This window comes from Mesoplodon densirostris, chromosome 10, assembly GCF_025265405.1.
Source record: "Mesoplodon densirostris isolate mMesDen1 chromosome 10, mMesDen1 primary haplotype, whole genome shotgun sequence".
In the NCBI taxonomy this organism is placed as follows: domain Eukaryota; kingdom Metazoa; phylum Chordata; class Mammalia; order Artiodactyla; family Ziphiidae; genus Mesoplodon; species Mesoplodon densirostris.
In genome coordinates, this window is record NC_082670.1 from 40,003,155 (window position 1) to 40,147,333 (window position 144,179).

Here is a 144,179-nt window from a genome sequence, read left to right on the forward strand (position 1 = left end):
AGAAGTTGGCCTGGCACTCACAGTTGAGGCCATGTCACTCTTCTGTTGGATATAAACAATGTCATCAAACATCAGCATCAGACAAGGTGACTTTGTGACTCAGAGTCAAAAAACTTTATAATCCTGTCTAAGCACAAACAAAAACAAGTTAACTGTACAAACCACTAAAATATAAAGCATGCCCCTCACTCAGATGATATGAGGGACTGCTTCTCTACCAGCTATGTCTTTAGTCATGTTCTCCCTCCTTCTAGGAAAGAATTTTTAAGATACCCAATCGTAGAGTTACCCTGCTTCCTGACAGCATCCGATCCAGAACAAAGCCCTGTTTCCTTAAAACCTCCACCAAATCACCTCACCCATTTTAAAAATCACCTTTCTGAGGTGCTCTGTGCTTCTCCATGGTATGTGTTCTCCATCATTGTAAGGAGCAAAAATCCCAACTTGTTCAACTTGGTTTTGACCTGGAGGGCACTGACACCCCTATTCGGATGCAGAATATTTCACTTTCCCATAAAATTCTCTTACGTCTCTTCCCAGTTAATCCACCCCCTGTCACAGATGAACTTCTATGTTGTTTGGCTGTTACAAATAAAGCAGCTGTGAACATTTTGTACAGGTCCTTTTGTGGACATGTTTTCATTTTTGCTAGGTGTATTAGTTTCCTATTGCTGCTGTAACAAATTCACACACATTTAGTGGCCTGAAACAACACAAATTTATTATCTTACTGTTCTAGGGGTCAGAAGTCCTAAATGGGTCAGCAGGGCTGTGTTCCTCTTGCTGCTTTGGGGACAATCTGTTTTCTTGCCTTCTCCAGCTTCTGGAAGCTACCTGCATTCCATGATCCCTTCCAACATCTTTTTTTCTTTTTTTAATTTTTAAATTTATTTTTGGCTGTGTTGGGTCTTCGTTGCTGCATGCGGGCTTTCTCTAGTTGTGGCAAGCAGGGCCTACTCTTCGTTGTGGTGCACAGGCTTCTTATTGCAGTGGCTTCTCTTGTTGCAGAGCATGGGCTCTAGGCACACAGGCTTCAGTAGTTACAGCACATGGGCTCAGTAGTTGTGGCATGCACGCCCTAGAGTGCTCAGGCTTCAGTAGTTGTGGTGTGCAAGCTCAGTAGCTCCATGGCGTTTGGGATCTTCCCTGACCAGGGATCGAACCTGTGTCCCCTGCATTGGCAGGCGGATTCTTAACCACTGTGCCACCAGGGAAGCCCCCTTCCAACATCTTAAAGCCAGCATCTTTAAATCTCTCTCCCTCTGACCTCTACTTCTGTCATCACATCTTTTTGTCTGTCTCTGACTCTCCTGTCTCCCTCTTTCCCTTATAAGGACCCGTATGATTACATTGGGCCCACCCAGGTAATGCGGGTTAATAGCCCCATCTCAAGATCCTTAACTTAATCACATCTGCAAAGTCCCCTTTTCTGTGAAAGGTGATGTGTTCATAGATTCTAGGGATTACAACGTGGACATGACTTTGATTGGGATTGCTTTGAATATACAGATCAGTTTGGGGAGAATTAACTTCTTAACATGCTCAAGTCTTTCAATCCATTAACATGGTATATCTCTCCATTCATTTAGATTTTCTTCAGTCTGTCTCAACAATGTTTTGTTATTTTTAGTGCAATATCTTTTGTTAAATTTATTCCAGAGTATTCTAATGGTATTTTAAATGGAATTGTTTTTATTTAATTTTATTTTCTAATTGTTTTCTTCTAGGATATTAAAAATCATTGATTTTTAGCCCTTTAAATTAAAATGTAATGAATATACAATAAAAATGCACAGATTTTAGATATTCAGTTCATTGAGTTTTTTTGTTTTTTTTTGTTTTTTTTTTCCTTTTTTTTTTTTTTTGCGTTATGTGGGCCTCTCACTGTTGTGGCCTCTCCCGTTGCGGAGCACAGGCTCCGGATGCGCAGGCCCAGCGGCCATGGCTCACGGGCCCAGCCGCTCCGCGGCATATGGGATCCTCCCAGACCGGGGCACGAACCCGTATCCCCTGCATCGGCAGGCGGACTCTCAACCACTGCGCCACCAGGGAGGCCCGTTCATTGAGTTTTGACAATTGCATACTTCTATATAATCACTGCCTAAAACAGGAGATAAAACATTTTTATCCCCCTGGGATGTTTTTTCCTGCCCTTTTCCAGCCAATTCTTTCCCCAGCGTTCCTACAACCACTGTCAGATTACTATCACCACAGGTTTGTTTGGTCTGTATTTAGATTTTATAGAACTGTATTTCTGTAATATACACTTTTCAAAATGACTAGCTTCTTTCACTTATAATGTTTTTAGAATTTATCCATATTGTTGCACATATCACTAATTTATTTTATTGTTGAGTAGTATTCCATTGCACAAATATACCATTATTTATCTATTTTCCTTTTGACACTTGGGCAACTTCCAGCTTGGGGTTATTATGAATAAGGCTGTTGTAAACATTCTTTTGTTAAGTTTTTGTGAACATTTGTCTTAACTTCTGTTGGGTAAATGCCTAGGAGTGGAATTGCTGGGTCATAGGCTAGATCTGCCTAACTTAATAAGAATTTTCCAAAAGGTTCTTTGGAGTGGTGTTTCATTGTACAACCAGCACACAACCATTGTATCAGAGTTTCATTTGCTCCACAGCATAGTCAACATTTGCTGTTGTAAGTCTTTTTCATTTTATTCATTCTAATGAGTGTGACATTGTATCTCATTGTAGTTTTAATTTATAGTTACCTAATAATGATCTTAAACATTTTTCTGTGTGCTTGTTGGGCATTTTTGTCTTATTTTGTGAAGCATCTGTTCAATTATATTTTACATTTTTTAAAATTGGGGTGTTTTTTGTTTTATTGTTGATTTCTGTAAATATAAAAATACATCTTGGATACCAATCATTTGTTTTTTATATATGATGCCTTGTCTATTAATTTTCTTAATGATGTCCTTTAACAAGCAGAAGTTTTAAGTTTTGATGATGTCTATTTTGGGAGGCTTTTTTTTAATGCTAATTAAAAAAAAACATTTATTTATTTATTTACTTACTTTTGGCTGCATCGGGTCTTAGTTGCGGTATGCAGGATCTTCTGTTGCAGCTGTGGGCTCCTCTCCAGTTGTGGTGCAAGGGCTCTGTAGTTGTGGCGTGCAGGCTTAGTTGCCCTGCGGCATGAGGGATCTTACTTCCCTGACCAGGGATTGAACCCTTGCCCCATGCAGGGGAAGGGCAGAGTCTTAACCACTGGACCACCAGGAAAGTCCCAATTGTTAGGTTTTCTTGAAATGTCTCTATCTCTGACGGTATTCCATTTCTGAAGCAGACAGGAAAAAAATCCTCGTCAGGTGAGAAGGGCTAGAACCACATAGAGGTAAATGTAGTGACGTCAAAGTAGGTGGAGGCATGGGCCAAAACTTGTGACTAGCCCCCTGGAAGGGATGAGTAAGCATGTTTGATTCCCTAGCTCTGTTAAAAAATTTACCCTCAGGCCTGCTGTGGAACTTGAAATATATTTATTAGAGCTTTACCCTACAGGACTTTTGGAAAATTGAACATTTTTAGTAGAATGACGTATTTGTTAGGATTAATTTATTTGATTTAAATCTACTAGCACCCATTATCACCTAAGGAAGCGTAGCCACTTCTCAAGAATTATCTCCTTTCCCTCTGTTAAGTATACTGTCTGGGACATATGGGCAATGAATGAATGAATTACAGGTCAGGCAACTTTTATTAAAGGTGTGGTAGGTAACTTCTCATATGGCCCCCAGTGATCCTTGCATCCTGCTATTCGTGCCTTTGTGTAACCCCCTCCCACATTGAGTCAGGCTGACTTAACGTGATCAGTAGAAAGCTATGGAACCGATAAAGTGTGACTTTCAAGGCTAGGTCATAGAAGGCATTGCAGTTCAGTCTTGGGATATTGTACTGTTCTTTGTGGGAGGAATCCAGCCACCATGGCATGAGGATGCTCAAGCAGCCCCATGGAGAAGTCCACACAGAAAGGTGGACTTCCAACTAGAAGGGGATCCTCCTACTCCAGTCACGCCTTCAGTTGACTGCAGCCCCAGCCAACATCTGACTGCAACGTTATGAGAGACACCACACCAGAACCACTCAGCCAAGCTACTCCAGGATTCTCACCCCATAGAAACCATGAGAAATTAGAAATGATTCATGTTTTAAGCTACTATGTTTTGGGGAGCAAAAGGTAACAAATACAAAAGCAAAGATCAGAAGCAGAAGGTGCTCCTGGGGGACTTAATGGGATGGACAAGGTAGTCCTGGGAGGCGGGAGGAGTGAGAGGCATGTTAAGGGAGCAGGGTGGAGTAAGGAACCTGGGAAAACCAGTTTTCTGTGTTTTATTTGCCATTTCATCCAGGATTGGCTCTAAAAAGTTGCTACAGATGATCTCCAAAATGTGTAATCAGGAGAATGCTGTGTGATCTTCATTCAGAAGACTGATTTTAGGTGTGTCATAGGGGATATTCCTATAGACAGGTGAGTCTCATTCCATACGGGGCAAGTGATTGAGCTCTCTACTAAAGGTCAGGTTCTAGAAGGGCAACAGCTGTTCTTCCATTAACAATTTTTTTTTTTTTTTTTGAGATGTGTCTGTGTCAGGTCCTGGGATAACTGCTGAGCAAGATAAGCAATGATAGGTGAGACAGAGACCCTGCCTTCAAGAAATCTGAAATATGAGATTGGCAAGAAAACAATGACAACAGTATGTGACAAATAATGTAACAAAGCAGGACAAACCTAGGCCAGTAGGAAGCATAAAGGCAGTTAGGAGGGCTTTTAACCTGCGTTCTGAAGAATATAAATAAATATAATTTGGTCTCTGGGTGGGAGTAGAGGGACAATGGAATGTGTGAGGGTCTTGGAAGACAAGTCCTCCAGACAGCAAGGAAGCATGTTCAAAGACTTGCAAGGCTGTCTGGAGGTTCAAGAAACCATAGTTAGTTCAAAAAAAAGAAACCACAGGTAGTTCAGAATGACTATAGAGTAAGGTCGGCAGGGGCCAGCTCTTGGCAGGGTATTGTATTTCCTGGTAGAATTTGGATTTTACCTTCTTCAAATCACTGAGGAGCAACTGTAGGTGTTTCCTTTTTTGTTTGTTTGTTTGTTTTTGGCCTTGCCACATGGCTTGAGGGATCTTAGTTCCCCGACCAGGGATAGAACCTGTGTCCCCTGCAGTGGAAGCGTGGAATCCTAACCACTGGACCACCAAGGAATTCCCCAAAATAGACTTTTTTTTCCTTATTTTATTTGTTTATTTTTTGGCCGCACTGCGCGACCTGCAAATGTAGGTGTTTAATCAAGGCCATGACTTACTCAGATCTTCATTTGGGAAGGATTCCTCTTGCTGCAGTGGGTGAATGGGGCTGAACAGGGCTGGATGGGAGCCAAGAAGAACACTGTTTAAGCAAGAGGGAGAGTCCTAATGAAGTAATGGCAGAGGGCAAAGAGGGAAGGGGTTGAGGATGTCCAGAAGGCAGAAGCATTGGAGTTTATTATCAATGGGATGGAAGGTAGGAGATACATTGATTCCCAGCTTTCTGGCTTAGGCACCTGAAGAGTTATCTTACTCTTTACTATGGTCATAGGGAAACAGGCAACATTTTACATATTAATTTTTTCTTATAGGACTTTCAGAGAAGAATTTAACTGGAATAATGTTAATAAGTACAATTATTTTATGAATTTAAATCTAGTATTTACCCATTATCTTCCAGGAAAGGGTGCAATTCTTTGGTTAATGTTTCCTTTTTTTAAAAATTTATTTATTTTAATTTATTTTATTTTTGGCTGCGTTGGGTCTAAGTTGCGGTGCGCAAGTTTCTCATTGCAATGGCTTCTCTTGTTGCAGAGCACGGACTCTAGGTGCGCAGGCTTCAGTAGTGTGGCGTGAGGGCTCAGTAGTTGTGGCACACAGGCTTAGTTGCTCCACAGCGTGTGGAACCTTCCTGGACCAGGGCTCGAACCTGTGTCCCCTGCATTGGCAGGAGGATTCTTAACCACTGCACCACCAGGGAAGTCCTGGTTAATGTTTCCTGAATGAAGAAAAATTAATTATTACTATTAAGGCAAGGGATCTGGGAGCGATCTAGTGAGTTCTTGCAACTAAAGAGGCCCACAAAAGGTGGAGAAGGAATTAGAAACCAACAGAAGACCTCCATCCATCTAGTCAATCAACATTTACTGAGCTCTTATTTTGGACAAAGCCCTGTGCTAGGAGGTGGAGATATCCAGGTAAATGAGACACAGTGCTTGCCTTCAAAGATGTGACAGTTTAACTTGCTTATTATCTTTACTCTGGTGTGCTGAAGCCTGGAATGCCATGTGCAATTCTGCTCTCTACCTTATGAAAGTGGCAGACGGTATGGTGTAGCTCTCTAGCCACTGGTGTAATTGTACTCATACAACTTTTCTGGGAAGCCTTTGACGAAAAGCAGCAAGAGCCATAAGTGTGTTCCTACCCCCCTTATCCGCCTCTGGGAAATTATCTTGAGGAACTATCTGAGTCAGAGACAAGAAGTTATGTACAGGGATGTTTGTTGCTGTTCTAATGAAACAGAGGATACAACCTAAGCTTCTAACAGCAGGGAAATGGTAAAATTGATGGTTCATCCCTATGATGGACTATTGGGTAGTAATTAGAAATGGTATTTAAAAAAAAATCCTTAATGACGTGGAAAAGACCAGAAAAAAAAGCAGGATACAAATCTCTACAGAATGTGCTCAAAGATATCCATAATTTAGGGTTTTTTTTTTTAAGTCAAGTGTCATTCCCCTCACATCCCCCCCCCATAAGTTAGTTTTTTTTAATTAAAAAAATACTATGGGGACTTCCCTGGTGGTGCAGTGGTTAAGAATCCGCCTGCCAATTCAGGGGACATGGGTTTGATCCCTGGTCCGGGAAGATCCCACGTGCCACGGAGCAACTAAGCCTGTGCGCCACAACTACTGAGCCTGCGCTCTAGATCCCATGAGCCACAACTACTGAAGCCTCCGCGCCTAGAGCCTGTGCTCCACAACATGAGAAGCCACCGCAATGAGAAGCCTGCACACTGCAACAAAGAGTAGCCCCTGCTTTCCGCAACTAGAGAAAGCCCACGCGCAGTAACAGAAACCCAGTGCAGCCAAAAATAAATAAAATAAAAATACTATGTTTTTTTTCAAATTTTTGACAGTGGGCATATTAAAGTATTTCTACGATCAGAACTTTTGGCTTTATCTTTCTTTTTTTTAAATTAGAGACATATGGCAGAGGAGAAGGCTAGAAAGACAAGCAAAATGACCAAGATTTTGGGAATTCTGTCGCATGAAGATTGACTAAAACTAACTGAAATTCCATATCTTATGTGTCAAGGGCTTAGTGAAATGTCAATAACATTACAGGCATACCTTGAAGATATGGCTGGTTCAGTTCCAGACCATGCAATAAAGCAAATATTGCAATAAAGCAGGTCACAGGAATTTTTGGTTTCCTATGGCATATGTTTATACTATACTGTAATCTATTAAGTGTGCGATAGCATTATGTCTAAAAAAATGTATATATCTTAATTTTAAAGTACTTCATTACTAAGAAATGCTAACCATCTTCTGAGCCTTCAGCAAGTTGTGGTAGTAACTTCAAAGATCACTGCTCATAGGATAATGAAAAAGTTTGAAATATTTCAAGAATTACTAAAATGTGACACAGAGACAAGAAGTGAGCAAATACTGTTGGAAAAATTGCAATTGGATAAAAGTTGCTCAGTGCAGGGTTGCCACAGACCTTCAATTTGTAAAAAACAAAGCAAAGCACAATAAATTGAGGTATGCCTGTAGTTACAATGTATCGAGTGAGTACTATGTGCCAGGTGCCACATGAGTTTATTATCTCTATCTTACAGGGGTAAATAAATTATGTAAATGAGATTCTAACCTAGGTTTGTTTGGTTTCAAATCCTCATCTTTTCTGACAATGCTAAATATAAGCAAATTCAAAAAAGGGTAATAAGCAATTCACAGACAAATCCTGCACATGATTTTCAGCACGTCCAGGGCATCGGCATGGTACCTAGGTTTGGTCTGGGCTGCTGAGAACTTTCACAAGTAATACTCCCTTTTCCTTGCTGGAGGGCATCTGGCTGTATGTATATCCTTCCCTGGAGAATCTGTTTGACACCACAATATATCCTCCTCCTTTACTGCCCAAAATGATGATGCCTTATGATTTGCATTGTGTGTACACATACACACACGTACACACACACATACTCTCTCTCTTTCCTGGCCCTCCTGTATACCTGAAAAGGAAGCATTTACTTTTTTGCACCAATAAAGGAATGCAGAATAAACATCTGTTCTTTCAATGTACTACATGCCTCAGCCCATAAGACGTCCAGAGCTTCTGGATATCAATGCGCCGCGCCCCCCGCCCCGTTTCCCTGCAGTGCTTAATCCAGGCATCTCAGGTTGCGCTCTCCGTTGCGTTTAACTGCATCCCACCTTTACCTCTAGACCTTCCCCCTCACCCGCTCCCAGATGGATGGGCAAAGCCAAGGCCCGGGCGCCGTGACCCTGGGCAAATCCTCGCTTCCCCTCCTCAGCGGAGCTGGGCGGCCCGTCACCCGCATCCCCTTTCCCCCGGCTGTCTCCCAGCGCGCCTCACCATCCCCACCTCTACGCTATTGGCGTAGAGGCCACCTCCAGTCGCGCGGCCCTCTCATTCCATACGCTCGTTTACGCCGCGCGGAATGGGAGGGCACGATTCCCGAACGCGGCCTGCGCTGCGAGCGCGTGGCCGTCCGGTAGGCCGGCGCGGCTTTACGCCCTTGACGCAGCGCGCCCAAGATGGCGACGCAGTCGTCGTCCGGGGTGGCGGCGGCAGAGGGGGCGGCGGCCGTGGCGGCAGCGGCGACGGCAGCCGTGACGGCGACGGCGCGGGGCCTGGGCCGGGGGAAATGAGGCGGCCGCGGCGGGCCAGCGGCGGAGCCGTGTAGCGGAGAAGCGGCACCCCTTCCCTGCTTCCCTTGGCCGAGCCGGGGGCGCGCGCGCGCGCGGCCGTCTGGAGCGGACTCCCCACCCTCGACTCCCGCGACCCGCACCTCACCCCCATCCGGGCCCGGAGGATGATGAAGCTCAAGTCGAACCAGACCCGCACCTATGACGGCGATGGCTACAAGAAGCGGGCCGCGTGCCTGTGTTTCCGTAGCGAGAGTGAGGAGGAGGTGAGGCGCCGGGCCGGGCGGGCCTGGGGTCCCCGGGGTCGGTGGCCGCCTCGGGCCGAGGCGCGGGGGGCGCGGCCGCTGGAGAGGGTTTGCCCGGGCCCCGGGTTGGGCCGCTCCTCTCGGACCCAATGAAGTTCCGACGGAATTTCCTGAGGCGAGGAAGAGGAGGAAGGAAAGAGGACGGTGGGCGGAGGGGAAGTGGGTCTGAGCGTGGCCATGCGGCACGGGCCGGGCGGGCGGCTGGGGCACTTCGGAGCGGGCCGCCTGTCACTGGGGAGAGTGGCGGCGGGTAGAAGGCAGTGGGTGGGAAGAGCGTGTGGCTTTCGGTCCAGGCCTGCAGCTTTGGATCCAGAAAGGGCAGCTCCGCACTTGTCAGCCCAGCACATGTGTGTAGAGGCCTCCGTTCACGAGGCGCGGGCCGGCCCTTTGTGACAGAGAAAGAGTCCACTTCATTGGCAGGTTGGGGGTTTGCCGAGGGATTATGTGCGTCTGTGAGCCGGAGTGGGGGTGTCTTAGGAAGATTTAGGGCGTTGTGCAAAAGCCAAAGCCAGTTGTTTATTTTACACTGCTCTGGGTAGCCCTTAGGCTGTAGCCTGAGAAGAAAGGACATTTGATTAGATAATCTTAGTGTGTTGAAAATTTTTCATTTTAATTGGGAAGGCCAAAAGCGGTATTTAAGATCTTTGCCCTGACATTCCTCCCCTGCCCTATAGGAAGGCCTTTAGGATTAAATTTGCTTGCAGAATAGAAATGCTTAAAATCAGTTTCTTTTTGCGTAGGGTACTTAAAAAAATCTCAGCTCCTCACAGCCGTTTCTGTGGTGATAAAGGGAATTCAGAGAAGGCAAATGTTTTGTAAATCCTCACAGAATAGCTGCTTTGGAAATTCATAAGATGCCTGTGGGAACGCGTTTCTCTCATGTGTACGGTGGTAAAATGGCAGTTAAACTGGAAACAATAAAGGACAGTGAAATTCAATATGCTGTATTCCGGCATTCAGCAGTGGGCTATCGTGGCAGGGCTGCAAGTACAGTACATCGTGTTGAAATGGGGAGAAAAGAACTTGACCCGTTAGTTATGAAAAGAAGTTGTGATGAAAGACACAGATGGGTTGCCAGAGTTGCTGTCCAAAGATATTTAGGAGGAAGTGGGAATTTATTGCCTGAAAAAAAAAAGTTAAAAGCACTGTAATTGTGCTGTTGAGAGATTTTGTGTGTTCCCGTTCAGTAGGAAACTGCATTTGGAAATGTATACTTTTGTCCTAGAATATATTGTAAAAGTCCTCAAAACACATGCATTGTAATAGCCTGTTACGCAGGGCCTTGCTGTAAATTATGTACTTGTTTTGGAATATATGCTTGAGTAAAGTAAAATTATTGGCGATGTTTACTGCTCCAGAGGCTTTGTTCTCTTTATTGTCATATCATATTATGGGAAATCAGATGAGATGACAGGCTGTTAACTGGAGGGAAAACTAATTAGCATAATAACATGTCTTACTATAACATTATGGTTAAATCTGTGAGCACCCCAATTATAAGTAGAAGGGTGTATAATTTACTTGTATGAATGATGCAAGACTTTGTTAAAAAAATCATACTAGAAATTGAGAACACGTGAGTATTTTGGGTAAGTTGGAAACCCTTTATAGATCATAAGCAAAGTAATAAAGACTTGATTTTCCATTTTCTGTTAAAGTTTTATTATGTACTGGTACAAGCAGCATCAGTGTTAAAACATTTGACTGATCATGGAGTTTACTGAATTTCTTTTTGAACATTGGTTAATGAGCAGAAGATTGATGCATATCTTTCGTTCAGATTCAGTAGATGTTACAGCTAAAGCCTAGGAAGAATAAGAAAATAATGAAATGGAACCTATTTTAGATTTGTTCAGTTAAGCAAATATGTATTAAGAGCCTATTGTATAGGCTCTTTTGTGTGTTCTATACAGAATGCTGTATAGGTGCAGCATTCTGTAATGTGGGATTTAAAGATTTACGTCCCTCCCTGCCCCCAAAAGTTGAGTAGCTATCCTCCCTTAATTGGGAGGGATTTTGGACCACAAAATAATCTCTAGGGTGCCATTCAACTCTCAGATTATATAATTATGTTGGAAGGGAAGTAATTTGTTAGTTCCCGGAGAACTTTTATGTTCTCAATAGTAGTGCTAGAAACTGGAAGTATTAGCTGCCACACATTGTGGGAATGTGAAATTCAAACTCAATAGGACATTCAACCCAATTTTATTTTTTAATGAGCACTAATGGCTTTAATCAAGATAGAATACGTTACAGAATACTATTAGCATTAATACAACAATAACGTAAGTATGAATAGGACCCTGATTTATAAATTTAGTTAACCAGTGTCAGGAAACGTACTTACAATGTAAAGAAAAAGAGATGGAAAGTATTAGCAGATAACAGACCATGAGTCAAACCTTCTAACATTCCATTTTTCCAGCCCCAGAAAATTTTATTTATAGGCCAGCAGTGATAGCAGCTATAATACTGATTCAGGTTAGGGTGTGTGAACATATCCAGCAAATTTACTGAGCAAGTTTATTGAGCACTCACCAAGTGTCAGGTTCTGTGATACAGTTAAAAGGAGACAGACAGTGAGGGAGCTTAGAGGCTAGTGGGACAGACTAAACAACATGATGAAAATGAGTTCCCTTTCCTTCAAACCTCTGGCTGCTTTTCCTGTTGATAAGCAAGCATCAACAGCAGGAAAATCCCCCTCCTTAGACGTTTTACTAATTATGGTGACACATTTTGATAAATTAATATCTTTAGGTTGGGGCAATCCTGATAACTAACATTTCTTTTCTTTTTTAAAAAAATAAGTTTATTTATTTATTTTTGGCTGTGTTGGCTCTGTTGCTGCGCGCGGGCTTTCTCTAGTTGTGGCGAGTGGGGGCTACTCTTCATTGTGGTGCATGGGCTTCTCATTGCGGTGGCTTCTCTTAATTGCAGAGCACGGGCTCTAGGCACGCAGGCTTCAGTAGTTGTGGCTTGCGGGCTCTAGAGCGCAGGCTCAGTAGTTGTGGTGCACGGGCTTAGTTGCTCCGCAGCATGTGGGATCTTCCCGGGCCAGGGCTCGAACCCGTGTCCCCTGCATTGGCAGGTGGGTTCTTAACCACTGTGCCATCAGGGAAGTCCAACTAACATTTCTTACAGTGCTTTAAACCTGATGTACTGTGTACAGTCTCTTGCCCAGCCTCTGTTTTAACCACTTGGTGCCCTGAACACTTGCTTTTACTCTGTGAGCTGCTGGGCCTGACTGGCCCCGGAGCATGTGGCCTCCCAGCCAGTCATGTGCTTACAAAGAATCAGTTATATTTATCCGTATATCTGTTTATGTTCATTGTACTTGTTATTGTAGTTATGCAGTGTAATTAAATATGACGTCAGCTGGTGAAATTTGAGTTCAAAAAGAATGGTTTTGTGAGAAGTATTTCAAATGCTTTGGAATGGTTTTGTGAAAAGTATTTCAAATGCTTTGGAATAATTTCAAGTCACTGAAAAAAATTGCTGCTCAATTAATATGGAATAGTATACTGAAATAGATGGAGAGGGAGGGAGTTTTAAAAGTCTAGAAGGACTCTGCACATAGATAACTTCATGAATGTTTTCAGATTTTTCTTTGTTTTTAAATATTTATTTATTTGGTTGTGTCGGGTCTTAGTTGCAGCAGGTGGGCTCCTTAGTTGTGGCATGTGAATTCTTAGCCGTGGCATGCATGTGGGATCTAGTTCCTGGACCAGGTATCGAACCCGGGCCCCCTGCATTGGGAGCGTGGAGTCTTAACCACTTGCCACGAGGGAAGTCCCAGGTTTTTTTTTTCTTCATAGAAACTAAGTTGGGTGATACGACATTCATCTTTGTCATGTCATTCACCTTGGGCCTTCCTAAAGCACTTCCAGTGAAATTTTCCCTCTTCCCCCATTCCTTTCCTTCTTTGGAGCCTCCGTGCTTACAGAAAGTGAGAGATACTAGGGGTGGGATTGCTTGTACTCTCTGTGCCCTCTCCGGACTGGGGGTAGGGGAGTGTAACACAGGCATTTTAGACAGTTGGAGTATCTAGCAATGTGCAGTACTCTTAGAAAGGCTGGTGATACTGACTATACATTGGATGGCATCACAGTGCCTGGGAAAGTTGAAGTTGCTCCTGAGGGGTCTGTGTTTACTGAGGGAGAAAAGTGAGTACTGATAGGATCATCTCAGTTAGATTTCCCTGTGCATTAAAACTGTTTTTAAAAGGAAAGGACAAAAGTGTCCTTAAAGGTCTTAGGTTTGCTTGTTGAGCTTTTCCATCAGGAGCCCTGCATCTCTTGGCATGGGGCTCCTGGTTCTCATTTTCTCAGATCCTTGAGCTCACTAGGTTGGATGAGAAGATGATTGACATCGAAGCTCCTCAGTGAGTGGAGTCTCTGGTGGCCTGAGTGTCAGTAAAAATGCCCCAGAGGAGCAGATGGAAGGACGTCCCTGCCGCCTATACCTTCCCCCAGGCTCTAGAGTGGGGAGTAAGGCTCAGGTGGCAATCCCAGGGGCGAAAACCATGATGAAGGGTTTCTAGTCGATCCCAGGCTGGTTGGGGAGTCATTTTTCAGCATATCTTGGTCGTGTACAGTATTACATTGTTCTAGGATCACCATGTGTGCATGGATCCAGTCATCTGACTGGACATTTCTGATCCTCATTTCTCTAAATCTTTTCTGAGGCTTTGTGTGCGTGCGTGTGCACGTGCACACACACACACACACACACACATACACCCTTTCCCTTGTGTCTGCCTAATAAATACAGGTTAGTCAGATGTTTTTCCCATTACCTCCTTTTCTGCCTACTTCCCAAGATGTGAATTCTGGTCTGAAATTGTACTGCAGTCTTCATTCTTCTTTTCCACTCCTTGCCCTAATCTGTTGCTTTTGGGTGTGGGTGATTCTCATTTCTCAATAAACAGAGTGTTATGTATATACTGGGTGTGAAGCAGTCTATATTCTTCTTCATAAAATAGTACAAAAAGGAAGGGCCCTTGTTCAAGAATGCATTTGTTTATTCATTCCTTCAGCACACTTTTTTTTCTTTTTTGGCTGCATGGCTTCCGGGGTCTTAGTTCCCCAACCAGGGATGGAACCCGTGCCGCCTGCAGTGGAAGCGTGGCGTCCTAACCACTGGACCGCCAGGGAAGTCCCTCCACTGTACTATTTTAGCCTAACCCATTATTGCCTCTTGCCTGGATTATTGCTTTGTCTTCCTAACTTGTCTCCCTGCTTCTGCCCTTACCCTCTCGTCTTCACTGCTGCAGCTGGTGGAGTGATTCTTCTGACACAGAAGTCAGGTCCTGTCACTCCTCTGCTCCAGTGGTGTTCTGTCTCAGTAAATCCAAAGTCTTAACCATGATCCTCAGCACTCTGGATGGTCTGGTCCCCTGCCATAGCTCTGACCTCATCTCTCCCCACTCTCCCTCTTACTCATCCCTCTCTTCCAGCCCACTGGCTTCTGTGCTGTTTCTCCCCCATATTATCTGCATGGCTCGCTCCTTCACTTGAGGTCTTTGTTTAATTTTCACCTTATCAGACAGGTCTTTAATGATCACCATGTATAAGATAACACCAGTCCATTGTGCATCTCTTATGCTTTTTTTTCTTGGCAGCACCTGTCGCCGTCAAGACATGCTATGTATTCACCTATATATTGTCTGTTTCCTCTCAAGTGAATGCAAGCTAGTCCCCGAGGATAGGAATTTTTGTCTCTTTTGTCTGTTTTATTCACTTCCGTGTCCTCAGTGCTTAGAACAGTAGTAGATGCTCAGTATTATTTGTTGACTGTGTGAATGAGTGAATGAACACATAGTCCCTACTTTCAAGAAGCTTGCAGTCTAGTGGAGGAGCTGAAAATAACCAAAATATACCGAATGCTAGTGTCTACCAATAATGTGTTGGTATATAGGTTTCAGAGAAGTCTCCCAGTTCTTTTCTTATTTCCAGTCTTAGTGACAGGGTGTCTGATAATCTTGAGTATCAGCCTATCGAAAGTATGTGTGTATTCGGTTGTAAATACTTTCAGAATCTTATTGGATCGTCCCATCATAGGACATATAGGATTTCTTTCAGATGCTGAACTTGAGGGTCTGTGCCATCTCACAGGATTTGTGTTGGCTAATTGATATAATGTACTGATCCCCAACCCTAGTGGTGCAGTACCTGAGGGAAAAGGATTTTCATTTTGCTCATAGCCTGGAACCTTTTATTAATAAGTAAATAAATGCATCAACAGACTACAATCAAGTAGTAGATACTGTTTTAATGACTTGTTGGTAGTGGTTCATAGTCAACAATGTATGTCAAATCGGTATTCTAAAGTTAATATTAATGTAATTAATTTGAAGATGAAGGTTGATAGGGATGCTCATAAAATTCTCCTGTCATTATTGCTTTGTTCTTTATGTAGGTCAGAGTAAAAGAAACACAATGTAAAGTTTATGGGTGCTGAGTCTAAAGCATTTGATTGATGGTGGTTAACGTGAAACAGAACAAAGAAACCATCATAGGCAAAAAAGATAAGATGTTATGCGGTTAAAAGAAGAATAAAGAATTGAATTTGGAAATAAAGTTCAAACTTAAAATTTAGTAATAAAACATATGCATCTGAGTTTCTGAGTAAAATCCTCACAACACCCAAGAAAACTTCTTGAATCCAGTTTGAGAATTTCTGCCTTAAAGTAACATGGGTGCTTGAGTGTTCACAATGTTTTTCCCAGCCTTCTTGAAGGCTTTGCTTCCTCATCCTTTGAATAGGGAAAAGTGTTTATTCTTATATTCATTCATTCATTTACTCATTTGTTCTACAGAATTTTATTGAGTGCCTACTTCCAGGTTTGACACTGTTCTGGGGACACAGTGATGAACAAGGCGGAATGGAAGTCATTGCTTTTGTGAAGCATCTGATATAAATGCCAGGAGACAGTAAATGAGCAAAAATATCAGTGAACTTGATGATTTTAGGCAGTGGTGGGTGCTGAGCAGAAAGTAAGTGTAGGATGTGACTGAGATTGGGGTGGGGGGGAGTTGGCAAATTTTGATTGGGTGGTCTCTGAAAGGCAAGGTAGAGGGAAGAGCAATTACAGAGGCCCCAAGTGGAGAATGAGCTTGGGAAGGAGGAAGAACTGGAAGCCAGCCAGTATAGCTGGAGATGTTAGAGAGGTGGGAGGGAACCAGATCCTGTGGGGCCTTGTCACCTTTCCAGTTTTCCTGGCTCTCCTTTACCCCGTCCTGCAAAGCCAGCCAGCAAACAAACCAGTAACATCCCGTGAAACCACCTTCCTTCCTTTGAATATGAGGTGTAAAGTGAATAGGATGGTAAAAGAGTTTATGAGAAAAAGCTGTATTTAAGTAATGTCCAGGTGGAGATAAAATAAAGTACTGTAATCTTTTCAAGAGATAAGTCTGAAAGGACCCGAAGTAGAGACCCTAAAGTTTCTTTACACTCTTTTTCGGGTAGTTTACTCAGAAAGACTATCTTTTTTTTTTTTTTTTTTTGGCGGTACGTGGGCCTCTCACTGTTGTGGCCTCTCCTGTTGCGGAGCACAGGCTCCGGACGCGCAGGCTCAGCGGCCATGGCTCACGGGCCCAGCCGCTCCGTGGCATGTGGCATCTTCCCGGACCCGGGCACGAACCCGTGTCCCCTGCATCGGCAGGCGGACTCTCAACCACTGCGCCACCAGGGAAGCCTGAGAAAGACCATCTTGAATAGGTAATATATAGGAACACACTACAAAATTCAAAAGGTACAAAGGATATGGAGTGAAAGGTAAATCTTCCCACCGGTCTTCTCTAGCCACCCCGTTTCTCACCCTCAGTTCTTCTTTCAGAGGTTGTGTGTGTGTGTGTGTGTGTGTGTGTGTGTGTGTGTGTGTGTGTGTAGCAGGCTGTTGCACACAAGTCAGGTAGTTAGCTTATAAAAGTTAGTACTGCAGTGTATTGCTAATAAAAGGTTGGAGGACATTTTTTGTTTAATAGAACAAAGGCTTGCCAATTTTTCCTAGAAATGTATTTGAACCCAGGCCACTCGAGTATGTTTGACTTTTCAACACTTACCTAGTTTTATTGAGGGTTTGGTTACCTTAAATGCCAGGGATTCTTCTAGAGTGGGGAACTGCTGGGAATGGAGTGGTTTTGTGTGTGTGTGTGTGTGTGTGTGTGTAGGTTCAGTTCTTGCGAGGCTGGGGATGTGTTAGCAGTGGGCTGTCACGTGTTAGGAGAGTGCTGTCACGGGGAAGCTAGTTGCCTTCAAGCTCCTGAAAAGCAGCTCAGCAGTCGTCCGAGTCAGACTGGTTTTGCTGATTTCTGAACTCCCATTGTTTAGACTACTCAGAGTTGATTAAGCCATAGTACCTTCCTTCTCAAGGTAATGTATGAGCCTAAATATGATAGGATGCTGTTCGCTTTAGCCATGTGCCTTTGTCCCCAGCTGTGGAATGGGGAGCAGGTAGAATTCTGAGTGGAATTGTGGCTTTTCAGCTCTTCTTGAGACAGGCTGTGAGATAATAGAAAATATATATTGATCTCTGTCCCCGGTTCCTGGCATAGAGCTCCTTAAACGCTTGTAATTTCCTAAGTGACAAGAACACTAGGAGTGCCTCTTATTCTAATATTGGTCTTTGACCTCTGTTCCTGACACAGGGCTCCTGAAACTCTTGTAATTTCCTGGGTGATAGGAGTGTCTTTTGTTCTGACGAGGCAACTCTGGGTGGGCACCTGGATGGCTCCTGGATGAGGACTGGTCACTGGAAAGACCAAGCCATGATTAGAAGCTTGGAATTTTCAGCCCTGCCCCCCGTTCTCTTGAGAAGGGAGATAAGCTGAAAATGGAGTTAATGATTGATCATGCCTATGTAATGAAGCCTCTGTGGGGTTTGGTGAACTTCCAGTGGGCAAACACATCCACACTGGGAGGGTGGTGTACCCAAACTCCATGGGAACAGAAGCTCCTGCATTTCAGGATCCTTCCTGACCTCACCCTATGTATCTCTTCATCTGGCTGTTCATCTGTATCCTTTAATAAGCTGGTAAATGTAAGCAAGTGTTCCCTGAGTTCTGTGAGCCGCTCTGGCAAATTAATGGAACCCAAGGAGGGGGGTGATTGGAACTGCCGATCTATAGCTGGTTGGTCAGAAGCACGTGGGCTTGTGACTGGCATCTGAAGGGGGAGAGGGACAGTCCTGTAGGACTGAGCCCTTAATCTGTGGGATCTTCAGGTAGACACTTTCTCTGGGTAGATAGTGACAAAATTGAGTTAAGTTGTAGGACACCCAGCTAGTGTTGCAGAGACTTGCTTGGTGTGGAAAACCCCACACGTATTTGGTAATCAGAAGTCTTAGAAGTCAAGCATTCTTTTTTTTTTTTTTTGGCTGTGTTGGGTCTTGGTTGCTGCGCGCGGGCTTTCTTTAGTTGCCGTGAGCAGGGGCTACTCTTCGCTGTGGTGTATGGGCTTCTCATTGCGGTGACTTCTATTGTTGTGGAGCACGGGCTCTAGGCGAGCGGGCTCAGCAGTTCTGGCTTGTGGGCTCTAGACCACAGGCTCAGTAGTTGTGGCGCATGGGCTTAGTTGCTCCGCGGCATGTGGGATCTTCCCGGACCAGGGCTCGAACCCGTGTCACCTGCATTGGCAGGCGGATTCTTAACCTCTGTGCCACCAAGGAAGTCCCAGAAGTGAAGCATTCTGTGTGAGCAGTAAAGGAGACTCACAGGGAAGAAATACACAGCAGGGAAGAACTAGGTTTTTCCCTACTCAAGAAGGAAGAAAACTGGATTTTTTTCCTTCTCACAGACCATGCCTTAAACTTCTTTTCTCTCTCTTCCTAACACTCCCCACAAAGTGCCAACCCAGAGCTGGGTATGGGAGGACTTGACAGAAAAAGGTCATCACGTGCAACCTCCTGATTTAATTGGAAATAAAAACAAATTACTGAATGATACACCTATATTCAAGTGTAAGCACCGAAAGTATTGCAAAGCAAACATGAGTGGGTTTTTTCCCTTTTTTTGGACATCTTATCATTTATTTTATTATTTTTTAAAATTTATATTTTTGTTTATTATTATTATTTTTTTGGCTGTGTTAGGTCTTCGTTGTTGCGCGCGGGCTTTCTCTAGTTGCAGAGAGCGGGGGCCACTCTTTGTTGTGGTGCACGGGCTGCTCATTGCAGTGGCTTCTCTTGTTGCGGAGCACGGGCTGTAGGCGTGCGGGCTTCAGTAGTTGTGGCTCACAGGCTCTAGAGCGCAGGTTCAGTAGCTGTGGTGCATGGGCTTAGTTGTTCTGCGGCATGTGGGATCTTCCCGGACCAGGGCTCAAACCTGTGTCCCCTACTTGGCAGGCAGATTCTTAAGCACTGCGCCACCAGGGAAGCCCTGACATCTTATTTTTTAAATTGTGTTCTGCTGCTGCTTTCTTAGTGTAACCAGATTCACAGAAACAGTCCACTTTTGGTTACATATCTGAGGCAGGATAAGAGCATGGTTTTTGTGTGCTTTGTCCAAATATACTTTAAAAAATTGGTAAGCAGTGTAAGATGCTTTTTAACTCCTTTTAAATGGAAAATTAGTAACTCAAGTGTCATAAAGCATTATCTTATGGGGAGGGTGGGAGGAAGGGAGATGCAGGAGGGAGGAGATGTGGGGACATATGTATATGTATAACTGATTCACTTTGTTATAAAGCAGAAACTGACACACCATTGTAAAGCAATTATACTCTAATAAAGATGTTAAAGGGCTTCCCTGGTGGCGCAGTGGTTGAGAATCTGCCTGCTGATGCAGGGGACACGGGTTCGTGTCCCGGTCCGGGAAGATCCCACATGCCGCGGAGCGGTTGGGCCCGAGAGCCATGGCCGCTGAGCCTGCGCGTCTGGAGCCTGTGCTCCGCAACGGGAGAGACCAAAACAGTGAGAGGCCCGCGGACCGCAAAAAAAAAAAAAAAAAAAAAAAAAGATGTTAAAAAAAAGCGCATTATCTTACGTTGTGGTAAGTATTTTGTGAGCACTTCCAAAAAGAGATAAAGACAGTGGATATCTACTCCATATTAAAAAATTATTACAAAAAGAATAAAAATTTAAAGCAAGTAGAAACAAAATGTTATAAAGAGAAGAAGAGTAATATAAACAAAAAAGAAATGATCCCTTAGGTAGACTTTCTTTGTATACAGTTAGTTGATCTCTTTGTTCATAAAAGAGTAAAGTCCTTTTAAAGAACTGCCTGGGGCTTCCCTGGTGGCGCACTGGTTGAGAGTCCGCCTGCCGATGCAGGGGACACGGGTTCGTGCCCCAGTCCGGGAAGATCCCACGTGCCGCGGAGTGGCTGGGCCCGTGAGCCATAGTCGCTGAGCTTGCGCGTCTGGAGCCTGTGCTCCGCAACGGGAGAGGCCACAACAGTGAGAGGCCCGTGTACCGCAAAAAAAAAAAAAAAGAACTGCCTGGAAAATCTTTTCTTTGAGTCTGTTATTTAACACTTCTCTCATTTGCTTTATGAGAGCAGCTTAGCAATGATGAGCAGAAATGGATATGAACTTAGACATACAGTGCTTCTACTTCTATAAGAAGGAGGAAGGATGGTGATGTGTCTTTGAATATTTAAGAATCCTAGTAAAATATGCTATAAGAAAAGTTACATGCTTTTATAAAACACTTTTTATAGTGAGTAGTATGAGCTAATATATTTTAAGTAATGGGAACTTTTGATTATTTAATTTTTCATTTTCTTCTTTGCAGAAATAACTCGTTTACTAGACTTATATTCAGTCATCATTTACTGAGTGTGCTGAGCCCTGACTCAGGGTTTTTATACCTATCGCTGCAATGCTTATTTCTTCCCAGTAGGTTTTGTAGTTTTAGTAGACTGCCTTTAATAATTATAAGACGAGGGACTTCCCTGGTGGTCCAGTGGCTAAGACTCCGTGCTCCCAATGCAGGGGGCATGGGTTCGATCCTTGGTCAGGGAATTAGATCCCGAATGCCTCAACGAAGATCCCGAGTGCTGCAATTAAGAGCCGGCGCAGCCAATCAATCAATCAATAAAATTAAATAAATAAAAAAATAATAAGACGGAACCTTTAGATTTCATTGGTAAAATGAGTTAGGAAGTCTCTGTATGTAATAACTATATTTCTGTGGTATTTTCATGGGTTTGACACTGTTTAAAAAGGAGCTAGCTTGGTATCATCCTTCAGTCAGGCACTCTGAGTGACTTTTTCTTTCAAAAAGGAATTTTTTTGTTTAGTACAAAAGTAATTGTATCTATAAAGAATGCTTCAAACTGAGGGGTTTAAGGTGTGTAGAATACAGAATCCGAGCTCTTGAGGAGCTTTAAACTTTTGCAAGATGCAGTTTAGGTTATAAAATGTAAAATAGAAAAGTGATGGAGAGGAATTTGAAGGAGTCTGTGAAGATGAGGTGGAATATTAGGGACAGTTTTGTGGGGTGTGTGGCACCACACCTAAATGTCTTGGTTGGATTTGAGTAGCTGACAAAGAATATTCCAGATGGGAGACATGGGGCCAGGTAGGCCATGGAAAGTCAGAGGCCTGGATATATAGCCCTTGAAAGCCTGTTTGGCCTAAAGTGTTGTGAGGACCACAAATTGTTGGCTTGTGGCTGTTTTGGGGCTGCAAGATAATTTAAGAATTTTTTTTTTTTTTCGGTATGTGGGCCTCTTACTGTTGTGGCCTCTCCCGTTGCGGAGCGCAGGCTCCAGACGCGCAGGCTCAGCGGCCATGGCTCACGGGCCTAGCCGCTCCGCGGCATGTGGGATCTTCCCGGACCGGGGCACGAACCCGTGTCCCCTGCATCGGCAGGCAGACTCTCAACCACTGCGCCACCAGGGAAGCCCAAGAATTTTTAAAAATTAGTAGCCAACATACTAATATTGAAAATTTTCAAATAAGAAATCTGGTCTTTAGGTTTTTCTTGAAAAATCAGAAGATCCAGCAGCACTGGGCTAGCATTCCTATGTGAGGACTATGGCCAGAGCTGAGTGGTGGCTGCTCTTTGGACTCTCCGCCCCCTTCAGTTGGCCAACATCCCTTATCCCATTCCCTGTTTTCTCTGTGATACCAGGGCCCAGGGTCAGCTGCCATTTATTGTGGTGGCTGAGATGTTCTTGCCTTCTGAAGGTAGAGTTAAGAGGAAGGTCAAATATTTCTCGTACCCTTGTAAATTTCTCTCAAAAGTGGGAAGATGGAAGATAAAAAAGGCTACATGTTTCAAGAAAAATGGGAGAGTGCTGATTTCTTTGTGGAGATGAAAATATTCTTACCTCTTTACTTTGGAAACATGATGTGTCTCTGTCAGAATAATCTGATGGACTTCACACACTTATACCCTGCCTAGGCCCCATATGGTGTCATTTGAGTTTTGGTGTCTGTGGTGGTGAAGAGCTTGGGCCCTGGAGTCAGTCAGGGAGGGAGCCCTGGCTCTTACACTCACTAGTCTGTGATCTTGAGCCAATTACTTTACATCTCTACACGTCATTTCCTCCCATGTAATAATAATACCTTCCTATTTCATTGTAGTGTGGGAAGATGAAGTGAAACTATTTATTATATAGAACACTTAGTCCAGGGGCTGGCACAAGTTAATATTCAGTGTCAGCTATGTAAATATAAAACCAAGAAAAAGGCCATTTCTACTTCTAACTTGGGGTTGTAGTAAATTGTGATAAGAAGATGGTTTGGGGAGTTTCTGAACCTCAGTTGTTTGTATTTGTTTGTTAATTTAGCTAGTGCTTCTTGAGCTGTAGGCACTGTTCTGTGTTCAGTGAACGAGGCCCCGACCTTCACGTTGTTTACAGTCTGACAGTGGAGATAGATAAGCCAGCCATTGCAATATAGTGCGATATTTGGAGTAGAAGGTCTTACAGTAGTTCAGTGATCCTCTGGTTCATCTTCTGGGGCAATTTTAGTGTTAGAAAAGGTACCAGACAGGGCAGACAGAGTACTTGGTGATGGTGAGCCCTGTTCATAGGAGCATGGCACTGTAAGTGGTCCACCATCTTTCCTTCTTCCCTTAGATCATCGTTTATGGAGCAGCTACCATTGATAAGGCAGAAAAGAGGAAAGAGAAGCCTTTCTCTGGATAGAGAAAGCTCTTATCCTCTGCCTGCCTCCCTGCTCTGCCTCCAGTCTGTGCTGGGAGAAAGAGAAGTTAAGAGGGACCAACCCAACCAATGTCTGGCGGGGGTGGGAAAGATACTTTTCCTCCTCATCCCCACGGACTTGAAAACAAAAAGCTCAACAGAGAACCCTACCAATTTTGAACTTTGGAGCCGCTGCTGGAACCAGGAAAATCTTTCAAAATTTAACTTATTTTTTATTTCATGATATTAATACGATGTACCATTAAAAATTTGTACTTCATTGCATGTCTAAGAAATAATTTTAAATGCATGAAAGAAAACCAGTGTGACAACTTATATTTATTTAAAATAATCCCTGTGGCTTGCTTTGCTTTTATAAGTAAACTTTTTTAAGTAGAAATATAATGCTATGGGAGAAAGAAATAGGGAGATGAATTCTTCTTGGGTTTGAGAAGGTGTGTGGCTTGGAAGGACTTGGCAGAGGACTTGATCAGGAGACTTGGGGGATAGCATGCTGTGGTCAGACTGAGCAGAAGAGGTCAAGGGCAGTTGAGGCAATGGCATACACTGGGGAGCCTCTGGAGAAGAGTTTGGGGCTATGGTGCAGGGATTTGGAGTGTACTGAATGATTGACTTTTCTGGCAGAAAATCAGAGAGCATAGAATAATGTTTCTGGAGTCGTTCTGTGAGTAACTTTGGAAGTGGGTGTGTCTCTGGAGAGAGGGTTAAGTGTTTATTATTTCTAGGGTCTCTGGCCCACTCTTCCTTCCTCAGAGCAGTCTCTGCTTTTTGGAGAAAGCCCCTCTTGGAGAGGAAGAAGAGCCCACTTACCACCCCAGAAACCAAATGGGCGGATGTGCTAGCTCCCTTCTCTGATGGGCCTGTGTGGGTACAGGATTCGGACTCCACTAGTTGGCTGCTCAGTGCTTGGAGGCTGGGTTCTGAGGAGGCTGCTGGAGGGCGAGTGGAGGGCAATGGCTATATGCTGACCAGATGTCTGTGTTGTAGACCCAAGCTGTGCCTCTTGCTGCCAGCCCTGGAGTGCCCGTGGTATGGGCCCATCTTCCAAGCCTGGCCCTATAGTCCTTGCCACTCCAATTTTCTGAGCCTTTGATGTTTCTTCCACTACATTCTTTTTGGCTACAGACAGCCAGACTTGGTTTCTGTTCTAGCAACCCAAGAACCCTGTCTAATATACCCCCTGGGTCATTTTTTAAGGTAACCTCCTTACTAATCCAGTGTACCAGACAGATGTCTGTGTCTTGAGTCAGAATTTTCATTTATTTATTTTTCTGGGAGAGCTTTTTCATTTTATTTATGGAGCAGACTTTAACATTCCCCCCCTCCCTTTTTTGTGGTAAAAATTTTTTCATGCTAAAGTTTGTAAAATTTATTTTAAGTGGCCAAAAAATAATCCAGTCAAATTAGAGCAAATGTAACTAACACTGACCTGAACTGATATTTTTATGAAATGCTTACCAGCATCATACCCTCCTACCCTTGATGCTTATGGTTTCTTTTTTTAGAGTTGATCTATAGAATATTTGAGAATGTGTGAATTTTTAATATTTTAAACCTTATGGGTGTCAAGGTCCAGATAAAAAATGAATTTTAAAAATGCAAGCTTATGAAAACTGTAGGATGCTTCTTTTTTATTTTTTAATAAATTTATTTATTTATTTATTTATGGCTGCGTTGGGTCTTCGTTGCTGCGCACGGGCTTTCTCTAGCTGCAGTGAGCTGGGGCTATTCTTTGTTGTGGTGTGCGGGCTTCTCATTGCCGTGGCTTCTCTTGTGGAGCACGGGCTCTAAGGCGTGCGGGCTTCAGTAGTTGTGGCACGTGGGCTCAGTAGTTGTGGGTCGTGGGCTCTAGAGTGCAGGCTCAGTAGTTGTGGCGCACGGGCCCAGTTGCTTCGCAGCATGTGGGATCTTCCCGGACCAGGGCTCAAACCCGTGTCCCCTGCATTGGCAGGAGGATTCTTAACCACTGCGCCACCAGGGAAGCCCTGTAGGATTCTTCTTAAAATGCACATTGTAACCAAGTTCTATCTTGGTTAACAAGAATTTATTGAGTCCTTACTTTATACAAAGCACTATTCTAGGTGCAGTGATGATTTTTAAAACTGTGGACATGTTCCCTAGTCTCCAGGAAGATGCTTTTCTAAACTGATGAATTAAATTTCCTTTAGCCATTTCAGTACAGTTGAACACGTGGCTACTGTGGGTCTTGTGTGGGGTCAGATAGAAAAACTGAAAAGGCAAGACTTAACAGTACATGGAGCAAATAGAAAAAAATGTAGGGAATTCCCTGGTGGTCCAGTGGTTAGGACTTGGCGCTTTCACTGCTGGGGCCCAGGTTCAATCCCTGGTTGGGGAACTAAGATCCCACAAGCTGCGAGGTACCTCCAAAAAACAAAACAAAAAAAGCCGTGTGTTGGAGGTGCATCAGGTTGGAGGCAAAATACTGAAAGAGTCAATCTTGGGCTTTAAGAAATGGATGGAATTTAGATAGATAGGAAGAAGGGGAAAGGGTATGTTAGGAGAAGGGGGCTCACTATGATTGGGGTTGGGAATAGGCTGGTTGCGCACTCGAGACTGAGCGCCTGAGCCTGGGCTGGGGCTAGTGGTGTGGCAGGGTGAAGGGGGAGGTTTATGGTGTAGAACCTTGATTTCAGAGGATGAGGACTTTGGTTTGATCCCACAGTGGGGAACCATAATTGTCCTTCAAAGGGTTGTTGTGGAAAGGCTCGAGATTGGAATGTAGGATAAACGCTGGGCTTTTCACCACAAGGAACCGTTGGGAGAATGCTACTCTGTGCTAGAATTGAGAGCCATGGCAGCAGGGGAATGAAGTGAAGGACTGAAGTAGGAGGAGTTGCAATCAAAGGAATGGACAGATTTAGTGAAGGGATGGTATGTTAAAGATGAAGGGGGTTTTGTTTTTGTTTTTAATGTTTATTTATTTATTATTGGCTGTGTCGGGTCCTAGCTGCGGCATGCGGGATCCTTTGCTGTGGTGTGCGGGCTCCAGAGCGTGCAGGCTCTCTGGTTGTGGTGCACGGTCTTAGTAGTTGAGGCAAGTGGGCTTAGTTGCCCCGTGGCATGTGGGATCCTAGTTCCCCGATCGGGGATCGCACCTGTGTCCCCTGCATTGGAAGGCAGATTCTCAACCACTGGACCACCAGGGAAGTCCCTGAAGGGGGTTTTGGTTAAATACGACTTTAAAATTTTGATCCTGGGTGACAGGAAAAATGGAAATTTAGAAGAGAGGTTGGTTTTGGAGAGAAGATGAGACTTTGGTTTTTGTCATGTCAAATTGGAAGTAATGCAGTGAACTGATGTTGTAGGATTAGAGGAGCGAGAAGTCAAGACTATGGGTAGAGAGTTGAGTGTCAGGGACTTAGATGGGTAGAATGGAGAGTCAGCATAAGAGAAAATGCACAAAGAGAAAAGCTGAGGGCAGGGCCTGAGCTTGGGGCCCCATAGCAGCCAGAGAGGGAGGAGAACATTTCAGAAGGGAATGGTGGGCGATAGTGTCAGACCTAGAGCAGTCAAATAGTGTGAATGCGAGATGGAGTAATGGAATGAACGACGGCTATCGAAAGCTGTTCCAGTAAAATGGTAAGATGGACTATAGATTTGGGTTGATTAGGACAGGTTTTAGGAAGGAAATGCACTTTCTACTGAGACTGGAGGGTGGATAAAAGAAAAGAACCTAGGGACCTCCCTGGTGGTTCAGTGGCTAAGACTCTGGACTCCCAATGCAGGGGGCCTGGGTTTGATCCCTGGTCAGGGAACTAGATCCCGCATGCTGCAATTAAGAGTTTGCATGCTGCAACTAAAGATCCCGCATGCCGCAACTAAAGATCCTCCACTCAGCAACAAAGATCCCATGTGCCTCAACTAAAAAGACCCAGTGGGGCCAAATAAATAAAGGAAAAGAAAAAGAAAAGAAAAGGAAAAAAACCTAGAGCCTGAATTATACTGATGTGAATTTGAGAAAACTCCTTCCAGATGACCCCATCCTTCTGAGAAAGAGAAGTGAAGTATATTTACTGGAAGTGGTCTGGTGATAGGAATTTGAGAGGCAAGAAGTCTGGCAGAGTTGCAGTGGTTTGGTTGGGATTGAAATGATAGTTTCTAAGGTTGGGGGTTGAATGGTATGTATCCTCACAAACAGTTGTGGGCCTACTGTGTATAGAGCACCATGGAGGATAAACTAAGAGCAGGAGAGACACTTGTAGAACTCTGGTAACTTATAATCTGTTGGGCTCAAAAGAGGATAGAATTGATGGTGTTTAAGTTTTGTTTATTTCCTTACCCCTTTTCACATAGGAGCTGGAGAGGGGAAGGGGAACAGTGGAGATGTTCCAAGGTCTGGGACTGATTTGGGAGTATCGTGTAAAATCAGAAGAGTGGGAAGCTGAGAGTCAGTTTTTTCATCTGTGAAATGGGAATAAATCGTGCCTAATTCCTATAGTTGCTATGAAACCTGAGTGAAGAAAGATAGATAAAGTGCCTCCCGGTCCATCTTGAGCACTCAGGAATTGTTAGCCATTGTTACTAAGGCCGGAATCACTGAAGGAATCACAATGGTCAACAGATAGTTGTAAGTATTGTAAGAAAACCCTTTCCAGAAGGCTTTAGGCTACAGAGGAGTGACTAGTGCTGAATTGGGAAGTTGGAAACAGTGGGGAAAAAAGTAAATCTGGGTATTGAAGGGTGAGTAGAAGTTTGCTGTCATTACATTAATGCAAATTGTGCAGGCATAAAAAAAGTCAGATCCTGATCATAACAGCCTAACACAGCTGCACAAAGATAGACTTCGGTGTGGACTGTGATCCAAAAATATAGGAACTGGGAAAGAAAGGACTTAATGCATAAATGGAGCTGTGTGGGTTTACTCTGAAAGGGCTTTATATGGAAGAAGGTAGGACCTAAGTTTATAGAATCTTTAAATTTGTAAACATAGAAGTAACCTAAGACATGGTCTGTCTAGCCACTTCAGGGAGATAAGGGACCTGAAACCAGAAGGGTGTTCATACCCGTCTACTGTGATATTTCTGGTAAAATAATGTACAGAGGTAGAAAGAATACAAATTTCTTTTGACAGATCCACAAAAGGAGTTAAATGAGTGGAATGGAGAAATTTGAATAAAAATATGTTTCTAAAACTGACTCCCCACACCAGCATTCAAAACAAAACACAACAAAGCAGGTGGAATGAGAGGCTGTGATACAATTATAGGAGCATAATCTGTACCAACTTCAGCAGCATCTGTTGCTCATTGTCACCCTTAGCTGCAGCTGATCATGCATCCCGGAGGTAGCACGTGTGTATTGTGGGAAGAAGTTGAATTTATCAGAAACATGGATTTTTTTGGCAGATTTTGAATACCAAAGCCAAATATTTTTGAAGGCAGTTTTATTAGTTTTCTTCCATTATAAAGATATTTCACACTCACTATAGCAAATGTGGGAAAAACACCCCCTCTTTCGAGCCCACTAGATTATAAATTACCAGAGTTCTAATGTCTCTCATAGTTTATCCTCCATGGTACCTACATGGTACTCTTCACATAGTAGGCCCACAATTGTTGTGCGGATAAATACCATTCAACCTCCAAATAATTTCTTCTAAAACATAAGGAGGAAATTCTTTTCTTTAATCATTATGGTTTTTAGTTTTTATAACATAGTGATTTATTTAAATACAATTTTATAATCTTGTTTTTTCCTGTATAATAAGCATTTTTTATAATCTGAACTCTGCATACACATTTTAATGTTTATGTACCCATTGAGTGGATGAAAAATTTATTTAAATGTTCCACTCTTGTTGTAAATGACATTGTTAAATCACAAAAGAAGATAATATTTGGCAACCATAATAATCATTGGCTTATCTTTCTCCAGTCTCATGAAGTACACATTTTTTGGAATATGGCAACCAACCATCTTAAAGAATTACCACCCTCCGTTTACCACCCTCTTCCCCTAGTGCTCATTAATAAGAAGCAAATGTGAGATTAGTGAAAAGAGTGGTGATTGGTGGTATTTTACAGGTTTTACAAATCTCTTTAATGTCTGAATTAATTGAAGATAGCTGGGTTTTCATTATTGCATTCAGAATCTTTCAATATAAGTATCTAAAGAAAATTGAGTCTCACACAGAGTATGTAGTGAGTTATTTTGCAGAATGTTCCTCAACTTGTGTCTAATGGTGGTTTCTCATGATTAGATTGAGGTCATGCATTTTTGGCAATAATATCACAGAAGTGATGTGCCCTTGTCATTGCATCAAAGGGTACATGATGGGGACTTCCCAGGTGGCACAGTGGTTAAGAATCCGCCTGCCAATGTAGGGGACATGCGTTCGATCCCTGGTCTGGGAAGATCCCACATGCTGCAGAGCAACTAAGCCAGTGCGCCACAACTGCTGAGCCCACAGGCCACAACTACTGAAGCCCACGTGCCTAGAGCCCGTGCTCTGCAACAAGAGAGGCCACTGCAAGGAAAAGCCCGTTCACCGCAACGAAGAGTAGCCCCCACTCGCCGCAACTAGAGAAAGTCCATGTGCAGCAATGAAGACCCAACACAGCCAAAAATAAATAAATCAATAAAAATAAATCAATAAAAAACAAAACCACCATAAAAAAAGGGTACATGATGTCAGTGTGTCTCATTACTGGTGATATTAACCTTGATTGCTTGGTTAAGGTGAGGTCTTTCTGGTTTCTGCACTGTAACATGTTTTTTCTTGTGATGAGAACTTTTAAGATTTACTCTCTTAGAAACTTTCACATATATAATACAATATTGTTAACTATAGTCACCATCCTGTACATTACATCCCTAGAACTTATTGATATTTCTCTTAAAACTGAAAGTTTGGGGAGTTCCCTGGTGGCCTAGTGGTTAGCCACCTAGTTCCCTGGTAGCTTTCACTGCTGTGGTCTGGGTTCAATCCCTGGTTGGTGAACCGAGATCCCACAAGCCATGCGGCGTGGCCAAAAAACCCCCCAAAGTCTGAAAGTTTGTACCTATTGACCATGGGCACACCACACCACCCCACCCCCACCTTTGTCAGCCACCAATCTGTTCTCTGTTTTTACGAGTTCAGTTTTTTTAGATTTCACCTATAAGCGAGATCATACAGTATTTGTCTCTCTCTGTCTGACTTATTTCAGGAAGCATAATTCCCTCAGGTTCCATCAGTGTTACAAAGAGCAGGGTTTCCTTTTAATGGCTGAATAATATTCCGTTGTGTGTGTGTGGGGGGGATGTATCACATTTTCTTTTCTCATTCATCCATTCATGGACTCTTTGTTTCTTTGTCTTGGCCATTGTAAATAATGCTGCATTGAACATGGGTGTGCAGATATCTTTCAAGATAGTGATTTTGTTTGCTTGGGATATATACCCAGAAATGAGATTGTTGGATCATATGGTAGTTTTATTTTTAATTTTTTGAGGAACCTCCATACTGTTTTCCATAGTGGCTAAACCAATTTACATTCCCACCGGCAGTGCACAAAGTTCCCTTTTCTCCACATCCAGTACTTGTTATCTCTTGTCTTTTTAATGACAGCCATTCTTACAGGTCTGAACTGATATCTCATTGTGGTTTTAACTTGCATTTCCCTGATAATTAGTGATTAGTGATGTTTTCTTGATGATTAGCACCTTTTCACATACCTGTTGGCCATTTGGATGTCATCTTGAAAAAAATGTTTATTTAGTTCCTCTTCTTGTTTTTAACATCAGATCTTTTATTGCTATTGAGTTTTATGACTTCTTTATATATTTTGGATATTACCCCTTATCAGATATATGATTTTTAAAAAATATTTATTTATTTGGCTGCACTGGGTCTTAGTTGTTGCACGCGGGACCTAGTTCCCTGACCAGGGATTGAAACTGGGCCCCCTGCATTGGGAGCGTGGAGTCTTAACCATTGGACCCCCAGGGAAGTCCCCAGATATATGATTTACAAGTATTTTCTCCCATTGAATAGATCACCTTTTCATTTTGTTGATGATTTCTTTTGCTGTGCAGAAGCTTTTTAGTTTGAATCCCATTTGTTTATTTTTGCATTTGTTGCCTTTACTTTTGGTATCGAATCTAAAAAATCATCACTAAGATCAATGCCAAGGAGCTACCCCCTATGTTTTCTTCTAGGAGTTTTATGGTTTCAGATCTTATGTTCAAATCTTTAATCCATTTTGAGTTGATTTTTATGTAGGGGGTAAGATGGTAGCCCAGTTTTATTCTTTTGCATGTGGCTGTCCAGTTTTCTCAACACCGTTTATTGAAGAGACTATCCTTACCCCATTGTATATTCTTGGCTCCTTTGTCATTAATTGGCCATAAATGCAGGGGGTTATTTCTGTACTTTGTATTCTTTCCTGTTGATCTGTGTCTGTTTTGATGCCAGTACCATATTCTTTTGATTACTATAGCTTTGTAATATAGTTTGAAATTGGAAGCATGATGCCTCCAGCTTTGTTCTTCTTTCTCAAGATTGCTTTGGCTATTTGGAGTCTTTTGTGGTTTCATACACATTTTAGGATTGTTGTTTTCTATTGCTGTGAAAAGTGCCATTGGAATTTTAATAGGAATTGCATTGAATCTGTAGATTGCTTTGGGTTATATGGACATTTTAACAATATTCTTCTAATCCTTGAGCATGGAATAACTGTCCATTTATTTGGGTCTTCTTCAGTTTCTTTCTTTTTTTCTTTTTTGGCTGCGTTGGTTCTTCATTGCTGCACTCAGGCTTTCTCTAGTTGTGGTGAGTGGGGGCTAGTTTTTGTTGCGGTGTGCAGGCTTCTCATTGTAGTGGCTTCTCTTGTTGCAGAGCACGGGTTCTAGGCGTGTGGGCTTCAGTAGTTGTGGCACACAGACTCAGTAGTTGTGGCTCATGGGCTTTAGAGCACAGGGTCAGTAGTTGTGCATGGGCTTAGTTGCTCCATGGCATGTGGGATCTTCCTGGACTAGGGCTCAAACCCATATTCCCTGCATCGGCAGGTGGATTCTTAACCACCGTGCCACCAGAGAAGCCCTTCTTCAGTTTCTTATAGTTTTCATCTCCTTAGTTAAATTATTCCTAGGTATTTTATTCTTTTTGATGCAATCATAAATGGGATTTTTTTCTTAATTTCTCTTTCTGATAGTTCATTGTTAGTGTATAGAAATGCAACTGATGTTTATATATTGATTTTGGACCCTACAACTTTACTCAATTTGTTTAACTTTGGTGGATAGAGTGTTCTGTAAGGTCATGTCATCTGCAAATAGTGACAGTTTTTCTTCTTCCTTTCCGACTTGGATGCTTTTTATTTCTTTTTCTTGCCTAATTGCTCTGGCTAGGATTTCCAGTACTATGTTGAAAATAAGTGGTGAGAGTAGGCATCCTTGTCGTGTTTCTGATCTTAAAAGAAAAACTTTCAGTTTTTTGGCCATCAGTATGATGTTATCTGTGAGTTTGTCATATATGGCCTTTATTATGTTGAGGTATGTTTCCTCTATACCCACTTCGTTGAGCTTTTTTTTTTTTTTTTTTTTTTGCAGTACGCGGGCCTCTCACTGTTGTGGCCTCTCACGTTGCGGAGCACAGGCTCTGGACGCACAGGTTCAGCGGCCATGGCTCACGGGCCCAACTGCTCCGCGGCATGTGGGATCTTCCCGGACCGGGGCACAAACCCGTGTCCCCTGCATCGGCAAAAAAAACCCAAAAAAACAAAAAAAAACTCTGCCTTCCAGTGTAGGGGGTGCAGGTTCGATCCCTGGTCAGGGAGCTAAGATCCCACATGCCTTGGGGCTGAAAAAACTAAAACAGTAGCAATATTGTAACAAATTCAATAAAGACTTTTAAAATGGTCCACATCAAAAAATCTAAAATAAATAAATAGCAGTAATTGCTGTTTAAAAAAAAAACAAACTTTGAATGGGTTTTCCCTGGTTGCACAGTGGTTAAGAATCCACCTGCCAACGCAGGGGACACGGGTTCGAGCCCTGGTCTGGGAAGATCCCACATTCTGCGGAGCAACTAAGCCCGTGCGCCACAACTACTGAGCCTGAGCTCTAGAGCCCACAAGCCACAACTACTGAAGCCTGTGTGCCTAGAGCCCGTGCTCACAACAAGAGAAGCCACAACAATGAGAAGCCCTTGCACCACAGTGAAGAGTAACCCCCACTCGCCGCAGCTAGAGAAACCCTGTGCGCAGCAACAAAGACCCAGCACAGCAATAAATAGATACATACATACATACATACGTACGTACATACATACATACCAAAACAAAAAAAGCTTTGAAATGATTAGTCTCAGAATGGTACCTCAATAATAATATTAGAAAATGTCATTTATAAGACACAATAAGGTAAATAATTAACATCATCAAGCCATCATATTTTTGTTTCTTATTTCAGTTTCATCCAGTTTTCTTGGCATAGACTCCTCTTTCATGAATCAGACAACTCCCTGCTATGGTCAGTTTCATCTTTTTCATCATTTTTAGACGTGGATGGTACAGCTGTGGTTTGAGAAATCGTGTCTTCTAACCTTCCTTTTTTAAGGAAACAATTCATTTTTAAATCTAAAAAGTTATTATAGACACATTTTCTTTTATTTGGGAATAAAATGTTGTTACAGGCATAAAATGTTAAAATAGTAGTTTTAGATAAAATTTTTAAATTTAGAAAAGTTTAAAAAATTTAAAAACATTATTGCAAAATAAAACAACAAAATGTACTGCTTGTGTTTTTGTGTAGGCATAAGCAAAGCTTCAGAATTGAAGTTATCGATATGTATGTTAGACAATATTCAGTTTATAGGAATAGCATGTGTAATTGATGGTAGCTGGTAAGAGTGCAGAACTGAGATGAAACTGAGTTAATCTCTGAAAAACATATTTGTACCCCAAACCTGTTATCTTAGAAAATTCCAGGTAACACAAGACTATACAAGCACACATTCCATTAGTTGTCAGAGTGATGGCATCATTGCTATCATGTAGCCTCTGGAAAACTCCACTGTATACACCTGAGAGAATAAGAGTGGAAAAGGCAGGTAACATTTTAGTATTAATATGAAAATAGTACTGGCCCCTCAGAGGCCTGTGGCCCTTCAGGAGTCTTTGAGAACTGCTGCACTAAGTGACTGTAACTGCAGCCGGATGTGAAACTCTGATGGGAGGAAGGGCATTGTTATTAGTCAAGTGCTTTTTTGCCCGGTACTGTGTTAGGAGCTTTATAAGATATAATCTCATTTAATCAAAGTCTTTGTAAGGACTTTGGCAGTGAAATATGAGGATGTGGATCTGGAGTGAGATGGGGAGTCATTAGAGGGTTTTGAGCAGAAGAAGGATATGATCTGAGTTTAAAAGCGGTTTCCATTCTTTCTGTGTTGAGAATAGCCTATGTCGGCAAAGGGACAATGATGGGAGCAGGGAGACCAGTTAGGGAGCTGCTACTTTAATCAAAGTAAGAGCTAAGGATTGCTTAGATCAGGATGCTGGCAGAGGAGGTGGTATGAGGTCACAATTGGATTATATTTGAAGGTGAGATTTTGTTAATTGGTTGAGTGTGAAATGTGAGTTGGATCAAGGATGGCCCTAAGGTTTTTGACCAGAGTAACTGGAAGGGTGGAGCTGCCATTTCCTGAGATGGAGAAGACTACTGAAGGAGCAGGTTTGGGATGGGGAGAAGATCAGCTATACATAGAAATTGGTGTTCAGGGGAGAAGTATGGGTTAGAGATGTAAATTTGGAAGTTGTCAGCCTATCAGTGGTATTTTAAGTCACAAGCCTGGACAAGATCACAAAGAGAGTGTAGGTATAGAAGAGAAGACAACTTGAGGACCAAGTCCCTCAGCGCTGCATGATTTAGAGGCAAGGAGTTAAGGAAAGAGTAGCACACAAGGGAGCAACAAAACCAGAAGAGTATGTGTCCTGGAAACCAAGGAAAGATTGATTCAACGCAGAGTGAATGTCACCATGACAAGGCTACTGATGCATCAAGTGGGATGAAGATTGAGAGTTGACCATTGGAGGTCATTAATTGGTGACCTAGATAAGGGAGTGAAATTCTGTTTGTGGTGGGTTCAGGAGAGAGTGGTAAAGGAGAATATACATCGGTTATTATAGACAATTTTATTGAATAATTTTGCTATAAAGAGGAGCAGTAGATAGACGGGGGATGTAGAGTCGAGTGGGTTTTGTTTTTTCTTAAGGGAGAAATTAAAGCATGTTTTATGATGATGGAAATGATTTGATCTGGGAGAAAGGTAAAATGTTATGATGCAGAAGACGGGGGTGGGGTAGAATTGTTGGAGCAATGTCCTTAAGTAGGGCAGAGAGAAGATCTAATGCACAGATGGAGGGGTTGATTTTCACCTGGAGCACAGATAGTGCCTCTGTAGTACCAGAAGGAGAGGCAGGGTATGTGGGCATGGATGCAGGTAGGTAGGTGAATGTAGAGATGGAACATGTGGGTGTTGTATATTCTCAGCAAAACAAAAACCAAGAGATTGAGGGTGGGGCAATTAAGGGTAATACGCAACGTCAAATACAGCTGTGAAAATGGCAAAGAAGCTGCAAAAGGACAGTCTGGGGTAATGTAATATAGCAACAAATTAGTCTACTTGTGAGTTTCACATCTGGTTATCTCAAGTGAATTCTAGGATTAACCATTACAGAGCTTCCCATTTTGGTTCAAGATTCTCATTAAATGAGGTATACTTAAATTTCTTTTTTTAAAAAATTCATTTAATTTATTTTATTTTTGGCTGTGTTGAGTCTTCGTTGTGGTGCGCAGGCTTCTCATTGCAGTGGCTTCTCTTGTTGTGGAGCACAGGCTCTAGGCGCACAGGCTTCAGTAGTTGTGGCTCGTGGGCTCAGTAGTTGTGGCTCGTGGGCTCTAGATGCAGGCTCAGTAGTTGTGGCTCTCAGGCTCTAGAGTGCAGGCTCAGTAGTTGTGGTGCACAGGGCTTAGTTGCTCCACAGCATGTGGGATCTTCCCGGACCAGGGCTTCAACCCATGTCCCCTGCATTGGCAGGCGGATTCTTATCCACTGTGCCACCTGGGAAGCCCTTAAATTTCTTTAAGTTTATTTAAATTTATAACATCTTATCCTCCATGTCAAGGAATGTTTTTAAGTGTACTGCCTGATGAGGGTGTGATGTTTTATATGTGCTCCAATGATTAGCTTTCACAGTCAGGTTTTCCCCTAGAATTATCCTTGTTTTAATGGTCATAACTTACAGTTTTTTTATAGGTAATGTATAAAAATATTAGAAGAATTTATTAACAGGAAATCAAAAGGGTAAAAACAGTTGATTACATCAGGTCTGTTTTGTATGCTAATAACACTAATGAAAACAGCAACCATCAGTTGTATAAAATGTGTTTATTAACTTTTTAAAAAATATTTAAATATTTATTTATTTATTTGGCTGCGCTGGGTCTTAGTTGCGGCATGCGGGATCTTCATTGGCGGCACACGGGATCTTTAGTTGCAGGATGCGGGGTCTAGTTCCCTGACCAGGGATCGAACCCGGGCTCCCAGTGCGCAGAGTCTTAATCACTGGACCACCAGGGAAGTCCCTAAATGTGTTTATGAACTTTGATATAAAACGCAGATCTGTAAAACCAGTGGCCAAATGATTTCTCTTTTTTTTTGGCCATGCCCCGCAGCTTGCAGGATCTCAGTACCTGACCAGGGATCGAACCCGGGCCACGGTAGTGAAAGCGCCAAATACTAACCACTAGACCACCGGGAACTCCCCCAAATGATTCCTAATGAAGGAAGAAATGCAAACAGATTCATAACTCACATTTTTGTCAAGTCATCCATTCCTAGAACTGTTTAAGGACTTCGCCTAATCAATGATTTTTTTATGCATTTGAAAGTATATTGCTTAATATTTACTCTTTTGAATGAAATCCAAATTTATGTTCATTATTAAAGTATATAATCAAAGTCAAAGCCTTTAAACAGTTAACTTTAGGAGAAGCAGCAAAATAAAACAAACAAAAACCAGTGCTGCCTCTTCCATGCTTTTGCGGTTCTTTCTTTGCTCTTGATCCTTAGCATGTCATATATCATCATGGTTTTTTTGTGTTTACAAATGATGTTGTAGACTGGTGTTATTTCATATGTAAGTTTGAAAAGACAATACATAGGTAATTACCCCTTTTCTCTTATTTGGAGAGAATTTTACTGTCTGGCTGAGACCAGGATTTATGGATCTCGTCTTGGTTGGTGTCACCTCTTAAAGGTAGTACAGTGACCATGCTAGGAAAGAGCTGGCTATCCCTGCTGAAGTGATCAGGCTGATCAGCTTACTGTTGCAGTTGTTTCCCTGCCTGCCCCAGCTGTTACATTGTTGTAGGTTGAGTTCTAGGGTCCTTATTAACCTGTTTCTTTTGCATTCTGGATTGATGATCTAGGAGCTTCTTGATAAAGATAATTGTCTTGGTTTTGCTCAGGAAGATCACAGCCCTTTCTGCAGAATGGGCACTGTATTTTGGACTGAATAATTCTGAAGCTGGCTGGGGTTAAAGCTCAGACTTTACAGAAAGAGAAAAACAAATATTGTATATTAACACATATATGTAGAATCTGAAAAAATTGGTATAGACGATCTTATTTACAAAGCAGAAATAGAGACACAGATGTAGAGAACAAACATATGGATACCAAGGGGGTAAGGGGAGGGTGGGATGAACTGGGAGATTGGGATTGACATATATACACTATTGATACTAGGTATAAAATAGATAACTAATGAGAACTACTGTATAGCACAGGGAAGTCTACTCAGTGCTCTGTAGTGACCTAAATGAGAGGGAAATCCAAAAAAGAGGGGATATAGGGACTTCCCTAGTGGTGCATTGGTTAAGAATCCACCTGCCAATGCAGGGGTCATGGGTTTGAGCCCTGGTCCAGGAAGATCCCACATGCCGTGGAGCAACTAAGCCCATGCGCCACAACTACTGACCCTGTGCGCTAGAGCCCGTGAGCCACAACTGCTGAAGCCCGCATGCCTAGAGCCCGTTCTCTGCAACAAGAGAAGCCACCGCAATGAGAAGCCCGTGCACTGCAACAAAGAGTAGCCCCTGCTCACCACAACTAGAGAAAGCCCGCATGCAGCAACAAAGACCCAATGCAGCCAAAAATAAATAAAATAAAATAATTTTAAAAAAACAAGAGGGAAAAAAATAAAATAAAAATAAAAAAACAAGAGGGGATATATGTATGCGTATAGCTGATTCACTTTGCTGTACAGTATAAACTAACACAATATTGTAAAGCAACTATACTCCAATTAAAAAAAAAAAAAAGCTCAGACTTTACCAGAAGAATCATGTGTACAGGCATAGCTTTCCCCTGGTTCCCTGGGAGTTCAGAACTGGAAGCTGTCATCTAATTCCACCCATAGGCATTATGCTGACAGACAAAGAAATAGAAGACTGATTTTTAAAAAAAGTCTATACACATTTTAAGATATTGGCAGGCAAATTGTATTTATACAATGAATTTGACACCAAGTTCTCTACCAAAGAAAAGTTAGCTCTGTGGAGTGATAGACATGAACAGCCTTCTCAAGGGCTCTGATACTTGAGGCTGGTGTAGACACACTGAATGGCTTACTTAAACATTTGGTCAGTGCCACCATGCATACAATTAATTGGCTGTACAGGATACCTAAGTCTTCTAATAACTGCCAGAGGAAGAGCCACAGAAGAGGGATTACTTAATAAGTGGTCTGGTATATGTAAGCAGGTTACTCAACATCCAGTAAACACCAGAATGGGACTAATGATAGCAGGGGGAGTTAGTTAAATACAAGGGCAAACATCTAACACCAGTGACAATCAGCAAATAAACACTGTTATAGGCTATTAAGTCTTTCCTTAAAGATGGGCTCCATCTGTCTAAAATTGAAATGCAGCCTTTCCTGCAGGTAGAGAATGATCTAGTTTTCAGAAGTTCTCCCCTCTAGCCCTGGTTTTATTTTATTTATTTTTATTTATTTTTAAAATTTATTTATTTATTTATTTATTTATTTATGGCTGTGTTGGCTCTTCGTTTCTGTGTGAGGGCTTTCTCTAGTTGCGGCAAGTGGGGGCCACTCCTCATCGTGGTGCACGGGCCTCTCACTATCGCGGCCTCTCGTTGCGGAGCACAGGCTGCAGACGCGCAGGCTCAGTATTTGTGGCTCATGGGGCTAGTTGCTCCGCGGCATGTGGGATCTTCCCAGACCAGGGCTCGAACCCCTGTCCCCTGCATTGGCAGGCAGATTCTCAACCACTGCGCCACCAGGGAAGCCCTAGCCCTGGTTTTATAATTAGCAAATGATAAGGCAGTCTTAAGAACTCTCCTTTCCAGATAAAAAGATAATTTCTGTTAAACCTTTTTTATTTACTGAACTTGGCAAAAAAAGTTTTTAAAAATCCATGAAGGTCTTTCAGTACCCTTATTCAGCTTTTGAGTAGATAGTCTTATTCTTATAATTTTAGTAATTATTTATTTAGCCGTGCCGTGCAGCATGCAGGATCTTAGTTCCCCGACCAGGGATTGAACCCATGCCCCCTGTAGTGGAAGCGCGGAGTCTTAACCACTGGACCACCAGGCATGTCCTAGTAATTACTTAATTTATGAAGAATGGTTGCCCCAGAGAAATTCCTTAAGAGGAATTCTAAAATTTGCTTACTTTCCTGCTCTGGTGTTAGAGGCCAATTTTGTGTTCAAAAATATGATTTAAAAGTATAATGGGACCTCTTTTTTTTTTTGTAAAGAACCTTCTTAATTCAGACTTATCTACCAGTAATAATGCCAGTTAGCAGTTTGAACAACATATTGTGGAGCTTTCTTGATTCACAGATACATATTTACATAGCATTAGAATGTTCCCTGGCAGCAGGGGAGGGCGGGGTGGGGGGCGGGGGTCCTCCCTGTTTAGCCTTAACTGACAAGAGTGATTTGTAGTTAACACGGATTATTTTCATATGAACAAGTACTTAGGGTGTTCACATTTTTTTTTTTTTGACTCTACTGTTGATTTACTTCACAGGTCATAGATAGAATAAAATTTAAATTTTTACTTGGCTCCTCAATTATAAATTTGGATTAATGATGTCTGAATTAATTCATGAAGCCTGTGCCAGATGCTTCATGTGCTTTTTTGTCTAGAAGATATTTTGATAAATTTAGTCTCCTTGCTGGCCATTTATTTCTTAGGGTCTTAATGGCCCTGTAGTTCTAAGAAATATTGAATTAATGTTCAGGATGTCACTCTCTAGTTACATGAATTGTTACACTGAATGTTAACATGATAAAATAAAATCATTTAAATCAGATTTAGTTTCTAGCTTCTGTTTTATGCCTGTCTCCTAGAAGTTTTGATAAAATGAAAAGATAAGCCCTTTTAATGTCAGTTTACCACATGATACAAAGTAAATGGCCCTGTGATGATGCCTGGAATATATTGCAGAAGGAGTGTTAGTGGTAATCACAAGGGAAGCAGAATGGAGCGAAGTCCTGGGGCCTCTGCTGAAGCATCCCTAATGGATATCTGCTTGCCAGCCATCTGGAGCAGGAACTGAAAGGAAGTTCTAGGGGTCTGTCAAGGAATTTATCCCCAAGTGTCATCTAGTCCTTTGATGTTGATATGGGTGAGGGAGGAGGAGAAGCAACTATGAAGAAGAGTGAGACAAGACCAGGGTGTGGATTTGTGTGGTTATTTTTGGTTGGTAATCATGATACTTCCATCACAGGAATGTTGAGTACTCCAATATCTCAAAGGAAAGACTCTCCAAAGGGAATAAATAAGAATGATTTCTCTGTAGCAACTTGAGGGAAACTGAGCCCAAAATAACAAATAATTTTTTATAAATTTAGAATATGTTTTGTTATAAAAATTTGAAAGCGATTCCCTTGGTAGTCTTAGATAGTAATCATTCAACAACCACTTTTAAAGCGCTGGCTCTCTTCCAGGTCCTGTGCTAAATGCTTAGTATTCACTGATAAGCAAAAATATGGACTCCGCTCTTATGAAGTTTACAGTTAACCACATTCAGAAATATTGGCTCACAAGGTGAGGTGACATTGTCTAGGAAAAAGGAACATCAGTTAATGAGCACCATTTGACAAAAGACCTTGATATGGACATAGTGGGCAGGGGTGTCTCAGGGAGGCTGCTCTGATCTCTGAGTAGGAGTTAATGAAGGCATTCCAGATAGAGGGAACAGCATGTGCAAACACTCTGTAGTAAGAAGGAGCGTAGAGCAGTTGAAGAATGAAATTAGGCCAGTGCTGCAGAGGTGCAGAGTACAAGCATGAAGTGAGGTAGGTGGGGCCAGACCATGGAATCCTTGTCAGCCATGGTCTTTCTTTGCTTTTTTGGTTGTTCATTATTTTTAAACTTTTTATTGTGGAAAATTTCAAACATACACAGAAGAGAGAGAGACACTCAGCATACTTATCGTCTAGCTTTCATCAGTACTTGGTCAATCTTGTTTCATCTGTATTTTCACCCATCTGATTATAGTTGTGATTTAAAAAGTAATGGAAGGCATTTGAAGGGTTTTAATAAGAGCAGGGGTAGGTGGGAAACTTGACTTGATATTTGTTTTGAAAGATAATTTGGACTGCAGAGAGTGAGTAGACTGGAGCGGGGAGAGTACATATATTGGGAGACGAGTTAGGCAGTCACTATAGTAGTTCTGTCCAGGTAAATGCCTTGAATCAGGTTAGTGGCAGAGGAGCTGAGAGAAGTGGACAGATTTCAGAGATGTAGAGAGGAAGATCCCAGACTTGGTAACAGGTCGGATATGAGAGGTGAAGGAGAGGGAGAAGTTGGCTCTGGTGACTCCTAGGTTTCTGACTTGAATCTAGGATGGCTGAATGATCCTGAACTTGAAGGATGGTTGGTGGTATCACAGTGTGAAGACCAAGCACAGGAAGAAGGAAGGCAGCCAGTTTCACTGTCTTACCAATTCCTTAAACTTCAAATTCTGTGCCTTCCTCCAGGTTACGTGACAGCATGGTTTCTCACACTGAGGCCAAAGAACTAAGCTGAATTGGAACTGTGCTCTCTTAACCCTCTTCAGAGCAAAGGATATGGTCATGTTTGGGTTCAAAGAACATCCTGAAGATGTCTTGTAGAATGGGGCCAGGAAGGCAGCAAAGCAAAGTCTGTCCTAATGGACAGGTGCAAGTAGTCAGAAACATTTTCTTTGGACTTTAACACTTGCCATGTTCTTTGAGGAGTCACCAATTCTTTAAAATAAACCAGAAAAAAATGTAACACTTTCTAAATATTGTTTCAGGGTCTTATTCAACCATTTCCTTTCTTTTTAATCTTTCAGGTAATAGACTTATAATAAACTGCCTCTAGGAAATCTTGGCTTTGTCTCCAAGATTATGAGTACTACGTGTCTTAGCAGAGGCACTTGTGTTAGTCCTTTTAGGGAGAAGTCAGGATTAGTCTCCTGTCTCTGGAGTCTCTACCAGCTAGCTGCTTGTGCTGCTTACGGTTCCTGAGAAGACCCTCTTGGCCCCTGCCCAGCTCATGGCTAGCTGTAATCGTCTGTAGAAATTTTTAAAAAATCTCTTCACCATCCTGGGGTGGCATGTGATAAACGAATGATTTTAAGTAAAAAATGAATCACTTCAGATCAATTTATTGGTTGTTCTCAGAGAGGTCTTCTCTGGCTCTCTTTAACATAGCTCTCCAAGTCACACACTGTCACATCATGCTCTTCCATCTTCTTCCTAGCACCTATCACTGTCTAATATTACCATATTTCCCCTTTACATGACTCCCTCCCTTAACACTGAGTCCACGAGAGCAGCACTCCCCTCTGTCTTGCTTACCAGTGTAGCTCAGTGCCTAGACAAGACAAATACACATTCCCAAGAGATAGTTTTTGAATGAATCAGTGAATGTCAATATATATTTCTACCTTTCTCATTCACATAGTTTAAAATAATCACATAAGAGAAGTGATTTATCAACAGGTAAATTGTTTGGTACTTAATGCATATTAAAACGCACAGTGAGATGTAGCTATGCATTATGGTTTACAAAATAGACAAAAGTTGCTAACATGATGTTTGGAATTTTTACCATTAAACTACTAGTTTATTTCATTATTTTAGAATAATTTTATTTCTAACTGATGAAAAGCGAGAGATTTCAGGATGCTTTTTGCAAGTACAGTATCTTTCAGTATATAACATTGACGGTGTGAGTAACCTTTAATTCCCACTAGTAAAAAGTCAAGATGGAGATATTACTCATCATTATATTTTTTCTTTTGCTATTAGCTTTTGAAGTATGGGGACATATTCATGTCACATATAAATTTTGATCTGTTGAATGCAACTTACAGATCTCGTAGAAATAATTTTGAAAGAAATTTGCATAAATATATTTATGTTCCTTGTAAACTTACATTTTTATACTAGTGTTCCTTCTCTATCCTGTATTCAACTATAATAGATTCAATGATCTATTATAGGTTGTGACATGATAATCATTTGTGTCGATAGGATCTCAAAGGATGGGTAGGATTTACATATTGATTTTTTTGTTTAGATTTAGACGCTGTCATCAATTTTGAAATTGTTGTTAGTAAAAATGCATATTTAAAAATATAAGTTTTTTAAAAAAGCTTCTGCAGAAGGGAAACAACAGGTTAAACTCTTGTTGGAAATATTGAAAATGATGCAGGAGTCTTTTCAGTGCTAGAGAACAAAAGGCTTGAGCTTCCATGTGAGAGCAAAACCTTAGTTCATTTAAATTTAGTTACATTTGCAGTGACTGACAATAAGGACAACTTAAGAGCTATTACAATTTCCTATGCCAGTCTTGTTTTCTGACTTTTTACAATCATCTAAACATGTTTCTTGATGTCCAACAGAGGTAGATAAAAACAGTCTTTGTAATATAGTAATTTGACAGCAGTAGAAAATACCAGCAGAGAAATTTGTGACCTGAAACAAAGTGTGGTCAAGTTTAGTCTTACTTGAGAACTTAACTCAATCTGGTTAGTTAGCAAAATGGATTCCTTGTGTAGCTTCCCAAGGATGAAGCTAGGAACAGATATTGGGAGACAACCAGGAGTCTCTGCAACATTTCTCTTCTTCCTGCTTTCCCTAGGCTGCCACACCATCACCCCCACCCACAAATCAAGCATGGAGTGTAGAGGAAGTTCCTTTTGACTGGAGGCAGGGGTGCAGGGTGAGTAAAGGTGAATGGTGGGAGTGACATTTGTAACTGTCAAGATGGGTTACCAGGTTCCATCCAGCGCAGTGTCAGAATCAGTGCTGGGCTTTGACTACATGATTTTTTCCTTTGTGAGGATGCCTGTGGAGTAGGAATCATTTTTCTGGCATTTCAAGAGACTGATAGCTAGACTAATTTTGAACTGGACATGTGAAAGTTATAAATGTGCAATTACTAAAAATATGTGCTGATCAGAACTCTCACCTAGTCGTGTTTAATACATCTATTTTGGGCCCACTTCCCACTGCCAAGACTCCCTAATCTCCCACAACTGCTGAGTTTGCTACCTACCCTTAAATGACAAGCCTGCTTCCCTCCCTCCTTTTAATGGGCTAGGATAAAAATTCAGTTATTTATCAATGCTGCGGGTGAATGAGGAGTTGTCTGCCCTTTGTGTTTTTATTTCCCTTTGCTTCTTTGTCACTTTTGCTAATATATTTTGCATAGCTACCTTCCTCTAGTGGAAGTGACTAAATGCCAGTACTTGTTAACTTGCAAAGGGACCCAAGTAACCCCTTATCCTTCTTGAGGTGAGTGTGTGGATCTGGAGGACTCCCAGGCTGGCTTGGAACCGAAGGAACCTTGGCACTCCTGCTAGTGTATAATACAGCCTCACAGATCATAAACCAGTTATAAACATTTGTTGGCTTTTGGTTACCCAGAAAAGTGGAGAGGAAGATGATATTGCTAGCTTTGAGTGTTGTGATTGTTACTGTATATGCTGAGCATGTTTTGCAAATTTAAACCACTTGCTGTAGAACTGAAGCTGCAACAAGTGTTATTTGCCCTTTATTCAGCTGCAGACTCCCAGGACTCTCACGAGTGTTAGCTAATGGATAGTGCTACAGCCGTCAAGTGGAGTCGGGTGTGGAGGAAAGAACATGTTTTTTTGTTTGTTTTTTTAATTTTTAATTTTTATTTATTGGAGTAAAATTGCTTTACAATGTTGTGTTAGTTTCTGCTATACAATGAAGTGAATCAGCTATACGTATACCTATATCCCCTCCCTCTTGGACCTCCACCCCCCGCCGCCATCTAGGTCATCACATAGCACTGAGCTGAGCTCCCTGTGCTATACAGCAGGTTCCCACTAGCTATCTATTTTACACATGGCAGTGTATTTATGTCAGACCTAATCTCCCAATTCGGCCCACCCTCCCCTTCCCCTGCTGTGTCTACACGTCTGTTCTCTACGTCTGCGTTTCTCTTCCTGTCCTACAAATAGGTTCATCTGTACCATTTTTCTAGATTCCACATATATGAGTTAATATACGATATTTGTTTTTCTCTTTCTGACTTACTTCACTCTGTATGACAGACTCTGGGTCCATCCACATCTCTACAAATGACCCAATTTCTTTCCTTTTTATGGCTGAGTAATATTCCATTGTATATATGTACCACATCTTCTTTATCCATTCCTCTATCATTGGACATTTAAGTTGTTCCCATGTCCTGACTATTGTAAATAGTGCTGCAGTGAACACTGGGGTACATGTATCCTTTTGAATTATGGTTTTCTCAGGGTATGTGCCCAGTAGTGGCATATACTATGGTCATATGGTAGTTCTATTTTTAGTTTATTAAGGAACCTCCATACTGTTCTCCATAGTGGCTGTATCAATTTACATTCCCACCAGCAGTGCAGGAGGGTTCCCTTTTCTCCACACCCTCTCCAGCATTTATTGTTAGTAGATTTTTTGATGATGGCCATTCTGACCTGTGTGAGGTGATACCTCATTGTAGTTTTGAGTTGCATTTCTCTAATAATTAGTGATGTTGAGCATCTTTTCATGTGTGTCTTGGCCATCTGTATATCTTCTTTGGTGAAATGTCTATTTAGTTCTTCCGCCCATTTTTTAATTGAGTTGTTTGTTTTTTTGATGTTGAGCTGCATGAACTGTTTGTATATTTTGGAGATTAATCCTTTGTCAATTGCTTCATTTGCAAATATTTTCTCCCATTCTGAGGGTTGTCTTTTCATCCTGTTTATGGTTTTCTTTGCTGTGCAAAAGCTTTTAAGTTTCATTAGGTCCCATTAGTTTATTTTTGTTTTTATTTTCATTACTCTAGGAGGTGGGTCAAAAAAGATCTTGCTGTAGTTTGTGTCAAAGAGTGTTTTTCCTATGTTTTCCTCTAAGAGTTTTATAGTATCTGGTCTTACATTTAGGTCTTTAATCCATCTGGAGTTTATTTATTTTTTTTTTTTATTTTTTTTGCGGTATGCGGGCCTCTCACTGTTGCGGCCTCCCCCGTTGCGGAGCACAGGCTCCGGACGCGCAGGCTCCGGACGCGCAGGCTCAGCGGCCATGGCTCACGGGCCCAGCCGCTCCGCGGCATATGGGATCCTCCCAGACCGGGGCACGAACCCATATCCCCTGCATCGGCAGGCGGACTCTCAACCACTTGCGCCACCAGGGAGGCCCTGGAGTTTATTTTTGTGTATGGTGTTAGGTAGTGTTCTGATTTCATTCTTTTACATGTAGCTGTCCAGTTTTCCCAGCACCACTTATTGAAGAGGCTTCCTTTTCTCCATTATATATTCTTGCCTCCTTTGTCAAAGATAAGGTGACCATATGTTCGTGGGTTTATCTCTGGGCTTTCTATCCTGTTACATTGATTTGTATTTCTGTTTTTGTGCCAGTACCATACTGTCTTGATTACTGTAGTCATGTCTGTACTTCAGGTCTGAGTTACCCTCTTGAAACCACAGTTTCTTCAAGTGTAAAATAGAAATATGTCCACTAACATCATCTCATTCCTAGGGTCATTGTGAGAATTAAGTTAGATTATATTTACATGCATAGCACTTGGGACATTCTAAATTGCTATAAAAGTATTAGTTACAACTGTTACTAATAATCCTATGAGTTCAGATTGAGCCTTTACTGGTCCTTTAAAGGAATCCAGCAATAACTTTTTAAAATATATTCAATACCTTTAAAAAATATTTTAATACTTTTTTTTTTTTTTTTGGCCACACCGCACAGCATGCAGGATCTTGGTTTCCCGACCAGGGATCACACCCATGCCCCCTGCAGTGGAAGCACAGAGTCTTAACCACTGGACCACCAGGAAAGTCCCTAATACTTTTTTTTTAATAGACTTTATTTTCTAGAGTAGTTTTAGGTTCACAGCAAAACTGAGTGGAAAGTACAGAGTACTCATATATGTCCTCTGCCCCCACGCACTTACAACCTTCCCCACTATCAACATCACCCACCAGAGTGATGCGTGTGTTACGATCAGTGATTCCACATTGATATATCATTATCACCCAAAGTTCATAGTTTACATTAGGATTCACTTTTGGTGTTGTATGTACATTCTGTGGATTTTGACAAATGTGTAATGACATGTGTCCGTCAGAGTATCATACAGAATAGTTTCACTGCCCTAAAAATCCGCCATGCTCTGCCTATTCATCTCTCCCTTCCCACAGTCCCTGGCAGCCACTGATTTTTTTTTACCGTCTCCATAGTTTTGCCTTTTCCAAAATGTCATAGTTGGAATCAGACAGTATGTAGCTTTTTCAGATTGGCTTCTTTCCTTTAGTCGTATGCATTTAAGGTTCCTCCATGTCTTTTCATGGCTTAATAGCTCATTTCTTTTTAGCACTGAATAATATTCCATTGTCTGAATATTTATCCATTAACCTGCTGAAGGACACCTGGTTGCTTCCAAGTTTTGGTAATCATGAATAAAGCTGCTGTAAATGTTTGTGTACAGGTTTTTGTGTGGACGCAAGTTTTCAACCCCTTTGGGTAAACACAAAGGAACATGATTGCTGAATCCTATGGTAAGAGTATGTTTAGTTTTGTAAGAAACCACCGAACTGTCTTCCAAAGTGGCTGTACAATTTACATTCCTACCAGCAGTGAATGAGAATTCCTGTTGCTCTGCATTCTTACCAGCCTTTGGTGTTTTCATGTTCTGGATTTTGGCCACTCTAATAGGTGTGTAATGGTATCGCCTTTTTTTTTTTTTTTTTTTTTTAATTTGCAATTCCCTAATGCCAAATGAGGTTGAGCATCTTTTCATATTCTTATTTGCCATCTGTATATCTTCTTTGGTGAGGTGACTGTTCAGGTCTTTTACCTATTTTTTAATTAGGTTGGTCATTTTCTTATTGTGAGTTTTAAGAGTTCTTTGTATATTTTGGATAAGTTCTTTATTGGATATGTCTTTTGCAAGCGTTATCTCCCAGTCTGTGCCTTGTCTTCTCGTTCTCTTGATATCCGGTACATTTTTACTTTCTGGGAGAAAGAGTCTAGTTAGTTGAGGTTTTTCTTGGGGTTAAAGGGGGAATAAGAGTTTACTATTTCCCATTCTTACTGGTCAGGCATTCTACCTTCCTTCAGAAGTTAAGTAATTATTAGGACATTCTTTTTTTTTTTTTTTTTTTTTGCGGTATGCGGGCCTCTCACTGTTGTGGCCTCTCCCGTTGCGGAGCACAGGCTCCAGACGCACAGGCTCAGCGGCCATGGCTCACGGGCCCAGCCGCTCCGCGGCACATGGGATCTTCCCGGACCAGGGCATGAACCCGTGTCCCCTGCATCGGCAGGCGGACTCTCAACCACTGAGCCACCAGGGAAGCCCTAGGACATTCTTAAAACTAATTTTACAAAACTTCACACCCACTTCCAAAAAATGGAAAATAAGAAGTCTTAGGATGTGGAGAAATTGGATACCTGTATGTTGTTGATGGGAATGTAAAACAGTTCAGTCGCTGTGGAAACAGTTTGGTGGTTCTTGAAAGTTAAACAAAATTATGTTTGATCCTGCAATTCCACTCCTGGATATATATGGAAAACAATTGAAAACAGGTATTCAAATATTTGTATACAATGTTCAACACTATTCATGATAGCCAAAGGTAGAAACAACCAAATGTCCATCAATAAATGAATAGATAAAACAATTGTAATATATGCATAAAATGGACTGTTATTAGCCATAAAAAGGAATGAAGTACTGATACATGCTACATTGTGGATGAACCTCAGAAACATGCTGAGTAAATGAAGCCAGACCTTTTGATCACATGTTGATCACATGATTCCACTTATATGAAATATGCAAAATAGACAAATCCATAGGTGCAGAAAACAGATTGATGGTTACCAGGGGCTGGAGTTCTGGGGTCTGGAATGAGGAGTAACTAATTGTTTAATGGTTATGAGGTTTTATTTTGGGGTGACAAGAGTGTTTTGGAGCTAGAGGTGGTGTTTTCACAGCATTGTAAATGTACTAAATTCCACCTAATTGTTCACTTTAAAATGGTTAATTTTGTTATGTGTATTTCACCTCAATTTTTTTTAAAAGCTATTTTTTAAAAGCTATTTTTTAAGACTGTAGTAACTTTTTAAAAGTATTCTCTTAAAAATTTTCCTTTTAGAGTGGTCTGTTTTAAATAGCAACTTATAATTCATTATAATTTCATGGGTAAAAAGGCTTTGTTTTCTGCATACTTCATTGGGTGGGTGTTGTGAGGCCATTTCATTCTCCAAATGCTTTGAAGTATAATTGAGAGACGAATTTAGCATCAAATTGTTAAAGTTTTAGAGGCACTGCAAAAATATGTTCAGAAATGATGCTTTTCCAGAGTAGGGTAGAGTAATTATTGACTTGGCCTTTTGATTGTTGAAAAAAAGAATGTCAAGGTTAATTTATAATTTTGATACTCTTTACTTTAAGAAAAAGATTTGAGAGAGCTTGCATTAAAAATATATGAAACAGGGACTTCCCTGGCAGTCAGCGGTTAAGACTCCACGCTTTCACTGCAGAGGGCGTGGGTTTGATCCCTGGTTGGGGCACTAAGATCCTACATGCCATGTGGTGTGGCCAAAAAATAAAAAAAATAATAAATAAAAAAAAATATGAAACAGATCAGCTAAAAATTAAGAAAGATCTGTGGAAGAGATGTTCCAAGAATGGACAGTTGTCCGCTAAATCTAGCTCTCCCATGGATTAGCTAAAAAGAAAGAGGAAGGGATGATAGGAGTAATGGCTTTTTAATGGCTGATAAAAGAAGACATAAGTTAATATAGAAATAGACTTTCCCTGACATTACATTTTAAGATGCATTTATAGAGCAAAGTATCATATGTAGGGAATTTGAACATATAATGATAATGCCTTTAAATGTGGTTTGTACCACAATGAGGTATCACCTCACACCAGTCAGAATGGCCATTATCAAAAAATCTACAAACAATAAATTCTGGAGAGGGTGTGGAGGAAAGGGAACCCTCCTGCACTGTTGGTGGGAATGTAAATTGATACAGCCACTATGGAGAACAGTATGGAGGTTCCTTAAAAAACTAAAAATAAAATTACTATATGACCCAGCAATCCCACTACTGGGCGTATACCCAGAGAAAACCATAATTCAAAAAGAATCATGTACCACAATGTTCATTGCAGCACTATTTACAATAGCCAGACATGGAAGCAACCCAAATGTCTATCAACAGATGAATGGATAAAGAAGATGCGGTACCTATATACAGTGGAATATTACTCGGCCATAAAATGGAATGAAATTGAGTTATTTGTAGTGAGGTGGTTGGACCCAGAGTCTGTCATACAGAGTGAAGTAAGTCAGGAAGAGAAAAACAAATACCATATGCTAATGCATATATATGGAATTATAAAAAGCGGTACTGATGAACCTAGTAGCAGGGCAGGAATAAAGACGCAGATGTAGAGAATGGACTTGAGGGCACGGGGGTGGGGGGCGTGGGGGAGAGGAAGCTGGGACGAAGTGAGATAGAACACTGACATATATACACTACCAAATGTAAAATGGATGGCTAGTGGGAAGCTGCTGCATAGCACAGGGAGATCAGCTTGGTGTTTTGTGACAACCTAGAGGGATGGGATAGGGAGGGTGGGAGGGAGGGGATATGGGGATATATGTATACATATAGCTGATTCACTTTGTTATACAGCAGAAACTAACACAACATTGTAAAGCATTTATACTCCAATAAAGATGTGGGAAAAAAATGTGGTTTTTAGAAGATTCAGAATTGTTCTTCATTTGGTCATTTATAATGTTTAATGAGCTCTTCAGTTAAATTTACTTTTGAATAGGCAGTACATTTACATGGTTCCAAATTTAAAAGGCACAAGTGGGATACAGTGAAAATTCTCCCTTTCATGCTTACTTCCCCAGTTACCCAGTTTCTTTCCGCATAAGACAACCTGTGTTATCAGTTTCTTGTGACTCTTACAGTAGTTGTTTAATTATATAAGATTTATTTATGGCTTCCCTGGTGGCGCAGTGGTTGAGAGTCCGCCTGCTGATGCAGGGGACACGGGTTTGTGCCCCAGTCAGGAAAGATCCCACATGCCGCGGAGCGGCTGGGCCGGTGAGCCATGGCCGCTGAGCCTGCATGTCCGGAGCCTGTGCTCCGCAACAGTAGAGGCCACAACAGTGAGAGGCCCAAGTACCGCAAAAAAAAAAGATTTATTTATACTCATTTTCTATGGATTTGGAGTAATTAAAACATCTTGGGTCTATAATAAACCCCCTCTTCCTACATTTACTTCTGTTTATTCTGAGTCTTAGAGCATTGTATTGTCTTCAAGTAAAGAACTCTTAGCCAAGAATTCTCAATCTTAATGCAGTTGCTACCTAGTTTTCTTCTGTGATTTCTAGTGATACTCCCCCATCTTCCTTTTTATGTTGTTGTTTTTATTTTATTTACTTAGTTTTTTATAGATCTTTATTGGAGTATAATTGCTTCACAATACTGTGTTATTTTCTGTTGTACAACAAAGTGAATCGGCCATATGCATACATATATCCCCATATCCCCTCCCTACTGTGATAGTTTCTGTTGTACAACAAAGTGAATCGGCCATATGCATACATATATCCCCCTATCCCCTCCCATTTGAGCCTCCCGCATCTTTCTAAATAGAGTAAATAAAGTGTAATTTGTAGTAAAATGAAAGTTTGACAGTTAAATTTAGTTCAGTTAGGAACACAAAAATTTGTGAAATACAGTACTTGAAATTACATAAAACTGTTTTCCTTTTAAAAACTATCTTTCTATCTTAACTCTTGTATAGTTAAATGTTTGTTTTGTTCCTGGTGCACCATGTATATCTGGCCCATTTTTTTGTTCTTATTTTTTTGTAAGAACGATAAGCTGGAGTTCACACACATGTGGTCAGAATTGCAAAAGAACAGTTGTTTATGACCTGCCTGCCCCTGCTTATTGCTCTTCTGGCCCCACCATGAGGCCTGCCTTTCCTGTACATCTGGTCATGTCTATCTATATCTGGTCAATATAGTTTAGCTGGGCAAACTATAGCCATGAAATATACCGTCATGGTTTAGAATACATTGGTGTAAAGTAAAAATTTCTTTTTTGCTTTTAAAAATAATTTCTCTTAGTCCTGTGATTGTGCTTATGTATGGAATTAAGATTATTTTAATAGTAACCTGTAAAAATTTGTTATGACTTCTTTTAAATAATAAGCAATAGGATAGAGTTATATCAGTAACAAAAAACAGTAAACTTAAGAAATGAGCAAGATCTGTGCCAAGGAAACTTTAAAAATGTTATTGAGAGGACTTGAACATAAATGTAGTTTATGGATGTCAGGAATGCTGTTCCTGTGGCTTTGTTTTAATGACCTGAAGAAACTTGAGCATTCTGAATATTTCATTCACTCCATTTGGCTTTCAGAAATTTCCTAGGGAATAATGCTTGGCATTCTTCTTGCTCAATTATAAAAGTCCGAAATGCTTGTTCTAAAATATTCAAGCTATACACAAGGTTTTAAAGTGAAATGCCTCCTCCTCCTCAGTGCCACCAATTGTACTGTACAGAGGCAACCACTGTTTCTTGGGTGAATGCTTTCAAATGGACGTTTAAATTGAGATTTTAGAAGTTCCCATAATATACGGAGAGTGTAGGAAGCTTAACTTTTCCTGTAGTATCTCAAACTGTTTTTTCCTTTCCTACCTGCTTCTCTCCTGTATTTCTCTCTCTTGAGAAATGGATATCTCTGTCCACCTACTGACCCCAGTTAGAAGCCATAGCCTCTGCATCCCTTTCACGGCACCCTAATTTCTGTTTAATTACCAGTTCCTATCATTGCTGTCTCCTAAATATGACTTGAATCCACTTGCTGCTCCCCTTCTCCAGGGACACGGATTACATCCAGCTCCCTTATCCTCTCTAACTGAACTCTGTCCCACCTCCCACCCATCACTCATTCAGCCTCCAGATTCAAGCTTCTGAAACACAAGTGAGATTGCCTTCTTCCTCCTCAGAAACCAAGGAGGATTCCCAGTTGCCTTCAGTTGCCATAACTCTTTGATGTACTTATGTGAACTTTTTATACTGGTCTCAGTTAATTTATCAGCCTCCTCTGTTGCCCTCTTCCTCCTTCCCATCATGTACCCTTCACCATATCAAACTACTTGAATTTCTCAGCATTCTCTGGATATAATATACTGTTTCCTGCATCTGTGGCTTTGTGATTGCAGTGCCCCTTGCCTGGAACACCTCTCCTTTCTGGGCTCAGTAAATTTCTCCTCCAGGCCCAACTCAAATGTTCCCTCTTGAGAAGTATTCTGGGACCCTCTCAGAATCTTCTTTCCTTCATAAAAGTCCTTATCAACATGATGTTGTGGCTGCTTGGGCCCTTCATTAGATCAAGGGTTGGCAAACTTTTTCCATAAAGGACTAGATAGTAAATATTTTTGATTTCTGTGAGGACTACTCAACTTTGCCATTGTAGCTTGAAAGTAGCTGTAGACTGTAGGTAAATGAATGAGCATGGCTGTGTTTTAATAAACTTTATCTATGGACACTGAAATTTGAATTTCATATCAGCTCACATGTTACAATATTCTTCTTATGATTTTTTTCAACCTTTTGAAAATGTAAAAACCATTCTTAAGTCATGGGCCATACAGAAACAGGTGGTAGGCTAGATTTGACCCAGGGGCCATAGTTTGCCAGTCCGGGCATTAGAGGGTGGGCTGTTCAAGGGTAGACTTTGTATATTTTTGTACATCACCCCCACCCCAACCCCCCATGCCTCAATTCATTTCTAAGCAAGTAATGACTGAATAGCATTTTTTTGTGGAATAAATGCTTAAGTAAAGAATCACTTGAAATATGTAGTTTCTTTTTTTTTCCAATTTTTTAAAAATTGAAGTATAGTTGATTTACAATGTTGTGCCAGTCTCTGCTGTGCAGCAAAGTTACTCAGTAATACACGTATATATATTCTTTTTTTAGGTAGTTTCTAAACAAATGTGAAGACTAATGGAACTTCACATTGAAAATTACTAGTCATTTTTTATATTTATTAATAAACATTTTCAGAAAAGAAAGTGTTAAAAAGTTGCATAATATAGAGGAGCTTGTAGTGCCTCTCTATGTAGAAGACAGCTCTGGCCAGGAAAGATATAGTAAGTAAGCAAATAGTCTCTGTTCACAGAAGAGAATAGTGGAAAGTGCTCCAAACTATTGATTTGAATCACAGATTAGATTAAAATACTTTCTCCATCCTTTCCTTGTACCTGGCCTGGAGAAAATCATGTCATGGCTTTTATCCAGTGGTGGCTGTTTTCAGAGGGTTTTTCATATGCTGCTAGCTACATCATGGATGTAACAGGCTCTCTCAGTCGTCTGGCTGTCAGTCAGGCCTATAGCCTGTGGTCTGAATCCTGGCTCAGTGCTATCCTTTCTATGTCCTTCACCACATCACTAAATCATCTAAGGCTTGGTTTCCTGATCAGTATAATGGCAAGAATTACATAATGCCCAGCTTGTATGATTGTTTGAAAATTAGGGATAGTATATTAAAAATAGAACATGTAAAACAGCAGCACCTAGCACAAAGTGGGCACTGAATAAACACTACCTGCTGTTGTTTTTGTTTGTTTCCCCCAATATTAGTCTTTTTTGTTGTTGTTGTCTTTTTTTTTGTCTTTTTTTTCATTATTTACAAGAATTGTGGGAGGGAGTTAAGGTTTACAGGAACAACTCAATCATTCCAGTAAGTTATGTTCAGACAGTGTGATCCAGCAACTTTAAGTCTTTGTTTTTATTTTTATATAACCTGCAAATACAGCCAAGTTTACTGGGTTTCTTTTCTTTTTCAAGATTTTTTTTTGATAGGGACGATTTTTAAAGTCTTTATTGATTTTATTATAACATTGTTTCTGTTTCATGTTTTGGTTTTTTGGCCGTGAGGCATGTGGGATCTTAGCTCCCCGACCAGGGATTGAACCCTCACCCCCTGCACTGGAAGGTGAAGTCTTAACCACTGGACCACCAGGGAAGTCCCTTTACTGGGTTTCTTTAGTCGTCTTTTTAGAAATTAAAAAAATCATTGAATACCAGATAATATAAAGTGCTATGTGTGGTTATCTTAACATTTGGACATTCATTTGGAAAGACAGGGCAGGACACTCAATCACGTAGCACTCTAGCAGTATACTCCATACCCTGGGATATCTGTTCTTAAAATACCTTGTTCCTCCCAAAGTAAAAACTGTGCAGAATATCTGGTCATATCACAGTCTTTGTACTAAGCAGAGAATTTCCTCTTTTGTTAAATAAACAACCTGATTAGCTAGATAAAATGAAGGGATTTTGTAAACTGTTTATGTCTACTTGTTCCTCCTTTTTAGCAGTATTCTGAGCTCCTGTGTAGGGAAAAAAAAATAGCTAAAGGGTAAAATGGCTTTAAAACTCTTAAGGGGCTTCCCTGGTGGCGCGGTGGTTGGGAGTCCACCTGCCGATGCGGGGGACGCGGGTTCGTGCCCTGGTGCGGGAGGGTCCCACATGCCGTGGAGCGGCTAGGCCCGTGAGCTATGGCCGCTGAGCCTGCGCGTCCGGAGCCTGTGCTCCGCAACGGGAGGGGCCACAACAGTGAAAGGCCCGCGTACCGCAAAAAAAAAAAAAAAACAACTCTTAAGAACTGAAACTGCTATTGGTTGGCCCTCTGATAATTTATTGATTTAATTTGAACAAGTTATTTCACCTCATACTCAGCATTATTCATCTTTTAAACATTTTATAGGGTCTTTGTGTCCAAGAACGTGTGGCAGCTGTTCTTTAAAACATTCTGTAAAAAAATGGTAAATTTGGGGAATTCCCTGGCAGTCCAGTGGTTAGGACTCCACGCTTCCACTGCAAGGGACACGGGTTCGATCCCTGGTCAGAGAGCTAAGATCCCACGAGCCAGAGAACGCAGCCAAAAAAAAAAAGGTAAATTTATCCGGAATCCGAACAAGTGCAGATAATTATTCACTATTATGGATCTTTTTTTTTTTTAATTAATTAATTTTTTGGCTGCGTTGGGTCTTCATTGCCGAGCGTGGGCTTTCTCTTGTTGCGGCAAGCGAGGGCTACTCTTCGTTGCGGTGCGCGGGCTTCTCTTGTTGTGGAGCACGGGCTCTAGGCACACGGGCTCAGTAGTTGTGGTGCACAGGCTTAGTTGCTCTGCAACATGTAGGATCTTCCCGGACCAGGGCTCGAACCCGTGTCCCCTGCATTGGCAGGCGAATTCTTAACCACTGCGCCACCAAGGAGGTCTTCTTGTTTTTAAGAAGGGACACATAAACGGTTAGAATGGGCTTAACTGTAAAAGCAGTTTGCAGAGCACGTCACAGATCTGATAGGGTGCAGCCCTTGTGCCATCTGGGCTACCAGCAGAGATGTCTGGCAGTAATGGCATTGTTAAGGGGCTGTTGAATGCCGGGGGCATTGCGTTGTTGGAAATGAGATTATGTTAGGTGCGTTACTGCCTGCAATTTTCTGGAAATTAGTAATGTGTCTTAAGATATATAGCTTGCTAATCAGGATTTTCCATGTTGTAGATTATCACCAGAGATAATTGATTTTTTAAGAAAAATATTTCCAGAACTTTAACTTGGAATACCTAGAATATATCTACCCCTGCTATACTGTTGGCAGTGAGATTGGAAACTTGCTGGACACCACGGGGAGTGGAAGGTAAGTAGGGGGAATGGGGATAGCTCCTCCAGCTAGAGCTTTGCAAATGCACATTTTCTCCCTGTGTTTGTCTCTTCCCCTCTTTTTAGTGCCTGTCCAACATTTATATGATTATCTACTAGAAATATCCGTTAGACATCTTATTGAACTCTCAAGTTCATATGTTCGGAGGACAGCTTCCCTGTGGTTCCTTCCTCTCCCCATCCTTCCACATCCTCTTTGGAGGGCAGCTTCACCACTGACCTGGCCTACATCCTGTCAGTCACCTGGTCCTGTGGACTCTTCCCTTCTGTATATCTGGAAATCTGTCCCTTCCTTCCAACTCCCAATTTTGTCCTTGTTCTTTCTCTGAATCAACTGCAGAAATGTATTTCTGCAGGTCTGCCCATATCCAGCCCAAGTCAGAGTGACCTTTCTAAAACCCAAATTGGGTTATGTCATTTCTTCTGACAACCTCAGTGACTTACCCATTGCCTTCAGGTTTCGATCCAAACTCTTTATAATTGGACCTCTGCCTTTTTGTTCAACCTCCTTCATTAACCTTGTCTATATGCTCTCTGCATTCCTTTTTTAAAGCAGTTTGTTCCCTCAGTCAATGGTCCATTCTTTCATTTGCTCATCAAACATTTATTGGCCACCTATATGGGTCAGACACTATGCTTAAGTATGAGGCAATCAGCAGAACCAATCCTTAGACCTTTCACTGATCTTTCACACTCTTAATCAGGATCAACTAGGTTATATTGCCGTAACATTTATCCTGAAATCTCACTGTTGTAACACAACAGAGTTTTATTACTTGTGATGATGCTTATCAGTCATGGGTTTTCAGAGGCTCTGCTCCACATGGAACTCTCTTCCATTCAAGGGGTTGAGGCTTGTAGCTACACCAGCTGGAACTCACAGTGTTCTTGAGCACTGTGACAGAGGAGGAAGGAGACTGGATGGGCTTCTCCCTGTCTCAGCCCAAAAGTGACACATGTCCCTTCTGCTCATATTTCATTACGCAAAACTAGTCAAATGGTCCCACCTAACAGCAAGGGGAGGCTGGGTACCGTAGGCAAGAGCATGAAATATCTAGTGAGCATTATGGTCTGTAGCACAGTCACTGAAATATAATCGGTCACCTGACTTCTTGTCGGTCTCATCCATTGAACTTTATTTATTTATTGGCTGCGTTGGGTCTGCGTTGCTGCGCGCAGGCTTTCTCTAGTTGCGGCGAGCAGGGGCTATTCTTTGTTGTGGTGCGCAGGCTTCTCATTGCAGTGGCTTCTCTTGAGGAGCAAGGGCTCTAGGCGCGCGGGCTTCAGTAGTTGCAGCATGCGGACTCAGTAGTTGTGGCTCATGGGCTCTAGAGCGCAGCCTCAGTAGTTGTGGCACACAGGCTTAGTTGCTCCGTGGCATGTGGGATCTTCCTGGACCAGGGATCAAACCCGTGTCCCCTGCATTGGCAGGCGGATTCTTAACCACTGCGCCACCAGGGAAGTCGCTCATCCATTGAACTTTAAGTTTCTCAAGAGCTGAGGCTGTATCTGCCTTGCTTTGTATCCTAAGCACAAGGCCATACAGTAGGCTTCTGATGATTTTTTGTTGAATGAGTGTCCTTGAACTTGGATTCAACTCAAGTCACTTCCTTTAAGAAACCTTCCCTTACCATCCCCCTACCACCCCCCTGCCAACCTGGGTTAGGTGTCTCTTTCCATTGTCATTTATCCTGTGCATACCTCAACCATAGCACTCCTCACCCTGTATTAGTACTCTTTTTTTTTTTTTCTCCTCTGTCCACTAGATAATCAGTTTCTCTAGGTTGGGGACTATGGCTTTCTTTTATATTCTTTTGAAAATTTGTATTAAACAATTTTAAAGCAATTTTTTAAAACCTAAAAAATAAAACATTGGGCTTCCCTAGTGGTGCAGTGGTTAAGAATCCACCTGCCAATGCAGGGGACGTGGGTTCAAGCCCTGGTCTGGGAAGATTCCACATGCCACAGAGCAACTAAGCCCATGCGCCACAACTACTGAGCCTGCGCTCTAGAGCCCGCGAGCCACAACTACTGAGCCCACTGCCACAACTACTGAAGCCCATGAGCCTAGAGCCTGTGCTCTGCAACAAGAGAAGCCACTGCAATGAGAAACCCACGCAGTGCAACGAAGAGTAGCTCCTGCTCGCCGCAACTAGAAAAAAGCCCGTGCACAGCAACAAAGACCCAACGCAGCCTAATTAATTAATTAATTTTTAAAAATTATTGAGAATTCCCTGGCAGTCCAGTGGTTATGACTCGGTGCTTTCACTGCAGTGGCCTGGGTTCAATCCCTGGTCGGGGGACTAAGATCCTGCAAGCTGCGTGGTGCGGGCAAAAAAAAGAAAAAGAAAAAAGAAATAAAATATTACTGTTTTAGCTGAAGCCCTTTATGTAAATCTCCCCACATTTCTTTATTTTTTCACTACACCCTTGTCCCTAATCAATATAATGATTTTTCTGTGTCCATGAGGATACTAAGTTGTCCCAGGAGGACCACCTGTGTCATGAATCTAAGAGTTCGTATATGGATGGGTGGGTTCTGTGGGTTCATTTATCCATCTCTGCAGGGATATCACCTATCTTGATGAAAAGAGCTTCACAAGAGGTCTGATACACTTGGTTAGTGAGTCCCCCAGTTTGATCTGCCTCAAAATTGCAGAGGTTCTAACCTCTGCATTTCCTGTTCCTGGCTCATTGTAATGCCTAATGAATATTTGTTGAATAAATGACAATTTTTTTTTCTTAGTGTGTCATTTTCAGAATCTCTTAGGAGCTTTGCCATTTATTTCTTTTTAGATAATTTGTATTTAAAAATCAAGCTTCAGAATAAGAATTTACTGACCAGAACACCACTTAACTGTTTTATAAGGTAGGAGGGAGTAAACCCTCTGGCTGAAATAAAGAATATTTTGTTTTGGTTTTTGCAGTAAATTTTCAATGGGTTGTCAAGGAAACTTACTGAGGAGAAGAACTATTTGCTGGTAATAGTGTTTGCTTTGAAGTATGACTACAAAGTAATGCAGCTCGCTTCCTCCAGCTGCAGTGTTATATGTAGTCTTACCTCATATGCTTTGAATGTACAAAGCAATAACACTGGCTAGATTTACTCATTAATATTTCACATTTACTGATATTTAGAAATTAAATTATACTCTGTGGTACAAGTTTCCTTTTCTTTGCTTTAGCTTTGAAATGTCCCTTTAATGGTCTTTCATTTGGACTATAACCTAATTGGATGGCCCTAGTCAGCCTTTGAAGCAAATGCTTAGGCTTAGAATGGCTGGTAAACACTTTGCCAAGAAGTGGGAAATCTCTAGGAAGAAAGACTACATGTTGTTATTTATATAACAAATCAGTGAAGGATTAACCCATTTTTCTACTTTTTCTTCTTGAATCTCCCTTACAGATTAGATAGATATGACTTAAATGCCATTGTCTAGAGAGTCTTTGGAGGACTTTTTAAAAACTTTTTGGCTTGAATTAACAAAGATGGTTATATTGGGGTTTATTTTTCTTTTGATAAGGAATTTTTGAAAATGTAAGATTGGCCACAGTTATCGAGGAGAATGGGTATGGCAGTGATCCCCTTTTTCTTTTATGGAAATGATTTAATATAGTAAAACTAAGGGTAACCTGAGAGGCCACTCCTCTGGAGTGTAGACTCTGAAGATGATAGTGATGACACTGACTACTTTAGCTTTTAAAAATTACTGTGGGGCTTCCCTGGTGGCGCAGTGGTTGAGAGTCCGCCTGCCAATGCAGGGAACACGGGTTCGTGCCCCGGTCCGGGAGGATCCCACATGCCGCGGAGCGGCTGGGCCCGTGAGCCATGGCCACTGGGCCTGCGCGTCCGGAGCCTGTGCTCTGCAACGGGAGAGACCACAACAGTGAGAGGCCCGCGTAACGTAAATTACTGTGATCTTAAAACTAGTTTTATTTTATTGAGCTGAAGTTCACATAACATTAACCATTTTAAAGTAAGTCCGTGGCATTTAGCAACCACCACTTATGTCTAGTTTCAAAACACTTTCATTGTTCCAAAATAAAACCTGTATCCATTAAGCAGTTACTCCCTGTTCTTCCCTTCCTCCAGTCCCCGGCAACCACCAATCTCCTTTCTGTCACTATGGATTTACCTATTCTGCATATTTTGTATAAGTGGAATTATACAATATGTGACTTTTTGAGTCTGGCTTTCACTTACCATAATGTTCTCAAGCGTAACATTTATGTTCCTTTTTATGGCTGAAAACTAATCCTTGTATGTATATGCCATGTTTTGTTTATCCATTCATCCATTGTTGGACATTTGAATTATTTCTGCTTTTTGGTTATTGTGAATAATACTGCTAGGAGCATTTGTGTCCAAGTGTTAGGGTACCCGTTTTCAATTCTTTGGGGTATGGCGTATACCTGGGAGTGGAATTGCTAGATCATATGGTAATTTTATGTTTAATTTTTTGAGGAACAGCCTAACTTCTACAGTGCCTAAACTATTTTACATTCCTACCAGCAGTGTATGAAGGTTCCTGTTTCTCTACATTCTTGTCAGTACTTATTATTTTAAAAATTGTAACCATTCTAGTGGGTGTTAAGTGGTATCTCTTGGTGGTTTTACTTTGTACTTCTCTAGTGACTAATGGTGTTGATCATCTTTTCATGTGCCTGTTGGCTATTTGTATATCTTCTTTGGAGAAATGCTGTTTGTTATTTTGTCCTTGAATTGTACGAGTTCTTTATATATTTTGGATACCGGACCCTCATCAGATGATTTGCAAATATTGTCTTCCATTCTGTAGGCTGTCTTTTCACATCCTTGATAATGTCCTTCGATGCACAGAAGTTTTTAATTTTGATGAAGTCTAATTTATCAAAAATTTTTTGGTTTTGTTTCTCAGGCTTTTGTTGTCATGTCTAAGAATTTGGTCTATGTTACCAAATCCAGGGTCATTAAGATTTACCCCTGTTTATAGTTTTAGCTCTTACGTTTAGGTTGTTGGTCCACTATGAGTTAATTTTTGTATATGGCATGAAGTAGGAGTCCAACAAAGACCCTTATGTAAAAGCATAATTTCATGAAACCTCCACATTGTACTTTTTAAAAATTAATTATTTGGCCGCACCTCGTGGCTTGCGGGCTCTTAGTTCCTCAGCCAGGGATTGAACCCAGGCCACTGCAGTGAAAGTGCCGAGTCCTAACCACTGGACCGCCAGGGAATTCCCTCACATAGTACTTTTTTTTTTTTTTTTTTTTTCTTTTTGCGGTATGTGGGCCTCTCACTGTTGTGGCCTCTCCCGTTGCGGAGCACAGGCTCCGGATGCGCAGGCCCAGCGGCCATGGCTCACGGGCCCAGCCGCTCCGCGGCATATGGGATCCTCCCAGACCGGGGCACGAACCCGTATCCCCTGCATCGGCAGGCGGACTCTTAACCACTTGCGCCACCAGGGAGGCCCTCACATAGTACTTTTAATATCCCTTGATTAAATATATATACACACCAACCTAAAACTACTGTGGATTTTATATTATTTTAAACTATTCCAAGTTGTATTAATCAAAGCAGAGTTTATATATATATATTTTTAAATAGAGCTTGTAAGTTTAAGACATTATTTTCTCAGTCCATGGGCTATATATTGCTGACTGTATATGGATTCATGGATTTCCTTCTTATATTTTGTGGTCCCCTCTAAGTCTGCAGATCATAGATTTTGTAGAAGAGCATCAGGAGAATCTATCATGGCAAGAAGAAAAGGGATTAAAGATGAAGAAAAAGGTAGAATTTCCAAGGGCTCATAGTAGTTGCAGAGACCTTAAGTGGGAGAGAGAATACTGGAAGGTAGGTAACTGGAAGTTAGTGGTGAGATCTCTGAGCGCCAGAGAGGAAGGAGTGATTTCTTTCAGGCAGCAAAGATGACTGCAGAGTAGAAGTTAAGTGCTGGGGAGTGGAGGGGTGGGTGGGGAATACGGTTTGGAATAGGGCCTGAGGCCCAAAAGACATCATCGGAAAGTGATTGTTTAGGGAGCAATTGAGGATTCCTTTAGTTTTGGAAATAATGCCAACCCAATGCTACCTCCAAATGAGGAGTAAAGCTAACTTTATTTAACATGTGTCCTAGAGAAGGTTAAGGAAAAGAAACTAGGGAAATTCTAGATTTTATTTCAACCATGACTCCAATACTGGTTAAGTTTGAATTAGTAACCTATATTCTGTATCAATATTCTGTGGGGGGGGGTTTTTGTTTTTTTGTTTGTTTGTTTTTTGCCGTATGTGGACCTCTCACTGTTGTGGCCTCTCCCATTGCGGAGCACAGGCTCTGGACACGCAGGCTCAGCAGCCATGGCTCACGGGCCCAGCCACTCCGCGACATGTGGGATCTTCCCAGACCAGGGCACGAACCCGTGTCCCCTGCATCGGCAGGCGGACTCTCAACCACTGCGCCACCAGGGAAGCCCAATATTTTGTGTTTGTTTGGTTTCTTTTCATTTCTTTTTTTAAAATTAATTTTATTGCAGTATAGTTGCTTTACAATGTTGTGTTAATTTCTGCTGTACAGCAAAGTGACTCAGTTATATATATATTCTTTTGCATATTCTTTTTCATTATGGTATATCACATGATATTGAATATATATATATATATATAGTTCCCTGTGCTATACAGTACGACCTTGTTGTTTATCCATCCTATATATACTAGTTTGCATCTGCTAGTCCCAAACTCCCAATCCTTCCCTCTGCCACTGCTCCCCCCCACCCCACCCTTGGCAACCACAAGTCTGTTCTCTATGTCTGTGAGTCTGCTTCTGTTTCATAGATATGTTCATTTGTGTCGTATTTTAGATTCCACATATAGGTGATATCATACGGTATTTGTCTTTCTTTGTGACTTACTTCGCTAAGTATGATAATCTCTAGGTCCATCCATGTTGCTGCAAATAGCATTATTTCATTCTTTTTTACGGCTGAGTAGTATTCCATTGTATATATATGTACCACCTCTTCTTTATCCATTCATCTGTTGATGGACATTTAGATTGTTTCCTTGTTTTGACTATTACAAATAGTGCTGCTGTGAACATAGGGGTGCATGTATCTTTTTAGTTTTGTCTGGGTATATGTCCAGGAGTGGGATTGCTGGATCATATGGCAACACTATTTTTAGTTTTCTGAGGAACCTCCATACTGTTTTCCATAGTGGCTGCACCAATTTACATTCCCACCAACAGTTTAAGAGGGTTCCCTTTTCGCCACATCCTCTCCAGCATTTATTATTTGTAGACATTTTAGTGATGGCCATTAAATGTCATTTCTTGATAAAGTTTACTAGTAAAAGAATTCCAGTTTTCTCTCAGCTGAAAGAATGACGAAAAGAAATCTTTCTAGTCCTCATGTCGGTGAGAGAGTTAGGTTCTCAGCACATACTTAGAGCTTAGGGTGATGTGTAGTATCGGCCTATGGCCATCTGATGGAGCAGGAACTGGGGCACACAGGAGTGAGAACCTTGGAGGGACAGTTGGGACTGTGGTGCCAACTAGGGCCAAGGCCAGCTCTTCATAGCACTCACAGGCTCATCAGTGACAATCTTTGTTTTTTGTGTTTTTTTGAGTGTCTTTGTCAGCTGTGTGTTCAAAGGGCTTTAGAGAAACGAACAAAGGAGAGGATAGATTGGACAACTGAGTGAGAGTCTGAGGGGGGAACACATAATGGCCACTGGTTCAGATGCCCTTCTGCTTTTACTAGGCAGATTGTCTGCTTTTTCATACAGAAATGAAAGCTACTTTTCAAGAAGTGATTTGGAGAGGTATCAACAAAGAATGGATCTTAGGTATTTTTTTGTGGTGTTTCAACTCTGAATTTGTATGAATGTGTCTTTTTGAGTTTTTAACTACCCATGTGACCTCTGTGACTTTCAGGTGCTACTCGTGAGCAGTAGTCGCCATCCAGACCGATGGATTGTCCCTGGAGGAGGCATGGAGCCCGAGGAGGAGCCAAGTGTGGCAGCGGTCCGTGAAGTCTGTGAGGAGGTGTGCACTGCGAACAAAGGGCATGGCTGTACCTTGTCATCATGAACCTGTCACGTCTGTGTAGTTCTTTAATTTATCACCACTCACTGAATGAACAGACTCATGATCACAGAAAGAAAGCACTTAACAGTTACCACATGCCTCCTTGATTAAAGGGGCAGTCAGGTTGTGACATGGTGATGTTTATCAGGCACTCTGTGCAAGGGGAGGGCTCATAGTAGTGACCGTATGTGATTATACCAGACAGTCCTTTGTGATTTCCTATGGATCTCTTCCCACACTGCCTCTGTTACCTGTGGCAGAAGATCAAGAATCAAATAGTTCATCAGCCCTAAGAAATAAGAGGAGTAAGCAGTATTGGTATTAATGGCTTATTCTCATTAACCTTTGGGGGAGGAGGAGGCAGCCCTTGTTCTCCTATGCTCCCTGGGTCCTGGCAATAGAGCAGTGGCTAAAGCAATAGTTCTGTTAGCCAGAACTTGTTAATGGTGCACCTAGAGAGACAATAGTATCTTCTTTTTTATTTGGTCACGTGATATTCAACATATATATATATATATATATATATATATATATATATATATAGAGTTCTTGGGCCATGCCCAGTATATCTTACTAGATACTCTAGAATAAACAGTCAGAAGTCAAATCTCTTGGTTCCCTTACTTCAAGGGCTTACAATTTTGTTGGGGAAACTGAGAAACAAATTGCAATTCAAAACCAGGAGGAAGGAACTAATGTTTCTCCATAGCCTCTGTGGCAATACCACGCTCTGCTCTGCTTATGCTAATCTCGTTTAGGAGTCCTAACTCAGTGGTGTAAGTTTTACCACCCCCATTTACTTGCCTTGGCTACATAGTGCTTTTTAGATCCATTTCCTTGTTCCAGAAGGGACTTAAGACTGATTCTAAGGACATAAAGTAGAGCTTAGAAAAAGTCTAAATTCTGCATTTCTTTTGGGTCAAGCCCTTGCTGAAGTCTTCTTAGACTAATTTTACTTTGGAATACCCAAGGAAGTCTCTCCTTGCTCTGAAGTCCTGCAAACTTATGTTGACTCGTGCCACTCTCATTTTATCATATATCTGTGTATCTATAACTAGATTGTAACTTCTGAGGACAAAGATTATATTTCCTATTTTAAATCCTCCCTTCTTGTGCCTAGTACACAGCTGGGTGAATAGAAAGTAATTAATACATGCTTCTATGACAGATGGAACATAAAAGTCCTGAAGAAATACCCCAATTGGAAATTATCAGAGTTCTTTTTGGAGGATCTCAAAGGTTTGACTATTCAAATAAGTGTGGTAGGGCCAATTGGTGGACCTAAGCTACATAATTTTGACTTCAGTCCAGTTGGCTTCTGTGAGTTCTGAGGCACCTAAGCCAAAAGTGATGTTTGACAGAGTTATTGTGGCTCTGTGGATTCAGACAGGTTGTTGGAAGACCTGAAATAGACTGATGGTTCTAGAATAGAGAGGAAGGAAAAAATTCAGAGACCTTGGGCAAAACTTGCTGCCTGGTTTAGAAGTTTTGGGTGAAGTGTGACAGCTTTACCTCTGTAGAGCACATTTGGATTTGGCATCTGTCTCAGGAAAACTTATACCCGTTGTTGTTACTATTGTTTCGTTGAGTGCTACAGTCGAATTGTCCTTGGGTTATATAAGTGCAACTAAGATGTAGAAAACTAGATGATTACAGTAGGAAGTACGGTGAGGGAGTTGAAAAGGATATAGGGTTACCCTTCTGTTTCCTGGAAATTACATACCATCCTTCAGTAGGTAAAAGGGAATAGAGTGGAGAATAAAGTGGAGTTGGGACATGAGAAGGTGAACAATGCAGCACAGATAATTAAAGTATACTTTTCATATGGTCAGTATCTTACCTATCTCCTGTCTTAAAGGGAATCCCAAGCTTGAAATTAAACGCTGTCTGCCATTCTCAGCCCTGAAGAATCCTGCCTGACTTTGAGCAGACTTTTTGCTCTCCAGTCAAGAGTCATATCATACCCTGTTCTTTATTCCAGCATTATTGAGAGGATAAAGAATAAGGTACCAAATAAACCAAATATTCGTACAAACAGTATAAATTAGAGAAATGTGTCATTATAAAGACAAACATTTCCATGGCTTACATCAAAATAAAATGGAGGGGGTGGCTTTTCTAATTCCACGTCTATCAACAGAGAATAAGACTTGAATCAGAGAGGATGTAGGTAGATGTTTTTTATTGTCCTTGAAGGGTAGCTTTTGTAAGCAGAAGCCACTGTTCAGTGGTTTATTTAGTTTTCAAAATGTTATGACTTTTTAAAAGCACACATTCAAAAACTTTGTTCTTTCCTAATGCTTGCAGATCTGATTGCTATATTTATAAGCATAGGAGATTTTTAAGGGGCCTTTGGATAATGTCTTTTTTTTTTTTTTTTTTTTTTGCGGTACGTGGGCCTCTCACTGTTGTGGCCTCTCCCGTTGAGGAGCACAGCCTCCGGATGCGCAGGCTCAGCGGCCATGGCTCACCGGCCCAGCCGCTCCGCGGCATGTGGGATCTTCCCTGACCGGGACACGAACCCGTGTCCCCTGCATCGGCAGGCGGACTCTCAACCACTGTGCCACCAGGGAAGCCTGGATAATGTCATTTTTAAGGGGCCTTTGGATAGTGCCTAGGCCAATTCATTGAAGACTTTTAGATGTTTCAAATTACATTTATAAATTTAATTAATTTGATTGCTTTTTAAAGAATGTCAGTTGTCTGACTTTAAAAAAATGAAAATCTTATGAGGCTCTTCAGCAAAAAGTCCTGTGAATGTCATGTATTAAACTTACAAATAAGATGAATCTTAAATATTCCCATAGTGTATATAAACTTACTAAGATTTTCAATTTAAAATCACAAGTCAGAAATAAGTTATTCAGTTATACTTTCAAAGTTGAGGTTACCGTCTAATAGGCCAAATTCTTTTAAACATTGCAAAATCATAAAATATGTCTGGTCTCCTTCACCTTTCCTGTTAAATGAGGCCAGGACTCAGGGGTGGCCTGTTAGGAAAGGTCGATCCAGTTCACTGCAGCTCAGTCAAGACTATAACTTCATAAGGCTGACTGGCGGTCATGGAATCCACGTGGGTGGTGATGGGTACTGAGTGAGCCATCTGTAGTATCTGGCACACTAGGCTAACTTTGTGCTTCACCCTGAAGGTCTCTTCCTCCATGCAGTCTTCATGATTCCTCCCTGCAGGCTTGTTCTCCGTATGTGTTTCCATTGCAGTCTGTACTTCTAGCATTGTATTTATCATGTTTTATTCATATCGCTTGTCTAGTTGTCTTCTGTGCTAGACTTTACACTCTTATGTAGCCAGGTACCATTCTTTCTTGCTCACTGTTGAAACCCCAATGCTTAACACATAACAAGTGCTGAACAAAATAAGTGCTGCAGTTTTTGGCGTGACCTCTAGAGCAGCTGCATAAATGCAGTTGAGGTAGGCCCTTTTGGGTTGTCAGGAGTAGACATAACATCTACAGGCCCCTCAGTTAATTGAGGGAGAAGAATATGGCAGTATCACAGCAGCTGTCCAGCCAGGCTGTGCAGAACTGGAAACTTAGGTCACAGAGCACAGGCAGGCCTTGCTCGCAGTGGGTGGTTGGATGGTGGGGACGCACTGTAGCTCAAGAGCCTGGTCACCATACCAGAGGCCCAGCCCCTCTCTTCCACTGTGGAGCGCTGCCTTTCTAATGTCTTCTTAGTCTCCCGGCTTCTGCTTACCACTTTTTTTTTTTTTCATTTATTTTTGGCTGCGTTAGGTCTTCATTGCTGCACACGGGCTTTCTCTAGTTGCAGCGAGTGGGGGCTACTCTTCGTTGCAGTGCGCAGGCTTCTCATTGCGGTGGCTTCTCTTATTGCAGAGCACAGGCTCTAGGTGCGAGGGCTCAGTAGTTGTAGCACGTGAGCTCTAGAGCATAGGCTCAGTAGTTGTGGCTCGCAGTCTCTAGAGCGCAGGCTCAGTAGTTGTGGCGCACGGGCTTAATTGCTCCATGGCATGTGAGATCTTCCCGGACCAGGGCTCAAACCCGTGTCCCCTGCATTGGCAGGTGGATTCTCAACCACTGCGCCACCAGGGAAGTCCCAGCTTACCACTTTTTGTTTGGTGTTTTTCCTCCCTTGTGCGTCACTAACCTGTCTGTCGACTCACTCTGTCTGTGTATCTCACATTCAGGCTTCCTGAGAGAGGACTTGATCGGTTTTGCCTACTTACAACCTTCAGAACTGCCAGGCCACATCAGTTTCTAGCCATTTTGAAGATGTCTGCTTTACCTTTGCATCAGTTGCTGATCTCTTATTCCTCTAACTGAGCTCAGAGTGGCAAGGTCATGTGCTATAAAACATGACAGCCTCTGCTTAAGTACTGCCTGCAGCAGCTGTACCAATGATATGTAGTAAAAAGATATTTAATAACACAGGAAAATATTTGCAGCACATTCCTAAGTGATCAAAGCAGGTTATGAAACAGTATTTATGATAGAAAACCATTTAGTGGGGAAGAAATATGTGTGTCTATTTGTACAGAAAGAACAGATAACACTACTTGTACACTTATTATGTGCCAAGCTGTGTTTAAGGGTTTTGCATATGTCGCCTCATTTCCTCACCAGATCCAATGAGGTAGGAACTGTTATTGTCTACATTTTACAGGTTGAGATTCAATGAGATCAAGTAATTTGTCCTGGCACACCAGGGCAAATTGTGCCCAGCTAAATGTGCTCAAGTGCTCAAGGTAAGATTTGAATCCAGAACATCTAATCTTAGCATCCATGCTCCTAATGCCTTGAAAGAATGCCCATCAGATGTTCACAGTGGTTATATTTGGGTTAGCTCTTAGATTATCAAGTTTTCTACATTGAATATATATTTGTTACTAGAAAAATTTTCTGTATAAACGTGAATGGAATGAGGTTATTAAGTAGTTTATCATGGCATTGTCAGTCCTAGATACCATAAAACTCAACCTGTTCTGAAGCTTTGTTCAACCCAGCTTAAAACTTTTAGCATATTGGCTGAATCTCAGAAACAGGTAAATCTGTAGCACTTGAAACATTACCAGTCACATTTAAAGGGCTGAACTTCCGTGGCAGTCCAGTGGTTAAGACTTCACCTTCCAGTGCAGGGGGTGCGGTTCTTCCCTAGTCAGGGAGCTAAGATCCCACATGCCTCTCGGCCAAAAAACCAAAACATAAAACAGAAACAATATTGTAACAAATTCAGTAAAGACTTTAAAAATGGTCCACATCAAAAAAAAAAAACCCAAAATCTTTAAAAGGCTGAAATATTCCCTTTTGGAAACTAGCTTCCATTTTTTAGCTGCTTCTAGTTAAAGTCCTATTGAAGTGACCCCTCAAAGGGATGAGGCTTTCTCCCAGGACTGGCCATGGGCCTTGGTAACAGTACATCTCTAGCAAAGCCTAGTTTGAGCCAGCCATGTGATGCTCCCTCTGTATTAAAAAAGAAAAGCACTTCTTTGTGTGGTTTTCAGAGCTATTCTTTCTTGCTAATTCAATGGGAAAGGTAAAACTGCTGGCTGACAGGGAAGAAAGAGAAGCTGGATCTGAAACTGTTCTGTCTTCTGTTCAGCTGTTATGTTTCCATTTCTTTCATCCATTCTCACCTCAGCCAAACCAAGAATGTTATCACAAAGATACAGTACATCTGAAGACAGAAACAGGAAAAAATTATGTGCAAACTTCAACTGCATTCTCTTCAAGGGTGACAAAGATGGGTACCTTCTGCCTTTAGAGAAATGTAGCCAGTGATAACTGAGAGTGTGGCCAAGTGCCAGTTCCTTTTATCTGCTGCCTCATGTCTGGACAAGGTCCATATCCATATCCATTTCTAGCATATAAATGATGAAGTTTTTGTAAGCAGCCTGATAATTAACCTGTGACATAGGCCTAGCTTTAAAAAAGGGGGGGGGGGCTTCCCTGGTGGCACAGTGGTTGAGAGTCCGCCTGCCAGTGCAGGGGACACGGGTTCGTGCCCCGGTCCGGGAGGATCCCACATGCCACGGAGCGGCCAGGCCCGTGAGCCATGGCCGCTGAGCCTGCGCGTCCAGAGCCTGTGCTCCACAGGGAGGCCACAGCAGTGAGAGGCCCTCATACCGCAAAAAATAGTAATAATAATAATAAATAAAATTTTAAAAATTGAAAAAAAAGAACTTGTTCCCTGACTTCCTCACTTGTGTCCTAATATCACACTTCTCTGCTGCTCCTTTGTCTCTTACCACCTGTTGCTTTGCCACATAAATTCACCATCATGGAAGTTTTTTTCAAGTCAGTGATGTTGCTTTAAACTTCCCTGTACCTTGCTGCCCTCCCTCAAGTTTTGGGGGTTTTTTGTTTTGTTTTGGCCTCACCACGCAGCTCATGGCTTCTTATATTTCCCCAACCAGGGATCGAACCTGCACTGCCTGCAGTGGAAGCATGGTGTCTTAACCATTGGACCGCCACGGGGGAATTCCGTCAAGTTTTTGATACACTGTCTTATGTAAACATTTCACAGCATGTTTGACTGAATTCACCTTCATTTAAGATAGTTTTTTGAACATCTAGATGCTTTAATATAGTATCAAGGATCATGGTTGCCTTGAGCCCAGAGCTGCTTCCTGATTATCTCTAGCCTTACTAATCTTATTTATGTCAGCCTATCAAGAATTTATTGTAACCCTTCTTGATCTCATTTGTATTCTCAGATAAGACCAGGGAAAATGCCATAGTGAACTTTATTTTTAAAATCTATATCTTCTTATCCCAATTCCTGTACTATGTGTTCCCTGTCCCTGCAAAAAAAAAAAAAAGGTTGTACTCTCTTTTTATGTAACATAGCAACCAGAAGGCTCCCGTTGGTATCTCAGAACTGTCTCTGACAGGGAAACAGTGTTTCATGTCTCTTGTTATATGCAAGTAGAACATTTGAAAAGCCTGTGACTACTTGGGAATAATTTGAAATACAGTTTTGTCAGCCTTTTTCTTAGCTCATAGTGTTAGACTCTGTTTGGAGTAGAGAAAAAAGTGAAGGCTCTGTGTGACTGTTGTATTTTCATCTTTACTTTTTGGCCCAGCCTAAACAGTTACGCATGGAAGGTGGGGATAGTGTATCACAGAATTTATTAGGGAAATACGTTAATTTTTTTTTATTTAGAACTTTAACCACAAAATATATATCATAATATATTAAGAATAATTTCAGTCATTTCAACATGATAAATAAAACAGGGGGAAGTAATGTAGACCAGGGGTCTCCAGCTCATAAGCTTGTAGGGAAGCAGTCAGGCAGTTGATGGTGGGTGTAGCGCTGGTAAAGTGGGGAGAGCCTACCCTAGACCAGAGACAGTCCTCTTCAGGCCCAGCCGGTAGTTTTCATGTGGCAATTAAGACGCAGTGTGGCTCTGATGTTTTAAGAGAAGCATGAAAGCTGGCTTTTTTTAAAATATATATATTTTTTTTATAAATTTATTTTATTTTTGGCTGCATTGGATCTTCGTTGCTACGTGCGGGCTTTCTCTAGTTGCAGCGAACGGGGGCCACTCTTTGTTGCAGTGAGCGGGCTTCTCACTGCAGTGGCTTCTCTTGTTGCGGAGCACGGGGTCTAGGCCCGCGGGCTTCAGTAGCTGTGGCTCGCGGGCTCTAGAGCGCAGGCTCAGTAGTTGTGGTGCACAGGCTTAGTTGCTCCGCGGCATGTGGGATCTTCCCGGACCAGGGCTCGAACCCATGTCCCCTGCATTGGCAGGGGGATTCTTAACCACTGTGCCACCAGGGAAGCCCTGAAAGCTGGATTCTTATGTGAGATCTCCTGATCTTTCAACATAAGCAACTAATTTTTTTTTTTTTTTTTTTTTTTTTTTTTTTGGGGTACGCGGGCCTCTCACTGTTGTGGCCTCTCCCATTGCGGAGCACAGGCTCCGGACACGCAGGCTCAGCAGCCATGGCTCACGGGCCCAGCTGCTCCGCGGCATGTGGGATCTTCCCAGACCGGGGCACGAACCCATGTCCCCTGCATCGGCAGGCGGATTCTCAACCACTGCGCCACCAGGGAAGCCCTAAGCAACTAATTTTTAAAATTCGTTTTTAAAATGTCAATCAAATAATATATGCATAGTAGATTAAAACAACAGCAGTAGTGGTACTAAAAGGCTCATATGGAGAACAGCCAAAAGATGTGTTCTTAATTAGGTGGATGATCTGTTTTGCAGATTTTTACTTTATTTTGAACTGTAAACTGAGAAGCTCCAAGCTCTTGGAAGAAGATAGTTTTATTTTTTAGTCTCCTATATGATAAATGAAGGCAAATAAAGGTTTTTAACCTTGGGAATATTGCATTGTTTAATAGAAATGTTAATATGAGAAAATATATCCAGATGTAAATTACTGTAAATCAAGAGAGATCACAAACCAACCCCATTTGTTTGTTGAAAAGCAGGCTTTATTTAGGTAGCATTTTCTGAATTTCTATTATTTAATTTTTAAGGAATTTAAAAACCACATGAATATGAATTATTAATAATAATGTACATGTATGTTATATGCACCTATAGATTTATCTTTTAAATTGATTTAAGGGAATTCCCTGGTGGTCCAGTGATTTGAATTCTGTGCTTCCACTGCAGGGGGCCCAGGTTCGATACCAGCCAGGGAACTAGGATCCCACAAGCCACGTGCCAAAAAATTAATAATAATAATAAATTTTTTAAAATTTCTTCAAAAATAGGCAAAGCATTTTTCTATGGTTGAAATTTTTCAAAATAAAAAGTTCGGAAGAAAATAAGCTTAAACACTTACCATTTGCCACCTACACTCAAAGTCTTCAGGCGGAAACCACGAAGTACAATGATGGATGCCACTTTGCCCAAGAAAAATTGTGTTTTTATAAGTACTACCATGTCTTTATTTTTACTTGGTAAAAAGATAGATATTTTTAGCTTCTTTGGTCAAAGCATTATAAAATGTAAGAGTCATGTCTCTTAATGAATTATATTTAATCATCTTATTCTGGTAATTTATTCTTTTTTAAGAATTTAATGGGAAATGTGGCTCAGTGGTAAAACATTTCAGGAAAGCCTTTGTTCACCTAACATGGGGTTACATGTTTGTGTGTGGCAACATGTTTATTCTGTGGTCCTAGAAAAGCATATACACAAAAATATAGCAAAAGAAGTTAAGAGCTTTTCCTTAGAAAAAGTCATTTTGAATATATAAAATGATCAGAGAAAACATACCATGTCTTAGATGGAAGACCGTTGGTGTGAGGCCGTTTTATGTTAGAGTACAGATTGAATCCCGTGGATCTCTGGCAAAGGCCCTTAAGTAAATCCGTATTGAATCTCCTGTTTCTGGCAGCTGAGAACTTAGAAAGGGCCTTTCCTCTCAGTTACAGTTCAGGGATGAAAGGAGACCTTGGCATAGACACTGCCTCCAGTGAAGGGCTTGGCTGAGGCAGCTGTGATAATCCCTGTGCTCAGTTTTTGCTCTGTGCTCACATGACCGAGAATGTAATTCAACTCTGGCCCCAGAGCAAGGGAGGCCTCTTTCTCCTTTCAGAGGAGGACTCCTCTCTGCGCCTAGGCTGCCTCAAAATGGTAAATGGCTACTCCTAGGTTTCTTCCACGATGACTTCTGGAGTCAACCTTAAAATGATTGAGAATTTTTAGTGACTGTCATTTTAGCTTTTGTGAAAATACTTAATGGATATTCTTGGCTTTATGGAAAGTGTTATTACATATTTATGTTATTGACCTTGTTTAAATACACAGGTGCTTTTTTTTAAAGTTTATTATTTATTTATTTTAGTTTTGGCTGTGTTGGGTCTTCGTTGCTGCGCACGGGGTTTCTTTAGTTGCGGCGAGTGGGGGCTACTCTTCATTGCAGTGCGTGGGCTTCTCATTGCAGTGGCTTCTCTTGTTGCGGAGCACAGGCTCTAGGTGCGTGGGCTTCAGTAGTTGTGGCACGCAGGCTCAGTAGTTGTGGTGCATGGGCTTAATTGCTCCACAGCACGTGGGATCTTCCTGAACCAGGGATTGAACCTGTTTCCCCTGCATTGGCAGGTGGCACTGCACCACCAGGGAAGTCCTACACAGGTGTTTTTGACTAGGAATTTCCATTAGAGCTATTTGTAAAAATTTTAATATTAAGAATAGAAACAATATAATCTGAACAGGACTCTTATTCTGAGGGCTTTTAAGTGCTCACTCTAGCATTTAGTGATGCTATTAGTGTAGCCAGTTTGATTACTTAAGTAATTAAGCTGGTGACTACTTCAGCTCACTATTTTTCTGGTTATAAAAGTAATACATGCTCCTAGCAGAATGAAAAGCCAGACAGTACAAAGATGAGGATGTGTTACCATAGTTCCTTGGCTGATTATTTTTTCTCCAACTATTTAATTAAGAAATTTTACAAACATGTAAGTAATATTTTAAAAGAGTGAAACAAACACTGCATACCTTCTTCTAGGTATAATATCTGTTGACTTGTTGCATATTTGCTTTATCTCTCTGTGTTTATATCCATACCCCTTTTTTGGCCATTCCGTTTGAAAATAAGTTGTAGCTATCATGGCACATTACCTCTAAGTTCTGTTCTTTATTTAGCATGCATCTCTTTAGAATAAGGCCAGTCCCCTACATAACTATATACCATTGTCGCACCTAAGAAAATTCATAATAATTCCATAACATCGTCTAATATTTACTCCATATTCAAATGTCCCCAACTGTCATGAAATGTCTATTATATCTGTTTGTTTCCTCACACATTACAGTTGGAGGTATGTCTTTTCAGGCTATATGATATAGATATATTTATACAATAAATAGAACCATAATCTCAGCCTTTTCACACCCTGCTCACCATGATGCTGACTTTTTAAAAGAGTCCAGGATCATTGTCTGATAGAATGTCTCATATTATGGTTTTGTTTGATTGTTTCTTCCAGGTGTCTTTTAACTTATTTCCTTATCCTCTGTATTTCCAGCAACTTAGTCTAGAGCAGTGTTGTCCAGTGGAATATTCTGAAATGATGGAAGTGTTCTATATCTGCGGTGTTGAGTGTGGTAGCCACTAGCCATATATGCCTATTTAAATGAATGAAAATTAAATAAAATTTAAAATTCAGTTCCTTAGTCATACTAAGCATATTTTAAGTTCAGTAGCTACATGTGGATGGTGGCTACCATATTGAATAGCACACGTCTAGAGGCTTGATTTGATTTAGGGTAAGCATTTTTGACAAGTTGCTGCATAGGTGATGTCATGTACTTCCTAATACTTAATGTCATGAGGCACATAATGTCAGGTTGCCTTGCCATTCGTGATAAAACATTTGGTCAGGTAATAACTGACAGTCTCTCCATTGTAGAACTATATTTCTCCTTATGTAGCAAAATTGGTAAGTAATCTGTTGAACAGTTCTTCCAGGCTATATGAATCTCTTGTCTCCCAACAACCCAACATTTTTTTTTTAGTTTATTTATTTTTGGCTGCGTTGAGTCTTTGTTGCTACACACGCAGGCTCTCTCTAGTTGCAGAGAGCAGGGGCTACTCTTCATGGTGGTGCACTGGCTTCTCATCACAGAGGCTTCTCTTGTTGCGGAGCACGGGCTCTAGGCACGCGGGCTTCAGTAATTGTGACACACAGGCTCAGTAGCTGTGGCACACAGGCTTAGTTGCTCTGCGGCATGTGGGATCTTCCTGGACCAGAGCTTGAACCCGTGTCCCCTGCATTGGCAGGCGGATTCTTAACCACTGTGCCACCAGGGAAGTCCCCAGCAGTCTTTCAACTAACAGTTTTAGCATCTACTGCTGAACCTTTTACCAAATCAGATAAAAAGAGCAGAGACCGAAGAACAGTGATTTTCTAATTCTTTTTTTTTTTAAGCTGAAATTCTTCTTTAAAGGAAAGCTTTCTTTCTCCTCCCTCCCCACCCACCTTTTTCCTTATTTTAAATAACCCCACTGGAGTAATGGATTAGTTGTTTAGGACTCCACACTTCCACTGCAGGGACACGCGTTCAGTCCCGGTCGGGGAACTGAAATCCCATGTGCTGTGTGGCATGGCCAAAAATAAAGAAAGAAAGAAAGTCACTGGAGAGAGAATGATCATATAAGTAAATAAATAGCCTCGGGGGGACGAAGTTGGACTGGAAGGAAGCCCCTGGGAAATTTTGTTTTATCTAAATTTTTTTAGTTTTTTACAACCCCAGAGTCTGGGCAGAAACGTGAAGAGATCAGGTAGTTGAAAAAGTCAGTATTTAAAGTGCTTAATGGCATAGCCATAATCCCCCAAGGAATTCTAAGGGGATATATTTGGGTTCAGAAAGATTAAAATTAGCATTGCTGAAATTTTGTTCTGTATTGTCTTCTTGGGTGCAAGGAAATGAAAGCAAAGCCATCTCTGGGGGCAGATGACAAAGCTTCAGTTACATTTTTTGTTTTTATTTTTGCTTTTTTTTAGCCTTGAGACTTGATCTTGCTCTTCGAAGAATTTTTTTTTAATATAAGTTAGAATGATTGATGAAGATAATGTTATTGGGGCAAGGGATGGTTCACATGGAGATCATCAAGACAGTTTACTGTTTCCAGATAACTAGATTAATCCTTAAAGGAGTATGAATAGAAGTAATCCATGAAGAATCATCAAATGTGCTAATCTCCCTGAGAACTAAAGAGTATTGCAGTTGGATACATTTATGTGGACTCTTTTATTGGTGATGCTGACACAGTTGTGTATTTAGAAACTGTTAGTTACTTATTGCTGCCTCACAAAACCTAAAACAAGAATAATCATGTTATCTCATAGTTTCTGTGAGACATGAATTCAGACAGCATGCAGCAGGGATGGCTTGTCCATGGTGTCTGGTGCCTCAGTGGGAAGAATCAAAGACTGGGAACAGAATACTGTTGAGAAAAAAGCTTGAATAACTTTTTCTACTAGGCTTCCAGGACTCAACACTTTTCTGATTTTTCTCCTCCATCTGAGTTGTCTGCTGATTCCTCCCTGAAGGCTGAACGTCCTGAAGTTCAGTTCTTTATCTTTTCTTTCCTTATCTCTCATCTACTCCTTGGTGGTCTCATCCAATCTCAAGGATTTAAATACAGTAGGTGGGTGGTTGGGTTAGTGGGTAGGTAGGTTGGTGGATGGGTGGATGGATGACCCATCCATCCCCAACCACAGCTCTCCTTAACCTGCCTATTTGGTATTTCCATTGGGATGTCCAGTAGGCGTCTGAAACTGACGATGTATAAAACTAAACTTGTGATCCCATTATCTTCTCTCAAGACTGCTGACAGCAGTCTTCTCCATCTCAGTAAATGTCACCTCCATCCTTCCAGTTGCTGAACTCAAAAAACTAAGAGTCATCCTTGATTTCTTTCTTTTCTCACACCCAGTATTTAGTTCATCAGCCAATTCTGTTGGGTCTACCTTCAAAATACATATATGCAGAATCTAACCACTTCTCACTATCTCTGTCTTTACCACCTTGGTCCAAGCCACCGTCACCTTTCACCTCAATTCCTCTGGTCCCCCCTGTACTCTTACCCCTTTAAGTTTATTTTCAGCACAGCAGGCAGAATGATCCTGTTTTAAAAACCTGGTCAAGGCTTCCCTGGTGGCGCAGTGGTTGAGAGTCCTCCTGCTGATGCAGGGGACACGGGTTCATGCCCCGGTCCAGGAAGATCCCACATGCCGCAGAGCGGCTGGGTCCGTGAGCCATGGCCTCTGAGCCTGCGCGTCCAGAGCCTGTGCTCCGCAACGGGAGAGGCCACAACAGTGAGAGGCCCGCGTACCGCAAAAAAAAAAAAAAAACCCAAAAAACAAACAAACAAAAACCTGGTCAGATGATGTTACTCGAAGGCCTTCTAAGCCTTAGAGTGGCCTGTGATCTCGCTTCCTCTGGCACCTCATCTTTCACTCCTCTCTCTTTTTTTTTTTTTTTTTTTTTTTTTTTGCGGTACTTGGGCCTCTCACTGTTGTGGCCTCTACCGTTGCGGAGCACAGGCTCCGGACGCGCAGGCTCAGCGGCCATGGCTCACGGGCCCAGCTGCTCCACGGCATGTGGGATCTTCCCGGACCGGGGCACGAAGCCGTGTCCCCTGCATCGACAGGCGGATTCTCAACCACTGCGCCACCAGGGAAGCCCTCACTCCTCTCTCTTGATCACCGTGCTTCACCCATCATGGTAGCACCCTTGCTGCTCCTCCAGCGACAGACTTGCTGTTCCTTCTGTCTGTAATCACCATGGTATATACAGTCTTAGACATTGAATCTGGAGTAGAGAGCCTCCATCCTGCTGGTTTTTCGAAATGGTTTATATAGTAATTGCCTTTTATTCGTGAAGAGATACCATAGTACTGAAGATGGGAAATTAACAGTTTCAAAAAACAGATATAATGTGTTTGTACTATACCCAGCAGGTCTACACATTTACATCTGTGCCAAATGAAATACCTTTTCCATCTGTCTACCTGCCATTCTTGCTCATTTAGAGCTCTTCCATACTAAAGAGTCCTGTCCTTTAGATGAGGTGGCAGTTGTTCATTTCATTTGGCTTGATTTTTCTTTCTCTTTACTCCCTTTTGGGGTTGAGGAGTGACTTGAGGATATGAATGGACTGTCTAGGATGCCATCTGAACAGCCGGTTTTATCAGTTTAGAGATTTGGTAGAGCTCCATGTCAGGCCCTAGAGCAGATATGGTTTTGGTTTCAAAGTAAGTCATAAAAACACTAAAAAGGGCTGAGCTTTTGAAGTGGCTTTTTAGAATGGAGAGTGAGGCAGTTAAACAAGGGAAGAGTATCATTTTCAACCTAGAGCTCCCTCCATGACATGGTTTCACTGAGATTTACGAGAGCTGAAAGAAAGACGATCAACTATTTATGGCTGTATTACCAGCAAAGTTCTGGGTGCAAAACTGAATGAGGACCTTGCTGAAAAGATCTGTGGGCAGCGGGTGTGCCTGTCTATGTAAGGACTATGATGCTAAGTGGAATTTATTTTTATAGGGTTATAGAAGCACGTTGTTGAAAAGGACATCAAGAGGTTATCTGGTTTAAACCTACACTTTTGGTCAAGCAGAGCTAACATTCAAGCCTTCATTTTTTTCTTTTGAATATGTATGTTTGAAATATACTAACTCTTTTTTTTTTTTTTGCGGTATGCGGGCCTCTCACTGTTGTGGCCTCCCCCGTTGCGGAGCGCAGGCTCCAGACGCGCAGGCTCAGCGGCCATGGCTCACGGGCCCAGCCGCTCCGCGGCATATGGGATCCTCCCAGACCGGGGCACGAACCCGTATCCCCTGCATCGGCAGGCGGACTCTCAACCACTTGCGCCACCAGGGAGGCCCTGAAATATACTAACTCTTGTACATTATCTAAATGAGTTAACCTTTAATGCCATCCAGCAATGAAATAACCACTACACACCTATTAGAATGGCTAAAAATTTTAAATGCATGCCATTCAACAGCAGATGGAGAGTAAGAAATGCAATTGTAGTTTCTTGCTGCTTTCAAATAAACTGTTCATCCCTGTTGAGTGAGTTAAATATATGCAGTTTTAAATGTTTCAGAAATAGCAAGATCACCTTTACAGTGATACTTGGCAACATGAAGTTTTTTGTCATTTCAAACTGAAATTGCCAGTTCTGCCTTTAAAATAAAACCTAGATTATTGTTAAGAAAATTGACGGGCCTATCAGGTAAAGAACACCAGAATCACTTAAAATTGCTAGACCAGCTTTTCTTAAGCCCCTCCTTTTTAAAGTTGATCCTCATACTATTTTTTCAGATTCTCAGGTAGTCTAGAGGGCAGATTTATGTAATACGCCCTCAGTTATTGCAAACTCAAAAAATGATTTAAGATTCCGTTTATATAATCTTGCCTGGCCTCCAGAAGGTGTCCTAATTTATTCTCTCAGCAGCAGAGATGAGGAGGGCATTGGCATGGTTGGTAGGTGCACGGACTGTGGAATCAAAAGACCCCTACATCCAAATCCTGGTGCTGCTGCGTAATTGCGTGGCATTGGCAAATTATTTATCATCTCTAAGCATCGGTTTTCTTTTCTGGAACATAGGAATCATGATAATACCTGCTTCATAGGTAGACATTTAGTAAGAACTCAAATACTAGTTGTTATTATTACTGGAAAAGATGAATGATTTGACCTGAATCACACAGCAAAGCATGACTTGACCACTCAGGTGTATTTGATTCCAAAGCCTGTACACGTACCAACCATATTAAAGCCCTCATCTCCCCCACTCCCATTCCCGATACCCTCATCAGGAGGATGCTAGTGAGATTATTGAACTATATGAGCATTTTAGGTTGCTTTAAATATATATTTAGGAAAGAAAATTGATTTATATTTTTGGCATTGGGTTTATTTAAATTTTTTTATTGTTGCTTTTTAAAAAATGCTCACATGAGGTCTTCCCTGGTGGCGCAGTGGTTGAAAGTCTGCCTGTCGATGCAGGGGACACGGGTTCGTGCCCCAGTACGGGAAGATCCCACATGCCACGGAGCAACTAAGCTCGTGTGCCACAACAACTGAGCCTGTGCTCTAGAGCCCGTGAGCCATAACTACTGAGCCAGTGCTCTGCAACAAGAGAAGCCGCCGCAATGAGAAGCCCAAGCACCACAACAAAGAGTAGCCCCTGCTCGACGCAACCAGAGAAAACCCGCACACAGCAACGAAGACCCAGCGCAGCCAAAAATAAATAAATAAATTTATTTTAAAATATAATAAATAGAAGTATTATCTGTTACTATAACACTGACCAGGTGGTTCAGTTCAGTTGTTTACCTTTGGAGGTGAGTTATAATGAGGACTATAGTCAACCAGCTGGTAATTCTTTTTTTTAATAAATTAAGTTATTTAATTATTTTTGGCTGTGTTGGGTCTTCGTTGCTGCTCACGGGCTTTCTCTAGTTGAGGAGAACGGGGGCCATTCTTCATTGCAGTGTGCGGGCTTCTCATTGCGGTGGCTTCTCTTGTTGCAGAGCAGGGGCTCTGTGCACACAGGCTTCAGTAGTTGCAGCATGCGGGCTCAATAGTTGTGGCTCGCAGGCTCTAGAGCATAAGCTCAGTAGTTGTGGCACATGGGCTTATTTGCTCCATGGCATGTGGGATCTTCCCAGACCAAGGCTCGAACCTGTGTCCCCTGCATTAGCAGGTGGATTCTCAACCATTGTGCCACCAGGGAAGCCCCAGTTGGTAATTATTTATAAGAAAAATACGAGAGTCATTACATGTTTGTTAAAAATTTTTTTCTTCACACATGACTGGTTTGCCTAATTATTAGACTCCTTGAATAATCTTTTTCCTTAGGACTCTTGACTTCAGGCATTGGGTGTTATAGAGGAAAAGTCTGGTATCAAAAAAATTTTCACCTATGTAAACACATGAAAACTTTTCTTCTTATTCTTAGCGCAGAGATGTCACTGGAGTATGCCTCCTATTTGGCAAGCCTTTTGGTATGGAGATTCATATCTTTTCTTCTTCAATTATTACCCCATCTTCATCAGTTTCATTTTTTTCTGCTGAAACTCCTATGACATTGTATTCCCTTTTTTTTAATTTATTTTTTATTTTTATTTATTTATTTTTGGCTGCATTGGGTCTTCATTGCTGAGTGCAAGCTTTCTCTAGTCGTGGCGAGCGGGGGCTACTTTTCTTTGCGATGTGCAGGCTTCTCATTGCGGTGGCTTCTCTTGTTGTGGAGCATGGCCTCTGGGTGTGTGGGCTTCAGTAGTTGTGGCATGTGGGCTCAGTAGTTGTGGCGCACGGCTTAGTTGCTCCGTGGCACGTGGGATCTTCCCAGACTAGGGATCAAGCCCATCTCCCCTGCACTGGCAGGCGGATTCTTAACCACTGCACCACCAGGGAAGTCCCCCTTATCTTTTGTGATAATTTTGATCTCTCCGTTTTTACTCTGTGTGCTGAGAGAATTCTTCAAATTTTGGCCTTCTATATCTCTAGTTTTCTGCTGTATCCAGTTAACCATTGATTGCCTTTTTAGGGTTATTAGTTTGTTAATAATAATGGTGATGTTATTTAAGAACTGTTTTCTGTTTTCACATTGCTCTGTATTTGTGACAGCTTGCCTTTTTTTTTTTTCTTCTAATTGTAACATCTTGAATCTTACTGAATAAGAATTAGTTTTTTCTTGGAATAACCCTGTTTCTTAAATCATCAGATTGGTTCCCTTTTTTTGAACTAGTATCTTTCCATATGTTTCACTTTTCTCTGAGTGCTCATTTTTAGAGTGTAGTCTGAGTTTGTTTGGTAGTTAATAACTGAAATAAATGCTTCTGGTGATTATGAATCTTCTCCTTAGAAACAGTCTCTTCTTCATGACAATAGCTTCTCCCGCTCATCTGCCTCAGCAGTGACCCATAGTACACCAGCCTGCCAAGCTCGCTCCTTATAAACTGATTCATCTTACAGGACCCCTGTTCCCCATACCCTACAAGGTTAGAGTTCTGCTGACTGTTTAACCTCTGCTTCAAGCATGCAGAGTTTAGTAGGACTGTGTATGTGTGTGTCAGGGGCGTTTACAGGGAGTGTGTCGGGGGGCTGGGCAGAGATTCCTTTACTTTCCTCACAGGTTTCACTTCTTGTTGATGCTTTTCCATTCACTCCACTCTTATCTGCCCAGTAGTTTGCTAAGATTCAGTGTTTCCTTATGTGTTGATAATTACAGAAGGAAATTAAGACTGAGGGAGTCAAGCATAATAAATACACCTATCCATCTCTTGATAGAATGTCTTAAAAGATATTTTCCCCCCTTGAGTTCTAAAATTGTATCAAAATAATATTTGTTCATGGTACATGGCCCAAAAATAAAATAGGACTGGAAGACTTTGAATGAAAAGAAACATTCCTTAAGTAATTCCCTAAGGAAAAACACCCAGTAGGTAATATATTATTTCTTGCCTCACACCTTCACTGTCTCACTGTAGGTTTTGCTAAGTAGAATTTTTTTATTGAAAATCACTGTTGCTTAAAATTAAGAGTATTATTATCAATATTATGGATATAAGTCTGACACCAGTTTGGTTCTTATTCCTCTGGAGATAACCTATTTTTTCTCTCTCTTTACCCCTGAGGTTTTGAAGTATCTCATTGATTTGTCTGTAATTTCTGTTAATTAAATATTAGACCCTCTAGACTGAGCCTTTACTCTTATTCATTTTTGGTCACATTTTTCACCTCCTTGTTTTCTTTTACATGTTTTGGGAAGTTTCATTGACTTACCTTCTGACTCTTCTAATCAGTGTTTTATTTCACCAGTCATACTTTTAAGGTCTAAGATACCATTTTTATTCTCGTTTGCTTTTACATACCTTTTGTGCTTGTTTAGCATGCCATAGCGTCTCTACTTTCTTTAAAGGATAACCAGTTTTCCCCAAGTTTTCTTCTGTTTCTTGAATTTTTCTTTCGACCAGAGCCCATTTCCATTAACCTACTTTGATCTTCCTTTTGGCACCTTTCCTTGTATGTCTCATGGCCCGTGGTTGTCTCGTCACAGCTAGGGTTGAGGCAGCAGCAGCACTGAGTGGGAGCTCCGTGTACATGGGTGGGTATAGAGAGCGGCCTGGAGGGAAGCGGAGCAGTTGTGCCAGGACCTTTCTAAAAGTGCCACAATAGGAGGGCATTATTCTGGGGGTGTGTATAGACATAGAAGCTGCAGTCGTTCTTTCCAGTTTTTCTGCTTCGATTAGAGCCCTCCGAGTTGTCTGGGTGATAGATGCCTGGGTCCAGACCATTCTCCATATATGGGGATAGTTGTTTGGTATTTAGACCTTTGGCTTTCATGACCCCTTCTCACTCTCTGTTCCTGCCATATCCTATGCTTGAATCTCTCCAGCGTCTGGAAGCTAAGCTGGCTTCTTTTGCTTTTCTTCATCTTTCAACCCTCATTCATCACTTTGCACATTCTTGAAATTTTTTTTTGAAATCTCCTTTCTTCCAGTACCTCCTTTCCAGTCGTATTCCTCTACTTCCATTTTAATGAGGTTTTAGGAGAAAGAAGAGATACTATACTTAGTCAGTATACCACTACAGGCACACCTCGGAGATGTTGTGGGTTTGGTTCTGGACCATGCAGTAAAGCAAATAGCACAATAAAGCGAGTCACACAAATTTTTGGTTTCCCAGTGCATGTAAAAGTTATATTTATATTATACTGTAGTCTGTTAAGTGTACAGTGGCATTGTGCCTAAAAAAACAATGTACATGCCTTAAATATTTTATTGCTAAAAGATGCTAACCATCTGAGCCTTCAGCGAGTTGCAGAAATAACATCAAAGATCACAGATCACCATAACAAATATAATAATAAAGAAAAAGTTTGTAATATTTTGAGAATTACCAAAATGTGACACAGAGACACAAAGTGAGCAAATGCTCTTGGAAAAATGGTACTGATAGGCTTGCTTGACACAGGGTTGCCAACAAACCTTCAGTTTGTAAAGAAAGCACATCTGCAAAGCACAATAAAACAAGGTGTGCCTGTACGTTAACAAATTTTAAAATTATTTTTAGGGGGCTTCCCTGGTGGCGCGGTGATTGAGAGTCCGCCTGCCGATGCAGGGGACACGGGTTCATGCCCCGGTCCGGGAGAATCCCACATGCCACAGAGCGGCTGGGCCCGAGAGCCATGGCCGCTGGGCCTGTGCATCCAGAGCCTGTGCTCCGCAACGGGAGAGGCCACGGCAGTGAGAGGCCCACGTACCGCAAAAAAAAAAAAAAAAAAAAAAATTCTTTTTAGAATTATATCTCCTCTTCTCCTTTGACTCTGAAGTAATGCTGTAAATATTTTTATTTGTTTAAGCTAATCATCTAAGATACTAAATAGGAGTATCTTTCTTTCAATAGATATATCCCCCATCAAAAATAACGCAGGTAGGTTATGTGTTTATAAATTAAATCATTTTTATTTATGATTTATCTTAAACACTAGCAGCTTTTTAAAAGAATCACTTTTTAAATCAAGGAATTGGTATTTTATTTATTATTTATTTTAAGCTTATTAGGAGAACCGAATTTAAAGGTTAGCTCTCTTACTGCAAATAACTACTCCTAAATTATCTTTCAGCTGTTGTTTTTAAATATTGGAATTTAAAAAAGATATCTTTTTACTCAATTTATCTGTCTACATTATCACACATAATTGAATGCTACACATTGATGAATAGTTAATTCAGTGGTCTAATGTGGAGATTAGAATCTGCCCAGTTAGAGACCATAGTACTGTATTTGAGCTGGTTTCTATTGGAAACCTGAGTAGAGCCTGAATTACTGGGATAGGAGCCAGTTGCCTTCTGCTAAATGAATTGATTCCAGATGACTCTTCCAAAACAGATGTATTTGCTTTCCCATCCAGCTCCACATTCCAGGAAAGGATTTTTAGTCATTAGGAAGTATATTCTGTTGACTCCAATACAATTCACAGTGGCTTCAGCAAATACTAAGTGCAATCCTTGCCTCTAGAGACTCCTCGGTCTTTAAACTACCAACAGCCACTGGACCTGGACAGGTCTAACTTATCTGGCTAAAGTGCCACTTAACAGCTTCCCCTTAATTCAGTGAACTTACAAATGCAAACTGCTAGTGCAGAGCTTGCTACACAGGAAGTAAATTTAAGGATTCTGATTCTAACTTATCTCCAAGGGACCCCATGTGGCTCAGTATTAAAGCTAAGTTTCCAGGTTAAATCACAATAAATGTAACTTGATTATATTTAGTTACACTAACTAATTAATAGACACGTACTTAGATTTAAAAAAAAAATAAAACTTGCCATATGTTGTTTTCAAACACAGTAATACTGAATGACTAAGAATGAAGGGCTGGAGAAAGATATATCAGGCAAATACTAACCATAAGAAAACTGAGATAGTAATTATAATATCAGGCAAAACAGAGTTCGGGTGAAAAACCTTAAAGGGACAAGAGGAACATTTAATATTGATAAAAGGAACAATCTGCCAAGACAAGATAGCAGTCATGAACTTGTGTGCACCTGGCAAGCTCTTCATCGGCATAAAGCAAAACTGACAGAGTTATGGGGAAAAGCTGACAAATCTCCAGCCATATTGAAGACTAAAACATCTCATTTAGAAACTGATAGAAAAAGCAGCAAAAAAAGGATTGCATAACAATTAATAGGATTGATCAAATAGCTAAATTGAGGAATAATCTTGCATCTAAGAAAGAATATGTAAATTTTTAAGCACACATGAAAGAATTATAAAAAAGTAATCCTATGTTAAGCCATAAAAGAGGTATTAAAAATCCCAGAGCATCCATAATATAGACTATAAAAGAGGTATTAAAAAGAGGTATTAAAAATCCCAGAACATCCATAATATAGACTATACATACTGTGATACAGTGCAGTAAAATTAGAAATCAGTAATAGAGCCAGCTTGACAGAGAAACATACTTGGAAACAGAAAAAAATGTTCTAAATAATCCTTGAGTTAAAGCACAAATCACAAAAACTAGTAAGCAAATAGAGCTGAACAATTATGAAAGTTCATATCATGAAGCTTCATATCATGACTTATGGATGCAGCTCGTTCACTTTGAGCCCTAGATGATTTTATTAGAAAGCAAAATAGACATTAAATAAACTAAGCAGTCAATTCAAGAAACTAGCAGAAAAACAACAGGATACTCTCAAAGGAAGTAAAAGGATGAAAATAACAAGGAAAAGAGCATGAATTAATGGGGGAAAATAGAAATGATCAACAAAACCAAAAGTGGGTTATTTTTATTTGTCTAATAAAATAGACAAACCTCTCACTGAATCCATAAAGGAAATAACCACAGATATAATAGAGATTTTTAAATTAAGAGAATGCTATGAAAAGCTGCAAACAAAATTTGAAAACTTCGATAAAAATTTTCTAGGAAAAACTACCCAAATTTACTTAAGAAAAATTAGAAAGTCTATATGTAGATCATTAATCTTTATAGAAATTAAGTGGTAATCGCCACTCTCTCCAGCAAAAAGATTCCAAGATCAGACGAGTTGAATTTTACCAAAATTTCCAAAAATATATATTCCTACCTTAAAGAACTATTCCAGAGAAGGATAACTACACACCTCTTGTAAGGCCAGTATGATCTTGATTCAGCAAACAGCATACTTTTTCTGTAAAGGGCCAGATAATAAATACTTGAGATATAGAAGCCATATGGTCTCTGTCACAAATATTCAACTCTGCTGTTGTAATGCGAACACCCTCATAGACAATACTTAAATGAATTACTATGGCTATGTTCCAATAAAACTTTATTTACAAAAACCGATGGCAGGGCAGATTTGGCCTGTGGGCCATAGTTTGCTGACCCCTGATCTTGATACTTAAAAGTAGAAAGAACAGTAAATTCTGACCTATGAACATGGATATGAAAATCCTAAGTAAAATAACAGCAAATAGAATCTAATGCTTTGTCAAAATATCACACAGCTGGGTTATCCCAAAAGTACAAGGATAGTTCAGTCTTGGAAAATATGTTTATGTAATTTACTTCAGTAAGAGTTTAAAACAGATAAAATTATCATCTCAGTAAATGAAGAAAAAGTATTTATTAAAATTCAGTACCCTTTCATCTTAAAAACTGTTAGCAAACATAAAATAAAAGGAAATTTCTTAACTTGATAGATAATAAAAACCTATAGCAAACATTATATTTTTGAAATTTTCAAAGCATTCCTATGGCAGACAGGAATAAGACAGTTATGATTGCTATCATGCTGCCATTTGTTATTGAACTGGGGTCCTAGCCACTGCAGTAAGACAAAAATAAAGATTCAAAAGGAAGAAGCAAATTGTCATTATTTGCAGATGGTGTGACCATTAATTATAAAAAACCAAAGAAAAACAAAAAAAAACAATAGAAACTAGTAGAACTAGTAAAAGCATTTAAAACGGTTGCAAGACAAAAAGGATCAGTATGCAGAAACCAGCAATGTTTCTTTAAACAAGTGATAATCAACTAGAAAATATGCAACTTTAAAAAATATACATTATTCACAATAGCAGAACTATACTAAAACTGAAATACCTTGCTGTAGACTAACAGAGTGCAGGATCTTTACCATAAAAATAATAAAACTTCATTAAAGGAATTTAAAAAGACCTGAATAAATGCAGAGTCTATTCTTGAATGAAAAGACTAAATATTGTAAAGATTTGAGTTTTTCTCGAATTAACCCCAAATTTCAAAAATAAAAGTAAACATCCCCGAGGGATTTTTCAAGAGATCTAAAAAACTGATTTTTGAAATTCGTGTAGAAGAATAAAGGTACAAAAGTGGCTTTGAAGTTTTTGAAAAAGAACAGAGGCAGAGACTACCTTTCCAGGTATTAAGATAAAGCTATATTAGTTAAAACCATGTGATGTTAGTACATAAATTAACAACTATATTAGTAAAACAAAGTAATATCCATGGGACTCTTCTGGCTACTTGGGAATAAATTCCCAAATTTATTTTGCTGGATCATAGAAAACATACGGGAGACTAACTTTATGCCATGGGGATGGGGACATGTTTCTTAAAAAGACATTAAACACACACACAAAGAAAAAAAGTAAAATCAGCAATGTCTGGTAAAAACATGTTTAGCAAAGGACATCAAAAGTAAAGATAAAAGACAAATGCCAGATTGGGAGAAAATATTTACCACAGAGGATAAGATATAAATAATTTCTGAAGATCACTAAGATGGTCAATGAACACATAAGAAAAATGGATAAAGAGTATAAATTCCCAGACGAAGAAATCTCAATGTTCATTAAACATAGGAAAAGTGCACGATTTCAATTTTAAAATTATGCATTATAATTTTATACTCACTATATTGACCCACAGTTTTAAAAAAGCTGATAACAAGCACCAGCGTTAAAAAGAAGCAAGAGGTACAAGGTACAAGAACTTGTATACTGCCTCTATACTTGGAGAATATGTCAGTTAGTTGTTGCTGTAAAACAAACTATCCCAAAATTCATTGGCTTAAAAAGTAAGTATTGGCTTCCCTGGTGGCGCAGTGGTTAAGAATCCACCTACCAATGCAGGGGACACGGGTTCGAGCCCTGGTCCGGGAAGATCCCACATGCCACAGAGCTACTAAGCCCATGCGCCACAACTACTGAGACTGTGCTCTAGAGCCTGTGAGCCACAACTACTGAGCCCGTGTGCCACAACTGCTGAGCCTGCGCTCTAGAGCCTGTGCTCCACCACAAGAGAAGCCACTGCAGTGAGAAGCCCATGCACCGCAACGAAGAGTAGCCCCCACTCTCCACAACTAGAGAAAGCCCGCACACAGTGAAGACCCAATGCAGCCAAAAATAAATAAATAAAGTAAATTTTTTTTTTTAAAAAGCAAGTATTGATTATTGCTCACAAGCCCATGGGTCAGCTTCTCGTGTCAGCTCGACTACTCAGTTATCTATAGCCAGCTCTGCGTTGAGTTGGCAGCTGTGCTGCTCTTAGCTAGGCTGTCTCACTTTGGAGGTTAGCTGGCTGTAGGCTGCTTTGTGATATCCTCAGCTGAGACTGGTCTTTCATCCTTTAGGAGACTAGCTCACATGGCGGTGGCAGAGTTCCAAGAGAAAAAGTGGAAACTAAGGCCTCTTGAGGCCAAGGCTTGGAACTGGTACACCATCCTTCTGCATTTTGTTGGCCAAAGCAAGTCACAAGGCCAGGAGTGAGTAAATAGATTCTATCTCTTGATAGGAAGAACTGCAAAATTACACTTCAAAGGATATGGGTACAGGAGTTAGTTCCCTGGTGGTCCAGTGGTTAGGACTCTGCACTTTCACTGCTGAGGGCAGTGAAACTAAACTAAGATCCCACAAGCTGCGCGGCACAGCCGGGAAAAAAAAGGACATGGATACAGGGAGAGAATTGCAGCCATTTCTGCAGCTGATCTACTGCAGAGAGCAACGTGATAATAAGTGGGAAAATTGGAGGTACTTTTACCCTGTGATTCAGAAATTTAACAGTTAGTTATAGATCTTGGAGAAACTCCCACACATGGTAAGTAACAAGGATATCTGTAAGAGAAGTTCTTTTTTTGGCGATTTTTTTTTTTTTCGCGGTACACGGGTCTCTTCACTGCTGTGGCCTCTCCAGTTGTGGAGCACAGGCTCCGGACGCGCAGGCTCAGCGGCCATGGCTCACAGGCCTAGCCGCTCCGCGGCATGTGGGATCTTCCCGGACCGGGGCACGAACCCGTGTCCCCTGCATCGGCAGGCGGACTCTCAACCACAACCACTGCGCCACCAGGGAAGCCTGGCGATGTTTTTTATAATAGCATGACTAAATGTCTACCAAAAAGTGAACAGATTAATAAATTGTGATAAATTCTTTAAATTATTGATCAAGAGTTAGAATGAATTAACTAAAACCACATGTATCAATATAGCTAAAAGTCAGAAACATGATATTGAAGAGGAAAACATTGCAGACTTTATAATTCTTTTTTTTACTCAAGTAGAGAAACATGCAGGAAATACTATGTACCATTACTAGTGGATATATACCTAAGTAGTAGAAGTGTAAAAACATATGATCGAATGATAAAAACCAAATTTAGGTGAGTAGTAGTTAGTTACTTCTGGCAGGAGGTGGGGAATACACAAGAGGCTTCTGTTGTACTAGTAGTTTTATTTTTTAAGAAAAAAAATGACACAAAATGATACATTACTATTTAACAAAGCTGGTTAGTGACTACCTGACTACCTGAATATTTATTTTATTATCTTTACTTTTTTGACATTTGAAATATTTCATTTAAAAAGCAAAACAAAAAACCTTGGGATGGGATTTCAGTGGACTTAAACTGTCTTCTCATCTACTTCCATCTGTCTTCACTGTGATTCTTTCCTTCTATAATTGACAAGTTTGGTGGATACCAGAAAGTTATGTGTATTGAAGACCATATATTTTTGTTCATAGGTTTCCTCATATAGACACTTGCACTAGAGTTGTTCCCCTGAGCTTCTTTTGGGCCTGGGCTTATTGCTTTAATAGAGGAAGATTTTATACTACAGCTCCCTAAATGTACAGAATTTTTCTTTTGGGATATGCAGTCTTCCTCAGAGAGCTGCCTTTTAAATCAAGGGAAGTAGCAGGCAGCTTTCAGATACAGGTGCCAGCATACCTGACTAAAACTGGCTTTAACATCACTAATTATTTTTCTCACATAAGAGGTCCAGGGGTTGGCCATTACCCTGTTGCTTCAGCAGCTCAGCCGTCAGGACTTTGGTTCACTTCTTATTGATTTTCTAGGCCTTAACCCTTATGATCACAAGATGACTGTTGCAGTTCCAAGTTTCAGGTCCCCAGCTGACAAGCAAGGAGGTATAGGGTTTCTTTTTGTACAGCTCTTTTTATCATGATGGGAAATCTTTTTTAGAAGCCTCCAAGAAACATCCTCTCAGGAACCACTGACCCAAAATTGGGTCATACACAGCACCCCTAAACCTTTCACTGCAGAGGGCAGCAGAACTCCCTATGCGGTTCCAAGTGTGCCATAGCTCTCACGTGAACAGAATCTGGGTCTTACTGGTAGCAAGGAGGAAGGGAGAATTCTTGTGGGCTAGACAGCCATCTGTGTCTGCCACCATATTCACCTGAGAGTGAAAAAATTGCTTTCAGAAGGTGATGGTCCACTTTATGCCTATCCAAACTAAGCAGCAAAGTCAGGGATCTTTGTGGTAGGAGATCATTTTAGGGGCAGGTTCAAAGGCCCATCACATCAGTGCCTCTGCCTAGGCTTCAACTACACACCCCGGGAGACTGCTAGAGGGAAAGAGGGGGGTACTGGAGTGTCCCTGGTCAGTCCAGCCCTTTACAGATAAATATAGTGTTGGCCCAAAAGTTCGTTCGTTTTTTTCTGTAAGATGGCTGTAGTAGCACTTAGTTATCTTTTTTTTTTTTTTTTGCGCTTAGTTATCTTTAATTTCATTCAAAACAATTTTGTTGGGACTTCCCTGGTGGTCCAGTGGTAAAGAATCTGCCTTGCAATGCAGGGGATGCAGGTTCAATCCCTGGTCAGGGAATTAAGATCCCACATGTCGCGGGGCAACTAAGCTCACGTTCCACAACTACTGAGCTCATGTGCCTCAACTAGAGCCTGCGTGCTGCAAACTACAGAGCCTACACGCTCTGGAACCCGTGTGCCACAACTACAGAGCCCACACGCCCTAGAGCCTGTACGCCACAACTAGAGAAGAGAAAACCCGCACGCCACAACTAGAGAGAAGCCCACGCACCACAATGTAGATCCTGCATGCCTCAACAAAGATTCCATGTGCCGCAACTAAGACCCAACACAGCCAAAAATAAATAAATAATAAATAAATCGTTTAAAAATTTTGTTAGATTGTATTGTGATAGCTGTCGTATCAGCGTGCATTTTAAAAAAATTATCAAAATTGGTGAATTTTGTGTAGCCATTTTAATATTGAAGATGGAAGAAAACAACATTTCTGGCATATTATGCATTATTATTTCAAGAAGGGTAAAAACACAACTGAAACACAAAAAAAGATTTGTGCAGTGTATGGAGAAGGTGCTGTGACTGATTGAACGTGTCAAAAGTGGTTTGCGAAGTTTCACGCTGGAGATTTCTCGCTGGACGATGCTCCACAGTTGGGTAGACCAGTTGAAGTTGGTAGCGATCAAATCGAGACATTAACTGAGAACAATCAACGTTATACCACAGGGGAGATAGCCGACATACTCAAAATGTCCAAATCAAGCGTTGAAAATCATTTGCACCCGTTTGGTTATGTTAATTGCTTTGATGTTTGGGTTCCATGTAAGCTAACCGAAAGAAACCTTCTTGACCATATTTCCACATGATTCTCTACCTAAATGTAACGAAAACATTCCGTTTTTTTTTTTTTTTTTTTTTTTTTTTTGCGGTATGTGGGCCTCTCACTGTCGTGGCCTCTCCCGTTGCGGAGCACAGGCTCCGGACGCGCAGGCTCAACGGCCATGGCTCACGGGCCCAGCCGCTCCGCGGCATGTGGGATCTTCCCAGACCAGGGCACGAACCCGTGTCCCCTGCATCGGCAGGCAGACTCTCAACCACTGCGCCACCAGGGAAGCCCAACATTCCGTTTTTAAAACAAATTGTGTTGGGCGTTGAAAAGTGGATACTGTACAATAATGTGGAATGGAAGAGATCTTGGGGCAAGCGAAGTGAATCACCACCAACCACACCAAAGGCCAGTCTTCATCCAAAGAAGGTGATGTGTATATGGTGGGATTGGAAGGGAGTCCTCTATTATAAGCTCCTTCCGGAAAACCAAACAATTAATTCCAACAAGTACTGCTCCCAGTTAGACCAACTGAAAGCGGCACTCGATGAAAAGCATCTGGAATTAGTCAACAGAAAACGCATAATCTTCCATCAGGATAACACAAGTCTGCATGTTTCTTTGACGACCAGGCAAAAACTGTTACAGCTTGGCTGGGAAGTTCTGATTCATCCACCATATTCACCAGACATTGCCCGTTCAGGTTTCTGTTTATTTCGGTCTTTACATAATTCTCTTAATGGAAAAAATTTCAATTCCCTGGAAGACTGTAAAAGGCACATAGAACAGTTCTTTGCTCAAAAAGATAAAAAGTTTTGGGAAACCCCAATAAATATGTTTAAAAAAAAAGTTCTGGGAAGATGGAATTATGAAGTTGCCTGAAAAATGGCAGAAGGTAGTGGAACAACATGGTGAGTACATTATTCAATAAAGTTCTTGATGAGAATGAAAAACGTGTCTTTTATTCTTACTTTAAAACCGAAGGAACTTTTTGGCCAACCCAGTACTTCCAATATCAGTAAAAACACCCCAAAAGGAAAAAAGGCATTTGTGTTTTTTCCTTTTTAAAAAGTAGCCAGTTACTCAGGTAATTTTTGTCAACTAGACCTCAAGTATTAGAATTGATATTGTATACTTTGAAGTTCAAGAAAGCACTCACCTGCATATGGTTGAATAATGAAGGGCAGTAGATATTTTATTTGGAATTCTTACTACTAGCTAAGATGGGCTTTTAAATAAAGACTTCTCTGGATTAGGGGCTTTTGACAATACAGACAGAAATTGTAACTGCTTTCATGTGATTTTGAGAAAAGCAGGTCTATACCAGTAACCTGACGGGACCAAACTTACATATACTCTGAATCAAATCTTATCCCCAAATATCTGTCAGATGTGACCCTGACACCTACCCCATCCTGCGTGCAAGAATCATATGAGAGGTAAAAATATCTCTCTCCAATTGCTTGTGGCAGCATTTGAGAGAGAGCTAGGATATGAAAGTTGGACTGTGGAAGATTGTGAAAAAGTAAAATGGTTACAGTGAACTCTGTCTTGGAGAAACTCTGCCTATGAGGAATCTTCCTCTTATCGGCCCTATGGCTTTAAAGAACTGAAATCCATTTTCTTACAAAAGAGGAGCCTCCTCCTAAGAGAACTGCTAAAGCCCAGTTTTAAAAACTGGTAAATACAAGAATCTTTCTTTGCTTTTTACCATAGATAATCATTGGTACAATCACCTTAGATAGAATTCTCCCAAGTAGATCTTCCAAGAATAAAACTTGAAAGAAACATTTAAGAAACAAAGCTAGTGTTGATTAGAAGTGATTAATTAGATTAATTAGAAGTGAAAATAAATGCCAGTGTATTTCAGTGTACAGATGACAGCATTATTTGATTTACTCTAGACTATAAAAATGCATCTGTTTCATTAAGAAAAATGTTTTTATACTTTTCCCAACTGCCTCTGACACAGAGTAAATCATAGATACATGTTGATGTTGAATGCAGAAATTACTATAATTAAAAGTTTTAAATAAATTGTATTGTCATAATATTAAGTTGATTTATGCCTTTAAAATTTGGAGATTATTTTCTTTTCTGCATTTTTGTTTTCTTTTAAGAAAAGTAAATAATTGAACAGTAACTGCTGAAGAGAACTTTCTCCACTTTGCAGAAGAGAAATGTGAATGATGTCTTCTGTGAACCTCTATGAATCTTGTGCCGCCTCCCCTCCGCCAACCCACCACGGCCCTCACTCCCCTGAAGCCTGACGGCTCTACTCCCAGGCCCTGTCAGTGGAGGCCTGTGACAAGAGCACAGGTGACACATCTCAGGAGCTGATCTGAGCATGTTTGGGCTGCCTAGGATCAGAGTACAGCATTGGCTTTCCAGATGAGGACAGCTTGCCAGCGCGTCCCACTTGTTCAGGCAGCTTCACTGGTTAATTCATGAAGTACAGTCTAGCTAGTCTTAGCTGGTTGTGGAGTGCAATTATTTCTAAAAACGTAGAAAAGCAATTTAAATAAGAAAAGGTGCACACTTCCATTGAAGTAGACCAAGAGCCACATGGGGAAAAGAATGGATGGGAAAAGAATAGGAAAAGAAATAGGCATGTTGGCAAGAGAAAGGAAAGTAATTTCTTGACAGATAATTAGCAAAAATTAATTTCAAAATATAGCTTATCTAGGAATCTAGGCCTTTAAATTGGCTTCTGTTGTTTCTATTACTGAATATCTCTAAAGAACTTTTGGAGTACTTATTTTAAATTTTATTCTGTACAAACTTATTGAGTACTTACTGTCTTTAGAAAGTATATTTGCCTTAATTTTTAATGTATTGTACAAAATAACATGGCAGTTGTAATAGAAAACAAGTTACTGCATCCCCCAGGCATTTCCAGGGAAATCTTTCCCTCACCTCTCACCCCCTCTACTCCTAGCAGAGACAGATGTAAAAGGCAAAAGCTAAAAAGACAGCCTGACTCAAAAGCAAAGTGGATACCTCCATAGATCAGTAACAGAGCAGAATTGCAGAACAGCAGAGGAAAGTTGCAGCCTGCATGGCCTTGCATGGCTGGTGGTTGGAGCCCTTGGAGTAAGGGGGAGGCTAAGTACCCAATGGAAAGGACACCAGGAGCTGAGACTTTTAGAAAGATATGGGCCAACAAGAGGCACATGAAAAGCTGCTCAACATCACTAATAGAGAAATGCAAATCAAAACTACAATGAGGTAATCACCTCACACCAATTAGAATGGGCGTCATCAGAAAATCTGCAAACCACGAATGCTGGAGAGGGTGTGGAGAAAAGGGAACCCTCTTGCACTGTTGGTGGGAATGTAATAGCCACTATGGAGAACAGTATGGAGGTTCCTTAAGAAACTAAAAATAGAATTACCATATGACCCAGCAATCCCACTACTGGGCATATACCCTGAGAAAACCATAATTCAAAAAGACACATGCACCCCAGTGTTCATTGCACCACTGTTTACAATAGCCAGGACATGGAAGCAACCAAAATGCCCATCAACAGACAAATGGATAAAGAAGATGTGGTACATATGTACAGTGGAATAGTACTCAGCCATAAAAAGGAACGAAATTGGGTCATTTGCAGAGACGTGGATGGACATAGAGACTGTTATAGAGTGAAGTAAGAGAGAGAAAAACAAATATATTAATGCATATATGTGGAATCTAGAAAAATGGTACCGATGAACCGGTTTGCAAGGCAGAAATAGAGACGCAGATGTAGAGAACAAATGTATGGACACCAAGGGGGGAAAGCGGGGTGGGGGGGGTGATGAATTGGGAGATTGGGATTGACATATATACACTAATATGTATAAAATAGATAACTAATAAGAACCTGCTGTGTAAAAAAAGGAAGATATGGGCCTAGGTAGGGAGAGGATGCAGGTGCAGTGCACAGTAAAGGATGGGGCTCTATCTACAGTATTCCCTATATTACCTTGAAGCAGGAACCCTAAATTTTCACTTTAAGACCTGGCTCTGGAGAGCCTGGTGAAAGCAGCGTCACAAGTAAGCCCTTCACCAGTTGGAACGTGAATTTACTTCAGGTAAAATGAATTTTATAGCATGACCTGACAAAGAACTTAAATATTTTCAGAATGTTCAAAACATAAATAAAGGAATAACTTCTATTTTAAAACAACAACAAAAATCATGGAAGGGCTTCCCTGGTGGTGCAGTGGTTAAGAATACGCCTGCCAATGCAGGGGACACGGGTTCAAGCCCTGGTCTGGGAAGATCCAATATGACACGGAGCAGCTAAGCCTGTGTGCCACAACTACTGAGCCTGTGCTCTAGAGCCCGCAAGCCACAACTACTGAGCCCACGTGCCACAACTACTGAAGCCCACGCACCTAGAGCCCATGTTCTGCAACGAGAGAAGCCACCACAATGAGAAGCCCGCTCACCGCAACTAGAGAAAGCCTGCATGCAGCAACAAAGACCCAACACAGAAATGAATGAATGAATGAATGAATGAATTTTTTTTTAAATCATGGAAACAGAGCTGTATGTAATGGAAACAGGTAGATATGTAAAGAACAAGTAAAGATGAAAAAATCAAATTAAAAGTGGACCAGAAATGGATAACTCTAGCCAGGATATGGCTGAAAAGAAAATTAGTAAGTTGGAATAGAGTGAAAAAGTCACCTATAATGCCTCAGAAAGACACAGATCTAAAAAAAAATACCAAAGGGCTGATGGGATAAACAGAGTATATATACTACAAAGGCCTAATCACTGTGCAAAGCTGCCCCTCTCGCCTAATTCTCTGTCCATCACATGCTCTGTGCATTCCTGTCATAAAACCTGTCATTTAGCAGAATTACCAGATCTTTTTTTTTTTTTTTTTAATTTTTGTCTGTGTTGAGTCTTAGTTGCAGCACACGGGATCTTCGTTGTGGCGCATGGGCTTCTCTCTAGTTGCAATGTGCAGGCTCTAGAGCGCATGGGCTCTCCAGTTGAGGCACGCGGGCTCAGTTGCCCCTCAGCATGTGGGATCTTAGTTCCCTGACCAGGGATCGAACCTGCATCCCCTGCATTGGAAGGCAGACTCCTAACCATTGGACCACCAGGGAAGTCCCACCAGGTCTCTGTTTTTGTTGACTTATTCTTTGTGAAGCTCCTGCCAGGTGCTGAGCTCTTTTCTAGTCATACTGGGTACAGACAGCCAAGAACGAGTCAGATAAGGGTCTTGCTCTCATGGACTTTGTGTTCTAGCCTATTCATCACTATACCTCTGGCATCTACACCATTGGCTGGCTCAGATTAGGCATTCAGGGTATATTGGTAGAATCAACGGGTAGATGAAGGAAGTAATTCATACCTCAAAATATTTTTTGTATGGCTATGGCCTTGATTATCTTCCTCTGTTTGGCCAGTTTTGCATTGGTGAGAGAGGGAAGAGAGGAGAGGAATTTCTCTCCCTAGAGCATACCCCGCTGTTGTCAGTCTGTGATACAGATGACACACTGGTACGACCCCCACAGACCTGGAGTCCACCTGAGCTATGTCCTCTCGTTTTTTTACTTCTGTTTTACAAATTGGTCAAGAAGATTCAGAATGAGGGTTTCCCTGGTGGTGCAGTGCTTAAGAATCTTCCTGCCAATGCAGGGGACACGGGTTCGAGCCCTGGTCTGGGAAGATCTCACATGCCGCGGAGCAGCTAAGCCTGTGCGCCACAACTACTGAGCCTGCGCTGTAGAGCCCGCGAGCCACAACTACTGAAACCTGTGCGCCTAGAGCCCACACACCGCAAGGAAGAGTAGCCCCCGCTAGCTGCAACTAGAGAAAGCCCGCACGCAGCAACGAAGACCCAACGCAGCCAAAAATAATAAATTTATTTTTAAAAAAAAGAAAAAAGATTCAGAATGAGACCAGCTATGTAAGCAATGTCAATGTATGAATCCTTCTTATTTATTTTTCAGGCTGGAGTAAAAGGGACATTGGGAAGATTAGTCGGAATTTTTGAGGTAAGTCTGTTAAAATCTTTGGTGCAATTAGTATCATATTAATAACCACGTATATCTTTACCATGGGCCATTCAGGCTTCCGTCACAAAATACCAGAAATTGAGTGGCTTATAAACAATAGAAATTGATTTCTCATAGTTCTAGAAGCTAGGAAGTTCAAGATCAAGATGCCAGCATTCAGTGTCTGGTGAGGACCCACTTCCTGGTTCATGGACAGCAGTTTCTCTCTGTGTTCTCACATGGCAGAAGAGGAAATGTCTCTGGGGTCTCTTATAAGAGCACTAATTCTATTCATGAGGGTCTTCTGTCATAACCCAATCACCTCCCACTGTCCCCTACCTCCTAATACTATTACCTTGGTGGTTAGGATTTCAGCATATGAATTGGGGAGCGGGGGAGGACATAAACATTGTCCATTGCAGTCTTAATCTAGGAAAGATGCCATCTTTGTTTCACCAAGTTTTCAAAACAGTGCAGCACCAACAGCGAATAACGTGCACATTCTTTTTAAAATCCCATAATCTCCTCCAAACAACTAGAATTATTTGTTAGAATTGTTTTTCCCGTGTCTACCTCTCTTCCTCTCCTCCCAAGATGTGAGGAGGGGTAGATAAGAGTAGAGGAGACAGAGAAGTGGAAGATAAGTAGCTATAGCACAAGAGACAAACAAGGACACAGGCTGGAGTAGAGATTTGGAGAAAGTAGGAAATCAGGGAGTAAAGATGAGCAGGGTTAGGAGGAGGAGGGGAGATGTGTGAGATAATCAGCTTGCTCACATTGATGGGACCCCTGCCCACCACAGTCTCTTCTCTTTCTGGTGTTCTAGCTAGTTAAATTTACTTGGTGCCTTTTTCTCAAGAGGTCCCAAATCCTTTTCTCAGTATTCTTGAGAAGTTGCGTGGAAAAAAGAGGGTAAAGCCTTGGCTTTGGAAACCCAGGCAAAGAGCTCACCCTCAGATTCAAGTGTGGCATGTTTTAAATAGGCCAGCTGGTGCTATTCCATATCTGATTGTAGGATGATAAAAAGTGAAAGGAATCCTTGGGTCTAAGCTCTCTGGACGTTTACATAATCTCAGCTCTCTAAGGAAAAACTCTTTCTCTGTCCCTCTTTGCCCTTCAGAACCAGGAGAGGAAGCACAGAACGTATGTCTATGTGCTCATTGTCACAGAAGTGCTGGAAGACTGGGAAGACTCAGTTAACATTGGTAAGTTATCCCCAGATGGCCTCCAAAGAGCTCCCCACAACCGGCCCTGGCCATGCCATAGGTCATTACCCAGAACCACAAATGAGAGCCTGATAAAGAAAAGAAATAACAGAAGGATGTCCATTTTTGAACTTGTGAAAGGTACTATTTTGAAATGTTTAAGAGGAAGCCAGAGTTGGGTACATAGTCAACATTTAGAAATGCAGCCCATAAAAATAAGACCTGTTGATTCTAAAACCAAATTGGATCCTCCCAAGCAGGTATTGATCAAGGCCTCCACAATGCTAGGCCCACTGCTGGCCATGAACCTCAAGCAGGACCGTGGCTGTTCCTTGCAGTGCTTATTCATACTGTTAGAGAAAACTGTCAGTTTGGTTGTGTGAGCTCCTCCCTCCAGAGCTGTATAGTAGGTATAGAGTGATGGGAGTAGTTTCCAGTTATATTCATGTTACCCTTCAGGTGCACGCGACTTTCTCCTAAGGAGCCATTTTCTTTGATCTCAGATCACTACTGCATGTATATGTCCTTTTTTGTTGTTTTGGCTGTGTTGGGTCTTTGTTGCTGCACATGGGCTTTCTCTAGTTGAGGCAAGTGGAGGCTACTCTTTGTTGCAGTGCACGGGCTTCTCATTGCTGTGGCTTCTCTTATTGCGGAGCACAGGCTCTAGGTGTGTGGGCTCAGTAGTTGTGGTGCATGGGCTTAGTTACACTGTGGCATGTAGGATCTTCCCGGACCAGGAATCGAACCCATCCATGTCCCCCGCATTGGCAGGCGGATTCTTAACCACTGTGCCACCAGGGAAGTCTGTATATATGTCTTTTGACCTAAAAATTGAGGTGATTTTAATGGTTGGCTCATGGTTTCATCTTTTAGCTCTGAAGGAAAGTATATTCTAGAAAAGTGTAATATTAATTTAACTTCTGTTGTAAATTGGCAAACAGATATAATTCACTTACCAAAGCCTCTTTCTTTATTGTTAGTATATGCTTTGCCATCGTGCCTCTCACAGTGTTGATCTGGGCATTTCATAGCTCTTCAGCCTTTTTTTTTTTTTTTTTTTTTTTTATATATATATATATATATTTTTTTTTATTATTTTACAAATTTAATCAGTTATACATATACCTATGTTCCCATATCCCCTCCCTTTTGCGTCTCCCTCCCACCCTCCCTATCCCACCCCTCCAGGCAGTCACAAAGAACCGAGCTGATCTCCCTGTGCTATGCGGCTGCTTCCCACTAGCTATCTACCTTACGTTTGGTAGTGTATATATGTCCATGCCGCTCTTTCACTTTGTCACAGCTTACCCTTCCCCCTCCCCATATCCTCAAGTCCATGCTCTAGTAGGTCTGTGTCTTTATTCCTGTCTTACTCCTAGGTTCTTGATGACATTTTTTTTTCTTAAATTCCATATATATGTGTCAGCATACAGTATTTGTCTTTCTCTTTCTGACTTACTTCACTCTGTATGACAGACTCTAGGTCCATCCACCTCATTACAAATAGCTCAAATTCATTTCTTTTTATGGCTGAGTAATATTCCATTGTATGTATGTGCCACATCTTCTTTACCCATTCATCCGATGATGGACACTTAGGTTGTTTCCATTTCCGGGCTATTGTAAATAGTGCTGCTATGAACATTTTGGTACATGTCTCTTTTTGAATTATGGTTTTCTCAGGGTATATGCCCAGTAGTGGGATTGCTGGGTCATATGGTAGTTCTATTTGTAGTTTTTTAAGGAACCTCCATACCGTCCTCCATAGTGGCTGTACCAATTCACATTCCCACCAGCAGTGCAAGAGTGTTCCCTTTTTTCCACACCCTCTCCAGCATTTATTGTTTCTAGATTTTTTGATGATGGCCATTCTGACTGGTGTGAGATGATATCTCATTGTAGTTTTGATTCGCATTTCTCTAATGAGTAAAGATGTTGAGCATCCTTTCATGTGTTTGTTGGCTGTCTGTATATCTTCTGTGGAGAAATGTCTATTTAGGTCTTCTGCCCATTTTTGGATTGGGTTGTTTGTTTTTTTTGCTATTGAGCTGCATGAGCTGCTTATAAATTTTGGAGATTAATCCTTTGTCAGTTGCTTCATTTGCAAATATTTTCTCCCATTCTGAGGGTTGTCTTTTGGTCTTGTTTATGGTTTCCTTTGCTGTGCAAAAGCTTTGAAGTTTCATTAGGTCCCATGTGTTTATTTTTGTCTTTATTTCCATTTCTCTAGGAGGTGGGTCAAAAAGGATCTTGCTGTGATTTATGTCATAGAGTGTTCTGCCTATGTTTTCCTCTAGGAGTTTGATAGTGTCTGGCCTTACATTTAGGTCTTTAATCCATTTTGAGCTTATTTTTGTGTATGGTGTTAGGGAGTGATCTAATCTCATACTTTTACATGTCCCTGTCTTCAGCTTTTAATTGCTTTGTGTTTGGTAAGAATGCAATAAACTTAAGTATAAATAAATTCAGTGGGGGGGTATTAAAAATAGACTCCTTGACAGCCAGTGCTGGGGCCTGAAAAAGAGACAGAGGTGAGTGGTGTGGCTGGCCCTGTCCTCAGAGTACTCTGTCGGGTGGGAGTCACACACTTTTGATACTAATTTTTAAGGTACCATTGCTCTATTAATATCCAAACAGGCCTTTCACCTGTACTCCCACTGCTGAGAATTGACCCTAATGAAACAATCTGAAATATGGGAATAAGCCTATGAGCCTTCCTTCAGATGAGCCTTTTTCAGATGAAAAATTGGGTCTTAAAATGTACAGGTCAGGGCCTCCCTGGTGGCGCAGTGGTTGGGAGTCCGCCTGCCGATGCAGGGGATACGGGTTCGTGCCCCGATCTGGGAGGATCCCATGTGCCGCGGAGCGGCTGGGCCCGTGAGCCATGGCCGCTGGGCCTGCGCATCCGGAGCCTGTGCTCCACAACGGGAGAGGCCACAACAGTGAGAGGCCCGCATACCGCAAAAAGAAAAAAAAAAAAAATGTACAGGTCAGCAAATGTTAAGTGATCTAAGGTCCATTCATCTGATGGAACGTTAGGCAGCTGTTAAAAGCATACTTATGAAAGCTCTACACCATGGGAAAGTGCTTATGAGATCGGGTTGGTGACTGAAAACAGGGTATATAGAATTGTATATACACTAATTAGAACTACATTAAAATACGAATTTGAAGTGCAAACAAAGATGAGGTACTGGTTTTCACCTAAAGAATTGGCAATGACAAACAAAAGTTAACAGTGCTGGCAGGAGTGTGGTAAGACTGACATTCCAACACACAAAAGCAGGATTGGGGATTGGTACATCCTTCTGGAAAGCTGTTTGACAGTATCACAAGCCCTATAGTGTTCAATTTTTTTTTTAAGTGTAGCATTATTTATAATAACTAAAATTGCAGACATTGATGTCCAATGATAGGGAAATGGTTAAGTGAATGACATTATATCCATGCTAGATATTACGATGTAATGCAACCATTAAATGTCATACTTTTACAACAGAGAAGAATGCTTAAGAAACAATGTGAAGTGGAAAAGAAGCAATAACAACAACAACAACAGTAATAGTAAAGCAAACTCTTACAGCATGTACTCTGTCCCAGGTATTGTTCAAATGCTTTACATATTAGCTCTCACAACAGACTTGTGAGATAGGCACTATTTATTATCTCTATTTTATAAATGAAGAAAGTGGGGCACAGAGAGGTGAGAGGTTCAGTAACTTCCCCAAAGCTGTGCAGCTCATTAGAGCCATTGATGCGATTGGAGCCCAGCATATTAGCTTCAGTGTCCATGTTCCTAACAACAGCACTCCATCAGGGCCTCTGAGGATTCTGAGCACCTTAAAGCATGATCCCAATTATAGTTGCTGAAATAACTGTGTCTTTTTCAAATAAGATGAAAGAAAAGCAAATGCACTAAGGTATTAAGAGTAGTTACTTCTGGTTTATAAGATTACAGGTAATTATCTTATTTATGCTTTCTTCTGTTTTCCCAATTTTAACCAATGTTCTTTTGTTATTTTTGTAAGAGAAAAAATAATGGAGGATTTTAAAACATGCATTTGAAAAAAATTTTAAATACACTGAAAAGTTAATAATGATTGTGTTGAGATTATATTTTCCTCTTTTTGAGAAAATATTTTCTTTTTTGTAGATATATCACTCTTATACAAAAATTTTAAAATAAATAACTGATTACAAGTCAGCCATCCTGGTAATTCTGGAAGCTGATGCTCATGTCTATTTTTGCAGGAGATGGGGTTGCTGGCGGGCTTCAGGCACTTATGTACAAGCCGAGGAAGGCCCAGAGGCCCAGGAGCTCAAGAGGAAACCACTAGCAGTGGTTCTCTTTAGAGGGCAGATTTCACACAATTACTTTCAGCTCTTCAGTTTTCAGATTTCTTACCTGTTTTCTGCATTAGGCATTTGTGTAATATTTGAAGCATATAAAGTGTGCTTGCATCACCCTTGTAAGAAAAGAAAATAAGGAAAAATAGATTTACATGTTTTTTAAATGTTGATAACCATCGTGGTCATTTTGTAATGTGTAGAAATATCAAATCACTATGTTGTACGCCTGGAACTAACGTAGTGTTGTAGGTCAGTTATACTTCAGTGTAAAAAAGAAAAGAAAAACATTGATAACCATTGCTTCCATGTTTTTTTCTACATTTTCTCAAAAGTTTTAGGGTCAGAAACCTGCTGCTTTCCTTTTGTACTAATTTCTTTTTCTCTCTGCCTCGACAGGAAGGAAGCGGGAATGGTTTAAAATAGAAGATGCCGTAAAAGTGCTGCAGTATCACAAACCGGTGCAAGCATCGTATTTTGAAACGTTGAGGCAAGGCTACTCAGCCAACAATGGCACCCCGCTCGTGGCCACCACTTACTCAGTTTCTGCTCAGAGCTCGATGCCAGGCATCAGATGACTGAAGATTTCCTGTAAGAGAAATGGAAATTGGAAACTAGACTGAAGTGCAGGTCTTCCCTCTCACCCTTGCTCTTTCACCTCTCCTCACAGGCCTCCTCTTTCAAATAAGGCATGATGGGCAGCAGAGAAAGGGTTTATTGATAATGTTGCTGTTTGGTGTTAAGTGATGGGGCTTTTTCTTCTCTTTTTATTGAGGGGGTGGGGGGTGGGTGTGTAATTTGTCAGTACTTTTGTGCATGATCTGTCTCTCCCTTTTCACACCCCTACAATTCTCTAAAGAGGCAAACAGCCTTCCCTCTGCCTTGGATTCTGAAGTGTTCCTGTTTGTTTCATCCCAGCCCTGGCCAGATTTTTTTTTTTTTTTTTAATTAAAAGATACCAATATGAGATGAAATCTTTCAAGAATTTGTCCTGTAATGTGCTGTTAAGTCCGGCAGGTTGGTCACTTTCACTGCAGGATACATTTATCTACACATTATATACTGGGCATATAATATGTAAATAAATGACTTTTAGAAGAGGGATTTAACTGTTTAATTTTTCAAAGTTTTGTTTTTTAAATTCAAGGTGTTTCTGAAGTGGAGAGCCTCACAATTAATTTACTTTTTTGTTTCTGATGCTAGTGGCTAGGTAAAGTTCCCTGTCCTCTCTCTTTTCCCCAGTCATCAACTGTAGTTATGTAGGGTATGGGAAGAGTTTAGCTACCTTCATAGTACTCCCAGGACTCATGGCCTTCTCTTCTCGAAGCTGTGTTTCCATGCCAAGAAAGAAACAGGAAGAAACCTATTTTCTTTTTTATTACCAAGCCAGGAGCAAATGGCCTCAGCTCAGATCTGGAGAAACAATGCTAGAAATTGAATTCCTCCCTACATGTTGACAATAGGGATTTGAACTGGATTCTTGGGATTACTATCTAAAAAACTGGAGCGTCGAGCACTGTTTCTATCCTGCTGGTTTGGAGTTTTTTCCATAATGCTACTTATCGCCGACAAAGGCCTCTCTCCCTGTGCATCCATGCCTTACACCGTGCTGAACTGGATATTGTCCTTGTGCTCTGAAGCATCCAACTATACTTGGCAAGCGCAGCTGTACAGTCCTGTCCCTGTTCTGGGTAACCATGTTACGTTCCTGAAAAGTACACAGGAGGAAAATTCAGATGTTTGCTTGTCTTTGTAATGTTATAGCACTTGTAACTGCACCATGGAGCATGCTCAGAAATATTAAATATGTCTCCCACCGGGATGTGAAAGGTCCATCGTCCGCTGAGAAGTGTTATGGGAGAATGCTTAATCAGTTATTAGAACAGCAACATAATGCATTGGCTCCCTGCAAACTGTCTTGTTGGGTTTTGATACAGGTTTGATGCTGGCTTCATTTGCCAATTGTGTTGTTTAGTCGAGAAGTATGCAGAAAAGGGTCTTGAGACCAGGGCTGGGGGTGGGAGGCACTGATCAATCCCTGGCTTGGGACAGGAGTTTGTTGCTATACTCTTAGTGGCATCTCCTTTGTCAAAACATAGCCAAGATGTGAAATTAAAATCGTAGTTCTCTTTATTTAAAAATTCTAATAAATACTCAAACTTTGAAAAGCTTTTGCTCTTCCCTCCCACTACAAGAAATGTAGTATCTGGTAGGCCTGTGTCATTTAATGTTCAGTGTTTTAGGGGACATCAGTTGATGAACTTAAATTTTTGCTATCTATTCTCGGTTTGCATCTTCTCTCCCAGTCTTAAAACACGGAGCCAAAAAGCAGTGCCGGCAATTTCCTTAGGATACCGCTCTACCTCTGGGAAAGGAATCCTGTCCCTAAGTAAGGGTCCCAGTGGATAGAAAGCACCATGGGATTTGAGTCTAAATGCCAACTCATTGTTCATGTGTCCTACTTAAAAACGAACACACTGCTGCTTATTACCTGATTTAGAGCATTCTGAGGTTCTGTGCAAATAAATAAAGGGGACAATAAAATAAGTTCAGCTCAGCACTAAATGGAGTCCCCAAAACACAATCTTCAAAATAAATTCTACCTTTGTGATATAGATTGAAAGAGCTTTGCAGGAAAACGATTAGTACTCTTGAAATAGGAACTGCATTGTTAATAGTAATTTGTGCAGTTTTTAATGATCTGAAGATGTTTTCACTGGGCTGGTATAATAATACACTACCCTACAAAGTCCTGTTTGGATTGTTGTTGGCGTCTCTGGGTCAGGAAAGTGAACTGTGCCAAGAAGTATTTGTCAGTGACATGAATGGATCCCATTAATGCAGTTAACTGGCGAGGTTGTGCTGATGCTTCCTTAACTGACAAAAGGAGGCTTTGTCCAACACCAGAATTGTTGAAACTGGTGCAGTTACCTGTTGCACTGGGATTCTGGTGAGCAGGGGTTGGTGTTTTCCCTCCCTGGCACCATAAACACCATGGCTATCTCCTGACGTGTAGTCACAGCCCTTTTGTGATACATTACTTAGACACATGGTTGCAGTAACCTTTCTATCTCCCCCAAAGAAAGCAAGGAAAAACAGAGGAAAGCTCAAAGTTCACCCTACTTGCAGAATATTTCGACAACACTGATTTGCCATTAATTCTGCAAGTACTCGCCTTATTCAGGCTTGGCAGAAACAGGTTCCTGTGTTCAGGGCAGATATAGAGTCTCTTTCTCACAGCGAACGGGCACGTCTTAGATTCTGGTTATTATCAGAGTGCCCATCAGAGTCCACCATACTCAGGATGGAGAAAGATAGCAATGGGTTTTTTTTAATTAAAATCTGTTTTTGGTTTATAAATTGCAGCCCTTCGGGAAACAACAGTGAGATCATGCCATTTTTTTGGACCAGGACTGTGTGTGAGTGAGTGTGTGTGTGTGTGTAAGAGAGAAAGAGGACTACCAGGAGTGGCCACGTTAGGTTTTCTGGTCGCCTCTCAGAACAGTGTAGCCCATGAAAGAGGAGTCCTGATTTTTCTCATGGTAAACATAACAGGATGGAAAAGTTACTGAATTGACTGTTTTATTTTTACAAGTGTCTGCTGCCCCATCTGCCCTGCGAGGAGAGGGTTCCCTCACTGCTGAGTCTGAGCTGAGGCCATCTGGAGGGATCAGAGAGTGTGGGAGTATCACCCCGCTAAGGCTGAGCAAGGCCTAGAAGGTGGCTTCGCCGCAGGATTTCCGCCCTCTGCATTGCGTTGCCAGTGCTGTGGAAAGTGAGGCACTGGAGGCCTTGCTTCCCGCAGCCTCTGGGGAGCAGAGTGGGTCACTGCCCTCTGAGAGTGTTTGCAGTTTTTTGTACACTGTTGCTACATAGTCAAGTTCCTTCATGGCAGAGAAATATTTTCTGTTTCAGTGTTAGGAGTCAGCCCATGTAAAGTCTGTTAGACTTGCTTAGAAGAAAAAAAAAGTCATCTTTTGTTTTTAGAATTCTAGGAGGAAGAAGTTCCCCATAAAACCATGCTTCCTCCTTCTCCTTCCCCTTTCTTTTCTCCATGTACAGTGCTCATTGGGGGCTTCTTCTAAACCTCTTCAACAGAGGGGAATAATCGGTCTTCTGATGGACATGGATGTGCGTTTCACACCTTGTACTTAACATATTTGTCATTTCCATCTAGTGCTGTGTTAATATCTTTGTTGATCTCCCCACCTGATCTTTTTTTTTAAACAGCTGAGCCTGAGCCATATTTTTGTTCATTTACAAAAAGGATTTAGTAACCACAATGTGATTTTTGCCACAACTGTATGATTTTTAATATTTCTGAAGTGTTCTGTAAGCCCATCATAGTTGAGAGTGGATTTAGCATTAGAAGAAATATCTGCAGTAATCTCCACAGTGGGATGAATTTTTGCTTAAAGAGAAATGAGAGTTGATAATATAACTCCATCCTGGTCCCACCTGCATTTCACATCCACATCTTTACAAAAAATAGGAGACATGCAGGATAGTCAACTCAAGCATTTCTAGGGAGAGGAGATTGTTTAATGGTGATTAAATAATGCAGATGGCTCTTTGAGTTCTTATTCTTGAAGACTCTAAAAGAAGTCAGACCTGAGGCTGTGCAGTTTTTACTGCCCAGTTGGGGTGGCAGTCGTTTCTTCTGAGCACTGCTGGGATGGAACCTATTTCCCCAAGGCTCTGCAGCTGTCGACCTTGGTGGCGTCAGCCTTGCTCCATCAGGGCACGCCCCCCTCACTTGGGGTAGGTGGGAAAGCACCCCAGAGTCAGCCTCTGCACTCTGGGGTGAGCTTGCAACAGAGACCACACCATCCAGAAGAGCTGTGTATTCCACGTCACCTGACATGTCACCTAAAGCAGTAAGACATTTGAGATTTTCAAGTAAATTGTGAATTGCTAAATACTGCAATCTGTAGAGTATACTACATCAGGTTGACTGGAGGTCATCACAGGCCCTGGGAACCTGCTTTTAGGCAGACTCTCCTTTGGAAGCCAGGAGCCTTCCACTCCTGTCTCTGAAAAGGCAGCTTCGCACTTCGACAGTGTTTTTGCATTAGCTTGATAACCTTTCAGGGATGGGTAAAGCCTAATCAGGACATTTAAAAAATGATATCTCTCACCTTCAGAGTAATCCAATAGTTTGTCCTCCTAATCCCCTTACAAATTAATAAAGAGAAATAAAGAATCCCATTTGGTGTTGATTCTAACAGACTCCTTGAGCTGAGGCTGGCAGTCACGTGATTTGATTTTGGGTGTCTGCTACTTGAAGCTTTTGAAGTGAAAAGGGCATGTCTCTCCCCTAAATCTTTGTTGATAGTGATGATCTGTGAGCCTAAGCTTGTCCTAGAAAATGAGACTGTCCACCTGGCAAGGGGAGCGCAAAGGAAAGCCTCCTTAACTCAGAATTGAGCACAGCAGGAGGTCTTCTGCGGAAGAAGGAAGTGCTTTTGGCTGAAAAAGCAAGATTAATATCTAGAAGGTGTGGAGTCATTGCTTCTGTTCCTCCAGCAGTTAGGTTGTTTAATTAAATAGGTTTCCTACAGTTTACATTCCGAGTTCTTAACCCCAAACAGGGGCCACTAGAACAGCAAAAAAAAAAAAAAGGCATTTAACCCCCTGGAGATAGGCTTTAAAAGATACAAAAGCAGCAGCCTTGTCATTTTCTAGGTTCATCACCATTTTGATGTGCTACCCGTCCTTCCACCCCCACTGCAGCCAGGCCAGATGTGAAGATTCTATAAATATTTGAGTTGGGGAACATAAATTCTGGTTCTGGAACAATTACCTACTAAATTGCTCGCCATCTGTGGACGTTATCCATGGGATGCGCCTTTCAGGGAACATTTCAACAATACAGTAAAATCACTCTTCTGGGCTTGAGGCCCCAATCAGGCATTAAGATCAAAATCTTAAGTCTTTGGAACTTCTCAGGAAGAAAGCAAGATACCCATTCCCGATGCTGGGCCTTGAGACTGGACTCCCTGTCTGTACAGTGGAGTGGAGTGGCTCACCTTCAGGAAGTCATTTCTCCAGTGAGGTTGACTGTAAATCCCTGCAGGAAGTAATACTGATACGAGCTTGGCTTTCTGAACACTTTTGTGCTGAATTGAAAATGTTAACCTAAAGCAATAGATCCATGTATCCTCTTCTACCTCATTACTGTCCCTTTGGAAAAAAACATCATTTCAGTGTTAAGGCTTGGTCTTAACATAATAGATATGACTTATGCCAGGGAAGATAGAGGCTGATTAGGGAGACACCCACAACCGGAACAGATAGGCCTGCTCCACGTAAGACCTCCACGGGGGCAGGTTGAAGTTAGGTCTTGGAGAGCTTCCAAAGCACTGGGGGGAGGGGAGGACTTCGAGGGCCTTCGCTCAGCCAGCAGGTGGCTTGTGCTCCTCCCGAGGACATGAAGGATTCGGAGGGAGTGGCAGGCACCTAAGCCACGGTGCGCAGACACAAACCTGCCCTTTTGCCTCCTCCCACGTGACTGAGAGCATTTTTTGCTCAGAATCCAAAGGGATTCTCCTCCAAAATCCAGTTTGCTTCAGGTGTTTTGTTTCGCCTCTGAGAACCTCACCCTTTCACTCACCCGTTCATGGACGTAGATGTGCTGCTCAGGGCACAGATTCACGAGGGAGTCCAGGGCCCAGCAGTTGCACAGTGTTGCATTTTGTAGTTAGAAAAACAGTTGGTCCACTCTATTATAAAAGAGACACAGTGTAGGGCGCAGTTTTATAAATGTCAGGTCTGTTTTTATTGTCTCATGGTCTGAAAACATTCAAACTGATTTATAATTGAAGAAAAAGTTGGTGGTTAAAATAAAATGTCAGTTAGTGCATCTATCTTAAAGATAACTACCAGTGTATACCATGTGTTTAAGGAAGTAGGAGCATTTGAGGATGTTGTAAAAGTAAATCAGGTATCTCTGGCCTACCCAAGTGTTTCAGAGGGAGGACGTGGAAGCCCATTAGTAGCATCTTTATACTTGATTTTGTATAAAGAGGCCAGTCTTTATTTCAAGGACCTTTTTCCCACCTACCCCATCACCTTGGTAGGGGATGGGCTCTAAGGAAGAAGCAGTGAGGCCCCGGCTCTATTTGCTGAGCTACAGGGTATGATCTCCAAACAGCATGAGGCGTATTTGAGGGGTTTCCTAACTCTGCTCACCTCCACTCCACTCATCTACCATCAGCACCAGAAGGTTAAACTCCCTGGGACCATTCCAGTTCTGAAACAGATGAACTAGAGGTGCTTCTGAACCCTGTCTTCGCAAGTGTATCACACAGGTGCAGTCTCCCTTTGGCCAAGTTCAACAGGTGTTTCCAGGGAACCCTTTGGATGGAGATAAAGTAGCCAAGATGTATTGAGTTTAACTTTTTCTGAAGGACAAAGTCTTTGTCCCTTTCCCCTCATGTTTTAGCTGAGGCCTAAATGACCAAGTCTCCAGAACTGAGACAGAGAGCCAGGGGCCCATGTACCCAGGGACCAGTCCCCTGGGGATCACGCAGACTCAAACCAGACCATTCTGATTCCACCAGAACTCCGCTGCTGTCCCCTTCCATCAGGACCACCCAGAAAAGCAAACAACTTAGCCTTTCCACCCCTAGGTCACCTGGTTCCTTGGTGACCATTCTGCAGAGTGAGAATGGATCACCTGTTTAGGCAGTGTGCTGTATATTTGTAGAAAGGGTAAAAAGTGGAGTGGCCAACGGGCTGAGTACTCATCCTTGGAGAGGGTAGCAGAATAACCCCAGATGAGCTCAACAAAACCCCAGGGAATCCAAGGAAAGGCGCTTGTGGGGGAGGAGGGGTTGGTTATACTCCCTTAAACCTCTTGGGACCTTTCACAACTGGGGTTTGGAATAATGTCGCCCTTACCCCTATCCAAATGTGCTCCAGGACGTAGAAGCTCCTGACCCAGGGGTGCATGGTCTTGTTTTCCATTTTTTCGTTTGCAAAACAACCTTGCTTGGTATTGTTTGGAAAAGCGAGTTTTCCTCCCTGCCCACTTGGAGCCACCTGCCCAGGCCTGGCTTCTTTCCCAGTCTCTCAGTGCTCTTAGGAGCTGAGGGGAGCAGAATGGGTCCAGAGGAGGTGGAAGGAAACTGAGTTTTCCTGCATCCCTTTCTCTAGGAGGCTGTTCTTAGGCTTCCTTCATACCTCTCTTTCCCGTGGGAGCAGGCGGGTTGTCGGGGAGGGCTGAAAAGAAAGTCCAGGTTTGGGTCTGAGACAGGTGCACAGCAGATGCAAGTTCTCCTTTCCCCCCTTTAATAGCCAGCCAGCCGTGTGTAACCATCCCCTTACTAAAGCATCCCCTCATGTGTGCCGGCAGCAGAGGACAGCAAAGCCCTCCCCCATAGTCTAGCTGGAGCTCTGGTACTATCCCTAAAACCCCACCACCCCTATTATATCTGACTCCTTTTTGTAAAAACAAATGCTTATACCTGTGTGTGTGCGGTTCCTTTCTGTGTGTTAATCAGTTTCTTTCCACTTGAACTGTGTGGGAGGGAAGGGCATTGGAACTGTAGGTTGTAATATTGTGCCAACCAATAAAAACCAGTATTTCACACACATCCCTGCTTAGTGTCTGGTTTCTTTCTAAAAGTTTTCCTTGAGTCCTTCTCATCAGTCTTCTTTTGATTTTACCACCACCCTCTGCTGGACTCTTGAGAGTTGCCCCAGAGGTCAGAGGTGGCCGCATGGAAGATTTGCTGTTCAGGGAATTCAAGTAAGGAATGAAGTGAAGCCCAGGCAGGTAGTGAGAGTCAGTGCCAGGGACCACCCGGCAGACACCCAGTGCTTCACTAGGAGCCCAGAGGGGTGTGAGGGGACAGGGGTGAGCCACATCCAGGACAACAAGGGAGCACAACAAGGGGTGCTCTCCTGTGTGGAAGCAGAAGTTGGGCATGGTAGAGTCAGGAAGGGCTGGAGCGGCGTTTAGAAGATGCATGCTGGTAGGACTTGCAGGCAGAGAACAGGCAGGGCATCGCCAGGGGGAGAGCAACATGAAGTTAGCTGTGCCCCTCCGGCCGAAGACAGATGACAAGCATTACGGGCTGAAAAATAAAGCATGATGAGGCCAATTTAGGGAAAGCCCCAAAAGCCAGGCCAAGGAGTTTGGCTGCATACGTGTGAAGTGCTCTTGAGCAGGGCCGTCGTGTAGAATCAGCCATGTTTGAAGAGGAGGCAGGAGAGGTTGGAAAGGAGCCACCTGGAAACTTGTGATGCCAGGCCTTACGGACTCAAGGAGTGGACCTGGGGATGGAGAGGGCTGGAGAAGCAAGAATAAAGAGTGTATCACAATCAGATAAACACGTTCATCCACTGAGGGCCCCTGGCCTCTCTGGGACTCTGATGGCATCACCACTTCATTCAGCCCCAGGGCAAATTCCCAATCAACTGGTCAGAGCACCCTTTCCTCCTAAAATTCTGATTCTGCAGGCCTCCTTTATCCCATGATGATCACCGTCCCTTCCTCTATCAAAGGATTCTTTTGCCAGATTTAGCGTGTGTAATGAGGCTGTGAGCTTGTGAATGCAGATGCAAGTGATACATGCAGGAAACCACCAAATGGCCACCTCTAATTGGGATCTGGGGTTCTGGAAACTCCGCTCGCCCACATCAGATGATGATGGGCCATTCTAAAGGTGAACCCATCCCCATCACATTCACTACATGTTGATTGATCTTCATTCTCAGGGTAAATGCAGACTTTGGGATTACCTTGCTGCAGCCCAGTCTCCTAATAGTCTGCAGGACTTGTGGCAGGAGGGAGGGCGAGTGGGAGAGAAATCTCAAAAGGCCCCAAAACTTTGAGCATGAGTGACCAGAGGAAATCAGCCCAAAGAACACGAATGCCACTCTGACATTGCTGAAACCAGCACCGGGGACAGTGCTGTGACATGCATTGCACTTCCTATGCCCTTTGTTATTCTGAGGTGGCAGCTTTGACCAACTCAAGCCAGATTGAGTTGGCAGAATTCCTGCCCAAACCCCGGTCAGGCTGGCTCCCATCCTCTCTGGAGACCTGATAACCATGCTGAAGAAACCCTGTTGTTATAAACCATGGACTTGTTTGCTTTGTGGTTTCAGACACATTTGAGGTGTGAAAGGTTTCTTTTATCTCCTTGGTCTTGTGACACCCATCTAACATCTCAGCATCTGCGATGCAGCCATGAGGCTCCAAGTTCTATGGCCTGAATTCCAGCAATGTGCTCAAGCCAGGACATGCAGTCCTCACAGAGTCACCTGCTTGGGTGACAGATGGCATGCAGTGGAAGATAGGACAGCCTGGGTAGGTAAGCTATTGGGGGTGGGGTGAGGGGCCGACGGAGAGAGCCTGGGCAGGGGGACCATGGAAGGGTGGGATGAGTAAGGGATTCAGAAATGGGAGGGAGGATAGGGCAGGCTGCCTGCTATAATAGAAGGTGTGAGCTTTGGAATTAGACCAGGGTTCAGGTCTCCGCTCAGCTGTCGACAAGCTCTGTGATCTTGGGCAAGTTACCGTCTGTGCTCCTTCCTATTCATTGGGGGAGAAGTCTACCTTGTGGGGTCGTTGTGAGCATTAAATAAGTGAAGGAGTGTATGTGATGCCAGAGTTGGTGTGTGATCATTAAATAGTGGCTGTGACAGAACACCTGTTTGGGAAATGCCAAGGACTGTGCTGAGTTCACTAAATAAGACAAGTCACAACAGACACAATCACAATGCAAAGTGACAAATGCAATAAAAAGAAGGCAGAGAGAGTGACTAACTCCATCCCAGTGGAGCCACCATCTAAGAGGATTCATGAAGGGTGAAGGAATTCTCGACCAAGGGGACAGCATGTGCAAGGGCGCTGTGCTCGGGTAACAGCGAGTTTGCGGGGGCTGGAACGTGATAGCTGTGATGGGGAGGGAGGAGGGAGAGCCAGGAGGTGCCACGGGAAAGGTCAGCTGGGGTCAGGTGGCTTGGCTGGCTGTTTGAACTTTACTCCGAGTGACTGGGAAGCCAACAAAGGTTTTAAAACAGCAGTGACTACATCAGGTTGGGCATTTGGGGAAGATGATACTACTCTCTACTGAGTGCTCCTGTGTTGTTGTTCCAGGCCTTTATGCCACGTGGTGTGTTCACTGCTTTACAATTTCATCTTTGCCATCCTTGTGACACATAGGACCTTTGGTCATCACCTTCATGATGGTAAAGGAAATGACAGCCTAGGGAAGGAAACTACTTTTTAAAAGAATTGGAGAAACTAATTCTAAAAATCACAAGTAGAGTGCCAAGGATGTCTAAGACAGTTTTGAAAAACTACAAGGAAAAACACAGGACTACAGGGAAGTCCTGTGTTCTATCAGTATCAAGACTTTAAAGATAAAGTAACTGACGCAGTGTGATAAATGGGAATAGCTAGATAGAGAAGTGAATTAGGAAACTGAATAGAACAGGGGACCAAGAAACAGACCTATGCGTATGTGGGAATATGGTAAGAGCCAGAGGAGACATGCACCCGAGTGGGGAACAGATTGGTCCTTCAGTAGATGGTGTTGGAACAATTGGCTAGACAAATGGAAAAAAAATAAATTTAGATCCCTACCTCACACCATACAATGAAAATAAACTCGCAAATGTGTAAGATGAGTCATAAAGCTTTTAGAAGAAAATACAGAAGTTAAGTAATACATCCAAGGTCACACAGGTAATAAATGGAAGAACTGTAGTCAAACCCAAGGGGTCTGACTCCAGAACCTGCCTTCTCACCCACCTAGTAGTACTCTCTCCTGGTCACTTTAGAGTGTAAGATGGACCAGAGCAAGCAGAAACTGAAGTTAGGGAGGTGGTGAATGAATTTGCATCTGGTCCCCAAACACCTGACATGAAGGGTTGCTGAGGAGGCAGAGGGAGAGACTTCCTCATGTAATCACCATCATTCAGCCAACAGGTTGGACACTGATGAGGTGCCAGCACACGGCCAAGTGTCTGTGAGGGCGATCATCAGGAACTCCACGAATATGTATTGAGAGTGTATGGGTAGCCATGACACTTAAGTAGGTGTGAAGAGAATAAAAATAAGGGACCAGTGGTGAATCATTATGTGATAGGCCTGGAAGGATTTTAGGGATCATCTAATCCTCTCATCTTACAGATTGGGAAATAGGCACAGTGAGAAGGGACTTTTCACCAGTATTCGAGTTTGGAACCCTGAGCAAAGAATACATATCTCTGACCATGCTGTAAATAGCTAGCTCCTCTGGCTCTGTGGACATGAATGTATATTTTTTAATGGTTATCCCATTCTTGGCCACCAAAGTCTATCTAAGCTGGTGCCAAGTCTAAACCCACGTCCATCACTTCATCACTCACTCACTCACCATTATTTACTTGGTATTTCTTGTCCCCATCTCCTCCCCCTGCAGCCCCCCTACAGAATCCCAATCCTGAATTCACCCCTCCTATGCAAGAGCTGAGCCTGCCCAGAGAAAACCATGTCCTGTGGGGTCACTATGGGTTTATGCGTCCCCCCTAGTGGGCCTCCAGTGCCGCCCATCAGTGGCTAGTGACTGGCACAATGACAAATCCAAAGGCCACTTATCTTCTCCCTGACTTCACTGACCCCTCCCGGCCACCTGCCCCCCCCCCCACCCAGTGTCCTGGCTACACTTCTGGTTCTCCTCCTACCCATAGCTTTCAGAGTAAAGTTCTAATACCCTAGAGTAGCACCCAATATCTTTTGTGATTTGGCCCCTGCCCACCTCTGCAGACTCATTTCTTGCCACCCACCTTGCCCTTCTTTTCCCCTGGCTTCATAGAACATTCTGCAGCTCTTCAAAGGTACCATGTACCATTGCACTGCTTCACAATTCACATGTGCTGTGCTATTCTTTGGGAAAGATGTCCAAGATCCTCTCCCCTAGGAGGCGCTGAGAGACTCCTGTGCATGCCCACATTCTGAGGGCAGGGAGAATATCTCCGTTCCTTGCATCCAGCTGAGTGGTTCAGAGCAGGTAGCTAGGAAATGCAGGTTGGAGGAAGCAAAGAGCCATGGCATTTGGGGATGACCACAGCACAAAGAATGTCTGCCTAATGTCACTCTGTTCTCTCAACAACAACAACACACACACACACACACACACACCCTTCACTTTCCCCCAGACCTGGAAGCAAATGTAGAACTACCCTCAGGGATGGGGAGAGAGAAGTTTGGAACAGGTGGAGGTGGGGGTAGTTAAGGGTGATATTCAACCAGCGTGGTGCCCACCAACAAATCAGAACGAACACCTTATCACCCATCAAGTGTTCCTTGAACACTTACTGCCTGTACAAGGCTAAGGGCTAAGGGCCAGGACACTGACCTTCACATCTACCCTGAGAGGCAGGTACTTTGATCCCCAGCTCACTGTTGATGGAGCTGGAGCCTGGAGAAGACTGAAGGACAAGGGAAAGTAGATTGGGTGTGGGTAAGATTTAGAAGGTGAAGGAAAGCTGCGGGGAAGTAAATACTTTGAAGTCGGGCCTCTGGTGCTGTCAGGGGCTGGCCAGTAGGGACCCCGAAGTGGAGGGAGCCCCAAACCTCCACTCCTCAGGCTGCCAGTGATGTCACAATGGCAGGTGCGGGAACTGTGGGGTTCCTCTCCACCTCAACCCCACTGATCTTTATCCCGGAATGGGGTGAGGGCCGGCTCCACGAGGCAGCGTCTCAGAAGCTCGTTTTCCACTCCTTCCGGAGCAGCCCTCTGCTCCGCCCTCCAGAAAGAGGCCAGTGGGCTTCTGGAAGGTGCGGAAGAACAGCGAAAGTAAAGGTGTGGAGGTGGGAAAATGGGATGCATGCAGAAAACCAGGTAACTGCACAAAAATAAGTGAGCCAATGTAAGAAAGAGCCAGGAAGAAAATACCCTCTGAAAGTGGGATTATGAGTAATTTAATTTTCTTCTTTGTGACTTTGTATATTTTCCAACTCTTGGTAGTCATTTGTTTTTGCAATCAAAAACAATCAGATTGTTTTGTAATCCCTTACGTTTATGGAGCATGTTATTATTTACCTAATGCTTAAATTAAGCCCATATTTTTTTTTTTTTTTTGGCCACGCCATGCTCAGTTTGCAGGATCTTAGTTCCCCGACCAGGGACTGAACCCAGCCCTTGGTAGTGAAAGCGTGGAGCCCTAACCACTGGATCTCCAGGGAATCCCCCATAAATGTAATTTCTTTCAATCAACAATAATCTTATTTATGAGGTGTGCATTATTAGTTACATTTTGGAGTCAGGGACTCAGGTTCCAAGGTGTTGAGTGACTTAGTTGAAGCCACAAAAATAGCCAGTAGTGGGGTCAGGGCACTTTGGGCCAGCCTGGCAAGGTTGAGCCTGGGCAATGTGATGGTGGCCAACAAGATTCTGCTACAGTCTTGGTTCCTTTTTCTTTGTATGTCTCCCCCTTCCCAATCCCTGGGCATTGGCCCATTGACTCACCTGTCATTAACTCCATTAACTCATTTATAAAATAAATATGCATTGATCCATATTTATTGAGTCATTCTTTACTCATCATATTTTTTAAAACTGTATTGAGGAGCTTCCCTGGTGGTGCAGTTGTTAAGCATCTGCCTGCCAATGCAGGGAACACGGGTTTGAGCCCTGGTCCAGGAAGATCCCACATGCCGCAGAGCAACTAAGCCCGTGCGCCACAACTACTGAGCCTGTGCTCTAGAGTCTGTGAGCCACAACTACTGAGCCCACGTGTCACAGCTGCTGAAGCCCGCGCACCTAGAGCCTGTGCTCTGCAACAAGATAAGCCACTGCAACGAGAAGCCTGCATACTGCAACAAAGAGTAGCCCCCGGCTCACTGCAACTAGAGAAAGCCCGCATGCAGCAACGAAGACCCAATTCAGCCAAAAATAAATTAATAAAAATTAATTAATTAATTAATTTTTAAAAACTGTATTGAGCTACAATTAACATAAGCTGCACACATTTAAAGTGTACAATTTAACACATCGTGACATATGTGTTCAAATGAAACTATCATAACCAAGGTAATAGACCTATCCCTCACCCCCAAAAGTTCCTTTGTGCCGCTTTGTGACCCCTCTCACCTGACCCTCACACATCCTTCTTCAAGTAATCTCTAATCTGCTTTCTGTCACTATAGTTTAGTCTGCATTTTCTAGAGTTTCATATAATAGAATCATACATTAGAATTTGTATATATTGCAAGGTATGGATTCAAGGTGATAATTTTTGCATATAGATAACCAGTTGTTCCAGTACCATTTCCTAAAAAGGCTATCCTATTTTTAGTTTGCTGTGTTTTTGGTTTTGGTTTTGGTTTTTTGTTTTCTTTTGTTTTTGGCCATGCCATGTGGCATGTGGGATCTTAGTTCCCCAACCAGGGATCGAAACCATGTTCCCTGCACTGGGAGCACAGATTTTTCTTTTTCTTATCATGAAATGTCATTTAATGCAAGTTTCTATCAATATATACCTCCCATGCTTGATTTCCTAATAGTGTTTGTGTTTTTTTTTTTTTTGCGGTACGCGGGCCTCTCACTGTTGTGGCCTCTCCCGTTGCGGAGCACAGGCTCCGGACGTGCAGGCTCAGCGGCCATGGCTCATGGGCCTAGCCATTCCGCGGCACGTGGGATCTTCCCAGACCGGGGCATGAACCCGTGTCCCCTGCATCGGCAGGCGGACTCTCAACCACTGCGCCACCAGGGAAGACCCCCTAATAGTGTATTTTTGTTTGTTGGTTGGTTTTTTGAATGTTTGAAGATATCTTTATCTTCATTCTTTTTTTTTATCCTGAAAATGTAATTTAATGCAAGTTTCTATCAGTATGTACCGCCCATGCTTGATTTCCTAATAGTGTATTTTTGGGTTTTTTTTGAATGTTTGAAGATGTCTTTATTTTATCTTCTTTTTTTTTAACATCTTTATTGGAGTATAATTGCTTTACAATGGTGTGTTAGTTTCTGCTTTATAACAAAGTGAATCCGCTATACATAAACATATGTTCCCATATCTCTTCCCTCTTGCGTCTCCCTCCCTCCCTCCCCCCCTCCCTATCCCACCCCTCTAGGTGGTCACAAAGCACTGATCTGGTCTCCCTGTGCTATGCGGCTGCTTCCCACTAGCTATTGGTTTTACATTTGGTAGTGTATATATGTCCATGCCACTCTCTCACTTTGTCCCAGCTTACCCTTCCCACTCCCTGTGTCCTCAAGTCCATTCTCTACATCTACATCTTTATTCCTGTCCTGCCCCTAGGTTCTTCAGAACCATTTAAAATTTTTTTTTACATTCCATATATATGTGTTAGCATATGGTATTTGTTTTTCTCTTTCTGACTTACTTCACTCTTCACTCTAGGTCCATCCACCTCACTACAAATAATTCAATTTCGTTTCTTTTTATGGCTTAGTAATATTCCATTGTATATATGTGCCACATTTTACCCATTCATCTGTCGATAGACACTTAGGTTGCGTCCATGTCCTGGCTATTGTAAATAGAGCTGCAATGAACATTGTGGTACATGAACTTTTTATTTTTTATTTTTTTATTTTTATTTTTGGCTATGTTGGGTCTTCATTTCTGTGCGAGGGCTTTCTCTAGGTGTGGCAAGCGGGGGCCACTCTTCATCGTGGTGCGTGGGCCTCTCACTATCACGGCCTCTCTTGTTGTGAAGCACAGGCTCCAGATGCGCAGGCTCAGTAGTTGTGGCTCACGGGCCTAGTTGCTCCATGGCATGTGGGATCTTCCCAGTCCAGGGCTCGAATCCGTGTCCCCTGCATTAGCAGGCAGATTCTCAACCACTGTGCCACCAGGGAAGACCCCATGACCTTTTTGAATTATGGTTTACTCAGGGTATATGCCCAGTAGTGGGATTGCTGTGTCGTATGGTAGTTCTATCTTTAGTTTTATAAGGAACCTCCATACTGTTCTCCATAGTGGCTGTATCAATTTACATTCCCACCAACAGTGCAAGAGGGTTCCCCTTTCTCCACACCCTCTCCAGAATTTATTGTTTGTAGATTTTTTGATGATGGCCATTCTGACCTGTGTGAGGTGATACCTCATCGTAGTTTTGATTTGCATTTCTCTAATGATTAGTGATGTTGAGCATTCTTTCATGTGTTTGTTGGCAATCTGTATATCTTCTTTAGAGAAATGTCTATTTGGGTCTTCTGCCCATTTTTGGATTGGGTGTTTTTTTTTTTTTTAATATTGAGCTGCTTGTAAATTTTGGAGATTAATCCTTTGTCTGTTGCTTCATTTGCAAATATTTTCTCCTATTCTGGGGGTTGTCTTTTCATCTTGTTTATGTTTTCCTTTGCTGTGCAAAAGCTTTTAAGTTTCATTAGGTCCCATTTGTTTATTTTTGTTTTTATTTCCATTTCTCTAGGAGGAGGGTCAGAAAGGATCTTGCTGTGATTTATGTCATAGAGTATTCTGCCTATGTTTTCCTCTAAGAGTTTTATAGTGTCTGGCCTTACATTTAGGTCTTTAATCCATTTTGAGTTTACTTCTGTTTATGGTGTTAGGGAGTGTTCTAATTTCATTCTTTTACATGTAGCTGTCCAGTTTTCCCAGAACCATTTATTGAAGGGGCTGTCTTTTCTCCACTGTATATTCTTGCCTCCTTTATCAAAAATAAGGTGACCATATGTGCGTGGGTTTATCTGGGCTTTCTATCCTGTTCCATTGATCTATATTTCTGTTTTTGTGCCGGTACCATACTGTCTTGATTACTGTAGCTTTGTGGTATAGTCTGAATTCCGGGAGCCTGATTCCTCCAGCTCTGTTTTTCTTTCTCAAGATTGCTTTGGCTATTCGGGGTCTTTTGTATTTCCATACAAATTGTTTGTTCTAGTTCTGTGAGAAATGCCATTGGTAGTTTGATAGGGGTTGCATTGAATCTGTAGATTGCTTTGGGTAGTATAGTCATTTCCACAGTGTTGATTCTTCCAATCCAAGAACATGGTATATCTTTCCATCTGTTTGTATCATCTTTAATTTCTTTCATCAGTGTCTTAATAGTTTTCTGCATACAGGTCTTTTGTCTCCTTAGGTAGGTTTATTCCTAGGTATTTTATTCTTTTTGTTGCAGTGGTAAATGGGAGTGTTTCCTTAATTTCTCTTTCAGATTTTTCATCATTAATGTATAGGAATGCAAGAGATTTCTGTGCATTAATTTTGTATCCTGCTACTTTACCAAATTCATTGATTAGCTCTAGTAGTTTTCTGGTAACATCTTTAGGATTCTCTATGTATAGTATCAGGTCATCTGCAAACAGTGATGGCTTTACTTCTTCTTTTCCAATTTGGATTCCTTTTATTTCTTTTTCTTCTCTGATTTCTGTGGCTAGAACTTCCAAAACTATGTTGAATAATAGTAGTGAGAGTGGACAGCCTTGTCTTGTTCCTGATTTTAGAGGTAATAGTTTCAGTTTTTCACCATTGAGAACGATGTTGACTGCGGGTTTGTCATATATGGCCTTTATCATGTTGAGGTCAGTTCCCTCTATGCCTACTTTCTGGAGGGTTTTTATCATAAATGGGTGTTGAATTTTGTGGAAAGCTTTCTCTGCATGTGTTGAGGTGATCATGTGGTTTTTTCTCCTTCAATTTGTTAATATGGCTTATCACATTGATTGATTTGCATATATTGAAGAATCCTTGCATTCCTGGGATAAACCCCACTTGATCATGGTGTATGATCCTTTTAATGTGCTGTTGGATTCTGTTTGCTAGTATTTTGTTCAGGATTTTTGCATCTATGTTCATTAATGATATTGGCCTGTAGTTTTCTTTCTTTGTGACATCTTTGTCTGGTTTTGGTATCAGGGTGATGGTGGCCTCGTAGAATGAGTTTGGGAGTGTTCCTCCCTCTACTATATTTTGGAAGAGTTTGAGAAGGATGGGTGTTAGCTCTTCTCTAAATGTTTGATAGAATTCACCTGTGAAGCCATCTGGTCCTGCGCTTTTGTTTGTTGGAAGATTTTTCATCACAGTCTCAATTTCAGTGCTTGTGATTGGTCTGTTTATATTTTCTATTTCTTCCTGGTTCAGTCTTGGAAGGTTGTGCTTTTCTAAGAATTTGTCCATTTCTTCCAGGTTGTCCATTTTATTGGCATATAGTTTCTCATAGTAATCTCTCATGATCCATTGTATTTCTGCAGTGTCAGTTGTTACTTCTCCTTTTTCATTTCTAATTCTATTGATTTGAGTCTTCTTCCTTTTTTTCTTGATGAGTCTGGCTAATTGTTTATCAATTTTGTTTATCTTCTCAAAGAACCAGCTTTTAGCTTTATTGATCTTTGCTATTGTTTCCTTCATTTCTTTTTCATTTATTTCTGATCTGATCTTTATGATTTCTTTCCTTCTGCTAACTTTGGGGTTTTTTTGTTCTTCTTTCTCTAATTGCTTTAGGTGTAAGGTTAGGTTATTTATTTGAGATGTTCCCTGTTTCTTGAGGTAGGATTGTATTGCTATAAACTTCCCTCTTAGAACTGCTTTTGCTGCCTCCCATATGTTTTAGGTCATCATGTTTTCATTGTCATTTTCTAGGTATTTTTTGATTTCCTCTTAGATTTCTTCAGTGATCTCTTGGTTATTTAGTAGTGTATTGTTTAGCCTCCATGTGTTTGTGTTTTTTACATATTTTTCCCTGTAATTGATATCTAGTCTCATAGCATTGTGGTCAGAAGAGAACTTGATATGATTTCAATTTTCTTAAGTTTACCAAGGCTTGATTTGTGACCCACGGTGTGATCTGTCCTGGAGAATGTTCCATGAGCACTTGAGAAGGAAGTGTATTCTGTTGTTTTTGGATAGAATGTCCTATAAATATCAATTAAGTCCATCTTGTTTAATGTATAATTTAAAGCTTGTGTTTCCTTATTTATTTTCATTTTGGATGATCTGTTCATTGGTGAAAGTGGGGTGTTAAAGTCCCCTACTATGATTGTGTTACCGTCAGTGTCCCCTTTTCTGGCTGTAACATTTGCCTTATGTATTGAGGTGCTCCTATGTTGGGTGCATAAATATTTACAGTTGTTATATCTTCTTCTTGGGTTGATCCCTTGATCATTATGTAGTGTCCTTCTTTGTCTCTTGTAATAATCTTTATTTTAAAGTCTATCTTATCTGATATGAGCATTGCTACTCCAGCTTTCTTTTGATTTCCATTTGCATGGAATATCTTTTTCCAACCCCTCACTTTCAGTCTGTATGTGTCCTAGGTCTGAAGTGGGTCTCTTGTAGACAGCATATATATGGGTCTTGTTTTTGTATCCATTCAGCCAGTCTGTGTCTTTTGGTTGGAGCATTTAATCCATTTACATTTAAGGTAGTTATCAATATGTATGTTCCTATTACCATTTTCTTAATTGTTTTGGGTTTGTTATTGTAGGTCTTTTCCTTCTCTTGTGTTTCCTGCCTAGAGAAGTTCCTTTAGCATTTGTTGTAAAGCTGATTTGGTGGTGCTGAATTCTCTTAGCTTTTGCTTGTCTGTAAAGTTTTTAATTTCTCTGTCGAATCTGAATGAGATCCTGGGTAGAGTAATCTTGGTTGTAGGTTTTTCCCTTTCATCACTTTAAATATGTCCTGCCACACCCTTCTGGCTTGCAGAGTTTCTGCTGAAAGATTAGCTGTTAGCCTTATAGGGATTCCCTTGTATGTTATTTGTTGTTTTTCCCTTGCTGCTTTTAATATTTTTTTCTTTGTATTTAATTTTTGATAGTTTGATTAATATGTGTCTTGGTGTGTTTCTCCTTGGATTTATCCTGTATGGGACTCTCTGAGCTTCCTGGACTTGATTATTTCCTTTCCCATATTAGGGAAGTTTTCAACTGTAATCTCTTCAGATATTTTCTCAGTCCCTTTCTTTTTCTCTTCTTCTTCTGGGACCCCTATAATTCGAATGTTGATGCATTTAATGTTGTCCCAGAGGTCTCTGAGACTGTCCTCAATTCTTTTCATTCTTTTTTATTTATTCTGCTCTTTGGTAGTTATTTCTACTATTTCCTCTTCCAGGTCACTTATCTGTTCTTCTGACTCAGTTATTCTGCTATTGATTCCTTCTAGAAAAATTTTAATTTCATTTATTGTGTTGTTCATCATTGTTTGTTTGCTCTTTAATTCTTCTAGGTCCTTGTTAAACATTTCTTGTATTTTCTCCATTCTATTTCCAAGATTTTGGATCATCTTTACTATCATTACTCTGAATTCTTTTTCAGGTAGACTGCCTATTTCCTCTTCATTTGTTTGGTCTGGTGGGTTTTTACCTTGCTCCTTCATCTGCTGTGTGTTTCTCTGTCTTCTCATTTTGCTTAACTTACTGTGTTTAGGGTCTCCTTTTCGCAGGCTTCAGGTTCCTAGTTCCCGATATTTTTGGTGTCTGCCCCTAGTGGCTAAGGTTAGTTCACCACGTTGTGTAGGCTTCCTGGTGGAGGGGACTGGTGCATGTTCTGGTGGATGAGGCTGGATCTTGTCTTTCTCGTGGGCAGGACCACATCCAGTAGTGTGTTTTGGGGTGTCTGTGACCGTATTATGATTTTAGACAGCCTCTCTGCTAATGTGTGGTATTGTGTTCCTGTCTTGCTAGTTGCTTGGCATAGGGTCTCCAGCAGTGTAGCTTGCTGGTCGTTGAGTGGGGCTGGGTCTTAGTGTTGAGATGAAGATCTCTGGGAGAGCTTTTGCCATTTGATATTACGTGGAGCTGGGAGGTCTCTGGTGGACCAATGTCCTGAACTCTGGGAGCACGGATTCTTAACCACTGTGCCACCAGGGAAGCCCTCAGCTGTGTTTTTGTCATGAAAGGATGTTGAATTTTTGTCAGATGCTTTTCTGCATCTATTGAGTTGATTATGTGGTTGTTTTCCTTTGTTTTATTAATGGGCTGTATGACATTGATTTTCCTATAGTTGAAACACCCCTTCCAATCCTAGGGTAAATCCCATTTGGTCATTGTGTATAATCCTTTTCAATGTGCTATTGGATTTGGTCTGCTAGTATATTATTGAAGATTTTTGTCTATGTTTACAAGGAATATTGATCTATAGTTTTCTTATGGAATCTTTCTCTGGCTTTGGTATCAGGTTAATATTGGTCTCAAGGAATGTGTTAGAAAGTGTTCCCCTCCTCTTATTTTTGGTAGAGTTGATATTAGGATTGATGAATTGGATTGATGTTAATTCTTCTTTAAATGTTTGGTAGAAATGGCCAGTGAAGACATCTAGTCCTGACTTTTCTTTGTTGGGAGGTTATTGATTTCTGATGCAATCTTCTTGCTTATTACAGGTTTGTTGAGAATTTCTATTTCCTCTTGAATAAGTTTTAATAACTTGTATATCTTTAGGAATTTGTTGATTCATCCAGATTATCTTGTTTGCATATAATAGTTCATAGTGTTCTCTTATAATCCTTTTAATTTCTGTTTTCATTTCTGGTTTTAGTTATTTTCATCTTCAATTTTTTTTAGTCAGTCTAACTAAAGTTTTGCTATCTTTTCAAATAAACAACTTTTGATTTTGTTGATTCTATTGTTCCCCCCCATTTAAGTTATTTGTGCTCTATATTATTTCCTTCCTTCCTTTAGTTTGCTCTTCTTTTTCTAGTTCCTTAGGGGTTTTTTTTTGTTGTTTTTTTAAAGCTACTGAACTATTTTTTTTCTTTTTTTTTTTTTTTTTCTGCATCGGGTCTTAGTTGCAGCATGCGGGATCTTTGTTGAGCCGTGTGGGATCTTTTTGTTGTGGTGCGCGGGCTTCTCTCTAATTGTGGCATGTGGGATCTCTGTCTAGTTGCAGCGTGCAGGCTCCAGGGAGCATGGGCTCTGTAGTTTGCCACATGTGGGCTCTCTCACTGAGGCACGCAAGGTCAGTAGTTGTGGCACACAGGCTTAGTTGTCCAGAGGCATGTGGGATCTCAGTTCCCTGACCAGGTATCGAACCCATGTCCCCTGCACTGGAAGGTGGATTATTTACCACTGGACCACCAGGGAAGTCCCTCTAGTTCCTTAAGGTTTAAAGTTAGGTGGTTTATCTGAGATCTTCTATTAATGTAGGCATTTACAACTGTAAATTTCCCACTGAGTACTGCTTTTACTATATCCCATAAGTTTTTGGTATGTCTCAAAGTATTTTCTAATTTCCCTAGTGGTCTTCTTTAACCCACTGTTTTTTTAAGAGTGTGTTGTTTACTTTCTGCATATTTGCTAATTTTCCAGTTTTCCTTCTGTTACTGATTTCTAGATTCATTCCATTGTGGTCAGGGAAGATGCTTTGTGTGATTTTAATCCTTTTTAATTTATTGAGAGTTCTTTTATTACTTTACATTTATATTAATAAGAGATATTGATCTGTAGTTTCCTTTTGTGTGTTTGTCTGGCTTTGGTATGAGGGCAATGCTGAGTTAGAATGAGTTAGGAAGTGTTCCTTTTCTTTCAATTTTTTGGAAGAATTTGAGAAGGATTGGTATTAATTCCCCTTTAGATTTTTGGTAGAATTCATCAGTGAAGCCATCTGGTCCTGGTCTTTTCTTTGTTAGGAGGTTTTAAAATGTATTAAAATTTGTTTTGTGGCCTAACATATGATCTGTCCTGGAGAATGCTCCACGTGTACTTGAGAACAATGTATATTCTTTAGAACGAGTGTTCTTTATGTCTTTTAGGTCTAGTTGGTTTACAGTGTTTTTCAAGTACTCTATTTCCTTATTGATCTTCTGTATAGGATATTCTTTCCATTATTGAAAGTAAGGTATTGAAGTCTCCAACTATTAGTGTAGAACTGTCAATTTCTCCCTTCAGTTTTGTCAATAGTTGCTTCATATATCTTGGGACTCTGTTGTTTTGTGCATGTATAACTGTTATAAATTCTTCATGATTTTCCCTTTTTATCAATATAAAATGTCCTCCTTTGTCTCTTGTAACAGTTTTTGACTTAAAATCTATTTTGTCCAATATTAATATAGCCACCCTAGGTCTCTTTTGGTTATTCTTTTTTTTTTTTTTTATGCGGTATGCGGGCCTCTCACTGTTGTGGCCTCCCCCGTTGCGGAGCACAGGCTCCGGACGCGCAGGCTCAGCGGCCATGGCTCACGGGCCCAGCCGCTCCGCGGCATATGGGATCCTCCCAGACCGGGGCACGAACCCGTATCCCCTGCATCGGCAGGCGGACTCTCAACCACTTGCGCCACCAGGGAGGCCCTCTTTTGGTTATTCTTTACATAGAATATCTTTTCCATCCTTTCACTTTCAACTTATTTGTGTCTTTGGGTCTAAAGTGAGTCTCTTGCCAGCAGCATATACTTGGATTGGATCTCTCTCTCTCTCTTTTTTAACATTTTAAACTGTTTCTAAGTGTACAGTTCAGTGGCATTAAATACACTGTTATGCAAGCATTACTACCATCCATCTCCAAAAATGTTTTCATCTTCTCAAACTGAAACCCCATATCCATTAAACAATAGCTCTTTATTCCCTCCCACCCAGCCCCCCCACCCCAGCCCCTGGCAACTACCATTCTACTTTTTATCTATATGAATTTGACTACTTTAGGTACCTCATATAAGTGAAATCATACCTTATTTGTTCTTTCGTGACTGGTTAATTTCACTTAGCATGTCTTCAAGGTTCATCCATGTTGTAGGTGTGTCAATATCCCATTGTACATATGTACCATATTTTGTTTATCCACTTACCTGTCGATGGGCACTTGGGTTGCTTCCACATTTTGACTATTGTGGAGAATGATGCTATGTACTTGAGTATACAGATATGTGTCTGAATCCCTGCTTTCCATTCTTTGTGGTATATACCCAAAAGTGTAATTGCTGGGTCATATGGTAATTCTATTTTCAATTTTTTGAGGAACCACCATACTGTTTTCTGTAGTGGCTGCACCATTTTATTCCCACCAGTAGTACACAAGAGTTCCTTTTTCTGTACATCCTCACCAACGTTTGTTATTTTCTGTTTTGTTTTGTTTTAAATAATAGCCATGCTAATGGATATGAAGTGGTATCTCATTGTAGTTTGATTTGCATTTCCCTAATGATTGAGCATTTTTTCATGTACTTATTTGGCCATTTGCATGTCTTCTCTGGAGAAATTTTTTTTTTTTAATAAATTTATTTATTAATTTGTTTTTATTTTTGGCTGTATTGGGTCTTTGTTGCTGCTCATGGGCTTTCTCTAGTTGAGGCAAGCAGGGGCTACTCTTCGTTGCGGTACGCGGGCTTCTCATTGTCTTGGCTTCTCTTGTTGCAGAGCACAGGCTCTAGAGTGCAGGCTCAGTTGCTCCGTGGCATGTGGGATCTTCCCAGGCCAGGGCTTGAACCCGTGTCCCCTGCATTGGCAGGCGGACTCTCAACCACTGCGCTACCAGGGAAGCCCTGGAGAAATTTTTATTCAAATCCTGTTAGATCATTTTAAAATCCATTCTGCCTTTTTTTGTGAGTGATAGAATATACATAACATTTACCATTTTAATCATTTTGAAATATACAAATCAGTGGCATTAAATACATTCATAATATTGTGCACCTATCACCAATCTCTGTCTTTTAATTGGTGAGTTTAATCCATTTACATTTAAAGTGATTACTGATATTGAAGGACTCACTTCTGCCATAGTACTGTTTTCTGTGTGTGATATCTTTTTCGTTCCTTAATCCTTCCAGTACTGACTTCTTTTGTGTTTGATTTTTCTTCTAGTATGTACCATTTTGATTTCCTCTTCATTTCCTTTTCTATATATTTCCTACTTGTTTTTGTAATGGTTACCATGGAGATTACAATTAACATCCTAAGATTAACAGTTGCATTTATCATCAGAAACCATGAAGGCTAGAAATCAGTAGAATGATATATGATATATTTAAAGAACTGACAGGAAAACACAAACAAAAACCTGTCAACCAGTAATTCTATATCCAGAAAAATTGTCCTTCACAATTAAGGAGAAGTTCAGACATTCCCAGATAAACAAAAACTAACAGCATTTGTTGCTAGTAGACCTGCCCTACAAGAAATGCTACAGGGAGTCATTCAGACTGAAACAAAAAGGCACTAGATAAAAGTTCACTGATAAAGGTAAGTACAAGGTAAATATAAAAGCCAGTATTATTGTATTCTGGGTATGTAACTCTTTTCTGATTCTTACATGGTTTAAAAGACAGATGCATAAAACTAATTATAAATCTATGTTAATACACATGCAATATATAAAGATGTATTTGTAACAATACCAACTTCAAGGGGGACATAGAATTGAATAGGAGGAATTAATGTATGCTATTGAAGCTAAGATGGTATAAATTTAACCTAGATTCCTATACATTTATCTATTTCTTAGGTGAGCTTTGGTCCTTTGTGTCTTTCCATCTATTCTCCATTTCAACTAAGTTATTGAATTTATTGGCAAAAAGTTGTTCCTAATATTCCCTTATTATTCTTTTATTATCTGTAGAAACTGTGATTTTACCTCTTTCATTCCTAATATTGGTGATTTGTATTTTCTCTCTTTTTTCCTGATCAATCTGGCTAGAGCTTTATGAATTTTGTTGATCTTCTCAAGAAGCAACTTATGGTTTCATTGATTTTGTTTTCTATTACATGGATTTCTGCATTGATCTTTGTTACTTTCTTCTGTATACTTTGGTTTCAGGTGGAAGCTGAGGTCGTTGACATATCTTTCTTTTTTTAAATAGATATTTAGTGCTATAAATGTCTCTAATAGAGATGTCCCACAAATTATGATACATTGCATTTTCATTTTCATTCAGTTCAAAATAATTCCTAATTGATCCAGATGTGTGTTATTCATTTTCCAAATATCTGGGAATTTTCCAAGGATCTTTTTGTTATTGATTTCTAATATAATTCCACTGTGATCAGAACACATACTTCGTTATGACTTGAATCCTTTTTAATTTATTGAGACTTGTTTTATGGCCCATAATATGATGTCTTGATAAATATTCTGTGTACACTTAAGAATATGTATTCTGCTAGTGTTAGGTGGAGGATTCTATAAAGGTCAAGCTGGTTGATAGTGTTGTTCTAGTTTAGCATATCCTGCCTGATTATTTGCTTGTTTTATATATTATTCAGAGGGTAGTATTGAAATCTCTGACTAAAACTGTGATTGTTTTTTCTTGGAGTTCTATCCATTTTTGTGTCATATATTTTGAAGCTCTCTTATTGGGCACATGAACATTTAGAAGTGTTATGTCCTCAATTAATCAACCCCTTTGTCATTATGAACTGAACTTTTTTTCATCTCTGGTAATATTCTCTGCTCTGAAATCAACTTTGTCTGATTTTATTATAGCCTTCCCAGCTTTCTTTTGACAAGCATAAACATGGTGTATCTTTTCCCATCTTTTTGCTTTTACCCTATTGGAGTCTTTATATTCATGAGTACATTGCTTGTGGGCAGCATGTAATTGTGTCTTACTTTTTTATCCATTCTGATAATCTCTGCCTCTTAATTGGGTTGATTATTTTATTATTATTATTTTAGCCATGCTGTGCAGCATGCGGGATCTTAGTTCCCCGACCAGGGATCAAACCCCATGCCCCCTGCAATGAAAGGATAGATAGAGTCTTAATCACCGGACTGCCAGGGAAGTCCCTTAATTGGGTTGTTTAGACCATTTACCTTTAATGTGATTATTGATATATTTAGGTGTCAGTTTATCATCGTATTTGTTTTCTGGTTGTCTCATCTGTTCTTTGTTACCCTTTTCCTCTTTTTCTCCCTTCTTTTGGATTACCTGAGAATTTTTCATTCTATTTTATCTCTCTTGTTGACATATAAAATAACTCTCGGGCTTCCCTGGTGGCGCAGTGGTTGAGAGTCCGCCTGCCGATGCAGGGGACACGGGTTCATGTCCCAGTCTGGGAAGATCCCACATGCCGCAGAGCGGCTGGGCCCATGAGCCATGGCCGCTGAGCCTGCGCGTCCAGAGCCTGTGCTCTGCAACGGGAGAGGCCACAACAGTGAGAGGCCCACATACTGCAAAAAAAAACAAAAACAAAAAACCAAACTCTGTAATTTTAGGGTTTACATTATGTGGATTTAACTTATAACAGTTCATCTCATCACAGGAACAAACCGGGCCTCAAATGCAGTCCCAGAGTAGCTGCCAGAACAGAGCTGTCCAAGGAAGAGGGGCCCACCCATCATCCCATTCTGCCTTACCCTTGGTGATCACACCAAGGGCCTTGGGAAGTCATTACACCACTCAGGGCCTCAGCTTACTCATTGTAAACTGAGGTTGTCCCAGCTGCCCTGCCTACCTTGGAATGGTGTTCTGTCCTAGGAGTAAAGACCCTGTGCCTTTCCACACACTGGCCTAGCTAATGCAATCACTAGGCCTGCTCCGAGGACCACTAGACCCTCTAGATATGTGGTTGGAAATCCTGAGGATGGGAACAGCGGTTGGGTGTGTGGTCAGCCAAGGGGGCCTGGGTCTAAAACCTACTACTTGATCCCTACTTCCTTGCAAGGTGAGGGAGGCCCTGCCTGGGGAGGTGCCTCCTTCCTCTGCCCTCAGGTCTAATAGAAGACTGTTATGGGTGGTCTCCCTACTCTCCAGACTCAAAGGCAGAGAATACCAGGAAATCTACATGGAGCCTTCAGACCCAAGCTTTTCTCTCATTCCTTTCCCTTTATCTGATTCCCCAGTCAGATGGTGGTGTCTGGAGGCAAAAGGCAAGTTCCCACCTGCCCTCTGGTTCCTAATTGGGTCATCTCTGCACCAGACCTGCTCTCATCTAACCACCTCTGGAAGGACTTGAGGAAACTGAGGCCTGACCAGACAAAGTAGCTCAACCACATCCATGCCATTGGCTGTCTCTGGCAAGAATAGGGTGACCCAGGAAATTCCCTGGCGGTCCAGTGGTTAGGACTCCAGGTCCAGTGGCAGCGGGCACGGGTTCGATCCCTGGTGGGGGAACTAAGATCCTGCATGCCGGGCGGCACAGACAAAAAAAAAAAAAAAAAAAAAAAAGAATAGGGTGACTCACAGCACCCCTGTATCTCCAGTAGCACTTGAGGACCCAGGAGGGCCTCAACCTGGTTCCGCTGCCACAACCTTTATGTTCTTGGGTGTTTTCCATCGCCTGCCAATCTGGAGTTTTCCCAATTATGTGTGATTCTGGTGACAGAAAGGTAGGTGTGGTACAAAACTATACACACACAATTCGAGGTAACTAGATTCACATGCAGTTGTAAGAAATAACAGAGATCCCTTGTACACTTTGCTTAGCTTCCCCCAATGCTAACTTTTGCAAAACTATAGTATAACATCACAACCAGGATACTGACATTGGTAAAACCCACCAATCTTATTCAAATTTCCCCAGTAAGTGTGTGACATTTTAATTATCAGACGACCGAAGCTTCAACCCAAGCTTACCTACTTGGCAAGTTACCTATGACCCAGAGGAACTTCACCTCGCTGCTCCGTCTGTGCCCTGGAAAACCGGGAAGAGGCTAACAGGGAATTTAAAATTCTGGGCATGCTATGTGCTAGGCTCTACCCATGTCATGGTTTAATCCTTACAGCAGCCTGTTTTACCAACATTAAGAGTGAGGCGCAGAGAGGGTGGCTAGGTGGGTGGACCTGAGGTCCAAGGCTGGGCAGGGGCTACCCAGGCCTGCCTACACACTCTCAGCACAGCACGGAGGGCCAGTCTGCGCCGCTAGGAGGTCTAGAGGGCTCAACAAAGCCCTTGTGGGTCTTTGGAGGCCTTGTGGGTCTTTGGAGGCCTTGTGGGGCCTGGGCTAAACGTTAGAGCGTGACTGGGCTCCAACCAGACGTGCGAGTAAAGCGGACGCCAGACCTCTCCCTGGAATGTGAGCTCCCGAGCGCGGCCGCATAGCAGGGGTCCGCCCCGGGGTACGCTGGGAAGCCGCGCGCGCCCCGCCCCTCTCCGCCCCTCCCCGCTGCGCAGCCCTCGGCTGCCCCCTGCCGTCACAGGGTGGACCCTGCAGCCCAGGCCGTCTCGGCTCGGCGCCGCCAGCACCCCCGGCCTCCGGATTGGCCCCTCCCGAAGCCTCCGGGCCGTCTGCCTGCCGCCATCGGATTGGCTGCACCCTGATACCGTGGCCCCGCCCATTTCCCCGGGTCCTTTGATCACGCGCCTGCCGGCTCTTCCGGGGCCCCGGAGCCAACCGAGGGCGTTCCTTTCCGGGCTGCATCGGCGGGAGGTAAGGCTTGGCCGGGTTGGATGGGCTGCAAAGCGCCGGTACAGGTCCACGCCTCGGGGTGTCGGGATGCCAGGATGCCCGGGCCCCTCTGTGCTCCCCCTAAGTTCCCTTCCCCTGGCCTGAGCCTCCCAGCGCCGTGGGAACTACCTCCCGCTCTCCGTTGCTGGTCCGCATCCTCGGAACGGCCTGTCATCCTCCCTACCTCGGCATGTCCCCTCTACCATGGGACGGGCATGCGAGTGGGTGAGCCCGTAGCCCCCACGGGTAGCGGGACGGGTAGCTCATACCTTGCCCTCCGATAGAAGCCCAGGAAAACCGGGGTCAAGGACCTGGGTATATCTGCGTGCAGCCACCCGTGGACAGTCTCCTTGCATCTGTCATGGGAGCTGACCCTCTCCACTTCCTCCTGTCATCCCAGGCCAGGAGGGGAGGAACCCGGGCGGAGCCCCGAGTGGGGACCAGGGGGCGGTGACATCACCTCGCAGATGCAGTCCAGCCCTGCCCACTTGTGTCCGCCCTGGCACGAGACCGATGGGGGAGACGGTGCCCAGGCTATGCCTGGAGTGACTCCAGGGACAAAGAAGGCATAGGACCTATATAGACCGAAGTGTGAGCACTGGACCCGGGCCGAGATGGTCTCCTTCAGATGCTCCCACCTCACCCCTAGGCTGCAATGCAGGACCCTCATGTTTTAACCTAATATCCCCATTTTGCTCCACTGGATAGCTGCTGGCAGTCCAGTCAGTACCCCAGGAGGCTGGGGCAGGAGCTGGGAACCTACATCTAACCTCTCCTCAGGAATTGATATCTGCAAATGTTTGGCCAGCACCTGAGCTGAGCCCCACCCTGATTTGGGGATAGGAGCTGGGCAGGACTCAGGCCCTGGGTCTGGGCCTCCCTTTGGTGCCGTTTACACCCAGGACTTGCTGAGAGTCCCTGGAGGGTTAAACCCAGCGCATTGACCTGGAAGATCCCTCTTCCCAGTGCCTGACCTAAGTTTTCATATATTACTAGCTCTTGGGGAGGAATCCGGAGCCTGGGTGGAATTGACAACCTCCTTCCTCCTCCCCAGGGAGCCCAGTGGAGGCGCCCTCCCGAGGCAGTACTACTGCCCATGCTGACTACCCAGCCCTCTGGCTGCCGATGTCATGAGTAACACCACTGTGCCCAATGCCCCACAGGCCAGCAGCGACTCCATGGTGGGCTATGTGTTGGGGCCCTTCTTCCTCATCACCCTGGTCGGGGTGGTGGTGGCCGTGGTAAGGAGCCCCCACATACATACATACACACCCACACCATTGCGAAGGCAAGGCTGGGTGGGCCTGGTCCAGCCTGCACACAGCATCTCAGCTGTCTTGCTGTTACGGGAGAGGAGGGTGTGGAGGTGGACCCGTCACTTGTGGGCCATCCTGGGCTCAGCGGCCTCCACAGTGCTGTGTCTCTGTTACAGGTAATGTATGTCCAGAAGAAAAAGCGGTGAGTGTCCCTGCCCCCCTGCCCGCGCCACCTCCCCCGAATTGTGCTTAAAGTTCTTCCCATAGGATCTGAGATCCCTGAATACATGTAAGATGCTCCTCAGCCAGACACAAACCTGAAATTCCCTACACTCCCGTTAGGTTTTCCTGCCCAGACATGTCGTTAGAGCTCTAGTGTGCCCCTGCCAGGGGGAGTAGACACAGGGCAGTCAGCTGTCTGAAGAAGGGGAGTGGGTCCCCTGGGCTGAGCCCCCTCCCATGCTCCCCAGGGTGGACCGGCTTCGCCATCACCTGCTCCCCGTGTACAGCTACGACCCTGCTGAGGAGCTGCACGAGGCTGAGCAGGAGCTACTCTCTGACGTGGGAGACCCCAAGGTGAGCACTCTGGGGACACTGAGAATCATCAGAGGTGGGCCTGCTCTATTCATACCCCTGAAGACAGAGCCTGGTTCTGCTCTCAGCCTTCCCCATGTGGGCCGTGGCTAGTGGGGTGCCTCCTCCCAAGTTATGCCGTGGACTGCGCCCTGTGGTGCGGGTCTCCTCCCCTACAGGTGGTCCATGGCTGGCAGAGTGGCTACCAGCACAAGCGGATGCCCTTGCTGGATGTCAAGACATGACTTGAGCCCCCTGCCCTGGTCTTCAGAACCATGGGGTCCTGGAACGCCCAGGGCCCTGCAGCCTGCTGCTTCCCCCAGCTCCCCCTCCTGGGTACTGGGTCTCCGTTCCTCCTCCCACCTGCCCCCAGTCCTAAGCCCTGCATAGCGGTCAGCCCCCACCGTCACCTCACTCCCTGCTAGGCCTTCAGTCCTTTGTGGGCTGAGCCTACCAGCCACTCCCAGGAGCTAATGGGAATCTTTCCTTCTGGGGTGGAAGGGTGGCTGGGAGACAGGGTGGAGCTTTGCCCTTCCACAGGCACCACCTTTCTCTAGCCCTCCCTGACTTGGCTTTGGAGCTGTTCCCATGGTGACAGGGCCTAATGTATAATATTCAGTATATATATTTTGTAAATAAAACGTTTTGTGGCTAGGGGTGTAGTTGACTTCTTCAAGAGGGGCTTAAGTTACCTTCCCTGGAGCTGATGCCAATGCTTTTTCTTCTTCTCCCCCACCCACTAGACCCTTGGTTTCCAACCTTCCCCATTCCAGGCACCCATCACAGAAAGACTCAGTCCAGAAAAGGATATTTTTTTATTCAAGTAACTGCAAATAGGAAACCAGAGGGGGGGCCCCAGGCTGGGACAAATAATGGCTACCTCCTCCCTGACAGAACAGGGGGAGAAGGTGGCCCCTACACCCGACGGTCAACACAGGCCCCCCTCCTTACTCTGCTGCAGCATCCTAGGGGCAGGGCCCCACCTTCCCTGGGACTGGGGTAGTCGGTCACCCAGCCTGCTTTGCCCCAGGCCCCTTCCCCTAAGAGCATCTTGGAGGAGGGGAACGTGGGCAGAACAGGAGGCAATGAGGATGAACATTTGGCGCTGGTAGCAGCAGCAATGACGGATGTCTAAGAATGAAACATTGAACAAAAAACAACACAACTGTCCAGAGGTAGTTTGTGAACAGAGGAAAGATGGAACCAGAACCTTGGGGGTTGGGGAGGAGCAGAAGGATGGGAGTGGGCAAGGCTAGCTCCTTGTTATTAGTGCCCCGAGTGAGGGAAGGAAGGGGAAACCGAGGTCTAGAGTGGAAGCAGACAGGGACAGGGAGTGGCTCTAGCCCGCCTTAAGTGGCTGCCACCGGGAGCCCAGGCCTCCTGGGCCTCACCTGGATAAAGGTGACTCTGCATTTTCATCACTGCACTGGATTCCAGGGTGAGGGCAAGGTAGGTTGGAGCCTGCTTAGAGGGGGGAGGGGGCTTAAACCCCTCCTGCCTGCCTTCCTGTGCCCCCAAGGGGGCGGCCCAACTTACTGCAGGGACTAGGCAAGGTGGGAAGGAAGCAAAGGGCGTGTGAGCCACCCCTGGTGAGACACAGCTTGGTCGGGGGCATCTGGGGCCAATCACCCCTCTCCAGTGGCTACACCTGCTGCCGCTAGTACAGTGGGAGTGGGGCATGTCAGAATGAGATGGGGCTTGGGCCCCTTTTTTAAGGCCAGGGGAGCCCTCCCAGGCCCCTTAATGGGAAGCCAGAGGGAAGAGTCGGGGATTAGAAGGGACCCCGAAACCAAGAGCCCAGCCAGCAAGGTCCCCACGCTGAGGGAGTGGGGATGCAGCAGCGCGGGAGCAGCTTAGTGGGAAGTCAGGTGCGTGGGTCAGGGGTCGCTGGGACCCGAAATCAAAGGAAACTGCTCCCGACTCGGGCCCCGGGGGCCCTGCGGCGGCGGCTGGTGTGCTGTGTAGTGTGGTGGTGAGGGCGCAGGTGGGTGGCGGTGACACGAGAGCCTGGGGGAAGGGGTGGGGGCAGTGGGAGCGGAGCGGAGCTGTCCAGTCCCAGAAGGAAACTGCTCCTCGGTGAGGGAGCTGGCGGCGCGGCACGGTCACTGCTCCTCCTCTGAGGACTCCTGCGAGATGCCCTCCTCTTCCTCCTTCTCCTGCAGGGTGGGCAGGGCCATCAGCAGGAATGCCAGGCCTGCCCCCCTCCCTCCTCCACCCCCCAGGGGCCAAGCTCGCCCCCAGCCCCTCCCGCACTCCCTGGCTCTCCAGAAGGGGGATGAGTCAGGGCTGAGTGTGTGGGTGACTCAGCAACCTCCACGGCCCAGTTTCATTCATAAAAAAGGAAGAATTTAAAGGGAGGGAAAAAAAACCACACACATGCTGCTCTCACACAGAGCCAGGCCCCTTGGCCCCCAGGCCCATGGCAGGGGTACCCGGCAGAGCTTGAGGAAGCGAGGAAGTGACTGGTTCTCGGGCAGGGGAGGAGCGGAGGCAGCCAGGGAGAGGAAAGGAGGAGGGAAGGGGTGGCTGGAGGCTGCATGAGCCCCCCTGGTGGGTGCCAGGGAACCGAGTGGCCTTGGCCTGCAGGGGCAGCTGCTGGGCTGCGGAGCGGTGGCCATGGGCTGACCCCAGGCCAGGGCGGGGAGGAAGGGGAAGTGTGTGCCGCCGGGGCTCACTCACTGGGCGGGAATGTCGGGACACCACACGGGGCCCCCGTGCCAGGCACAAACTCCAAAACAACTTGTTTCCTGTTACTCACTCCTGGGGCCCAGCCAGCACCCCGAGCCCCCCTCACCCAGTGGTGGCTCGGCTCACGCTCGAGGAATGAATGCCTCAGGGAAGACAGGTTGGGGATAGTAAAGGGCTGGGAGGGCCCTCACTGCAGTGGACCCCCTGGAAGCATCTCCCGGCTCAACCCACCTACTTCCATTACCAGCTATTGGGGCCTAGAGATGGACGGCGCCTCCCTGAGGAGGTAGCTCCCTGCGGCATCGCACCTCAACCCCCACCCAACATGACCCCCTTGCCCGCCCGCCCGCCCCCCAACCCAGGCCTGAGCTCCTTTGCTGCTCCTTAAACCTCCCTTCGTCCTCACTTCTATAATGGCGGCGGAGGAGAAACACTAGTAGTTGACCTCCAAGTTCACCCTAGAAGTTCTGAGTCTGTTCTAGAAGCAGAGGAAGGAGAGACAGGGACCACCCCCCGTAGGGCAGCGCAGGCAGTCTGGTCTGGTTTGTACCTGGGACCCCTCACTTCTCATGGACACAGCCCTTTAAAAGCCCTGGGCTGGGTGCCAGGAACCCTGAGCCCTGGACAAATCCCTTCCCCTCTCCGGGCCTGGGTAAAACATGAAGTCTCACCATTCCTGGCCCTGCAGGTCAGGGAGAGCCATGTTCCTATGCGGGCATAGGATGGGGCATCTCCCACTCTTAACAGCCTCCCCAGAAGAGCCAAGCTGCCGCCACCTGTTCACCTACCAGTTTTTTGGGTCTGCCCCTTGGTTTCCTCCCTGGAGTTGTGGTGGTTTTCTAGATGGTCAGAGAAAAGATCCACTAAGTCAAAGATGTTCCTGACAGTACTCACCCGATGACCAGTGCCCTGGATGGTGAGGGAGAGCAGGGAGGGGCAGAACTACCTTCCTCTGCTCGGGGCAGCCCAGGACTCTCAGCCCAGCAGGCCCACCCGAGTCCAGCTGGTGATGACTGGCCAGCCACACTGCCCCCCCCACCCCAACATACACACACGCCCCCCCACTCCCTCCTCCACCCATGACTCAGAGGATATGAGTCGTGTCTTAGAAAAAATAAAATAAAAAACAAAACAACTTCTCTGAAAGGCTGATGCCACTGTAGATCTGGCCTTCCCTGCTTCTCCCCACTCCCTCAGGAGCTGGGGGGCCTCCAGGAGAAAAGGTGACATTCTCAGCCCAGGAGCTGCCCCTTTGCTCCTCCCAACTCGCCTCTCTCCAGACCAGGAAAGCTGTGGGACATCTGACTCGATTTCCCCAGTGTCCGGGGCAGGACCAAGGCCCCAGAAGTGAGACCTCAGTCATTGCCCTACTCTCTTCAATTAGCAAAGACACATCATCCCCCATATGCCAGAGGAAAAGAGGGTGCCAAGAATGAGGGCAAGCCAGCCCTTTCCCAGACCTCCTATAGCTGCTGTCGTGGGGAGAGGGCCCTCCTCAAGCCTCACCCGGGTCTTGGCAGCGCCCTTGTTTTTGCTCCCCTTCGGTCGGCCCCGAGGTCTCTTAGGTGTTGGCACTTCGCTGGGCTCCTTCTGCAAAGACAGATGGGGCAGTCAGGGACACAGAAGCCACCTGTCCCACCCTTGTCAGGACAGAGCCCTCTGCCCCAGCCCAGCAGAATTAAGTCTGCGAGCCATCCCCCAACTCGAATCCACAGGAATCATAGCAGGCAGCCCTTGGGCTTCAGGTTCTCCGTCTGAATATCTTTTGCAAAGTCTCTCCCCTTGCTTCCCTATGACAGCAAAATGACAAGAGGCCAGAAGGCCTCTGGGAAGGGTGTCACGGGGGCAGAAAGACACTCTTAGGCAGCTCTGTCCACATGCCAGCTCGGCCACGGACTAGCTCTAAGATCTCGGGCAAGACGCTTAATGCTTGAGCCTCAGTTTCCCTCATCTGTAAATGGTGACAAGGCTTACCTTGCAGAGTGTCACGAAAACTAAATGAAAAATGTACAAGTGTCCAGCACTGGGCTGTGATCATTGCCCACCCCCTCAGATGATGCAGAAGAGGGGAAAGGATCCCCCTTCCCACTAGAGGGAACCTACAGCCTCTACCTGCAAACCAGACTCCCTTCAGGCTGCCTCCTAGGGAGAAGGAGTTATGTCCAGATCTCGGAACCCCAGAGATCCCTGCCCATTGGTGCCACTGAAATTTTAATAAGCCCGAGACAGAATAAAAAACTGCTACATAATGCATAGAAGCTGGGCAGCAAAGGCACGTCAGCTATGGTTTCCCAAGGCAGCTGCCTGGGGGCTCTTCATGGTCCAGTAACCCAACACCCCTTCTCTGACCCCCCCAGTGACCACAAGGCGGCACAGACTAAGAGGATGAGCTCCCCACACACAAACTGTGGGCTCTGAAAGAGGCAGCTGAATTCCACCACCCATCAGACTCCTCACGGGTCCTGAGGGTCAGTACAGGCCTCTCCACCTACAGATGGGGGGCGGCGCCCGGGGCCCGGTGGACACAAGCTGCCTGATGTGTAAAGAGCAAGGATCGACCTCAACTGCTTTCCTCTCCTCTGCCCCACGAAAGGGAAGTAATGGGGCTTCACCAACAGCTGCCCCTTACGTGGGGATAGCTGCCCCTCTGTGAGAGAAACCAAGATCTCCACCATGTAACGGGTGGTCCCCACAGCCTGACTGGCCAAGCTCCCTGGGGTGCCCACAGTGCCAGGCTGGCCTTTTAACCCCACGGGACCTTTGTGAGGGGCAGAACCAGGGCTCTCAGTCACTCTGCCACCAACTCCCCAACATTTTAAGCTTCTTGGGCTTCCGTTTCCTTTTACAGAGCTGGGGCAAAGCCCAATCCAGGGCCACTCAAGGAGGCCCGTGAACAGGTGCTGGCCCAGAAACTGTTACTGTCCTGGGGTGAGGAACTACAGAAACATACAGTAAGTATTTAGAAACCTTCATAGTAAATTTCATAGTAAATTAACAAAGTACTATCATGTGCAGTGAATATAGTAACAAAAAACGCTGGGCTTCCGTATGTAAATGTTCACGTTTCTATAATTCATCTTTACTGTTTCATAATGTACTGGTCCACGATAGATGGAAATAAAGGGTGGGTGGTTTACCACAGTGTATAAGCACTGAGTGGCCTGCATGACTACAGGGTCACTTCTGGCTTGGACTTTCGGGCTCGGGCTCAGGGCTCCCTTGGGCTGCACTTCTCTCCCAGGCTCTCAGGCACCGGGGATGCATGTGTGGGGTGCACGGGTGTGTGGGGAGA

The 144,179-nt window shown here is 42.5% G+C and overlaps 3 protein-coding genes across 13 annotated transcripts in view; 2 read left to right on the forward strand and 1 right to left on the reverse strand.

Moving 5' to 3' along the window:
• The first annotated feature begins 8,842 nt into the window (after positions 1 to 8,842).
• On the forward strand, positions 8,843 to 106,919 carry NUDT3 (nudix hydrolase 3). 5 transcript variants are annotated; one of them, XM_060111228.1, is made up of 7 exons: positions 8,843 to 9,221; positions 44,527 to 44,607; positions 65,591 to 65,701; positions 86,616 to 86,642; positions 100,541 to 100,585; positions 101,706 to 101,790; positions 106,537 to 106,919. In XM_060111228.1, exons 1-7 carry the CDS (start codon positions 9,123 to 9,125, stop codon positions 106,713 to 106,715), a joined length of 627 nt encoding a protein of 208 aa, XP_059967211.1. In that variant the 5' UTR covers positions 8,843 to 9,122; the 3' UTR covers positions 106,716 to 106,919. The 5 variants fall into 5 exon arrangements, with proteins under 5 accessions (XP_059967211.1, XP_059967212.1, XP_059967213.1 ...); XM_060111229.1 differs by lacking the exon at positions 86,616 to 86,642; XM_060111230.1 differs by lacking the exon at positions 44,527 to 44,607.
• Positions 106,920 to 136,278: 29,359 nt separating this feature from the next.
• SMIM29 (small integral membrane protein 29) lies at positions 136,279 to 138,853 on the forward strand. Of its 6 annotated transcripts, none has more exons than XM_060111239.1 (5): positions 136,279 to 136,352; positions 137,425 to 137,611; positions 137,803 to 137,828; positions 138,097 to 138,202; positions 138,379 to 138,547. In XM_060111239.1, exons 2-5 carry the CDS (start codon positions 137,501 to 137,503, stop codon positions 138,442 to 138,444), a joined length of 309 nt encoding a protein of 102 aa, XP_059967222.1. In that variant the 5' UTR covers positions 136,279 to 136,352; positions 137,425 to 137,500; the 3' UTR covers positions 138,445 to 138,547. The 6 variants fall into 6 exon arrangements, with proteins under 6 accessions (XP_059967222.1, XP_059967223.1, XP_059967218.1 ...); XM_060111240.1 differs by having other exon boundaries at positions 137,425 to 137,551; XM_060111235.1 differs by lacking the exon at positions 138,379 to 138,547 and having other exon boundaries at positions 138,097 to 138,355.
• A 1,266-nt stretch (positions 138,854 to 140,119) lies between these two features.
• Positions 140,120 to 144,179, reverse strand: part of HMGA1 (high mobility group AT-hook 1) — an 8,016-nt gene continuing 3,956 nt past the window's right edge. For both annotated transcript variants that reach the window (XM_060109603.1, XM_060109602.1), the window contains exons 4-6: positions 142,394 to 142,477; positions 141,676 to 141,726; positions 140,120 to 140,355 (exon numbers count right to left, since the gene is read on the reverse strand). In XM_060109603.1, coding sequence (XP_059965586.1) covers positions 140,302 to 140,355; positions 141,676 to 141,726; positions 142,394 to 142,477 — 189 coding nt within the window. In that variant the 3' untranslated portion in view covers positions 140,120 to 140,301. The remainder of the gene's footprint in view (positions 140,356 to 141,675; positions 141,727 to 142,393; positions 142,478 to 144,179) is intronic.

Bases quoted from the DNA above. Each gene is read 5' to 3' on its own strand.
- NUDT3 (XM_060111228.1), top strand. From the start codon at position 9,123: ATGATGAAGCTCAAGTCGAACCAGACCCGCACCTATGACGGCGATGGC. The intron at 44,608-65,590 runs GTGAGTAAAGGT...TGTGACTTTCAG, and splicing joins ACTGGAGGCAGGGGTGCAGG to GTGCTACTCGTGAGCAGTAG. The intron at 86,643-100,540 runs GTAGGTTATGTG...TTTATTTTTCAG, and splicing joins CCCCATCAAAAATAACGCAG to GCTGGAGTAAAAGGGACATT.
- SMIM29 (XM_060111235.1), top strand. From the start codon at position 137,501: ATGAGTAACACCACTGTGCCCAATGCCCCACAGGCCAGCAGCGACTCC. The intron at 137,612-137,802 runs GTAAGGAGCCCC...TCTCTGTTACAG, and splicing joins TCGGGGTGGTGGTGGCCGTG to GTAATGTATGTCCAGAAGAA. The intron at 137,829-138,096 runs GTGAGTGTCCCT...CATGCTCCCCAG, and splicing joins TATGTCCAGAAGAAAAAGCG to GGTGGACCGGCTTCGCCATC.